The sequence below is a fragment of the Hesperophylax consimilis genome, chromosome 27, assembly GCF_061612785.1.
Source record: "Hesperophylax consimilis isolate HC1 chromosome 27, BYU_Hcon_1.0, whole genome shotgun sequence".
Taxonomy (NCBI): Eukaryota; Metazoa; Arthropoda; class Insecta; order Trichoptera; family Limnephilidae; genus Hesperophylax; species Hesperophylax consimilis.
In genome coordinates this window covers 232,562-376,740 of record NC_142862.1, presented here as the reverse complement: position 1 = coordinate 376,740, position 144,179 = coordinate 232,562, and the positions used below count along the sequence as shown (strand labels likewise).

The window sequence follows — 144,179 nt, the reverse complement described above, 5'->3', positions numbered from 1 at the left end:
GGACAGGCCACACTAACAGCGGTATGGTTGCCCTTACAATTAATACAAATAGGGTTATTCGTTGTATTTTGACACTGTTCAAAGGGATGATCCTCTCCGCAATGGAAGCAACGAGGAGGGGAACGACAAATAGGTTTTGAATGGCCAAAACGGCAACAGTTGAAACATTGGATCGTCGGGAATTTGTATACTTCAACGGGAAGAGCGTTATAATAAATAAATACACGGGATGGTAATGTTTGACCTTCAAAAGTGATAACAACGGATTGGGAAGGTTTCCATATAGTGGTGCCGGTGGAAGTATCCTTGAAATTCAAACGACGTGCTTTTAAAACTTTTGGAGTTAATTGAGAGTCATTAAGAGCGTCTACTATTTCCGTTTCTGATAGATCGGTTGGGATACCTCTTACTCTGCCCATGCTGGTTAAATTGAAAGTAGGTATGAAAGATTTAAATTTATTATTTGAAAGAGAACCTATTTTTTTAACAAAATCATTAGCTAATGTGGCGGATTTAAATTCTATGGATAGTTTGTATCGACCTTCCGGTTTTATTGATCCATTTATAATACCGAGGTTATTGATTTTTGAGCTAAAAATAAATTTACCGAAATCCAGGGGATGAATTATTTTCCTCTGTTCAGTCCTTTGGACATTAACAATAAATGGAGCTGAAGATGAAATAGAATACATAAGCTCAATGGCTTTTGCTTCTGTAGGAATGGTATCATTATAACTTCCATGAGAGATTGGGGATTCGTTTGTTTGTGAAAGAGATTTAATTTTAGGAGGTACATTAAGACAAAGCGGAGGTCGTCGTTTTCGGGAAGGAATGGTTACAGAAGCTTGGGAATCATCAGAATCGTAGACGTCTGCAATATTAGAAATGGACTCAGGGTCAGGAGGTCGATTTTCATCCTCCTCCATTTCAACAAATTAAAAAAAAATGAAACAATAAATACTATTTAAGAAATAATAAATGATAGAAATAATACACGCAACTGCGTCGCAAACTAATAATAGAAACAAAAATAATGAATACGAAAATGTAACAATAAATAAATCTTATCTGTACGCCGCGCCGCCGTCAGTCAGCCGTCAAACACAGAGCACTGGAAGTAAACACGACTGCACACTACCGAGGTTCGGTGACTACTCGATGTTCTGTTGTGTTTTTGACTGAGGAAATTTATTTACGGTGTAATAGTTTTACCGTGAAATTAATTGAGATTAGTTGATTAATCAATTTTGAACATTTTATAACTTTAATTTTAATTGTGAAGTCACGAATAGTGTTTTGTATCTGTAGTCTAAACTGACGTCTTCTGCACCGTGTGACGCTCTGCCGTAGCTCTCTTGTTTTATGTGCCTCTGCGGTTTCGTAAATACCTAATAGGTCCTTGTTCTGTGATTATCTCTTCTTCAAGGTCACCATCTCTTTGCAAGTGGATCTCCTCCTGATGCATATCCGGATCCGGTTCTTCACTGTCCTCTTCAAACAAACCCAAAATATTTACGGTGGAACGTGCGGCAATTCCATCTCGTCTCTCCTCAGACACAGTCCGTTCTCTGTCAGGCATCTTCCGCGGGCCAAGCACATGTCTTGGTATGCCATCTACTTCGATGTTGTTGACTGAAGTAAGTCCTGTCACCCTTCCATGCACGATGTGCATCTCCCATCTACTGGTTTAACCGCAAGAAGATCGCCCACTTAGAGCTCAGTCAATACTTCCTCTTCTATATTCACTTGCGCAGAAGGGTGTCTCCACGAGTGTGAAGTGTGAACTATACTAGACAGCGCAATACCTCGATCATCCTGACTTTTTGCAGCCAAAAATTGTACCGAAACACTGCCTGCAGGGGATCGCTTCCACTTCTGGCTGCAGTTCTCTTTATTGTTTGATGATGTCGTTCAACTATACCGTTTCCAGCTGGTCGGTATGCCGCGCAAAATCTTTGACGAACATTCCATCTCTTATACTTATCTGTAACACTGTAGGAACAAAATGCAGTACCATTGTCCATGAGAACTTTTTGGGCGGGCCTCTTTCCCGAAACACTTCTTCCAAATGTCTTATAATCGAAGCTGCATTATCTGACTCGATTTCCCGCCACACGGCAAATCTACTTGGACCGCAATCGATAAATGTGAGTAAACATTTCCTACCGAAATGAGTAACATCAACTGCCAAGCGACTCCAGGTTGTCACAACATTAAGATTACCCGCTTCATGGGATGATGGTGGAGGGTCAAATATCCTGCATTGTACGCAGGAACGCACGCATTCACCGACGTCCTTTCTTCTCGCCTCGGGATCGACCAGCCGGGCAAGATGAAGCGTTCACTTTACTCCAAAGTGATGCTGAGCATGAAGAGTTTCTACGCTTAAAGCACATGTTTGCTCACCAGTTCCACTTTCAAGTCTCTCCCACCTATCTTCACACTCTGAGGAATCTCTTTCACAACGTTTCCTGTCATGGCTACTCTTTGCCCGGGTCTTGCAAACCCTAGTAAGTACATCAGTTTTATTTCTACAGGACAACAAGGGTGATCGACAATGTCAGATCAAATTCTTCTACAATCTCCTTCATCAACTCCAAGCGTCACTTAACAATCATCTCTGACACGACTACTCCCGGTCAGTGTAGATCTCACCCAGCACAAAACCGTCGCCGAATCTGTAATGATCTCCAGAGTTTGAAGATTTCACTTGAGAGTCAGATTTAATCCCTTAAGGAAGGAAAAGTACCGGCATTTACAAGACTTAAAACAGACATTAGAAAAGGATTACCACTCCTTTAACGATAACCTTCCGCATCATTAAAATCATTAAAATGCATCTAAATAGACTGCCTCGACATACAAATACATTGATGTGTTTTATTTTGTAAATGTAAAATTCCTATCTCCCAAATTTTCCGCTAGGTTGTTCATAAAACTGTTCGCAGAAAAGTATGTATCTTTTGTAAAATGCGTATCTCCATTCTCGGTTTTTACGTAAACTTCCTAACTCCGATTTGAAATAGAAAGCCTTAACTTACAAAAGTTTTATGATTGAAAATAAATTTCCAAATATATTATATGTTCGAAACATAAATAAAAAGAATAAGCCGTCTTTCATTTTTTTTCACTACGAGGTTTTTTGTGCCTCCTGTAAAATTTTACATTTGGGAGTTACGCATTCTACGAATTAATGCGACGATAAGTAGTTTAGCGGGTTTAAATGTGAATAAATAATAAAAAAAATATATATATGATAAATATTAGCCTTTTCTCATCTTTTGGGAACCAACCAAAATATTAAATAATGCTTAATGCTAATGGCTTGTTATAGCTCTTTAAAATTCAAGTCACCATCTTTAAAATACAAGATGGTGGCTTACTTTTTTATCCAATAAGAAGAATTAAAAAATTTTTATCATCCAATGATAACACTTAATCATTTCATATATTTTGACCTTGAATATGACTGATTTTCTTTAAATGTTGACTACCCAAATGGCAATTATTTTAAATAAATTAAATAACTTTGTTGACACCACCATTTAAACAAATAAAACCGATATGTTTCAAAACCGATATATTATGTAAATATTACCGATATGTTACTATAGATAACCGATACAAATATTATGAAAATATTGATGTTATTACATTTATTTATATTTTACTGGTTTTTAAAAATAGGTAATAAAAAAATCTCTTAAAATAATAAATCAGGTTTCACAATGGTTTATTTAGTATCTTGATTTATACTTTTGGATGGCTTGTGGATGGAAGAGGAATGTACATTAATATACATACATAATTTTGTGAAATTATATATATTTCAGTTCGAACAAAGGATAAAAAAAAATATATGTATATATAATAATAATAATACTTGGATGACTTGTATAGCGCCGTTTTTGTGCAAAAACACCTCAAGGGCGCTGTACAAACTTATAATACATTTGTAAAGTGGTCTATGTTATTACTTAACTATTTATGGAGAAAATATACAGTTCAATACTTACCTGATAGGTCACTTGAGATTAACACTTAATTAACATTATCTAATTGTTTATTGGCGAAATTTAGATACAGGATTTAGGACTTAATTGAAAAATTGAATATAACTTGACTTTCTCTTAGGATTGGTATATTTAATTTAAGGATACGACAGCTTAAAAAGGTAAGTTTTTAATTTAGACCTGAATTCTGTTGGACTTGTTATGGATCTTAGTTCCGGAGGGAGTTTATTCCAAGCCTTCGGCCCAGATACTCCGAAAGCGCGATCACCAAACTTAGTATTTGGCTTGCGCTTAGGTTCTATCAGTCTGCCTACAGCTGCTGATGTTGCTGATCTAAGCGTTGACTGCCTCAGACCAGTGTTTTCTGGGAAGCATAGTTCAGAGATGTAGGGTGGGGCCATTTCATTGATGGATTTAAACACCATCCAGCACAGTTTGTACTGGATTCTTTCAGGGCACTTGAGCCAGTGAAGGTTACGAAGGTGTTCTGAAATGTGCGAATATTTTGAAACCCCGGTTATGAGCCGTGCTGCTGCATTAAACACTGATTGAAGTTTGTCAATTTGATATTTTGGAAGGCTGGCATAAATGCCGTTGCAGTAATCGAGACGTGAGACTACGTAAGAGTTGATAAGTAATTTTGTTGCTTCTGAAGGAAGATTTCTTCGGACAGACTTGAGTTGTCTTAGGTGAAAAAAACCGGTGCTTACAGTCCTATTTATTTGACTTTTAAACGAAAAGTCTGAATCTAAATTGACACCGAGAAGTTTGACTGTTGTTTTTGGGATGATATCGCTGCCGGAAATAGTAATAGGTGAATTGTCTATGAAATGTTGACGTTTGTTTGTGGCTACCCAGAGAAACTCAGTCTTAGATGGATTGAGCTTCAGCTTGTTTGAAGACATCCAACGAGTTATTGCTTCTAGACATTCAGTTATACGGATTTTGAGACTATTGATATCATTTGGAGCGCAGTAAAAATAAACTTGCTGATCGTCAGCGTAGCAGTGAGACAAGAGATCAAATGACTCGATTATTTTGGCGACATCATTTGTAAAAAGGATGAAGAGAAGTGGACCCAAAACGGATCCCTGGGGTACCCCTGAAGATAGTGTTGCGAAGTTGGACAATTTATTTCCCACCCTCACGGCTTGTAAGCGATTGGATAAATAGGATACCAGCCAATTTTTTATGTCGGAATTCAAACCAAATGTTTCCTCTAATCTCCTAATGAGGAATTCATGATCAATCGTGTCAAACGCTGCACTCATGTCTAGGAGTGAGATAAGTGATAACTTACCTGACTCTACGGCCAGAGTTATGTCTGATAGCATACGAAGTAGTCCGGTTTCAGTTGAGTGGAACTTTCTGTACGCAGATTGACGTTTTGCGAATAATTTATTTGAATTCAAGTGACTGGTTATTTGTGCGGGAGCAATTTTCTCCAGGATTTTTGAAATAAATGGTAAGTTTGAAACGGGCCGATAATTACCTAAGTTATCGGCGTCTAGTTTTGAATTTTTCAGGATTGGTGTAACTACAGCTGACTTGAGTGGTTCAGGAAAGTCACCCGTGCTAAGTGATTTATTAAAAACGTGAACTAGGAATGGAGCTAAAACAGTAGAACATTGTTTTAATAACCATGTCGGTATGGGATCAAGACTGCACTGTTTATTAGGCGAGCTTGAAATAATTTTTATTACTTCTTCCAGCGTTGTGGGTTTGAAGGAAGACAAAATTCCTTTAGAATTTAAAGTGAATATTGGTGGAGGGGCGTGAGATGCGGAAGCACGAATGGATTCAATTTTTTCCCGAAAAAAAATTGAGAAAGCTTCCGGGGTAATATCTATTTTCGTTGGAACAGTGACTTCGGAAATTACTGTCTTTATTGAGTTCCAAAGACGTCGCGGGTTGGTTCGCTCAGAGTTAATCTTTTCTTTCCAATAGTCTGATCTTTTGGAATTAATTTTACACGTATACTGTTTTTGAGAAAGGATCCACTCGTCTCTTGTAGTTACAGAAGAGTTTTTCCTATAGGTCCTCTCTAATTTCCGCATAAGTCTCTTCTGGTTTCGACATTCATCGTCAATATATATATATATATATATTTAGTTATGATTACATTTACATTTATAAAATAATTTTGTGGAACAGTTTTTTTTTTTTTTTTTTATTGATTTTTTTTTTTTATACATACATGGTTACGTAAAATATTGAAAAATGTATAAAAAATATTAAAATAAATGTACATAATTAAAAAAAATCCCACGAAGGCGAAGCCTGAGTGTGGGTATTATAAGTATTTTTATCTTATTTCTATGGTTTAAGTGAAGATACAATATTAAATATAAATTTAAGTTATTTTAAAAGAGTTACTGTAGAGATGCAATACAAGAAACTAAATCATGAAACATGTAAAAGTTTTAAAATAACACAAAAAATAAGGTAAATACTAGTTTTTGAAGACATCTTAAAAAGTGAATTAGCAGACAAAGCATTACAAACAATAAAATATATCCGCGTTTTGTATGTATGTGAAATAATAAAAAATAATGTATATTTGGTGATCTGGTGAGGAGGCACGGAATGAAAGATGTTGTTGTGAAGGTCAGAGTGTTTATTTTGTGAGTCAGGGCCGTGATGAGAGTGGGCGTAGGACTGATGTTGTATTCTCCGGATGCTGGCTGTGATGGCTGGTCAAGCGCGGGTCTGTGAGTCGACGCCGGGCGCTGGTGACCGGACTCGTTGTATGTTAGGGTGGAACACTTTTGTATGAAAAATTTTTTTTTTCGAAATTCGAATTGGAATACCAGGGAAAAGTTGCTTTATGTAATTCTAAATAACAGTTCTCAATTTGGAACTTCTAGCTCGACATCTTGAGGTCCCGCCAGAGACTTGAAATTTTATTTTTTAAGTTTTTACAGACGTTTTGTATTAAACACCCTATAAACAAAATAATAAGTCAATATAATATGTTATGCATGAAATGATAAAATAAAAGTAGATTTTAATTAATAAAAACATTTTTTTCAAAATTAAACACAGATTAAGAAAGTTATGTTGGTATGAATAAAATCATTTTTTATAGCAAAAAACCATTTTTAGGTTCAAACTTTGGCATGAGTTTTCGAGATGCTAATTTAGATTTTATGAATCCCTCTCGTCTTATCTTGTCGAATGCACTTAGAACTGCTTCTGTTACAACTTTTACAAATCTTTCCACAGCCTGGGTATGGCAAGTCAGTCTCATAAACTTCAACAATGTATCTTCTCCATTTTCAATAAGGTCTTGTAACTGACCATCGGAAATATTCATCAGTATTGAGGGTTCGTATATATTTTGTTGCCAGTCAATCATGTCTATGTAAGAACATGCATTTAAGTTCACTTTTGGCACCTCAAAAATGCGCGAAACAGATTTTTTATTAACTTGACGAGCCTTTAAAATGCGTCTTGCAGCGAGTTCTCTAATGTGCTTACATGAATCTGTTATCATACTCAACAACAAGTTTTCTGGATGAGCGAAGTAACTGTTACAAATTATAACAGGGTCCACTATCACTAACAACTGGTTGGACAAATATCTAGTGCTGTTAATGAGCTTCCATAAATGATTTGAACCATCTTTGCAGGATGAATGTGTTTTGATAGTAAACCAGACAGGAGCGTATGATTATACGACAAACGTTGCTAAAGTCACAAGATTTTGCTGTGGATTTTCTGTAGAAATATACAAATGCAGTATGCGATTAGCTCTTGTCAACCAACGGGCATGGGGTAGTTTACCTGGGCTTCTCTTTAATAAATCCAGGAGACCAGGATCCATTTATGACAGCAGTAGTAATTTCTTGTAAATATTTCTGGTCTGTACTGAGATCTGTGGATATTTGTGGAGGTAGTTCACCTTCTATCTTCTCAAAGTTAGCCAACGGCAGCGTCTCGCATATCTCTAATGCTTTACCAATTTGACCTGCAAATGATTTAGGTCCTGCAGTAGGGCCATCCAAATAGATAAACAAATGCCTCAATGGTAACTCATTGGAGTGTAAGAGACAAATGATCCATTGCAATGGTCGAGATAGTCTGTTTTCCCTGTATTTGTGTTTTTTCCATCGTAGCCAACAGCCATTAAACCATCTAGTGATATCTTTTCAGTCGTTAAAAATCTGTGGATAGCTCTTTCAATATTTCTTGCACTGCCCGATGTTGGAACCCCATACCCAACATAAACAGTACCTGGTTCTTTTATAATCGAAATATGTTCCTCTTGTACAATCACTCTAAGCCTCTTCGATCTTTTGAAAACAGTTTTAGCCGTCTTGTCTTTCCTTCCATCGAAATATAATGAAGGAATTTCTGTAACTCTTTCTTCGGTTCAAATTTGCTCGCGTCTCATTCTGCCTTATTGTTTTTAGTTTCATCCTATCTATTATGCCTCATTTCTTGTTTGAGAGTACGTAATCTTCTATTCAGAATTTTTTTACTATGGATAAGATCAGTTCTTCCTAAAGCCATTAGTCAGTTAGTGCGTTGGTCTTCTTAAAACATTTGTTCCTCTTTTGGAACTTTTATTTCTCTCAAACAAGTACAGCTTACAAATTATTGACATTTACTTGAAGCTATGTCAAAAATCTTTCTACTCTGTACTCTGAACTCTTCTAACTTTTCTTCCTTAAGTTTCTTCAAAGACTTTTTCAAATTATAACACTTCGAGTGATAACTTTTTAGTAACTCTAAGATTATTTTGTGTGTGACAATTGGAATCGAAGATTTTATCCACAATTCTTCAATTTTCGTTCAAACTACTACGGCAATTTCCAAATACGTAGGTTCTTTTGTTGTGTTATTCCTTACTTTTAAGTCTTGTCTAACCCATTCGTAGAATTTCATCACATTTTCATACGTAGGTAGGATATTCTCTTTCAACTCTGCACTTACACCAAATATCGGACATTTTAAATTTTGTCTTCTAGAAATCAGTTTAATTCACTTAAAAAACGTTTATCAATAAGTACTCGTGAATATAATTGACGCGCGACCTTTCACCTGAGACAATTATCGACAGTAGTTTAAACAAAACACTGCATTTCGTAGATTGTCAGGTGCCGCTCTCCGCTTCGTCCCGCACTTTGCACCTCTGTTACAGCGCCAAAGTATATTAAAATAAAGAAATATTTGATTGCAATAGCTAGTTAACTATATTTGAATATGTTTTTAAATAAAATAAACCTATTTTAATAAATTCTGTACTATTTTCTAGGCCGCGCAAATATCCCCTAAACTGTCGTTTTTGTAAATGTTCCATGTCTTGGCGGGGGCTCTTACCGTTGTCTGATATTTTTTATATTTTTAATTGAGGTAATTGATGGCAATTGGCAACTTAATACAACTATTCCAAATCAGAATTAAAAAAAAAAAATTCGTTCCGCCCTATTGTATGTCAGGCACTGGCGATCTTGGCAATCAGTACTCCAGTGCTGACGGGAAGGCCGAAGGTGCGGTGGACCTTTTAGGCGGTTGAGCGGGAGTTGAGCTGACCAGTGAGGATGCTGCGTGTCCTCGTGGTGGTCATGATGAGTGGATGAAGCGCTGGTCAGAGACGCTGGAACCAGGGCGCTGTAATCCATGTAGCGTTGGCCAGGAACGGCGATCTGGGCCAAAACGCTATGATGATATCCCTATGGAGTCCATGATGAGAGCCGGGAAGAATTTCCTTCGCGCAAGTGAGGTGCGCGGATTATCACTCGTTGAGCACCTTGTTAACTGATGGCAGATTGATGACTGACTGACTGCTTTCTTCACGCTGTCGGTTTTAAAAGGTGAAGAAGCTTCTGGAACAATTTGGTTGCTATGTAGAATTTTCCAAACAAATAAATAAAAGAACTTCCAAGAAGCTTGTTTGGAAAAATCGAGACTTCTAGAATTGCGTTCGAATGAAGTAGTGGCGTACCACTACATATACATTGATATAAATGTTACAGATAGCTTTGCTAAAACTTATAAGAAAAAAATAATCATTAATCATAATCAGTAATCATTGCTATTTAAATTATAAAGAATAAGAGATTGAATTATAATCGGGGTTTGTTCTTCTTCTTGTAATAATATTCCGTGAAGTTCTGCGAAAGTATAAAATGATTTTAAAGTAAAAATATCCCCCACGGAACATGAAAAGTGTGCAAATGAAGTAGTGAATTATGCTGACATTTCCACTGACAGCTGACAGTAATGTCCAAAGCTAAATTTGAAAACTGCCTTCAAAACTCTTGTATCCACGGGCGGTTATTGGAAAATATTGTTATCTTTTCCGATCTTACAGAATAGTACTACATGGATTACCACCAATAACATATACTCTTAAAAATATAAACTGCCGCTTCAACGGCAACAGTTACGATTTTTTTAACAACAACGGTGAAGGGCACTTCGACTTTAGAAGCCACTGCGTATTTAGCAGTAGTTGTTGCTGTGAGTACAGCTGGCCAACTTACCGCACACATCCCCGCCACTCCCGCCGTCGCTTTCATCTCTACTGCCGTTGCTACTGCTGTCGCTACTCTCGTCGCTACTGCCGTCGCTACTCTCGTCGCTAACGCCGTCGCTTCCGTCTCTACTGCCGTCGCTACTGCCGTCGCTACTCTCGTCGCTAACGCCGTCGCTTCCGTCGCTACTGCCGTCGCTACTGCCTTCGCTACTGCCGTTGCTACCGTCACTACTGCCGTCGCTACTACCGGCGCTACTGCCGCCGCTACTACCGGCGCTACTGCCGCCGCTACTACCAGCGCTAATTTCATCGTTGCCGCCACACATACCACTTTGGCGGTACAAACTGCCACATCACCTAACGCAGCTAATACCCCTAGATCCATGTTCGCATTATATTTTTGCTCTGTCTCTATTCTATATCTTTTTTCTTCTTTTTCTATTTCCGGCGCTATTTTATCTTTTACCTCCATCTTTACTTTCTCCTCTTCTTTTTCTCTAACCGCATCTCTCATACCCATTTTCACCTCAACCTTTATCGCCTTCTTAATAACTCTTTCCGTATCTGAATCTGATGAGTTTGCATTAACTTTTTGCTCTCTCTCTATTCTAACTGCTTCTTCTTCTTTTTTTATTCCCGCCGCTATTTTATTTCGTACCTCCACTAATATTTTTTCTACAGCTTTAACTTTCTTACCCATTTTCACTTTAACCTTTATGGGCTTCTTAATGACTCTTTCCGTATCCGAATCTGAATCTGATGAGTCCGATTCTTTTAGTCTAATGAGAAGGGATGGATGATATACATCTTCTCGATCTAATGGAGGCACAGCACGTGTGACTTTTAACTTCATAAAAGAGAGAACTAGATCTAGTGTGACATTATTTTCATTAACGATCTCATTGTACTGGTCCAAGTTCGAATTAATAATATAAGTAGCCATATCTTTGAACGCTATCCCTTTATCTAATTTTCTTATGTCGTTCAACACATTTTCTGATTTAAATTTTACTTTGGGAATGTTGTAGTCCCCAATTAGTATGCTGTTGCACAACATATCCGGGTATACTAGTAAATTAGCAAGATGCATAGCCATTTGTGTTTCACTGTAACCTGTGGGAAAGCAAACATTTTAACATTATTATTCAAATGTGCAGAACTTTAATCATAATCGTGTACCTACAATCGGTTCATAATATTTCCGCACAAACTATTAAGTCTACATTTACCGGCAAAACAGTATCAAAAATCAGGATAACACATAAAGGAAATATGCATTTATAGGAAATAAAACATGTTTTAACACTGATTCATATTATAAACAATATACAGAAGTCCCAACTGCTCCCAACCGTCTGGAGCCATTGAGAATATGGCATCACCAATTCTGGTATATTGTGACACTCGTGTTAGTAGGGAGGCGAAGGAGATGGGGCAGAGGAAGATGGGAAAAGTACCAGGCTATTCTATATCTGACTACTCGAAACACTGCTAAAGCCATTTTTTATGCAACGTTTCGATTCTGAATTGTGATCTTTCACTAAGTCGATAGGTACTGAGAGTTCTGGAACGTGTCGCGATTATATCAATATGTACCTATATGGATATCAACTAAAACAAAAAATTGTCGGTGTGTAATTCCTTATTTGAAAAAAGTTACCTACAATATGTGGTTTATAATTAAGTAGGTATTTAAGAAACTACTTAAGAGTCTTATTAAGATTTCAGAGGAAATTTTGGTTTTGATTTATAAGAGAAAATTAGAATAATACTATTTTGGACGCTAGGTTTACTGTCCACAGAACTGCTAGTAGATATATTATGCACGGAATAAGGTAGAAACACACTGGGTCGACGTACGCTACGTAAGAAACGCATGAAGATATCTGGACTAAATTCAATCCAAACATTTTCTTTGTTTGGATTAATAGATGCCTTTGAAACACACGGAACTCAAACCCACGCTTCTATCGGTGCGCCGATCTGGACTGTTCAGAAGAAGTTCAAACTCAAGGACAAACGGTGAAGGCCGCAGAGAGGTCCAAAAACAGCTCATCGTGTTCTCAACTGCCCACCATAAGATATATTGGAGGTACGATAATGTAACGATCGTGGTTGTCTGAATGATTGTCGATACCATTATTTACCACTATTTTACATATATTGTAATAGTTTAAACTTATGCAATAATTGTGACATTACATTTACCTACACAAGTTTTCAAAAAATTTTTTTTACATATTTTCCCCACTGGGATTTTTTGGGCTGGGGAAAACATTGTACATTTTCAGTATTTTTATTTTTATTTCAATTTTAATATAAACTGGTCTAATGTAATTTATTTATCTATATCACTTCAATCAGTCTGTGTTTGTTTGCAATATTCTGTCAATTTTGTATCTTCCTGTGTCCCAGATCCATTTTTCATGAACGCTTTGAATATGTTGACATTTGTTTTCTTCTGTAGGAGAGTGGTAATGTGTTGTACGTAGTAGTAAATGGAATTTCTTTGTCCAAAAGTTGTCTTCGTTTTTGCTTGTTGGATGTATTTTTGATTGAAGAATCTAGTAGTTTTGTTAGATATTATGTTCGTTAGTAGATCAAGTGTATTTTTTTCTGAGTATAAATGAGTATGGTTTTGGAGTTGTTTAAGTGACGTGATGTTTAGTTTAAAAATAAAAATATGGTCAGAGCAAGTTCTGATAGGTAATTTTAGTAGAATTTTCAAGAGGGCCTTTTGCGTTATAGTTAGATGATTTAAAGTGGCGTTATTTGCACTTACGCATTATAAAACTGTATCATCAGCAAAGGTGTAATAAAATACTAAGTAAAAGTGCTCCTTGAGTTACACCAAATTTAATAATAGCTGGATCGATTAGAGTATCGGCTCCTGTTTTCTAAATCACTACATAACCATTTAAATAGCTGGTAGTTTATTCAACAGAATTTTGATTAAGGATTGAAATATGACCACGTGGATTCTAATGATTTCTCTTTTGTCAAAATCATTTTTGATTGTTTTAAAAAATGAAAGTTTTTAAATTTGTTAGTTGTACAATTTATATTTTCTATTCATTTAAGATTTTTTATCGATTTCTATGACTAGATACCTTATGTGGTTGACCTTTTCTCATTACGGACAGTCGCATAGTCGTTTTATACGAGTATCTTGGCAATCATGGATTTTTATATTAAAGTTCGATAATGCATCTTCTGTGTTGCTAATTTTGAAAACATTGTATTTAGATTTCTTCACAATCAGGGAAAATGTGTTTAAATTTAGATGAGAGAAATCATTTTATAAAATAGGTTTTTTAGTTTGAAAGTTGAAAATTGCCATTCAGTAGGGAATGATATAGTATTGTCAGACAAAAATAATTATAACTAATAGGATTGTTATTATGATAAACTAATGTTTATAAGACAAGGTTTTATGCAGGGCATAAAGGATAACAAATAATTTTAAACAATAATTAGTCGCCTGAAATACTAATACAAATTGAAAATATCTCCCGAGTAAAAATAAATGCCGCCAACGGGAAATATTGTCAGAGACAAACACTGTTTATTTGTTTCCCTAATTCTGGGAAGAAAAGTGTTAAGCAAATATTTTCAAAAATAAAAATGCTAAATTTGGTTTGGTAGTCATTTGCATGCTGCGATAGTTGATTTTGAAATACAACACATGAAATACAAACAATATGATTTTATGAGTTTTTTTTATTTCAAAATTTTCCACTCTATTATCTACTCAAAACCGAAAAAAATCGCCTCGTAGTCTACGGGACAAAACATCTTTGAGACCTTAGTTCTAGACTCTAAACGATTACCACAGCGTCGTGCGTGCACTAGAGATGAGTAGGTTCTGAGTTTCACCGGGGGCAATTAGAGAAAAGCCCTAAAAAATAACACATACTTCTAAAGTTTTTTGCGCGTAGCAAGTAAAAACGCGTGATTTTAACCAACACATCAATAATTATCATGTGCCAGGTTGTATTCGTTATATGTATTCGTTAAAAGCGTATAACACACTGCATGACATCATGATTGTGAGTAGTTTGAAAGATGACGTCAGAAAATTTACTTGTCGATAGTGAAATTCTATTAATATTTGTTAATGCGCTGCCTTCAAGCTATCTGTAAGGTACTTATATTTTTTTGTATTCAGATAGCTGATTACATTTTCTGAAATTAAGTCCGCGATAGGTACAATCTAAAATATTTGGAACTGGGTTATTTTTATGATTGAAAAAATGAACTTGCCCAGCATAGCTGACAAGCAACATAGTTTAACTCTAGACCAACAAAAAGTAAAACGCAATGCACAGTGACCATTTCGCATTGCGACACAATGCGTGGGTCTTTTCTTAAATGTGCACGTGAACCAAACCAAATTAGTGTTTGGGTTATTTTTCAATGGTTATGCCGTGTCTAGTCGTATTTAGTCTATGATCGGTATATAAGCGAGGGCTGACGTGTCACCAGTCGCGCGAGTGCCGGTAAGCCACGATGTCTGAGTCCGTGTCCGAGTTCTTTGGGAGTGGTTGATTTGAAAAAGGAGTAGGAGTGGAATCCGCTTCCCGCAAATAATTCTTTCTGGTTGAACCTATACATAGAATGCTCGCGCAAGGTACAAATTTATATGTTATATTAGATGCATGAGTCGCTACAGGAATAACTCAGTTTTTCGCAAATAAAGAATCGAGAAAAATATTTACATTACACTAGCTGAAGTCCTCGGCGTTGCTCGGGCTTAACGCAGAGTTTCAGTAAGACAGATATAGAAAGCACTTTTCGTCTAGTTTTGAACGTCATGTATGCAAAATTTCATCAAAAAGTGTTGAAATACTGCTTTGGGGGTTAGGAAAATGGGGTGCTGGTAAAATCGAATAACTGTAGATTTGTGTTAAAATCAAAGCCACTCGTGCCCGCCACAAACGCTCTTCTTCTATATCTGACAGCTTCCATGGTGGAGGGATAAGGCTCTCGACTATCAAGCTGGAGGTAGCGGATTATAATCCCGGCGTGCGCAAATAAATTTCATTTAATTTATTGTTACTTCACTCATATACAAAATAACATATAGTATATTTGCGGTATGTTCTAGATTGAAAGATACTCTGAAGTATCGCCCTGTTGTAAGACTTGCATTCAGAATTGAAAAGTTGTTTAAAAATTGCTTTGGCCGTGTTAGGTGACCAGATCTGAATAGCCAGGTACGTCTCCATCTTCTTCTTCCCCATCGCCTTCCCTTCCCCATAACCTTTAGCCCCACAATATACCCAAATCGGGGATACCATAATCTCACTGGCTCCAGACGGTTGGGAGCAGTTGTACATATATATTTCTTTATGGCGGGCGGACAGCCGCGTTTCGGAGAAGCGGGAAGCCCACCAAAAAAGATTTATTATATAAATAGATATTCCCCCATACTAAAAAAATAATGGTTGCTAAGCAGTTGTGTAAAATTTAAACTATATTTATGAGTAGGGCCTATAGAATATAGTTGTTTACCAGGAATATAAGTGCAACAGATGTTTATCACTTTGCCAGTTTCCAACGTTATAGACACCCACACTTCTTCTGCATTCAACTCCAATAATTTGGGAAGACTCAGACGCGTCGCCTTGAGATCTTTCTTGACTGCAATGAGAACACCCCCTCCACTCTTCCTCGGATTCGGAATCTCCTCTGTCGGCTGTAGATTGCGGTCATGGCGAAATACATCATATCTGTGGATGATAATAATAATAATGATTAATTGTCTTCTTTTCTTAGTAATATATAGAGATAATGATATCCTCACTGGGATCTCCCGTGCTGAGGATGTCATTTACATATTATAATTCAATTATAGGAAATTAATATTACATCAAAGTAGCATTAAATTGAATTATAAACATATATCATGTAGTATAATTTTTTTCTTTTTTAAATAATTTTAAAATAAGTAAGATAGTGTTTTTTTTAATTTTTTTATTTCTATATATAATTTACAGTTTCACATAATTATTTATATTTGTATTTGGTATATTTCAAACTTATAACTAAAATATGTTGAGTGTAAGGTAGGTTTGATAAGGTGATAGGTACTGTATGTGAGTAATATTGTATGTTTCGTGAACACCTCACTAGGAGAACCTGTGCTGAGGTGTTTACGTGGTTATGTATAGGTGTGACAAGTATTTATGTGTTGTAGAAGAAAGTTTTTATTTTTTATAAGTTTTAATTTAAATTTTTTAATTTTTACGGTTTTTGAAAATAGAATATTCATAATAAATATGTTAAAAAATATATGTTAATATATATTAACATATATGTAAGTGCATATATTTGTATCGTAAGTGTGTTTATTTATTGTATACTTTTTATGGTTTAGTTATGTTTGGTTTGGAGTTATTATGTTTTGAAAAAATAAAATATCTTGGTTTTTGATCCAGGCTGTGATATGTTTTTTGTGAATGTTTGCGGATGTATTTGCAGTGAGTAGTTGCTTCAGAGTAATGGGCATACAATTAAACAGTTTAGTAGCGTAGTATTGAAAGTGTCTTTGTCCGTGTGTGGTGTGTGTTATCGGTATGTTTAGTGTTTTATTTGTTAAGGAACTGGTTTTTAACGAGGTTTTTGGTTGAATTGGAATATGGAGTTTGTGTTGGAGGAGGTGTAGTAATGCAGATTTAGCATAAAGTTGTCTTATTGACAAGACTTCTAATGTTTTGTAAATTTCGCTTGATTCTGTGTCGAATGGTACTTTTAGGATTATTTTAATTATCGCCTTTTGAATTTTTTGGATTGGGTCAATTGTCATTCTTATAGCACTTCCCCAAGCTAGTATTCCATATGAGGCAATGGATTGACACAGTGCAAAATATATGGATCTGAGTATTGTTAGAGGGAAAATGTTTTTAATGGACTTCATTAGGTACATTACTCGTTTTAGTTTGTTAGTGATGAAAGTAATGTGGTCAGTCCAGCGTAAGTGTGTATCAATAATAACCCCTAGGTATTTTATTTGTTTTACCCTTTCTAAACGTTCGCATTGGCAATTAAATGAAGTTTGTTCACAGTCATGTAGTAATAGCTCTATGTTAGTTGGAGGTTGGCCTCTTTGTGTTATACTGTGTGTGATGTATTTTGTTTTTATTTATTTATTTTATTTTTGTTTATTGCAGAAACAAACAGTACATAATTACATAGATGAATTTAATTTAATATAATTTAAATTAATTTAAATTTAATTTTAATTTAATTGTATTAATGGTGAGAGTATTACTGTTTAGCCATTTTTTGACAATTGATAAACTTTTTTCGGCTATTATAAATACATCTTTCCATGTGGCTGCTTGACACAGAAGAACTGTATCGTCAGCGAAGGTCACGATTTTACCTTCAATTTTACTGTCATGTTAATGTTCAGTTTAGTAGATTCGGTTTTAGTCTGTGTTTGATATCAGCATATTTTCTATTTCAGATCTCCCTATATTAAGTATCCAGCTTTTTATTTGAGATTTAAATGTTAAAATGTTGAGGTTTTTGAGTGAGAGTGGTATTTTATTGTAGAGTTTAATACTATGTTATAAGAAGCTTTTTTGCCCAAAAGTTGTATTAGTAGTTATTTGTTGGATAAGTTTTTTGACCATGAGATTTAGTGTTTCTATTGTACGTGTTTGTTGTTATTTCTTGGGTTTTGTACTTATGAATGTAAATGAGTATAGTTTTAAAATATAATTATTTAATTGACATTATGTTAAGATTGTTGAAGATTTTGACAGTGCTAGTTCTTACAGGAACTTTCAGTATAATTCGTTATGGCTTTTTGAGTTTTAATTAGTGGATTTAGTATATTTTTATTTGCACTGCCCCATCCGATAATACCGAATTATGATAAACAACATGAAAGTGCATTTAAGACCCTGCACACCCAAACGGATTTATAATTTTGTAAACGCCCACCGCCAATAGCTTCAAAAGCAGAGCTGAGCACAGAGGTGCCATAGTCGTTCAAAGAAAAGAGATAAGAAATTATTGTACCGTATTTTGGATTACCGTCATTTTTTGAGATCATTCCAAACTAAAATTACAATTAAGGACGGATAGACTTCATGTGTCGTGTACATAACTAAAGACGCCATGCAATTAACTGAAATATCTAAAAAAAAAAGGTCGATATCACTCACGATTATTTGACATAGGCTGGTAACCTATCCACTCGGTGAAGGTGCGTTTAAACAGCGGGACCAGAAAGTCGTGCTTTTATGATACTAACTGCTATGTAAGGACATAAATTCGTTCTACATAAATATAGCTTCATTTATTAAAAAAAATGAGAGTCGTTGTAAGAGCCTTGAAGGAGTAATAATCTATTTCTTAAACCAGGGAAAGCGGTGGATAAACTCCAGTAAGTACGTATATTTTTTTAACTTTTTTTTGATTTAGTACATTTTTACATAGGAAAAAATTACAAGATAAAAAAACGTAATTCGCAATAATCTTCTTAGGCCCGATATATCAATTGATTTTAAGTTCGGCTTGGTGGGAACGTCGAGCTTATCGAGGCTTAGAACATAATACGTGTATTGGTCGGAAGCCTAGATATCACCAATGGTGACCGGATATGTGATGAATTATCAAAATGATAATTCATCACATCTTTAAAAAGTTATATAAAGTCATGGAAAGTGATGAAATAAAAACTTTATTAACATGGTTTAGTAGGTTAGGTTAAAAAAATTTATTTTCATCGTTTTTAATGACTTTATATCACTTTTTAAAGGTGTGTTGAATAGTCACTTTGTTGAGTTAGCATGGAACCATCACCAATAGTACACTTATTGTCTTTGTGCTTTTTACTGTCATCGGGAGATCTTTCAAAATGTTACCGACGGCAGTTTATTTTCAGACGGGTTTAATTTACGAGTTAACATGATATTATTAATTCTGAATTTGAAATATGAAAAGTTTTTGCCAATAGGTAATACGCAGGTTGGCTAGTTTATTTATTTTCTCCCCAATAATTACCAAAGTTAATTTGGCTTACATCAGTGTTTTGTTTTAGTTCTTCGAAAAATAATCCAAAAACCATTTTTTCTGTTTTATGCCTGAAAAAAATTGTAGTGTTGTGTGCCTTGAGGATTATTCTACCCTCGCTCTTCCACGGGTCACTTTTGCCGCTGATTTCAATATATTTATAAACCTTTCTTTCTTCTGTTACTTTCTTTCTTCTTGTTTTTGTTATTGTTAATAATTTTGTGAATAATGAAGGAAGAGTTTGTTGAAAAATTCCCTCGTGGACCCCCCAAACTCTGCAGAGCCCCCAGATCCCCCCTGACCCCTCAGACGGTGGAAATTTGCCCAAGTAATTCACAATTACTTTGAACACCATATAAACATAAATTAAAATAAATTCAGTGATATTGTAGTTTACATCAGAGATGGACTTCAAGCGCATGTTGATGAAATTTACTATCACAAGGCAACTGTCCAAAAATCGTATTGCATAATAACTTATATTTTTGTTCAATTTACAGATCCCCCTCTTTCCAAAACATTGACACTTTTTTGAATTCACTACAGTCAATCATCAATAGATCAAATATATTAGAACGGCAAATCATTATGGGCGATCTCAATATTAATACTATTCCTTAATACCACCATCAATCCAACGATTATTTATGTCTGCTTACTGAAAATGGGTTCATTCAGACAATTAAGAGAGCTACTCGAGAACAGGACACATGTAACTCTTAACTGGACCACATCAACGGAAAAAAATTAACAATATCGACTAATTTTTTATACACATTTCAGATCACTTATAGCTCTCTGCCTTCAAAATAAGCCTCCCACCGCTGCCAAAATTAAATATGCCCCTCGCATAAACTTCAACAACTTACTGGAGGACTAAGGGTCAGAAAAGTGGAAACATTATGTCAATTAAACAGCTCTATGCTAGAACCATACTTATTCATACTCACAAAGAATACACTTGATCTACTAATGAAAATATCTTACAAAAAATCACTAGATCCTTCAAATCCAAAATACATGCAAAAAGAAAAACGAAGACAACTTTTGGTCAAAGAAATTTCATTTCCTACGGCATAAAACTTTGCAACAAATAACCGCTCTCAATATATTCAAAACGTTCATAAAACATGGATCGGGGACACAGGGAGATACGAAATTAATATAACATTGAACCCAAACACAAATTGATTGAAATGAGATAGATATATAGAATACATTAGATTAGATTTTATTCAAAGAAATTATAAAATACTGAAAATGTAAAAATTCCTCCCCAGCACGGGAAATCCCAGTAGGGAAAACTTTATGAAATACAATTATGTTAAAAAAATATATATAAATAAATAAATAATTTGAAGGCGAAAGCTGGAATATAGTTCATGGTAAAGCAGAAGTTAGGTATGAACAAGGTTAAGAGGAAGCTACAAGTCATAAATGTGTATATTCTTGGTATACCTTGGTATATTGTAGGTAATAGGTATTAAATCGCTTAACAAATGGAGTCTAGAAACGTTCGATTTCATGCACCAAACGGGTTTTTATTTATTTTGATTCTTTTTAAAAAGGAAAAAAATTAACCAAGTGAAACTGTCTCAGATAATCTTAGCTTTAATACTGAATGTTTTTAAAGTTGTTTCCTTTACGCGTTCGTACATTTCTATTGAAAAATTATTTTTTTTAGTACTTTACATTTATATTTTTATTGAGTAATTTATTTTTTTATTTGTATTCTACTCAAACGAAACGATAAATAAATATCTAAAGCTTTTAAATAAAATTTAATAATATTTTTATTTTTTTAAATTTATCATAAAAAAGAAGAAAAAAAAAATATTTTGGTATTCATAATGTACACCGATTTGTTGTAAAAATTAATTAAAATAGTAATTTAGCAGTAAGCTTCGCCTTAAACAATATCTAAACAATAATCTCCTCGCACTCAACTCCGATAAAATTAAATTCATCCGCTTTAGTGCAACTCAAGTAGGACGACGAAAAGAAACGAACAACATTATTATACACCATTGCAATGGCCTAACTACATGTAATAATAATACATTGAAAATAGTGTTGATAATATAAATCTTGTCATTATAATAGACAAATTTCTGAGATGGGACAAACATATCCACTCAACTTCCACAAAAATCAGAAAACTTACTCATCTATTCACGGCTATTAGAAATATTCTCTGCGTAAAAGATTGGAAACAAATATACTACACCATGTGCCTTTAGTGCAACTCTTTACTAAAATATGCATCCTTAGGTTGGGGCGGATGTACCAAAACAATACTAGATACCAAGCAAAAGCAAAAGCTCAAAAATCACTTCTAAGGGTGTGATGGTTTGAACAATCACATAAATAAACGAAATGAATGTACTCCAAAAATTTTTTGTTTGGGCTAACAGATAAGATTTATTGACAGGCGGGCTTGAAGAAACACATTCCCACGGGAAGGGAGAGATCGGAGGGGCAGTCAGTTCTTGAACGTGGATACGTTGACAGCTCCGAGAAATCAATACAAATCAGAAGTGTTGTGTGAAATTACAGTTAATTAGTGAATTCAAATGGTGTTAGAAAGCTTTGTTGTATATTGAATTAAAGTGAAATATTATTGAACCGGTGTTTGTGTAAAGTGAAAGTGGTTGTACTCAGTGGAGATAGGAACAATTGGATAATTTGTAGAGCGCCGTTTTGTGAAAAATCACCCCAGGGGCGCTAAGAGCTGGGCGATCGCGATTATAATATAAAATGTGTTAAATTAAACGTGACTTCGTAAATATGTAGTTCAAACTAAATTACTTGTTTTAAAAACATGAAAATAATAATAATAATCAAATCAAATCAAATCAAAAATTATTTATTGTAAAATTAAAATTACAAAAGGTATAGCTTATGGGTAGACCCCATTTCTTCCAGCTAACCACATTTATTTAATTACAATGTTTATACAGATAAAATAACAATATACCAATGTAAAAATAAAAAAATACAAATATATATACCAATAAAAATAGGTGTTTCATTTACGTGAGGTATTCACTCAACGTGTAGTGACATTTATTAACAAGGAAAGTGTTTAGTAACGATTTGAATTTGTGTGTATCTTGTATTTGTTTAATGTTATGTGGAAGGTTGTTATATACTTTAATGGCCATGTAGTATGGTCCTTTTTGGAATATTGTTTTGTTTGCTTTTGGTATTAGTAAGTTTTCTGTGAGCCTTGTAGCGTATTTATGTGTTGAGTTTTTTAGTGGGAACTTGTCTGTAGATGATCGCACTAACATGCATAACTCCAATATATATATGTCTGTGACTGTCAGAATTTTCAGATTTTTAAACATAGGTCTACATGAATCTGCGTTGTATTGTATTAATGATTGCGTTGTAAAACAGAGATTAGGGAGGTACAATTGTATTTACATAATTATTTAATTAGCCTTTTATAGGCGTAGGGAGGGGACCAAAATTGAACAGATTGCAAGGATTTCGCTAAAATGAGGAAAGAAGCCGATAGGGAGGAGATCGAAAATTAAACTGATAACTTTTGTTTTAGGGGAACGCCTTGGACCGAGGGTCATAATATCGAGAATTTACCTACCTGCCGATCTGTTATTCTTTTAAAACATTACGAATCAAATCATGACGTTGTCCCTGCGGTAGGTATTGAATCGCCGACGAAACATAAAATACCTATTACAAATTAGGCCAACAAATATAAATTTGCAGTATAAAAATACCTATCTACAGGGTACCTACCACAACACTGGCGTACAATTGAAACAGCAAACACTATGAGGCCGAGAGGCGCGGTGTACAGTCAGTCAAAGGGGAAGTTTTGCTAGCGTATGACCGCCCGAATAGAAAGCGATCGGATGCAACCAGACAGAACAAAATGAATACTTTTCTTCTGTTATTTGACCTTCTAATTTAATTTTTTTTTTTTTATTAAAACACAAATAACATTGTTTACATCACTTTATTTCGATACAAAATCTCAACATGTTTCATGAACCAAGTTCACTTCATCAGGAGCACAAGTATACTAAAGTTATAATTAAAATTAGGTCTAGAAAGAAGAGGTAGAAGGAGCGGGGAATAACGTACACTGGGTTTAAAATTAGGTCTAGAAAGAAGAGGTAGAAGGAGCGGGGAGTAACGTACACTGATATTGTCATTCATAATTCATCAAATCATCCCTTTTCTCAAAAAGTCGCAGCTTTCCATTCTATGCTTAATAGATTAATTTCTATTCCTTTGTCGGATCCTAATTATATCTCAGAATTAAATATCATAAAACAAATAGCATCTAATAACGGCTATCCTAATAAATTAATAGATGAAATACTAAATAAAAAAATTAAACATAAATTCTTTAAACTTTATATTTATCCTATTTATAAAGATACAAACAAACAATGGCGTAGAATTCTATTTGTAGATAATGATACTTCCAAAATTATAAATAAAAACATTCCCTTCACTATTAAACCGGCGTTTTATACGAATAACAAATTAAAAAAATATATTCTTAATAATAAAGATATTGATAGTCAAACTAAAAAATCAGGTGTTTATAAACTCAACTGTAATGATTGTAATTCCTTTTATATAGGAAAAACTAATAGAAACTTTGAGATCAGAATTAAAGAACATCTTAGGGCTTTAAAGGGAAACTGTGAATCAGAATTTGCGGATCATTTATTAAATAACGACCATACTTTCGATATTAATTCAGGTTTTAAAATACTACATTCTGGTTACAAGGTATCTCAAATCAATAATTTTGAAATCCTAGAAATAAGAAAACACGTGAATATGAAAGCAGATATTATTAATAAACAAAAAATTTTTATAAACCCCATTTTAAATATTTTCCCAATTACCCGGTCTTTCCCGTCTAATGACATTTTAATTCCTACTTTGAATAACCCTCCCCCACTCTTACCCCTCCCCGCTCCTTCTACCTCTTCTTTCTAGACCTAATTTTAATTATAACTTTAGTATACTTGTGCTCCTGATGAAGTGAACTTGGTTCATGAAACATGTTGAGATTTTGTATCGAAATAAAGTGATGTAAACAATGTTATTTGTGTTTTAATAAAAAATAAATAATGCCATCACAAAGTGAAAAGCAGTTAGAAGAAGTTTTCTTCGAAAAATTATTTCTAATTTAATACTTTTCATCTATTGTTTGACTTTCTAAGTTACGAATTGGGATGCACAAAACAAATCTAGAGTCAAAAAAGGGAGATGGTAATCTCCGAAATAAAACTAACAACCGAACAACTTTTCTCAACAGGTACCTTTCGAGAGGTAGGCAGCCTCTATAAAATTAAATGCAAAAATCAAACCAATTATCCGTTTATACCTACCTGAGAGGATAGGTATTCAGTAGAAGTTACCCATACCTAATTCACGAGGGTGCTAGTAACCTCATAAAATAAATACTGGAACCAAATATTAAAATACAGACAGTCCTCATCCTAAATTTGGCATTTCGAGTAGACCTTACATATATCTCACATGATAATTGGCTGAATGGGTAGGCACACAACCTATCGCTAAAGGCAGGCTAAATGTCGACAAGATCGTCGTGTGTTATCTATGTTATTGACCTAGAAAGGGATGTAAATCCCCGACGACGAGGGAGTTACAACGTTTTCTAGAGGTGGCACGTAACTTAGGACCTTACGTGTCACATTTTCGCGACTAGATTCATGACAAGGGATGTCATGGTTTTCCCCTTCTACACTCAGTAAAGTAGATTTTCCTGGAGGTGTATGAGGTTGGGGCAATTCTGAAATTGGTGATGAGACCTGGTTTTCTTTATTTTGGCGTGACGGTTGCCGATTTGAAACAAGGGGAGACCCGGCCGGTTGTGATATCCAGACACGCAGATATCGATCGCCTTGCTCAAATTATCATCCATCGGTTTTGTTTGGTAAAGAGGAGGAGCCAATCTTAACTTGAAAAAAATTCATTTCCTTTCCTCTCCTTCCCCTCCCAAAATATATACATGGATGGCGCCGACAACTAACACCATAAATTTATCGTATGTATATCACATATATAAAATCTAACACTTTATTATGTTCACATTACCCTACGATAGATAGAATCGCGTAGCTAGTTGGGGGAGCAGGTGACTTAGAAGATAAGGTTTATGAAATGGCTTTAAAACACAGCGGTAATGGATTCAACTCACTCTATCTCAAAAGAACCGAGGGATACCACACATACATAGATAACTAGGTTTCTATACCGAGAAACAAAAAAAACCAACACAACGTTCGGTGAAGCCTTTTTATACTGAACCGTCACGTGAAATGAGGACGTTCAAGGTCGTACATCACGTAGACAAACTAGGATGTACACACTTGAAGGGGTGTGTAATAAGGAGAGGGACAAAGGCTTGAAAGACGGAAGGGAGGACATTCCTACCCCGGATATATACATAACCAAAGCCTTATGGAAAAGTTACCTATGGGACTTAAGGAAAATTTATCGTAGAAAGAAGAGAAGAAAAAGTTTGAAGTAGAAAGGGCAGAACATTACAAGGGTCATCCTTAAAAACCATTTGGGTACCTCAGTGATGTATTTTTCTAAGAGATACGAGTTATAGATGTAAGGCAACTATCTCTGTCAGAAGAGATACGAGTTATAGATGTAAGGCAACTATCTCTGTCAGAACAGATACGAGTTATAGATGTAAGGCAACTATCTCTATCAGAAGAGACACGAGTTATAGATGTAAGGCAACTATCTCTGTCAGAAGAGATACGAGTTATAGATGTAAGGCAACTATCTCTATCAGAAGAGATACGAGTTATAGATGTAAGGCAACTATCTCTGTCAGAAGAGATACGAGTTATAGATGTAAGGCAACTATCTCTGTCAGAGGAGATACGAGTTATAGATGTAAGGCAACTATCTCTGTCAGAAGAGATACGAGTTATAGATGTAAGGCAACTATCTCTGTCAGAAATTTGCAGACTACTTCCAATCTGTGTATGATAGTGAAACCCCTAATTTTAGTACAGATTTTTCGCGAACAGAGGTCCCATGGAACGTAGGTAACATTTCCCTAAGATTAACAAACCCGACAGAGATACAAAGCTGAAATATATATTAAAAATATATATCCGTAAACTGAAGACTGACAAGGCTACAGGGCCGGATGGAATCCCTTCCAGTACTATCATTAGCATAGCGCCAATGATAAGTGAAACTCTTTGTCATATATTTAATAACAGTATTTTGACTTCTACTTCCCCCCAGATATGGAAACTGACCCGAGTTAGTCCTATTTTCAAGGCTGGTGACAAGACAGACGTCAAAAACTATAGACCGGTAGCCGTATTATCAGTGCTACCAAAACTATTTGAAAAAATGATTTGTGACAAATTAAGTCTCCAGATTATGCCATTCATTGGAGAAAATCAATATCATATTTAAAATCCAGAAACTAATGTGTTTCGGTATAGGGACATAAATCGAAAAAATTCTCAGCGAAATCTAGAATTCCTCAAGGGTCTCACCTCGGACCGCTGTTGTTTCTAATACTAATAAATGACATCCAAAACTATGTTAAGAATAATAAATGTCTACTGTTTACAGATGAACGTAAAATTCTGATGGAAATAAGCTCCCAACAAGAGTGTCTTAAAATGCAAGCTGATTTGGATGCACTATCTGAATGGTCGTTGATAAACAAATTAGATTTCATTACAAAAAGATGTGTCACTATGTCTTATTCTCGTTCTATAAATACTATACTTAACGATTATAAGATAAAGGGCGAAACACTATCACGTGTAAATTCCGTAAAGGATCTCGGTGTCGTCTTTGATCCCGAACTGAAATTCTCTGACCATGTATCGCAGCTCATTCAGTCTTGCTACAAACTTCTTGGGTTCGTCATAAGGACATGCAAGCAATTCAATAACCAAGATGCTATGTTAGCATTGTTCGATGACATACTGAGAAGCAAACTGGAGTATGCGAGCGATGTTTGAACACCGTACCACCAGAAGTACATTGATATGATAGAAAAAATCCAGAAGAAATTCCTCAGGTATGTCTATATGCGGACGCATGGAACCTATCCTAGGTTCATGCACCATATCGACTTACTTGAGAAAACTAATTCTGTGAGTCTGAAAACTATATAAAAATAATATTACATACACAAAAATATCGTTACCCCAACCTTTCCATCGACCATCTTCAGGACACCCGCAGTTAAGAATATGCAGCGAAGAATCCAGTAGTTCCACATACTAATAAGATATCCCTTTCTCAAAGACAATACTCTTACTTAGGGCTAAAATCTTTAACCTTATACCCGATACATTGAAATCGAAAATGATATATTTATGCAAGACTAGATTGTATTTAGTTCGAGTAGAATCTTGTGATCGTACATAAAGATAGCAAATAAAAATGCGAACTGAAAAAATGAAAATAAATAAATACCTGTCATCAAATAAGAGCGAATTGTCATGCTGTGATGTAAAATTAGTTTCCGTCAAACAAATCACATCGTAGTTATGTTTCTTGATGTTTTTCAGGAACTCTTTGGATTTTTTTTTCCCTCTCATTCTGTTAACGTTTTGGTAATATATGGTCGGATGTGGAAGATTTCTCTTCATCTGTGAAAATGATTTTGTTTGAATATTAGAATTATGCTGGATGATTATTTGTTTATGTCTACATATTCCTAAGTAATTAATAATGGGCAGTGGGCGACAAAAACACTGATAATTTAGTGTTAAAAAATTCACGCAAAGTTCTTGTTGCCTCCCGTCCGAGTTATTTATTTAAGGCACCATTATTATCGGAACAAAAAAGGCATTGTATTACAATATTTATTTTATTGCAATCAAAAAGTAAATTGATTTAATCATTTTAGTTCTCACAGGAAAACAAGCACGTGTCGAGATTAGTGTAATTTTTTGTGTTTGTGTAAAATATTTTTTATAGCTAATTTTACAAAAAAAAATAATAATGACCGGCTTCGAATTTTTTCGTTAATTTTCCTATGTTTTTACACTTTTGTGCAAGAAAAAGAAAGATTTAAAAGTGTATTTTTCCACATACCTTGTGTATACGGTGTTCTGACTATTCACAAATTGTGGAAATTTAAGTGCTAAAAAATACTTTTCAACCAGTCTTACTAGCTGAACGGTGTTCTTCTATCTGATTTAGATTGCAAATGTACGAAGGTGAAAATTTTATTGTTTTTGGATTAAATTTTTATCAAATACTCCGAAATGTCTAATCTTTTATTTTTCAATTCAATTTGTTTATTCCTTTAAAAACATTACAAAATTACATTTTATTTCGTTTTTAAGTATATTTGTAAAATGGTATTACATAATAGTTAGCGGTGTATAAACTATACCAGCATCAATAGAGCTTGCCTTTTAAAGGCAGCTTCACCGATGCTAAATATGTCGATATCCGAATTAATTCTGTTCAACAGCAAGACTGCTCTCCCCACCGGCATGACCATTGGCAAGTTAGTCCTGCAGGCCGGGAGATAAAACAGTCTATGCTGTCGGTGACGGAGATAACCATCAGGAACATAGAGACTAATACTCTCCATGATAGTCGGATTTACTAACCATCCACGAATCAGTTTGAAGAAGTGTGATACAATATGCACATCTATTCTGACCCGTAGATGGTTCATACCGAGCATGCCCAAGAGAAAGTCAGTAGGATAGAGCCACGGGTAGTAGCCATACTCCCTCAGGTAGAGGAATCTCAGAAATTTCTTCTGCACTCTCTTCAACATGAGGGAATACTTCACCTGATGTGGGCTCCAAACCACCGACCCACTCTCAAGCCTACTCCTAACCAACGCAATGTATAGCACTTGGAGAACCCGGGTGTCTCTAAAATTCATCGCAGTGCGTAGGACGAAGCCCAGCATTTTCAGTGAAGCACTACACGTCATTTCGATATGAGCATGAAATGTCAGCCTACTATCAAACATGATGCCAAGATCTTTCATAGTGGAGACACGTTTTAAACTTCGGGCATTCATGGTATACCGGTAAAACCAAGTATGACGTGCCCTTGTGAAAGAAAGAATGAAACATTTAGAAATATTGAATTCGATCCGATTCCGTTTACTCCAGTCAACAATTCTATTAATGTCCGATTGGAGTCGAATGCAGTCTTCTAAAGTTTTAATTTCCAAGAATAGTTTTAGGTCATCAGCAAAAAGAAGTGACCTGGAATGCAGAATATTTTCTGTAATATCGTTAATAAAAATTAGAAAGAGGAGCGGTCTTAAATTAGAGCCCTGTGGAACGCCTGAGAGGACAAGGAATAATTTTGACATGAATATTCCATGAGATACAAATTGCTTTCTTCCAGTAAAATAGCTTGCAAAGAATATGAGAAACCGTAAAGAAAAACCTATAGTTGACAATTTATTTAATAATATGTCATGGTTTACGGTATCAAATGCCTTCGAGAAATCATTATATGAGCAATCTACTTGGTAGCCCTTATCTAAAGATTTGGAAACATAATCTGTGAGTACCAGTAGGTTAGTATCTGTTGATCGACCTTTTCTAAACCCATGCTGTTCCGATATTAAGAAAGGCTCTACTTGAAACAGCACATGTTTATGAATTATCGATTCGAATAACTTAGCCGGGGCGGAAAGTATTGCCACTGGCCTGAAATTTTCGACAGATGTCTTTGATCCACTTTTGAAAATGGGACAAATTTTTGAGACTTTCCAGGAATCAGGAAATATACCAGTATCTAAAGATAGGTTGAATATAAAACTTAGTGGCATTTTTAAAAATTCAACACATCCTTTTAAAAAAAATACTGGAAGAAAGTCTGGCCCAAGTGAATGTGTATGTTTCATGTTATTAATTGAAGATTTAACATCTGATTCGTCTATATGACTTATATCAATGTTTTGGGCTCCCTTCACATTCAACTTGGAAGCAGAAATGGGATTTAGTAATGGAGGCTCATTACTGTACACTGATTGGAAATGGGTTGCAAATGCATTGGCTACATCCGCTCCTCTAACTTCCCGATCACCATGCATCATGATGTCTGTTATACCACCATCCTTGCGCAGTGATTTTACGTAGTCCCAAAATGCCTTGGGATCATGCTTGATATCACTCTCTATTGAGTCGACATACGTTCGGAATGCTATATGAACATTTCTTCTAACAACTGCTCTGAGATTACTGAACATTTCATACTCATTTTGGTCACCAGTAGCTTTCCATTTTTTATGGTGAGCATGTTTTTTCTCAATGCTCCTGATGGTATCTCTAGTGAACCACTTCGGATATCTACGTCCACCTCTGTTGGGAGGTTTCCTAGGGAAGCAAGCGTCAAATACATTATATATACATGAATAAAAATGGTGTAGCGTCTCATTAACGGTATCGAATTTAGAAAGTTCATGCCAATCCAATTGGCTCATCATCTGATAAAGTTTGACAAAATCACCCCTACCAAAAATCCATCCCCGCAAAGTGCCGTCTGTAGTTTTAGGTAATTTGGTAGTCTTCGGAGGCTTTTTACAAGAATACCGGAACTCTAATGCGGGGTGATATTTGTCCTCATATACGAGGGGAGAATCGCTATGTATGACATTTAATTCAATGTTACACAAAACGAGATCCAACTCCTCAACTCAGAATTGGGAATACCATTATTCTGGGTGAGCCCAAACACTTCGCATAAAAAATTGAGGTCATTTTCAACATCCTTGCCGCTACGCGCAGAATGGATGTTGAAATCTCCCAAAACAATAATATTCCTTCCTCCGAGAAGATCCATGTTTTCGTGAAACTTGTCGAAGAATAGTTGATATGTTTCCAGAGTTGATGCCGGTGGAAAATATATTACACATATAAAAGTAACAAACAAATCGATTGTAATTTTTATCCACAAGTCTTCGATGTCAGCTTCCAGATCAGGCATGTGTTCGGCCTTAAACTTAGTTTTGACAGCCAAAAGGCAGCCTCCGCCTTGTCTGTGGCCACTACCACTATCTCTATCTTTTCTGTACACTTGAAAGCTGTCATCGAATAACTCCTGGTTGCACACACTGGAGTTCAGCCAAGTCTCAGTGAGCCCTATTACATCGTAATTGTTTACCAAAACGTTAGAATAAAATAGAGAACATTTAGTTTTCAGTCCCCTAACGTTTTGGTAAAAGAAATGAAAACTATTGTACTGTCAACTAGGTTTAAAATTTGGTAGCCGTGGTAATTACCTTATTGACCCATTCTTTTAAGAACGAATGCTTAGGCCAATGCTTAGATTGCAGTAATTCTGCCACCGCTGACCCGGGTACACCGATTTTAAATGACGCATATTCTCCCCTCGTTTTGATTTTTGTTATCTTAAATGAGGAGATACTGACAGATTTACTTATTGTTTTGAGGTGCGATGTTAAGTCATCTACTGTAGTCTCTGGATGCAAGGGGTAAAGATGGAAGTATTTCACTTCCTCCTGGTCCTTTTGACTACCTCGTACGGTGATGGGACGCCGTTTACGATTACGATTAATCAAAGTCCAAGGTTGACTTCCTGGAGTTTGACGTAAGGGCGGTGCATCTGCTTTAGCTCCATCGGGCGGAGGCGGTGCATCCACATCAGTTCCGCCGGCCGGGGGCAGCGCATCACTATCAGATGGCGTGGAGGTAGGCGCTGTGGAGGTAGACGCAACGGGTGTCACATCAGGAGTACCTCGGGATGAAGCATAAGCGGAAGAAGATTGTCCCTTGTCTGAAGCGTTACTCGTTTTTTGAAGTGAAACTTCTTTAGGCGCGTAATCGAATTCGGGGACGGAGTAAAACCGAGTCAGGATCGACACGAAAATGCGGGTACCCCCACCACCGCTCACCGTTCACTGTCCCTCTCTCACCATATGCGCTTGTTGAGGTGGGGGAGCCGCTCACGAACGTTCTCTCCCGACACGGGACAACAATCGATGCAGTTTTTGCACGATTCATTAAGGATTTAAGTGCTCATGTATATATCTCGCACTTTAGTTACCATAACCCAATTATCACGACATTAGGAAATGATATTCATGAAATTGACAATGAAAATGGCACATGATTGGTAAATTGTCATTGTAATTTCTTTGTAATTTTTAATTGTAATATTGTTATTTATGTAATATTGTATACTTGTGAATAAATTGAAAATTTTTGGAACTATACATTAATCGAACGTCATTCATCTATAAGAAAATATTAGAAAAAGCAAATCCATGCTTCGTCGTTGAATTATTTAACCTCTAATTTTCAAACTAACCTAAGAGAGAAAATAGAGATGATGAAATGAAAATAGAGAGAGAGGAATACTAGAAGTTTCACTTCTGTCTTTTTCCCTCTTTGGGAGGCTTTTGCAGCCTGCGAGCGGGTTATTATTTTTCCAACGGCCAAACTTGTAGCGTCATCTGAGGTACGAGTCGGCTTAGTAGACGGGGCGACGTGCGGGGGGAACGGAACGGAGACACCGGTCCCGGCAGTTGCAGTTGTATTGTCTGCGGTAGTAGCGAGCGGGGGCGGTGAGGTGGCGGTGACGAGGGGCGCTGGCGGGCCGAGTGTGTCGCCTGTAGCGTGAACGGGAATCGTGTGCACACATGTACCTGCAACCGCAGTTTCACTATTGTACAAACTACCGACAATTAGTGGTGACGTTTTTAGAATATTTTTAACAACATTCAACTCACTAGTTAAATTGTCCACTTTAACAGAGAGAACTTCGATGGCCATCGATAGCAAACGAAGCGCATTCGTTTCCTCGTTGATATCCATTAGGATAAACTTGTAAACTTGTAAATTATTTAATAAATTAAAATTACGGCGCGCGGCGAAAAACACGTACGTCCTGCCGGCGAATCTAGAAGACCTTTATTGATTAATGGACAACATTTCATAGATACGTAGCTCTCAATAACCCATTTTGTGATAAGAAAAATTAACAAAACGTATTTGTGCAATATATCAGTTATATCTACATTATTATTATTATTTAATGAGCATGAAAAATTCCGCTGAAGCGCTCATATCTGATTTCACAATAAATTTAACAGCAATTGCGTTGTTTTAAATTTAAAATAACTTATTCCTTTCTTCTTTTCAAATATCAATTCAATTGAGCTTTAAATTGGTTTAATATGAGTAGAATCAATGACATGTTGTGGAAGTTTGTTCTATGCATCCAATACTCTATTTGCAAGGAAGTGTTTCCTAGGATTGGATACAAAAGGTTTTTTTGTGTGTCCACGTAGATTTATATTTTTATTGAATATTTTTGGTGAATATTTCTTGGATGCCAGAGTAACTATAATGTTCAAATAAAAGTCTTAGGTCGGGTTGTTTCGGAGAATTTGAACAATTCTTCAAATTTCAAAGTTAATTTTCAAGTTCTGTGAAAGATTTTTTAAAGTTCTGTTATTATTTCAGTTCTGTCAAGCAACTAGCCTAAAATTATATAATAATAGAACTTGAATAGGACTTTCACAGAACCCGAAAATGAATGTTGAAATTTGATGAATTGTTCAGATTCTCCGAAACAACCCGTCCCCTCTATCTCTTCTATTTTTAAAGTTGGTAATCTTAGTTCCTTGAGTCTATCCTCATATTATCTGTCTTTCAAAGCTCTTGGTATTTTTGTAAATCGTCTCTGTACTCTCTCTATTAGATTTATATTTTTCGCAAAATATGGAATCCATATTTGGAAAACATTTTCCAGGAAAGGTCGCAAACCTTGGAGTAAATTAGTTTTATTAGGCGCCATAGATTGCATCTCGGAAGGATCGAGTAGCTCTCTTCCTATTTGACCATCAATCAGTTGTACTTTTAATATTATAAACTTATTATCGGATAACATATTGTGTTGAACCTTCCTGTTTATGAAACACTATCTAGATTGTATTTACTAACCCCAGTAATCATTTGATTATAAAAATGGCTTTGAGTACTGAAACTTACACAGGGCATTGGGTCGCGTTGACTATAAATACCTCAAAAAATAAAAATAAAGACTCAAAAAGAATGACGTTTAACTAAATAAGTGTGATTTTCTAAGTTGAGACACACTTTCGAGTATTTTTATAAAATACACCCAAATAGTGACGCCAATTTATATACACATTCTTGGCATATTTCATAGTAAAATAGAACATTTCGTAAAGATACGTAGATGCAAACAACGTGAGTAGTAGCATGGGCGCATTCTTTTTTTTCTGGCATTTATTTTAAAAATTCGGCGAACTCCTTTTTTATATATAAAACTAGGTAGTAGAATGAAAAGTGATATGCAACTGTATATAGGTACATGATTGAAGCTTAGGTAGTAATGTTCTGTGAACACCTCACTAGGAGAAGCTGTGCCGAGGTGTTCGCAAGGGAGTTATTCTGCCGTCATAGGTGGAAACACAATATTCTCCTTGGGAGTCTCCACCGTAGTTCCACCCATGGTAGCCGTATTTTACATTATTCTGTTAAAGGATAGAAGCTGTGTTGACATCTTCATCATAATATAATATAGACACAATGTATTAATTTGAGGTAAGTTACGTATCAACATGTTCTGTAGACACACTGTAGTACATGAGAACAGATACATTGTACAAATGTAGAACATGATTTAAACTTCATAATATTATATATGAGTAATGAAAAGAAATGTAACTTGCGCAGTTAAGCTGAGAGGGCAAGAAAGCAAAACAGAAGTTACATTACAGTTAATTGTAAACTTTAAATACTAATTTTTTTTTCGAAGGAAACAAACACTTTGGAGTCTGACATTATATTATATTAATTGAAAAAACACACCTTGTAATACACCACATGAATTAATAATGACAGCCAACCGGGTTTCGTTTATGTCAAGCTTCATCAGGGCTTATTATATTAACAATATTACATCCTGTCTTATATTTATTACAATATGACATCTTGTCTTAATATATGACACCTTCAATTATACAATAATAAATGTTTTTCCTACTTTTCACGAGCAATATTGTTTTTATACAATTTTCTTATAAATTTAATTATTTTTTATTCTTATAATGTTGTCTTATTAGAGGTACTGTTTCAAGGAGGAAATCCATAATTGGTTTTATTTTGTCTGTACTACACATGTACAAAATGATGAAACATAAACTGTCGATTTCTCGAAAATATATATATATTTTTTTAAATTAATAGATTTTTTTTATTTTAAGTTTCTTTTAATTGTTGCTATATTCTTATTTATTGTGATTTTCTGAATATATTATTCATTTGACTATTTAAGAACGTAAAATCTTCCTAATTGCACAGTTACATTTTAAAACTAATAAATTAAATAAGTAGTGTATAATTATTTTAAATGATCCGTCATAAACCCAATATGGTAGGCGGGTTTGGGTACCGCCGCCCCGGGAACCATTTATTGAATAACCAACACCTCTGCAAGTGGTTCGCTACTTTTGGTGATTTAGCAGGGGTGCCAGGGTTCATCAGGGGAGGTTTATTCAGGATGTGCCTGACCAGCACCATTCGTGACATGCCAGATCAACGAGGGCATGTTTTGAGACCCTTGACCTCTCCAACTGGTCTCTCGACCCATCGCCTCAGTGGGAAGGATATATTTGTATGTCACTCCTGCGCACACTGATCCCTAGATTCCTACCCACCCCTCAATTTTTTTTCCTTCGAAGAACTTCCTTTCAAAATTAAAAGACCCTTCACTGATTGCTTTGAAATGTTGACACAACGTTGCATTCGAATACGCGTGTGTTTTTATATATAGGTATTAGGGTGTCCCAAAAAAGTTAAAGTTGTTATTTTTGAACGCATACCCTCTAATTTTTTTTAATAATAACAAAACACTTATAAAAAAAAATTCGTTTACTTTGGACAACTGCAACCCGTGCCGACTTGCATCGAAAGATGTCAGTACTTGTACATTAAGACGCCAGCGAGCAAACGTGTTTATGAGCTTTTAGTAACTTGCTATTTTGTTAGTAAACGAAAATCACTCGTTCAGGCAAGATGTTGTTAGATTTAAGCACTTCTAAAAAGAGTATATTTTTAATAGGAGTCGTAAAACACCAAATATCGGGTTCTAAACTGCCATCTAATGGACAAGTTCTTGAAGTTTTGTTCTACAATATCCGGAAAGTGAATTTAACTGTCAATATATACCAAATATAGCCATAGTTGGTATTAAAAGCTGTGTTTGAAGTAAAAATCAGTCAAGTGACTACAAGCCCTGACATACCACTCTTCAAAAAGTTTCGAGCTAACTGTAAAAATGTTGATCCCGATAAAATTCAGTGCTACAGAGAAAATCTCACATTGCACCTAACCGCTTCCGAAATCGATGATTTGCTTGACTTTTACCATACTGCACTGACAACAAAAATACTTGGAGATGACTATTGAGAGTTTTTAGAGCTCTGTGTGATAGTTTTAGGAGGAGATACAGCGAGAATTTAAGATTCGGCCTCCAGGTGCTCGATGGATGGCAAAGGCACTTTAATCCTTGAAAATATCATTAATTTGAGCGTAATTTAAAATTACCGGTAAGGATAAGGCGGCACTTTTAGACGTTTGCCTGTTCATAGTAAAATCCTATGTCAAGCCATGGTTACAATGTATTATAGCAGTTAAAGCACCTTACCAGGACTTGTGCTTTTTGAAATCGATGAAGGCCTAAGAAAAAATTGATGAAAACATCTCAATGGCAGCTTTATTTCTGTTCAGTAAGCAGTTATGGTATTTGACCGATGAAGGATCTATTTTATCGCTGCTTGACGACGCTGTGGATCAAACAACTAAAATAAAAATGCTCGAAATATCAAAAAAAAAAAATTATTTACCCATGACAAACGTTACATCCCATCGAAGGAAGATCTTGATGGTAAATTGTATGGTAAGTTCATTAAGTAGTTTAAATTATGTTTTGTATTGAGGTTTTTGTTTCTTGATGTGACTTCATTTCAGTCAAGAGCAAGTATTTGTTTGATCGTCTGAAAACAGATGCCAGTTTTCTTAACGAATTCCCTACGATGTGGTCAAATATTGCTTCGTATCAAGAAGTCAGAAAGAAGGTGTCGCCGCTGAGGGTAGTGAATGATACAGCTGAAAGAACTGTTAAGTTAATGCAAGATTTTCATGGCTTAATCTCACGGTCGAAGAGGAACAAAAATAATTTTTGTTACGATGCGTTCAGGAACACCGGAAGATTTATCCTGACTGTAAAAAACAAACTATGAAGAAAAAATTTTATCAATAAACCATTTTTAAATATAAAATACTACATAATTGAACATTTGTGCATTTTTAAATTTTATTTATCAGACAAAAATGAAAGTTGAAAATCCTTCCATATTAACTCTGTACCATATGTTTGGCATCAAGTCGGCACGGGTTGCCGGTGTTTAATCAAAATAATATGTATTATATGAGTTATTGGGATCAAATGGAATAAAATAAGAGGGTATGCATATTTAAATTCATGAAAAAAAAATTCTTCCTTATGTCCTGGGACACCCTAATAGGTATATTATATAGATGTCACATGTGACAAGTCAAAACAGTTTTGATAAACAGAGCAATGTGTTGTGATAATTTTTTTATTTTTTAAACAGTGCCATCTGTTGGACGTAAAAGCAACACGCGCCCTTGTTTCTCTATCTGACCGACTGAGCCACAGCAACGCATAGGTAGGTACAGCTAGTCAAAAATAAAAATTACAACTAATAACTTAATCACTGTCCTGAAATAGTGGCAATAGTCAGCTATCTGTTTTCAGACCTCGGATCCATCCAGATGTATCCAGGAAGTTGGTGAAGTCATCACAGACAATACTCCGAAGTAGTTCGACGAGAAAACGCGGCTTACCGAGCCTACAATACACTTCGAACGTCGGAAAACACAAATGCAGGCAACAGAATCATAAAAAGGTATTTATTTATTTGAGGAACATAAACAGTCTTAGTAATATAATATACATAAGAGAATAACAAAAAAACAGACCAATTATTAATGTTCACAGATATATATAGAATCATAAAACTAACCTGTAAACGATAAACCTATAATATGCCTACCATAAACGGCAATAAATAAAAGTAGGTATAAATTCGAGAAAAGACGAAAAGCTGGCTGCCTGCTGCCCGCATGGCGGCAGAGCATCCTAGTCACTTGCGGGCTGAATAGGTCTCATTTTTTGTAAATCCAGTCACTAGCAAACACCGCCACCGAAAAGGCCAACTTATTAGGAAAACTCAACCCTCCAGATGATCAGGGTGCTCGTCGTCGCGTCGGTTCCTCACTGCGGTTCCTTAATGAAAAAGCTGAGGATCAGGCATCGGGATGTAATCCAGGTCTTACAAGAGCGTGATGTTAGTAAAGCTAGCTAGTCTGACGGAATACCTGCTCTGGTATTGGAATATATATATATGGCAGAGATACGCTACAGAAATAGCTCCGATTTTTACGAAGCTATTTATAATGTCCCTGAAGTCTGGTTCTGTACCCTTTGGTTGGAAAAAGACGGTCATTCCAAACTATTTCACATTCCACCCTATTCAAAAGGAGGGTGATCGCTAACACCCCATAGCTATCACATGTATTCTATCCAATCCGGCCAACTACCGCCCCACAGCGATCACATCTATTCTATATAATCCGGCCAACTACCGCCCCATAGCGATCACATCTATTCTATCCAAACCGGCCAACTACCGCCCCATAGCGATCACATCTATTCTATCCAATCCGGCCAACTACCGCCCCATAGCGATTACATCTATTCTATACAATCCAGCCACTTACCGCCCCATAGCGATCACATCTATTCTATACAATCCAGCCACTTACCGCCCCATAGCGATCACATCTATTCTATCCAATCCGGACAACTACCGCCCCATAGCGATCACATCTATTCTATCCAAACCGGCCAACTACCGCCCCATAGCGATCACATCTATTCTATACAATCCAGCCACTTACCGCCCCATAGCGATCCCATCTATTCTATCCAATCCGGACAACTACCGCCCCATAGCGATCACATCTTGACGGCCGGCATAGTCCAGTGGTAACGCATTGGACTGCCATTCCGAAGGTCGCGGGTTCGAACCCGGCGTGCGCAAATAAATTTTATTTGATTAATTTGTGTTATTTCACAATTAATATTTCATAATTAATTAATTAAAATAATATATAGTATATTTGCGGCACGTTCCAGAGTGGAAGATACTGCCAGTATCGCCCTGGTGTAAGACCACCATTCAGAATTGAAACGTTACTCCAAATGGCTTTAGCCGTGTTTAGTGACTAGATCTGAATAGCCAGGTACTTCCCTACCTTCCTCTTTCCCTTCTCCACTTACCTTCAGCCTCACAACATCCCCCAATTGAGGATGCCATAGTCTCACTGGCTCCAGACGGGAGCAGTTGGGACTCTTGTGAGGTATTCACTATAAAAAAAAAAAAAAAAAAAAAACATCTATTCTATCCAATCCGGCCAACTACCGCCCCATAGCGATCACATCTATTCTATACAATCCAGCCACTTACCGCCCCATAGCGATCACATCTATTCTATCCAATCCGGCCAACTACCGCCCCATAGCGATCACATCTATTCTATCCAATCCGGCCAACTACCGCCCCATAGCGATCACATCTATTCTATCCAATCCAGCCAACTACCGCCCCATAGCGATCACATCTATTCTATCCAACCCTACCAGAGGCGGATTTGCAGTCTTGGCCGCCCTAGGCCCCAGACCATGTAGCCGCCCCTTTCTCAGTACCCATCATACTGACCAGGAGTATCCAAACTTTTCAGTAAGTTCCTAGGGTCAAAACCGTTTTAATTTTCCTGCCATTATCATTCATGGTTCATGGGGTGAGATTTGTCCAGGTCTTGGCGGCGGATACGTCTAAAAGAGACTGGGTGAGGGAGGCCTTTTGACCTTTCCAGCCGGACTATCTTGACCCATCGCCTTGCACCGCAGTTGGAGGGATGTATTCATACGTATGTCACTCCTGGACCCACTAATCCCCAGATTCCTACCCACCCCTCATAAATTTTCCTTTTCAGAACTTCCTATCCTTCCCTTCCTTAAAAAGACCCTCCACACAGCATCACCTAAGATGACATAGGTCGTGAGGGAAAATATTTTCCTCGTAGCCTCCTGTGTGGAATTAATGCAAAAAAAATACGCTTGCTAAATTCGCTAGTTCAATTACTGTATAATTGTCGATTGTCGTGCGCTGTGTGCTGTGTGTGAACACGCTCTTGCATATCGCTATTTCGTACGTAGAATATTTAGGTACTTAGGAAGTAATTTCTTGTTATCATCTGTGACTTTTTTGTCACGATTGGCCGCCCCTAATATCTGGCCGCCCTAGGCCCGGGCCTACATAGGCCTAAGGGCAAATCCGCCTCTGAACCCTACCAACTACCGCCCAATAGCGATCAAATCAATTATATTAAGGAACTGTCTTATAAGTGTTTTGGGACACCCTATACCTGTATGCCCAGTACTTATCTGAAGTGTTTTGTGCCCTAAAAAGATAAACAAACTATTCCGGCTTACAAATAACAATATTTGATAAAACGCCTACTACCATCATCATGAGTGAAAAAAAGTTGCTTATGCAATGATGGAGACCAGAGGAATTTTACTCAGAGGAATTTAACCCTCTACGCTTGTATGGGAATCCGAAGCCATTTAAATTATTTTTATTTATTTATTTGTTTTGCAAAAACCGTACAAAAATTAATACATTGCAAGGAAGGATTAAAAAAAGTACAAAATTATATTGTTATCATAATTTATGAACAAAGAAGTTAAAAGATACTTCGTGCTACTAAGTTGTTGAAAGACACGTGGAAAATATACATATTTGGATCCATCGAAGCCAGAGTCAAGAAGCTCACCTCTCAGAAGCTGGGTATACTGTACACTGTACACACTCTGTACAGGGCCCGCAGATACTGCAGATAGTACACGACCGTGTTTGATAGCCACCTCTGGTCCGGAGCCCAAAAATACCTGAAATGCTCGATCATTTCAAAGGCCAAGATGTGTTCTACTCGCAGTATTTAATTGGAAATATTATTATTAAGCGATCAAATTTTTAAACTAAAAACACACGATTTTGCATTACTTCGTGGTGCTTTGCCTTTTAACTGTAAGTTGCTACTAAACGCACTGTCCAGACGTGAAGAGTGACTTAAAATCATGATTTAGTTGCACCTTGCCACTGTCAACATAAAAAATAATAAATATTAAGATGGGTTGATAGTGTTTACGGCATAAAGAAGACAAAGTGTACCACTCGCATCGTTTTTTTAATTGGAAACCAAAGTGTGCTGAATTCGCAGTCTTTTTCATTTGAATACCATACAAGAATCCCAACTGCCCGGAGCCAGTGGGACTTTGGCATCCCCAATCGGAGTAGGCTGGAGACGGTTGAGAGCAGTTGGAACTATTTTGCGGTATTCACTCAAAACGTGGGAGATAAAATACAAACGTGAAAACTCATTAATGCCTAAATGAATTACGCAATAAAATAATATTTCTCATGACGAATTCGGTTGTGAACTTTTTTTAAATCCACAAAAGGTTTGAGTTTCCGCTATCTCAATTATCACGTTTATCTTCGTTAATAGTAATAACAAAATTTGGAACTGAGTGACACGGAAAAAAAACAAATTCATTTTTATTTATTTAAAATTATAATATTGCTATAAAAATAAACGTAAATAATGGCGTAGCAAATTAATGTAATACGTATAATTTTTTATTTTTTTTGGTAAACTAATGTTTTTAAGACAAGATTTTTTATGCATAGCACAAAGGGTAACAATTATTTTACAAGCAATAATTATTCGCCTGAAACACTCATCCACATTGAAAAATCTCCTGATAAAAGATACATGACGCCAACGGGACTCGAACCCGTGTCCCTTCGATTTCCGGTCGACCGCTCTGACCACTGAGCTATGGCGGCTTATCTCTTACCCGCGAAATAATTCAATATATACTAGTGTTTCATTCAACAATTACTGCTTGTTACATTTTTTTTTTGGTAAACTAATGTTTTTAAGACAAGATTTTTTATCTGTCATATCTGTTTTATTTAGCTGTCGACCGGAAATCGAAGGGACACGGGTTCGAGTCCCGTTGGCGTCATATATCTTTTATCAGGAGATTTTTCAATGTGGATGAGTGTTTCAGACGAATAATTATTGCTTGTAAAATAATTGTATATATATACATATTGTTATTAAATTAAATTATTTCTACGCCAACGAAGAGAAGTAGTTCTTCAGTTTGGAATAATATTTATAGAGTTACAAATAATATGTGGCAGCATTAATAAATATAAATATGTGATGTTTAGTTTTTAATATGGTGTTAAAATAATAATAATAATAAATCAATTATTTTTTTAAACATTTTCGTGATGAATTATAAAGTATCTTATCCCTTTGTAAATGTAATCTTTATGCCATTGTTGTGTAGAAAACAAGGAGATTTGATGTTATCAAGAAATTAGTTTCAATTGTTTTAATGTGTTATCTTTGAAAATTTGTAATATTGAGTTTTATTTATAGATGTCTTTGACCTTTGGAACTTGGAGAATTTTATACTATGTGATAGGTTTTTTTCTGAATTACTTTAATAATTAGTCCCTTTTCCCACATTTTTTTTACGTGGCCGAATTAAAGTCTCTATATATTATAGTTTTTTTAACAGTAACATTATGGTATGCAGTAGTTAATGGAGGATAAAGTCGAGGTAGCTCGAAAAAGTCACGTTTTCTCTGCAAGGGAATGAGATACGGAGTCGTATTAAATCCGATATATGATATACTTTATTAACAGTAACAATGTGTGATACAATACATAAATGAATGGTAGAAAAAGTCAGGCAGGGGGGCCGAGGAAGACATGAATTAAATATTTTTTATCGTAAATGAGGCACACGTGATGACCGAACAAATATCTGTTTGGCTAATGTGTGAAATGTTTATGAATGGTAGAGGAAGACATGCCACGATAAAGTGAAATAAATACTTTGACGAGTGTTTAAAATAATATTATGTTCATCGTAAAAGTGCACCCAGTTTTCAGGTACATTCAAAACCTCAAAACTTTATTCCAAACCATTCATATCCCCAAGCAACGCCGGGTGCACGTCAGCTAGTTGTTCATATAATAAAACTTTATTCCATACCATTAATATCCCCAAGCAACGCCGGGTGCACGTCAGCTAGTTGTTCATATAATAAAACTTTATTCCATACCATTAATATCCCCAAGCAACGCCGGGTGCACGTCAGCTAGTTGTTCATATAATAAAACTTTATTCCAAACCATTAATATCCCCTAGCAACGCCGGGTGCACGTCAGCTAGTTGTTCATATAATAAAACTTTATTCCATACCATTAATATCCCCAAGCAACGCCGGGTGCACGTCAGCTAGTTGTTCATATAATAAAACTTTATTCCATACCATTAATATCCCCAAGCAACGCCGGGTGCACGTCAGCTAGTTGTTCATATAATAAAACTTTATTCCAAACCATTAATATCCCCAAGCAACGCCGGGTGCACGTCAGCTAGTTGTTCATATAATAAAACTTTATTCCATACCATTAATATCCCCAAGCAACGCCGGGTGCACGTCAGCTAGTTGTTCATATAATAAAACTTTATTCCAAACCATTAATATCCCCAAGCAACGCCGGGTGCACGTCAGCTAGTTGTTCATATAATAAAACTTTATTCCAAACCATTAATATCCCCAAGCAACGCCGGGTGCACGTCAGCTAGTTGTTCATATAATAAAACTTTATTCCATACCATTAATATCCCCAAGCAACGCCGGGTGCACGTCAGCTAGTTGTTCATATAATAAAACTTTATTCCAAATCATTAATATCCCCTAGCAACGCCGGGTGCACGTCAGCTAGTTGTTCATATAATAAAAATAACACTTTGCAAAACATTTCCAAAAATTAAAACATTAAACTTGTCGTATTTAATTTATAAACTTTTTATTACCTCTCTCAGCAGCGGTTATTCAATAAGGGCTATTATGCAATCGGCATGTTCCCACCCAATTTCGATGATCGTCCAAACTTGTTGTCTCCCATCTCACCAGCGATTATTCAATAAGGGCTATTATGCAATTGGCATGTGTCAACCTAATTTCGATGATCTTCCAAACTTTTTGTCTCCCATCTCAGCAGCGGTTATTCAATAAGGGCTATTATGCAATTGGCATGTTCCCACCTAATTTCGATGATCGTCCAAACTTTTTATTTCCTCTCTCAGCAGCGGTTATTCCATAAGGGCTATTATGTAATTGGCATGTTTCCACCTAATTTCCACGATCGTCCAAACTTTTTGTCTCCCATCTCAGCAGCGGTTATTCAATATGGGCTATTATGCAATTGGCATGTTCCCACCTAATTTCGATGATCGTCCAAACTTTTTATTACCTCTCTCAGCAGCGGTTATTCAATAAGGGCTATTATGCAATTGGCATGTTCCCACCTAATTTCGATGATCGTCTAAACTTTTTATTACCTCTCTCAGCAGCGGTTATTCAATAAGGGCTATTATGCAATTGGCATGTTCCCACCTAATTTCGATGATCGTCCAAACTTTTTGTCTCCCATCTCAGCAGCGGTTATTCAATAAGGGCTATTATGCAATTGGCATGTTCCCACCTAATTTCGATGATCGTCCAAATTTTTTGTCTCCCATCTCAGCAGCGGTTATTCAATAAGGGCTATTATGCAATTGGCATGTTCTCACCTAATTTCGATGATCGTCCAAACTTTTTGTCTCCCATCTCAGCAGCGGTTATTCAATAAGGGCTATTATTCAATTGGCATGTTCCCACCTAATTTCGATGATCGTCCAAATTTTTTGTCTCCCATCTCAGTAGCGGTTATTCAATAAGGACGATAATTTTTCACCTAATTTTTTGACAAATTACTTCGTAAAACACGTGTAAAACAAACCATCTAGCTCATAATTATCAAAAACTTACAAGATGATGTGCAATAACGGAAATAATAATTACTGCCATCTTTTGACCCATTTTGCGAACGGAGACAATTTCTTAGCGGTAAATGGCGGACACCTTCATAATGATACAAACCTACCTACTTTTCATTTCTTGGCGGTAAATGGCGGACACCTTCATAATGATACATACCTACCTACTTTTCATTTCTTGGCGGTAAATGGCGGACACCTTCATAATGATACATACCAACCTACTTTTCATTTCTTAGCGGTAAATGGCGGACACCTTCATAATGATACATACCTACCTACTTTTCATTTCTTGGCGGTAAATGGCGGACACCTTCATAATGATACATACCTACCTACTTTTTATTTCTTGGCGGTAAATGGCGGACACCTTCATAATGATACATACCTACCTACTTTTCATTTCTTGGTGGTAAATGGCGGACACCTTCATAATGATACATACCTACCTACTTTTCATTTCTTGGCGGTAAATGGCGGACACCTTCATAATGATACATACCTACCTACTTTTCATTTCTTGGCGGTAAATGGCGGACACCTTCATAATGATACATACCTACCTACTTTTCATTTCTTGGCGGTAAATGGCGGACACCTTCATAATGATACATACCTACCTACTTTTCATTTCTTAGCGGTAAATGGCGGACACCTTCATAATGATACATACCTACCTACTTTTCATTTCTTGGCGGTAAATGGCGGACACCTTCATAATGATACATACCTACCTACTTTTCATTTCTTGGCGGTAAATGGCGGACACCTTCATAATGATACATACCTACCTACTTCTCATTTCTTGGTCATATTCCAAATGTTGGCCGAATGTAAGTCCTACGCGCATGCGCATTGGTTATTGCATTCATATTCCATTTTGAAGGGGATCCATGTCCATATCTATTTGATTCCTCGTATTGGAAGCGGGTACGTATTTAGATAATATATAACTCAAGTCCCCAGCGTCATCCCTCACAAGAGTTCCCCTGACTGTATAGCAATACAATTATACAAGTTGCATTAACCAGTGAAGTTTCCACATAAAATTCATGTTACATACAGAAAAAACTACATGTTCATGTATTTAAAGAATTTAAATTCAGAAAACTTAAAACATTATACTTCTATTATGCAACATAACAGATTTAAAAAGATAATATGCTAAATAAAAATGCACCTTTCAAAAACAATAGATTACTCAGACAAACGTCAATACTCCGAAATCCGAAATTAAAAAAAAAACAATGGGGCAATTCAACTATAAATATCTTGGAGTAAAATTTTTCAATACATTACCAGAAAGTATCTGAGATATAACTGAAAGAATATAACTGGAATAAAACTGGATGCATAGTGCATCGGTAAAAGTACCCGCTGTGTACTGTTAACTCTTGTTGCTGTAGGTACCTGTAACACTTCGATACGCGTTTCAACTGGATGCATAATGCATCTGTGTAAGTACCTACTGTGTACTGGTCAACTCCTGTTGCAGTAGGTACCTACCTATAATAGTCAACTGGATGCATAATGCATCAGTAAAAGTACCCGCTGTGTAGTGTTAACTCTTGTTGCAGTAGGTACCTATAATAGTCAACTGGATGCATAATGTAAAAAATCAAACAGTAAAAACACAGTTCCCTTCCTACAATATATACATTTTTATTATTAGACTAGCTGACCCGGCAAACGTTGTTTTGTCATATGAATTATATCTTATCAATATTTTGGTTATTAAATAAAAAAATAATGAATGCACTGCATTGTGATACATAATAAATACCGAATGAAATGTGAAAATGACGCGACGCTTCTCGTGAATGACTTGTGCACGTGTGGATGAAAGTTCGATGAGGTGGACGTAGCGCCATCTGTCATTCAACAACATAAATAATTTTGTTCCGTTTTGAATTTGAACGACGGTTAAATTTGTTCATACAAAAATACAAAAATCACGATTCAAAAATGGTAGGGTGGGGCTAGGAGGGTGAAAATTTGGAGTTATAGGTATTTTTATTATGCCAAATAAAAAAAATATTTGTCGAAAAAAGGAGATTTTTTTCTGGATAAGAACACGCTAATCACCTAGCGGTATAAAATATACTTAACGACCTTTTCTCATACCTAACAAATATACATAAAAAAATTCAAAAAAATCGGTCAAGCCGTTTCGGAGGAGTGCGACCACAAACACCGTGACATTTTTTACAAATATAGATGTATTTAAAAATATATATAGATGAGTATATATATATTTTTGGCTTGACTGAGGATTGAACCTTCTTCCCCAGCGACTGGAGTCAACCGCGCTAACAACTTAGCGAAACCCCGATTGGGTGGGATCGGAATTTATTTCGTGTATTAGAGATTTCTTCAAAAACATCGTTTCTGCTCATATAATTTTTGGATAATATCGAAGAAAATATGTTTCAGAAAGTTCATAATCCATTGGATTAATTACATTACAGTGAAAATTATCCACAGTTACGTGATGTTTGATTACGATTGTGATGTTTGATTGATACGATTATGTTTGACGTTTATAAAAAAATCACGCGTTCCTTCAATGGCCGATACGCGCGGCTATAGATTAGATGGCCGACAGAGCGCACCTCTAACGGTATAAAAACCAACCAAATGAATGGCGCGAATATTTAAATATGCAGCTCACAATATTTGACTACTTACGATTAACAAGCGTTTAATAAGAAGATTTCTCCTGGAAGCTTATCACTTTGTAATGGCATTTTTCATTATTATTTATATTTTTTTTGTTTATCAATTATATCTGATTTTATATTGACATGTTTCCTAATTTCTAAAATTTCAAAATTATTTATTTGCGATGCTTTATATCCTGAGTGAAGTATTTTAAGACCTGAATTTTTTATCGAAAGTGTGATCATTTTTCAAACTCAGATTCAATATTTCCATTTAGAGCCCTGCGATATTCTTTAGTTCTGACTTCAAAGTTTCTATTGGTTGTACCTTTTGTAAAAGAAATTACAATCATCTCAATTGAGTTTTTAAACTCAGGATTTTTTTGTTTGAATTTTGCTATCTTTATTATTAAGAATATATTTTTTCATTGTTATTAGTGTAAAACGCCAGTTGAATAGTACCACGATTGTTTTATATATAATTTTAGAAGTATCGTTATCCAAAAACAGAATTCTACGCCATTGTTTATTTCTATCTTTAGAAAGACCGTTTGAAGAGAATATGTTTAATTGTTTTATTTAGTATTTCAACTATCAATTTATTAGAATAACCGTTATAAATGCTATTTGTCTTATAAATATATTGTTTTATGGTTATATGCTATTTGTTTTTTTTCAGGTCTTAAAATACTTCATTATAAATAGTTTTGAAATTTTAGAAATGAGGAAACATGTTAATAAAAAAGCAGATATAATTAACAAGAATTTTTTTATAAACTTTCTTTTAAATATTTTCCCACTCAACTGGTCTTTCCCGTCTAACGATATTGTAATTCCTAATTATTATAAACCCAGCCTACTCTTACCTTTCCCCCCTCCTTCCACTTCTTCTTTCCCAATTGCAATTTATATATTTAATTTTTGACTTTGGTGTATACACAATAAAATGTTAACATTATATTTATTTATTTATTGGACAATTTGCATAGCGCCGCTTTTGTGAGATATCACCTCAGGGGCGCTATATTGTAATAATCTATCTTTATATATAGATTTTCACTCTCCTGATGATGTTGTATATATAATCTAACTTTAAACTTTATTAGATACAGTAACAGTTGTAGGTAAAGAATTACCACCAGTCGGAGTAAAATTAACACCTTTTAATTAATCCGACTGCTAATCTCATCGCACAATTACCCTCCTTTTATTCATAAACACGGGTACAGTTAATCAATATGTAATAATCTATTATTTAAGTCACCTTTATTATAACTGTCTTTAATTGTAACAAACTAAACGATATTGATTCAATTTATAGACATTGACGGTTGTAACACATATTTAAGCAATGCAAGTCTCCTATGAGCTAATTATATTAGGTACCTAAGATAACAGTTAATATCAGTTGTAGACATGTAGTCAATAAGAGTGTTTAATTTGAAATAATCCATCACAAATACGTAAAATTCATTTATTCAAACAACTGTCATTCTTATTATGCGTAAATTTAGCATGTTATTTTTAATTAACTCCTTCCTATTCCGTGTTTTAACAATATATATACTCACCCTCTCTCTGTGAATGTCCTAATATCTATCTATTAAATGTAACTGTTGTTAATATCACTTAAAATGGGCGAAGCCCAAACAAGAGCCGCCCGCAGGGCCCAGCAGAAAAAACCCGCGGAGCGGGTTTTTAACTGCTAGTTGTTGAAATAAATGTTTTATGATCCACAAAATTTGCCAAATTGGTATTGAATATGTCAACATCACTCAAGTAATGATTTCCCATGGTGTGAAGTCGTTGTATCGGAGAGTGGGCAATGTAGTTACGCTTTTGTGTGCTGCTGTAGAATATTGTATTTTGTCGTGTTGTTACTGTGGGTGTATGTATGTTTATAAGTTGCAGGAGTTCACAACAGTCGAATTTAGAGTTAAATATTTTGAATAAAAACGATAAATCATTTATTTTACGTCTATCTTCTAATCTATGTATTTTTAGAGTATTTAATAAGAAATTGTATTTTAAGTCTTCGACAGGGATATTTAATTTAAAATTTATAAAACGTAGATTTTTTTTTTGTATTCGCTCAATGTTGTTAATGTGAATTTTGTAAGATGGAGACCAAACTACTGAGTTATATTCAATTAGACTTCTTACTAGAGATACGTATAGTAGTTTAATGGCTTGTAAAGAATTAATGTTCTTAGTTGTTCTTAATACGAAGCCTAGTGTTTTCATACCTTTGTTCACAATTTGATGGATATGATTGGTGAAACAGTTTTTCGTCCAAAATAATTCCAAGATCTCTCATTTCCGTGACTCTTTCTAAAGCTATGTTATTGATGGAATATTCGAATAAAACAGGATTTTTGTTTCTGAAGAAAGTCAAGGTTTTGCACTTTACTACATTTAAAAATAAAATGTCATAAAATTTCATAGAAATGCATGTGTATGATTGTTATCAATGTGTGTGTGTGTGATTGCTACCAATGTGTGTGTGTGTGATTGCTACCAATGTGTGTGTGTGTGATTGCTACCAATGTGTGTGTGTGTGAGTGCTACCAATGTGTGTGTGTGTGATTGCTACCAATGTGTGTGTGTGTGATTGCTACCAATGTGTGTGTGTGTGATTGCTACCAATTTGTGTGTGTGTGATTGCTACCAATGTGTGTGTGTGTGTGATTGCTACCAAAAGAATGTATTGTCCCCGTCAACGAGTCTATCTGCCGAGTTTAAGCTCGACTTCATTCTTATATAGACTTAAAGGGAAACGGTTTGTATTTTGATGTTGGATTTATTGGCACACTCTGCTCTTGCTTCATTATTATTGGCATATTCTGTGCTTGCTTCATTATTTTTTTTTGTCCCTATTAAATTTGCGATTGTCAAAGTGATATTATTTTCCGCCAGTAGAATACCATATCGCCAGTATAATTGAATGTACTCGTATGTGAGTATTCAAGATTCAATTATTAAATAACACATTACCCTTCTGCGTGATACGAGTGTGAAAATTTCAAAATTGGAACTGATATTATAAAAAAAAATAAAACTATTGACAAACTGCTTTGGCTTTGGAAGTTTAGCGAGTGTTTATCAATATTTCAATATCAATAAGAATTTTAAAAAAAGTTTGGATTAAGGAAATGATAATGAAAAATTATGTAAATAATCTATTCAAATCCAGAAAAGCGATAAAGTGACTACCCATCTGTAGTATATTTTTCAAGATAATGAATTTTTTTAATGTACACTCGGAGAAAAATACTGATATGAAATATTATTAATTGAAAAAATTGACAAATTTAAAAACAAAATAATAGTACAGCACGAATATGTTGTGAGAAAGTCGGCACACGTGTTCTCAAAAAAAAAAAATTTTACATCTCGTCGGTATATTTGTTCGGACAAGGCAACCTGCGTTGAACACGTGTTCAGATAAATTGTAAATAACTAATACTTTATGCCAAGACCTGTCAACCCGTGAACTTTCTGAGCCCCACCTACCTCACACCATGAACCTGAGCATTCCTTCTAAGTCGCCAAAGGTAGCGCGAACCAATTGGGGTGATTCCATAGACATATGAATATTAGTAGACCTGCCCTTTTTTATATATTTACTCCACACAGGAGGCCCTGAAGAAAATAATTTCCCTCAGGGCCTATGTCATCTTTGGGGATGCTGTGTGGAGGGTCTTTTTGTGGAGAGGAAGGAGTGAACATGGGTCTTGAAGAGTCCCATGTTGTAGGAGGGAGGAAACACAGAGGCCGGCAGTTCGTTCCACAGCCGAGCTGTTGAACTTAAGAATGAATCGTAGAAGCGACCCGTTCTCATGTGACAAGTGTCAACTGTGTACAAATGTTGGGCGCGCGTTTGGCGTGTATCCCGACTACGCACCGGTGCCGAAGGGATCAATGACGCTAGTTCCTCAGAGCATCTTCCATTGCAATACCGATAGAACAAGGACAGCATACCTACCTGACGCCTGTGCTCTAAAGATTGCAGTCCGTTTGTTAAGATTGGGGAATCTATCAAACGCACCGCCCGTTTCTGCACAGAGTCAAGGGTTTTTTTCAGGTATTTTGGGGCTCCAGACCAGAGATGGCTGCCAAATTCGACAGTAGGGCGCACTTGCGATTTGTACAGGGTGAGCAGTTGTGTACTATTAAAGTATCTGCGGGCCCTGTACAGTACGCCCAGCTTCTGAGAGGCCAACTTTACTCTAGCTTCGATGGAGCCCCCGTATGGTCACTTATAGTTACACCAAGCATATCAATGGAAGGCCTGTTCGGAAGATTTCTTCCGTTGAAGGAGACTAGATTATCATTTGGATCCCTTTTAGACGTAATCAGACAAGATTGGGTCTTTGAAACATTAAATTCGACGAGATTATTTTTACCCCAGGAGGAAATACTCTCGAGATAACCGTCCATTCTCTGCTTCAAAGCCCTCCGAGCCGTTGGAGTTTGTGTGCCCTTTGGGGGCTTGTCAAACAAAAAGCTATCATGAACTGTACTGTCATCCGCGTAACAAGTGATTAAAAGCGTATTATTCCCCACTCCCCAGGTTCCATTGGAGCCGGCTGGGCTCGCTTATGGCCTCCCGTGAATCTAGAAAATGTGACGTCATCATTCTTGTGCGAACTAGCGTCAAGCTATGGTCGAGGCATTTCACGAAATAACACGACAAAATGGTGGCTTGTGCTATGAAAACTTGTAAAAATAGATGTGAAAAAGAGAATAAACCCAATTGTCGTATAACATTCCATATGTAAGCATTATTTTACTTTATTTTAAGCTTATTCACATTGTATAATATGGATCAGTTGTAAAAACATATACTATCACATTTTGATACATCTGGACGCAAAACACAAAGCCGTTTGCATAAGAATCAGGGATGTGCCTTCGCCTTTTGCGCTTTGATAAAATACATAATCGTTCATTTGGAACGTCTATTTTTTCATCTGTTATGTCTTGCTGGAACTCCGTCGTATTAATAAAGGATAATAAACCAATCATTTTTAAATTTATTCCACTTTAATGGCGTTATTACTAAACGACTTTTGAATTTTACACAACTCATAAACAACACTTAATATAGGATAAATGGTTGGTTATCAATTGTGAAAAATTGGTATCTTTGGAAGTAAAATGTAGATACAGTGAGCATGTTTGGAATGAAATATGTATGTGTCATTTTGCTGTCCGATGATATTTTTTATCTATTAAAATTAAAAATATTATATTTTTCTATCGCACGTCGCCACCGATCATATATTATCTTTGGATCATACTATCACACATCGCAACGGACCACGTATTAGGTACGCGCTTGTTTCGTATGTACGGTACTGCTGGAACCAGAAGGAGTGCATATCACGTAATGGGCTAGGTTATACCGAGTGGCGATGTGTGATAGAAAATCATGTTTTTTGTTTTTAATTGAAAAAGTGTCATCGGACGGCAAAATGATGTCCAAATTTTTACTCCAAATACTCTTAGGAATCGCTGGTAAAAGCTGTGTGTATATAATTTCATTTGTTTTTTAGTTGTTTTACTTTTCTATTATCTTCTTAAGCCTCAGCATACGCTGTTTGGAATTGCGATTTGGGTAACACCCTCCTTTTTTAGTTTTCACAACTGCGCATAGGGTTTTGATTGTCGCTAAGATAGCAATTTTATATATTTCACTTCTTGCGTTAGCTACATCTGTTGATATTATTGAACACTAAAATTAATTTTACCAAAAGTTGGACATACTCTCCAAATTCGCCGTGCATTTAACGGCAACACGTAGTAAGGGTCGACAGGAGTCCGCCGGTCGTTAGGTATTTGGTACTTGATAAATAAACTTTTATTTCCGTGGACAAATACTAGCGAAGTTACTTGAACCGGACGCGCGCGGGACTTAAAACGTCTACAATTCTCAAACTAAGGATATTACAGATTTAATTAATTAAATCTTTTTTTATATTAAATTAAAATGTAACTTATGTATATACTTTTATAAAATTATATACATAAGTAAATAATTACATATTTACTTTATGCATATACTTTTATACTTTTATAAAAGTATATACATAAGTAAATAATTACATATTTTAAAAATACTTTTGATTGTTTTAAGCTTTTTTATGTCAACAGGGTTTGAACTCTAGGTTCCTCCTAAGGACTTGTAAAACAGAAGACTTTTTGTAATTATATATTTATTCATTTAAACAGTACAATAATTTTAAATAGTTATCTAATAAGTTTGCATTATAACATTATGAACTACAATCTACCATATTTTACCCCATTACGACGTATATGTGCTGACGGAAAATCGGCTCTACTCGGAAATAAAATCAACAGAACTCAGACTTAAGGCGAAGCTCAATTAGTGCTAAATAGTGATTTTCCATTAATCTTTATAACGAATTTGTTTACATTATGATTCCCAAATAAAATGCTTTATATAAATTGATGCTTTTCTTATCTTTTCTCTTGAGGAGAATTCAAATGAAAAAATTATTTACTTCATATAAAATATAAATGTAACCTACTAAAAAATGTATTTATTCAATAAAAATGTATGAATGCACAAATGAATCAACTTTTAAAAAATAAAATATTATGGGTAAGATTATTTGTGACAGTTTCCTTTGATTAATTTTTTGCGTACTTATAAATTTTTATACAAAATAAATAAAAACCACTTTTGCGCATGAAATCGAGTGTTTCTTGAATCCATTTTCCAAGCGATTTTAATGCCTATTACCTGTGTATTCGTCACGAAATAAGGCAAACAAAGAATATACATATTTTTGGCTTGTAGCTTCCTCTTAAGACGCGGCATTTTGCATTTCGAATTGTAGATGGGCAACGCCCACCACTTTTACTTGTCATAGAGTTCGTTTAGGGTTAACAATCCATTGTGTTTTTAACAATATTTTTCCATAGAAAAATATTTATTTATCCTTTAGTTTATTAACTTACTTACCTGAAATCGACCTTAAAGCGTTGGAATTTCGAAAAATTAACATTTTATTTTTTACTTGTATAATCACGCAGAATTACCTGCATCCTGTGTGGAGTTACGTAACAAAAACATCATCATCATTTAATGGCCAATACAAAACAAACTTACTCGGTTTTTACAGTTATCAATGCATTATATATGTCTAAATGGACGCAATCTAAAAAATAATATAAAGTATAAAATTATAAAAACAACTTGAAATAGTTGAATATGTTTTGTAATACAGAGTTGTCCCTTGACGATAATTTCTAATACTCTATTTTTTGCTTTACTTCACTTTTTTCTTTTTTAAATAAAAATTGAATTTCATAAAGATATTTGTAAATTTTATAAAAGTATACGTGATAGATACATTTTAATTAAATATGATATTCAAAATATTTTTTGTTGTTGTTTTAAACCACTTTATTTTGCTATACACGTCGACCGGTTTCGTTTGATCTCAATCTACTACTATTTCTAATGCTTCTATATTATTAAGGCGTATTCCTATTTTATTTTTATGTACAATTTTGACTCCTGTATTTTTATGAAAAGTATGGTTAGTATTAATTAAATGTTCGGCAAAGTCTGAATAACCAGTATTTGTTAAACACCTGACGTGTTTTACTCTAATATTTCCAGAGTGGCAAAAAACGACTGCGGAATTCATTCGAGAAATAATCTCACAGTTTTAGAACAATCAGCTTACATCGCCTTGTGGCAAACGAATTTTTGGCGAATAGTACTTTTGTACGGCGGCCGCGGCCTTGGGACATTTAATTTATGTTTGTTAATTATTTTTCAATTTTGAAAAACAATATTATTTAACCGATAAATGCAATATTCACGTTAAATAAGCTATTCAAATATTTTAAATTAAATATTATTTACAGTAAATCACGTAATTTTAGATGCCAAAAATTCTGACACACGTCCACTATGCCAGCCGACTGCGCGGGACTGATGAATATTTGAAATGGTCTTATGTAAATCAGAATGTTAGAGAGAGCGCGCTAATATTTAAAAGGATTGGAACGAACAGACGTAAGCGACTGCTGTGAAAATATTTTATGAAACACGACTCATTTGAAATAAAGCAAAAATCTCTCTCCAATGTCTTTAGTTGCATTTAAACATACACTCTGAATTTTTTCGTGCTTATAACATATTAAATAACAGAACAAAACGTATTTTTAATAATTTTCGGAGCTTACTTTGCGATTTTTTTCTATCGAGGGAATTTCAAATAATTAACGTTTCGGCAAAACCAATGTATGGATATTATCTTCAAAAACAACATTTTTTTTTTTGGAACTCCAAGACTTAAGGAGTTAGCGAGAAACTTGATATAAAATCGGTAGAAATTGAAAATGCCGGGTCTTAAAAGATAAATGTTATATATTTTCTTAAAGATTTCATTATTTTATTATTAATAAGAACAGAGCGGTTGTGACAACCCTCCAACATTGGTCGAATGTAGCGATTCTCAAGTGTGCTCATCGTTGTAAGATTTTTATTTTTATTTACTGGGAAGTAAATTATGAAACATTTATAATAGTGTTTTAACTAAATACGTCAACAAAATATTCGACTCTGAAAATACAAGAAATTTACTTTGCCGAATTTGGACTTCACAAATTTGTTCATAACTTGGCGATTAATTTGCGCTCCCATGTAAAAATGTCTATTCATTCAAAAGCTGATTTTACTTTTAAGAACTAAATGGTGATATTATAATGCGAGATGCCTATATACTGTCAGATTGATTTATTGACGAATAAACAACGAACGACGAATGAATAACGACAGCTTTCCCTTCTGCGTTCCCCAACTGTTGATTTTACCCCTCACCTTTAAGTTCCAGTCTATTAATATTCATATGTCTGTGGGTGATCCATATATTTTATTTATTAATTGCACTTCTATATACGTGGGGTCTCACTAGGAATATTCTGGGCTGTTTTATTTTATGTACATTTAAGGTTACTTTCGAATGGGGCAATTTCTTTATAAGTTGGAAGCAAAAATATTTTATAGATCTTTTGTAATTCAATTTGGTATTGGTATTTCGTGACAGCAACAGAAAACTTTTTAATTTCGATTTGTGCGAGTTGTTGATAATTGTTGCACGACTTTGTTGATGATCTGATGTTTAGCCAAGATTATAAATTTGTTCAGACTATTAAATTGTGTTGTTTTGTCGGTGTTAACACCATGGCAGAGTTCTAAGATGTATTAAAGGGGAAGATATGTTAATGAGAGGATGCGCGTGGTTTCACTGAACTGTGTCCAGTAGACAAACTTGTGATTTACTGCGTTTAGTATCGCACATAAGTCCATCGGTCAGATAAACTGCCACAAACACGTCGCTCTAGGATCTTTTGTGTGAAAATAAATGCTTTCCTGTGCTTTTGAGATCTACACAAATCATTCTAGAGCAAAAACCAAATCTGATTCTTTCCTTTCGCATGTACTCAAAATCACTTATTATTTCAAGAATTCCAATTATTCACAATGCTTTTTGCTAGCCGAAAACGTTAGACATTTACTAAAATAAAGTGAGACGCGAACGCAGAAAGACATAAGCGTATGAAGGACAACCTAGTGACAGTACGTCCGTCGTATTTTACTACTCTGCTCGCTCGTTTCGTCGAGAAGTAGAGGAAAAGCGGCCTACTGACGGGCGATCGTGTCCGCGGCGAGCTACTGCTGGGCATGATATTTTCATTATGGTGTTTTTATGTTTTTCTGTATGTAACATGAATTTTATGTGGAAACTTCACTGGTTTTTACAACATGTAAATATTTTTATAAAATTGTAAAACTGTTTGTTTTATTTATCCGGCGGACATTCATACAAAAATACTAGTCGCTCGCCTGTGACATTATGCTTGCCGCGGACATGCTCGCCCATCAGCGGGTCGTAACTGGTGTCGCGAGGAACGCGTACAGAATCGAGGGATAGTTATAATAATATAATATAGCTGTCTCACACACACGTACACATATTATTTGAATGACTCTCTTTCTAATACGTTCCGTTCCATATAGCAAAGAATAATGTTATTTGTAGCCATTTTATTCATTCATACATATTCGTTGCGGCTATTCTTTTCTTACGCGTTACAGTATTCGAATTCAGTCTAGAAACAGCAAAATGCCATATTTTATGTTTCTATTAATATTATCATAACACGTATTTGTGTTTATGTCAATTGCAGAGATGTTGGTTGTACTTTTCCATCTTTGCATTTGGTAAAATTTCAATTAAATCATTTTTATCACACTAACCCCATACAGGAGGCCTTATGGAAAATGTCCTCTTTGGGGATGCTGTGAGGAGGGTATTTTTGAGGAAAGTAAGTATAGGAAGTTCTGGGAAGGAAAAAGATACGAGGAGTGGGCACGAATCTGGGGGTCAGTATGTCCAAGAGTGACGTACTGACATATAAATTCACCCTTCCCACTGCGATGCAAGGTGATGTGTCGAGAGCGTCCAGCTGAAGATGTCAAAGAGTGTCTCCCTCAACCGGCGTCTACTAATCCCACCCGTCACGCAGTTGGTGGGCAGATGAATCCTGGACAAACCTCCCCTGAAGAATCTGAGCATCCCTGCTTAGTCACCAAACGTAGCGAACCACTTGGGGCAACCTATGGCAGACGTATCGGTTATCCAATAAATGGTTGCCAGGAAAGTCCCAACCTGCCTCAAAAAAACGGTCACGGTTAACCATAATATCGGTCCGTCCGCGTTTGATCGAAACTTAGATCAAGTAGTTTGATCACCCGTTGAATTAGCCGTCAAACGCGATCATTAGCATTTAACTGAATCCTTCAAATGGCATTAATTGCCGATTTGATGACGTTGTCAAATGTGACGGAAGTTCGAACAACTAGACCTTATTTCCGATTGATTATATGAAAATAAATCAAAGCCCAACGAAGAATCGTGTACAAGTTAATAGATAAGATTAAGCGAGGGACGCCTGGGTGCTTTTAACAGGTGGATAGATACGCATTAAATTTGTTTAATATAGATAAGAGAAGGTTATATATCGGCTTGATTCATGATTTTACGCAAAACACTTATAAAAGTGTTGTAAAATAATTACATTTTCAGAGAGCAAATACTCTCAGTATCGCCTTGCTGAAATACCACCATTCAGAATCGAACCGTTTGTTTACCAGATCTGAAAAGCCAGGTTTATGGGTGGTCTTCGTTCATCTTCCCGCATCTAATGAGAATGCCCTCCCCGCTATCTCCAGCCTCTCTACATAACCCCAATTGGGGCCCACATCAAATAATCTCTATATATTTGGGTACCGGCGCCCTGGGAACCATTTATTGGATAACCACCTCTGCCATAGGTCGCCCCAAGTGGTATGCTACGTTTTATAAATTAGCAGCAGTGCCGGGGTTCATCGGGTGAGGTATGTTCTGATCTTGGCGGCGGATGGATAATCACAGACACAAAACCGAAATTAGTATTTTTTATGAAAGTTCTAAGTTTTTTTCTAAATATTTTCTCACCTTCATTTGTGATTTTGGTTAGTTTTTTATATTGATTTTAACGGCTCTTTTACAAAATATACATTACACGGAGAGATATACAGGGTGTATCGGCACGTACCCGACAAACTTTAACCAGCTATTCCTTAGCACATTTGGAGTAAAAAATGTTATGGGCACTTTGCTGTCCGGTAACATTTTTTTTTAATAAAAAATATCATTCATATTTTCACCACATGTCTCCATTATTTTATCCTTTGTCACAGTTTGAAAACCCATCTGGCAATATTTTATTCGTACCTACATTGGCGCGCTTTTACGATCACAACGAAATGGCATGGCACCATTCGTCTCATTTTTAAGTATTATTATTTAGTGTGTATGAAAGAGCGAAGACGCTTTTTGACACACTTGCTAATAACAGCTGTTGAACACGAGAAACAATACCGTGTGGATTTTTTTATAATTTTTTGTTTTTAATTGAAAAAAAATGTTACCGGACAGCAAAGTGCCCATAACATTTTTTACTCCAAATGTGCTAAGGAAAAGCTGGTTAAAGTTTGTCGGGTACGTGCCGATACACCCTGTATACAGCTGCGGTAAGCAAAAACACAGTGTCTCCCTGACTCTCGAGAAAGACACTGTGTTTTTTCTTAGCGCGGCAGTACAGGTATCATTGACAGCTAAAAAGCTTCCAAGTTGGAAAGAATAAATGAATGTTAGTTGAAACTGATTTTGAATATAAATATATAAAATAAGAGAAAAGGAATAGTTATACTTTTGTTGGTAGAGAAAGGGCGAGGACAAAAGGTTGATAGGATGAGGACGGAAGATGCTCTCGATACTATATTGTATCACTTTCAAAACCACATTACCCAAGTCGGGGACGCCCTAGGATGACATGGTACGATCGAGTGAACCAAACAATACTTCAGTCAGGCCTTTTCACAAGTTACAATAACATCAGGGTATATCTATGAACAAATATGAATGTGAATGAAGGAGGATGAGGAGGGTGTGCCAAGACCGAGTTGTTTGACAGTTCATCCCTTCTGCCTACCCCTACGAGGAAACGACGAATTGAAGAAAAATACTATGTAACGGTTTAGTTTTCGTTAGAGTTTACATAAGAGTTTTTCATCTTAATTAAATTAATTAGAATAAAATAAATTTATTGCGCCAGGTTATTTCAGTTCGAATTGTTACTTTTTGAGGATCCATTTTTTCAGTTTTAACTAAATGTTTTATTTGCATTAAAATTGTAAAACGCGTTATTTGGTCCGTTGAATTTATTTTAAATTCAGCGAGATTTATTCTTAACGCTTTTGCACAGACTATTTATTTGTTATTTAAGAGGAAACCACAAGCCAAAAATGTGTATTTTCTTGATATACCTTATATTGTGGATAATAGGCATTAAAATCGCTTGACAAACGGAGTCTAGAAACGTTCGATTTCAAGCACAAAACTAGTTTTTATTTATTTTGTTCATAATTTTATAAGAAAGCAAAAAAGTTAATCAAGTGAAACTGACACATATAATCTTAGCTATAATGCCATATTAATTGTTTCCTTTACGCGTTCATAAATTTCTATTGAAAAAAAAATTTTTTTTGGTAGTTTACATTTATATTTTTTATTCAGTAATTTATTTTTTTATTTGTATTCTACTCAATAGGTAAACGATAGGAAAACCTTCAATTTATCTAAAACATATTTTTTGGTTTTCATAATGTACACCGATTCGTTATAAAGATTAATCAAAATTTTGATTTAGCATTTTAAAACATATTTTTATATACATTATGCTACAGTGATATGATTTAAAAATTTTCGCGCCTAAAAGTATTAAACTTTTTGGGGTATTATGCCGTGTAACGCTACCCTCTTCTTAAGCCAAAGTTTCGGACAGCATTACAGTGTCCATCATCAGGGCAGCTGTGTAGTAATTTTAATAAACGTTGGCTTAACACTGTCAGAAACGTTGGCTAAAGAAGGAATTAGCGCAACACGGCATAACACCCCAAAAATAAATCACTGTAATTATGCTATACTGTTTTCTTTTGTATAAAAATAAACTTTTTTTGTTACAGATTAAGAGTTGTATTAGTTATTTATGATTCTTAGTTACAGATTAAGAGTTGTATTAATTATTTATGATTCTTACATACCGATAAAGAGTTGTATTAGTTATTTATGATTCTTTGGAAATCAACTGGTGAATTTTATTATTTTAAATACTATACCAAAAATATACACTATAAATTTTCTCCTTGTGTTAAGAATATTTATTGAATTATATCGCATAAAAAAACTGTCACCATGTATTAAGAAATGAAAAATATTATATCAAAATATTATATTATATCAGTTTACTATTAATTTTAATATATTTGTTTTTAGTTTTATTTCATGTATGATTCATACTTGCATACTTATGTTTCTATAAAAGAGTATTTTTTAGTTCTTTTAGTTATTTTTATTATTATTTCATGTATGATTCATACTTGCATACTTATGTTTCTATAAAATGGTATTTTTAGTTCTTTTAAGTTATTTTTATTATTATTTCATGTATGATTCATACTTGCATACTTATGTTTCTATAAAATGGTATTTTTTAGTTCTTTTAAGTTATTTTTATTATTATTTCATGTATGATTCATACTTATTTTTCTATAAAATAGTATTTTTTAGTTCTTTTAAGTTATTTTTATTATTATTTCATGTATAACTACCACAACACGGGCATTAGCCTTGTATGGTAGTTAAAAAAATGTCAACAAATGTAACATGTAAACATTTATTAATTAATAAAATAAAATAAAATAAAATAAACAAACACTGTAACTTTGTATTACGAAATAAACGGAATTTTATCAAACAAAAACCCTAACCTTGTATTAAGAAATGAACAAAATATATCACACAAATTCAGAAACTGTTATCATGTATTAAGAAATCAACAAAATTTTATAAAATAAAAGCGAATACTGTAACGTTGTATTAAGAAACAAACAGTATTATATCAAACAAACGCCCTAACCTTGTATTAAGAAATGAACAAAATTACATCACAAAAAAAACTGTAACGTTGTGTTAAAAAACGCACTGAATTAAAAAGACAAAACAAATTAAACACCAACAGAAAAGGTACTCGTGACGTCACAGAAAAACACTCTTTCGTGGACTTTTTATATTTATTCAGTTCACAATTGAAAATATTCTCCGATGATAACTAATTTATGTCTGTTCAAGAAAGGATTTTGTTTAGAGTTTGTTTATTATGTTACAAATAAGTAATGTTTGGGTTGTGTTAACCCGGGGTGGGGGTTAGGCTTTATGGAAGTATGTTATATTTCATTGTTCTTGCTTCCATCTTTAACACTGTTTAATAATAAAATACTTTAATATTTTATTTATTTATGCTATGTTTTCACGAATTTCTAAATAAATCCTCTACAGTACAGGAGTCTCGTTGGAAAATGAAATAATTCTAACTTTGAAAATCGAACAGAACGATACCGAGTTTGCGTTCTCCGTCGCTAGGGTCGTGGCGTAGGAGGTTGTAGCAAGTATAAAACAAGCACGCGAAAGGACTTGGCTTCAGTAGCAGCCCAACGTCGCCAGTGTCAAGTTGAAGGAGTTACCGTTCCTGGTCGCAGACTCCAAGCCGATATGGAAGTTCATTGGCAATCAACATACACCCAAAACAAGTAAGAAATTTCATTTAAAAAAAAAATAATTTCCAAAATATTATTATAAAACGTATACACGAATATTACGTGCTAAAAACGCATTTTCATTGTTTTAAAATTTCTATTCTTTTGTGATAAATGTACCCACATATATTAAATTATTTAAAATCTGATGATTTAAGGAAATGAATTAGAATTAATTCAAAATCATTCATAAAACTTAAATAAGCACAATAAAATAATAATTTAATATTGTTTGAATCGTCTCCTGAAAAGCTTTCATTGTGTGGCGAAAAGGGTTTTTACCAAACCAGAGTCCATAAAAAATATATATTTCAATATATTAAACTATTAAATATGTTTCCTTGTAATGCATTCACTTCTTCGACAAATATAAACAAAAAGTTTTTTTTAAGGATTATGATTATGATAAAATTTTTGAATGATTATTTTTTTAAGGGATGAATAACCGTTTAAGTATTATTAATAATTGAATTATCACGAAAAGGCACTCGGTATGAACGTGAAACATGGCGTATATTCAAAAGTTTTCCAGTTAAAAAGTAATATTCCATTTCCAAAAATGACCGGCAGACAAAATACAAATCAAAAATATAATAAATGGTTCCGTCACATACATAAATATAAATTCTAACCGATGTTTTTGGATACCTGCGGGAATATAATTATTTTTCCACTTCAGCTCAAGCCGTAAAATGAAGAAGAATAAATTACATTTTGTCCATATATTTCTTTTTTATAAACTTACCTAATTTGAAAGACCTTAACGAAATAAAATTGTCCAAAAATGACATTTAGTTCTTTGAGTAAAACGAATATTGCCAATGCACATTTAATGCAAGAGTAATTTCCTCCATATTTTGATGAAGCATTTCATCAAGAAGAATTAAAATTCTGCTTTCAAATGGGTGGGAAAAGGGTAGACTGATTCTCTGATTAAAACTGTGAATTTGTATCAAAAACAGAGCCTCGCTGCAACACACTCTTCTTTGTAATTATAAATAAAGCTAAACAACAAATCTATACGTTTTTTTAGATGAAATCCTTTCGCGTTTACCGCGAGTTTGATTGCTTCAAAACGGTGTTTAGTCATGTAATTTGACTTTATGAAGATAAAGTGAAGATTGCAAAGACAAATTAAATTTATTAATTTCGCCACTCGTTTCCATAATTGTATGATTACAGTAATAATGTATTTTTCAAGCCTTTCTTTAAATGTTATTAAGAGTTGTTATAAGTTAAAGAATATTTTTTTCGAAAGATAACGCTAACAATGTTTTTAATAATCAAATAAAGTATATGTTTGGCAATATCTTTGTTCCCAAAGCAGCAACTCACGGGGAAATAATAAAAAGTTTTTAGATATTTTGTCCAAACACCTCATTGTTAATAAAGATCAATTTATAAATAATAAAACATGTCAGTAATCAGAATCCAACTATCTTTTGGTATTTCTAACTCAGGACGAATCCTGAAAGTAGGTAGATTCAACAGTAAGAATGACAACTGATTTGGATACCCCGCCGTACTGACCACTTTAAATTGGGCCGTTTGTAAATTTAAAAAAATAAATCAAACGCCTGAAATTAATTAAACTGTTAATACATATTGAAAAAAGTAAAATTATGCTCGCCGAAAGTGTCAAAAATGTATTTTCTCATTGCATCCCAAGTAAAAACACCATTTTGAAATTACTAAGAAGACTAACTAAGAAAACCAAAGTGTTTTAAATTATCCTCATTATTGATGACCAGTACACAACGTCATTCTTATTTTTTAAATGTCAAACGATCTTGTTTCTTCTTCAATATTAATTAATTAATTAGGTCGCGCACAAATGTTGGTACGAAATGTGTATTCAAAATCAAAACCCGAAAGATTCCGACATATTTTTTTATACATGAAGTACTTTTTTATTTTATAAATAATAATAATAATAAAAAGTTTTTTTGCTCAATCAACAACATTTTAGAATTAATTTTGTTTTTCCTGTTTTTTCTCTAAAAAATATTTGTAAATGTTTTATTAATATATATTGTGCACTTTCACTAATTTTTTCACACAAGATAAGATTTTTTAAAATTGTAGCGGCTGCTGTTAAGATGCATGCCAATTCTCTCATTAATGTTTCTATTGTCAATTTTCAATTTTCATTAAACAATAAAAAACTACTCCGTTTACAAAACCATACAGGTAGACCATTTTTCAAAACCAATGATTTGTTAATTTATAATTAAATTTAGTTTTTAAAATAATAATAACTAATTAATGACCGCTTATAGTAATACTTTGAGTTATCGAAGAAAGCAAACACTTTGTGGCTTGACATTATATAAATTTTTTTTTTTTTACTCAGTTTTAAACCACTTTATTTGAGTAATATAGGTTGACCGGTTTCGGTTGCACTCAACCTTCTTCAGGACAATGGAATATAAACTGTAAGCCGGTCGACCAATATAACTCAAATAAAGTGGTTTAAAACACAGTTAAAAAATCATGCATGTAATAGTATTTTCCGGTTACTTATTTCTCTGTACTTATTTGTTCATTTTTACCCCAATTAAGAAATCATTGTTCTGTAACATCTTGATATTTTTTATTAATTAGTTGTGAAAACAGATTTCCTTACTTCGTTTAATTTTGATCATGATAATGTTAAGTAATTTTGAAAAAAGCTGTAAAATACATTTTATGCTATTTTGACACACTGTGAAAACATCAATTGTGAACGGGTGTTCCACTGGTATCCGTTGAGTTTAGAGCAGGCTCCATTAAAATACCTATATAACACACTAATCATCCCTACATTGCTTCTGTGCCTTACATATAATAATCGGTCTGTTAACAACAGATCCGTCAATCATACGGACCGCCCTCCTTTGCACAGAATCTAGTAGGTTTATCAAGTATTATGGGGCTCTAGCCCAGAGGTGGCTCCCAAATTCAATTTTTTAACGTACTTGATATTTGTACAGGGTTACAGCGTTTGACGCCAGCTTCTTGGAAGGCATAAATGTGGGTAAATAAATCCGGGCTTCTATCTCGGGATCTAACACCAACCTTTCTCTTCTTCTTCCCTTCGCCCACATCCATATGCTTAGCATAACACCACTTAAAATTATATTTAGTCCAATGTGGCAATTTTTAGGCCTTTTTAGGTAGGTACATATTGAGCTAGTAGCTTGTATAGCGCCGTTTTTGTGCAAAATCACTTCAAGGGCGCTGTACAAACTTATAATACATTTCTACAGTGATCATGTTATTACTAACTATTTATGGAGATAATATAAAGTACAATACTTACCTGGTAGGTCACTTGAGATTAACACTTAATTAACATTATCTAATTGTTTATTAGCGAAATTTAGATACAGGATTGAGGACATAATTGGAAAATTGAATATAACTGGACTTTCTCTTATGAATGGTATATTTAATTTAAGGGTATGACAGCTTAAAAAGTTAAGTTTTTAGTTTAGACAGTTGATAAGTTGATAGTTTAACGTTCATGTGAGACTAGCATTAAATATTATAAGAAAATATTCGTTCCACTTAATTAAAGAAACCTTTTGAAAATAAAGAACCAATGGTAGGTATTTCCAGATGTTTGTGACTTCAAAAATGTTTAAACTGGTGATAAATAAAACCCGCCATTACACGAATAGTAATAATGATCACCTCAAGGATGATGTACAAATATGACTTCCTGGCAGGTCACTTCAGTTAAATACAGTTTTAGCAGATACGACTTTGGCCGCGGATATTAAAAACCGTTCCTATTCTATCTTCCTTTACTAAAGATGATACATTTATTTGAATGTCAACCCATCGGCATACCTGCCGTCAAGATTAGTGGGCTGCACTCTTTTCGCATCGACATATTGCCCGCCCCATTGGTGCCACTAAAACTTTTCCCAAATTCTTAGATATTTCACAATAAAATTATAATCTATATAAAAGTATAAAAAGTGTTTAATTTGGGGAAATATGGGATGCAATACTGCACAGTAATAATCCTTCTCAAGTATGCACAGATGTCACAAATAAACATTAGTATGCTGATGGGTGGGAAGTACAGTTAATATTTATTTTATGCAGGATGTACAGGACGATAGAAGTAAAAAAGATAAATAACTTTTAACCGTTGTTTTTTTTGTAATAAAAAAATATAATTTTCTCCACACAAACAATTCAATTTTCGAAAAATTCGAAAGGTTATTTGAACGAAATTAATAACAATTGAGTACATTGGTTTATATTTTAAGGTAATAAACCATGTTGCCACTATATTTCCTTTATAAGTATTGAAATACTCATAAAGGAGTATTTAGTGATAAATTATTAAAACGTATTGGAAAATGTATTTATGTCGGGGCGACAGAGATGTGGATTTTATACGATTAAGGGGTTTAGATATTTCACTAAATCATCAAAATTGGAATAATTTTCCAAGCATTTGGAAGTCAGTTTAGTGTGGAGGGTAATACATCAGAACTTGACGTACAATCATTGTTTAATATATCATACAATTTATTGAACCATGACGTGACGTTTTCGACATTTTAAAATTCATCTATTTCGTTGCTGAAATCGAATCTTAATTATATAATTTATGTGGGATGATGTGTTATGAGCGAATTTATGTGTTTATCTTCCTTTTTAAAAATATAACCCACGCATATTACATGACTCCTTCTGTTATAAAATATCTTTGTGATCAACCTGGTAAGGTGACGCAAAAGTTATATAACATTAATTGTAATTGCCGAACCCGCCAGTGGGACTTACGCAAAGATGAAATAAGATGGAAAGGGGAAGGTTGGGAAGCTGAGTACATTCACCATTATAAGATCCTTTACTTTTACGGAGGTCGTGTATTAAACACACGTGTAAGTGTGTGCGACCGCTAGAGAAACAGCGTTGGCTGGACGATGCGTTTGGATAGAGCAGTGTTCAAACCTTGGCCACATTTCGATCAAAACTATAAGAAGTTCGCCAAGTTACATTTTTTCTTTAATTTTATTTATAATTTTGGCCCCTTTGATCTAGTCACTAAATAATACAGGAATTCCTGAATCTCTTTCAGTTAGTCGATGTTGAAAGTATCTACCACTCTCCAGTGGCGTTCATGGAGTTTTTGTTCAGGGTAGGCGACAGGAAAAACAGCGAAGTAATTGATATTAAAATAAACTTACCACACACTTGGCAAGTTTTAACTAAGGAGATCTGAGCTGCTGGCGCTTGTTGGTTGGGATTACTTGCCACATTTAATATCCAAATAACGTTTCAATAATGCTTATTACAGTGGCATTTTTTGACAGCATATTTCATTACTAAAGTTGTACTAATTAATAGAGTTAACAAAAAATGAAACTGATTGCTAGATTTATAATTTGTTCTAAAGGCACGGCATTTTTCGACACTAAACACAAACGGGTCTTCATGTACATTTTTGTGTCGAACACGGTCAACATTTGAAGTGCATCATTTTGCGTAGTTACTTTGTTCCTGCTGCGATCTAACTTCGCACGTATTTTAAACGCGTAGTATGATTTCTCGTATCGTTATTTAAATTTTTGCCAATAAAGTGTCTTTCATATAAATTTTAATTGAATGTGCCACTGGCTTAGTACTTTTTGATTCTAGACCATTTTGCATGCGGTCTATCGCTCTTATACTTCCATTTAAATTTTGTAATAATGGTGAAACACAGTTTTGTATGTAAATATATAGGCCCGAATCGGACTTGTATTTGGATCATGAAACACGCATACGAGACACTTGTTGTATGATTCTTTATTCTGTATTATGTGGCTTTGTGTAATGCATGCTACTACCACTCTAACACTTTGGTATGTGCATAGACTTCATGGTGTATAGACATTAGTTAGTTGTTAGGTCTGTGGCTCAGTCTCACATGACATAGTACCCATAGGACACGAGCTTGGATACGTATCCAATTCGTTGTCTGAAAAGAATACTTTCCTCGATTTGGGATTCTTACTCTTGCTCGGCACTCTACAGCGAGCTCGGCATTTCAAAGGTTAATCACCGGTGGTTCACTATTTTATTCAAAATGGTGCCACAAAGTTGCCACAAAATCATTTTTGTAAAAGTCAACGTTTTTTCGACAGATTTTCTTGAACCTCCTGGAGTTTCGTGGCCCATCCTGAAACACAATGTAAGGACATGCTTTTTAAAAAAAATTACAAATTTGAAATTGCAAGCTTGTCAAATTGTCAATTGATAGCTTTAAAAAGACATCTATATGTATAATTTTTAAAAACCGTTTTTTTATCATTAAAAATAACGAAAAATCTTTTTTTTTAATGTGAATACAGCACAAAAGTCCCAACTGCTCTCAACCTTTGGGAGCTAGTGAGACTATAGCATCCCCGATTGCGATATGTTGTGAGGGGTTGCTAGTGGGGAGGGGAAAAATCAGGGCGATGCTGAGAGTATCTTCCACTCTGGAACGTGTCGCAAATACGCCATATATTATTTTAATTAAAAAATGAAATAGTAAATATCATAAATTTATGAAATAAAATTTAGTTGCGTTCGCCGGGATTTAAACCCGTTACATCCAGATTACGGAACATTACAGTAGAAATGAACGTTACACAAAATCAATGCGTAAAGCAATCACACTTTTAAAATCAATTCACATAAATCTACTTGCTTTAAAATGACTGATTTAGAAATAAAACCATTCCGAATTGGCATTATTATTATTAGCTAAGCATTTGTACAAACAAAGGAGTTGGACGGTACAAATTACAAGGATTCCATGATAACTCCTCAAAATGACAATTCAACACAAATGTAAAAAATATTATAAAGTTATAAAAAGTGATATTAGTTACACATGTAATCTATTTAATCTAGTTTTTTCATCACTTTTCATAACTTTATAGCACTTTTTATAGGTGTGTTGAATTTTCATTTTCAGGAATTATCCGGTCATCAATTACAAGCATAACTGTAATGCAGAAAGTTTGTTCGTGTATCTCACTGAATACTTTCAAATGCGAATCGCTTTAACTAATTTAAAAAATTTAGGTGATTGAAATCCTTTCTAGCCCGCGAACTCATTTTCATCATGAGCTGTAAATCTTTGAACGTGCCGGTATTGCCTGCAATCACCTTTTACTATATTTGTTTACTGACGCGGAATGAAGTAAATTATAAATAAGCTGTAATTAACTGTGGATATTTCTCAAAAGGGAATATTTTAGTTAACTAAGGACACACTAGACACGACCACAACACTCAGTACAGACAGTATGTTATAAATATATCTGTACTTCAGAAGTCAAAGGTAGGTTGTCACATTTTAAAATTGTTCAGGGGAGAGGATTTTTTTCCTTTGAACACTGTGGGGATACCAGACCTTTTATGTTAACCTAACTTAGTTTCACATTGTCGTAGGATAACCGTCTTTACACTTCTATATAGATACTGAAAAAACTAAACTCATTTCACAAAAAAAACTGGACAACCGACCTTTGACTTCTGAGGTACAGATATAAATTCGGCTAAACCTCAGCATCAAACAATCAACAATAATTGAAGAGTTGAGATAGTCATTCACTAAGACTTGCAGATTAACATTCCTCGTATCGTAATTACAGATTTCTCTATTCCAATCTTCGTTTCAATTAATTTTGATTTAGATTTTATGGAAAATACAGCCTCGATTTAACACACTAGATGTAAAATTATCGATTTCTTGCCAGTAAGTTATTTTCGTCAAAATGTCTGTATAAGATTGTGCAAGATTTTCTTGTATTGCATATTCTTGTCGACGTGTTATCATGTCTTGACGGTGAGTTCGCTTGGCTACTACGCTCTGTTACAAATATTATATTATAACCACAGACATAGGAATTAATAGACGAGAAGATAATGGCGAGGGGTAAAATCAACTGTTGAAGAACGAAGGGAGTGAAGCTGACTATGATTCGTCAATAAATCAATCTGACAATAAATAGGCATCTCGCATTATAATATCACCATTTACTTCTTAAAAGTAAAATCTGCTTTTGAATGAATAGACATTTTTACATGGGAGCGCAAATTACTCGCCACGTTATGAACAAATTTGCGAAGTCCAAATTCGGCAAAAAAATTCGGTTCTCTTTTCAGAGTCGAATATTTCGTTTAAGTATTTAGTTAAGACACTTTTATAAATGTTCATAATTTACTTCCCAGCAACCAACCAGCTTTGTGTTTCGCGTCCAGACGTTTCTCGATGTGATAGTAACAACTGATTCATATTATACGATGTGAATATGCTTAAAATAAAGTAAAATAATGCTTATATATGGAATGTAATACGACAATTGGGTTTATTCTCTTTTTCACATCTATTTTTACAAGTTTTCATAGTATAAGTCAACATTTTGCCGTGTTATTTCGTAAAATGAACCGATGATGCCTCGACCATAGTTCGCACAAGAATGATGACGTCACGTTTTCAAATTTCACTTGAGGCCATACGCGAGCACAGCCGGCTCCAATGAAACCGGTGTGGGGAGTGGGGATAATACGCTTTTAATCACTTAGGGCAGGTCTACTAATATTCATATGTCTATGATTATAAATGTCATAATTTCGATTGCGATTAATATTGATGAATAATTTCGTAGAATGGCTTGAATAGTTTTGTAGTTATTGCAGGATATCGATGTTTTTTCTGAAGTGAATATATCTTATACATTACCGAATGACACGACAATATTGATGACCAACGAAAGTCCAGTTGATGCCTAAAATAGTCAATTGTTCGGCGAAAGGCAATAGGTAATCGGTAATCTATCTTGCAGGTTTATCAGCATCTTTATAGTTAATAGTACGCACGGCAACTATTTTAAAAAGGTTCTCAACAAAATAAACCTCTTTCGTAAAGAATAAGGCTTATATCAATAATATAACAAACCAAGTGGGAATTGTCCTCTTTCTACCGTTAATTCAATGGATGAGCACCGAAGAGCAGCGGTATTAATCCTTTCGTCATCTGTACAGAGACATCTATGAATAACCTTTGTGTTCCCCCTTCATATAACATAACCATCTCCAAGATCCAGGCTTACTATTTAATTCCTCAAAAGACCCTCAACACAGCATCTAAAAAGATGACACAAGCGCTGAGAGAAATAACTTCGTTTGGGATCTCCGGGTGAAATTAAATTAATAATTTTTTTCAAAGATTATTAATCCAGTTAGACCTTAAAAACGATTAAATAACAAAGATAATATCTATTAGCCCGGAATTCATTTGACAGGTAGAATGAAAAATATGTGTCATCATGCGATACTAATTTTAGATTTTTTTTCAACAGTATATTTATACTGTTGATATTCAATAAATAAATAAATAACTGTACAAAAATATTATGTTTTGACGGAACTGTTTCTTGTCCTATCGTTGATATAAAATATTAAAATCCATTTAATAAGTACCTAGCAAGGTACCTAGTAATTGTTTTAGTAGGATGTATAAAAATGGTTCCATGATAACTCAACAAAGTGACAATTAAACACACTTTTAAAAAGTGATATAAAGACAATGTTAATTTTTTTTCAACCTAACCTAACCTAACCTAACCTACTTAACTCAGTTTATAAAGTTTTTGTTTGATCACTTTCCATGAAACTTTTTAAATATGTGATGAATTATCATTGTGATGATTTATCCGGTCACCATAAAAATATATCTGTTATATATCCTATAGGATGTTACCAGGAAAAGTACGTTGTGCTTTGACATTTTATAGGATGTTACCAGGAAGAGAACCTTGTGCTTTGACATTTTTATAGGATGTTACCAGGAAGAGAACCTTGTGTTTTGACATTTTATAGGATGTTACCAGAGATTACGTTTTGCGTTGACATTTTATAGGATGTTACCAGAAAGAGTGCGTTGTGCTTTAACATTTTATAGGATGTTACCAGAAAGAGTACGTTGTGCTTTAACATTTTATAGGATGTTACCAGAAAGAGTACAACATTGTGTTTTGACATTTTTCCGATTTACACTATTTTGTAGTCTAAAAGCTTTGTTCGCCAGTTGATAACTGAAAGAAAATTAGAATAAACCGGGAAAAAGTGAACAATTTTTTCACTAAGCTTGTCTCACGGGAGAGCTATACCCTCATAATATATGTGAGTTTGGCCCATTTCCCAGTGGATAAATCGTGAAATTATTATAATCATGTTTATTACACCGTTTGACCATGATTATTACAACCTGTTTACGCCACATAATCCGAGAATTACAACAACAAAAAAACCGCTTGACCCCCGAGAATTGCAGCTCGATTACCCGCTTAATCCAATAATTACAAAAAAATCACCGTTTAACCACGAGAATTGCAGCATGATTTTCTCGCGTAATCCAAAAATTACAACCAAAATACAACGCTTGACCACTCGAAATGCAACCTGATTACATCGCATAATCGGCATAATCGAAGAGTTACAACCAAAATACACAGCTTGACCACTAGAAATGCAACCTGGTAACCCCTCATACTCCAAGAAGTACAACCAAAATACACCACTTGACCACGAGAATCGCAACCTGATTTACCCTGCATAATCCAAGAATTACACTTATTGTACTTATCCGAGTGGTTGCGTGATCTTCGATTCTTCAAAAGTGAACTCAATTTTCTGTTATTTTTTTAATGATGAACTAATGTTTATAATACAAGGTTTTTATGCATAGCACAAAGGATAACAAATTATTATAAGCCTTAATTACTCGCCTGAAATATCCATACAAATTGAAAATATCTCCCGAGTAAAAAACGGGACGTAAAGACTTAGAGCTTATAATAAATTAATTCTCTGTATCACACGAAGATGTGAGCTAACTTAAGATTAATAAATAAATAAATAAATCTTATTTACAAAACAGAAATCTAAAACTTATGAACAGGAAAAAAAATCTCTTTCTAAACTTTTTATATTTGTCATTTTTGGTATACACAATAATTTTTCAGGAAGCAACGTTATTTAAATCATGTGCTTTATAACATCCAAAGTTCTTGTTCGTACGACATCTTGTACGTGACGAGTGCGACATAGTATTGGAACTTCTTTATGTGGTGAGGAGAAGTAGATTTTTTAAATATAAGCTCCACTCAGGAGGCCTTTAACATCTTTGGGAATGCTCTGTGCAGAGTCTTTTAGGGAAAGGAATGACAGAAAGTTAGTGAGTAGGTACATCCGGGTAGTCAATGTGCCCAGAGTGACGGACCTATGAATACATCTCTTCACTGCGGTGCAAAGTGATAAGTCGAGAGAGAGTCCGGGTGGCGAGGTCAAAAGGCCTCTCTCAACCAGTCTCTCCCGATCTGACCAGCCACATGGCAGGGGTGTCGGTTATCCAATAAATGAGTCCCGGGGCGGCGGTACCCATACCCGCCTCCCAAATTGGAAGATGGGGAAGAGGAACGTGGGGAAGTTCCTGACTATTAAAATTAGTTTACCAAACGTTTCAATACTGGATGGCGGTCTTACACCAGAGCGATACTGAAAGTATCTTACACTCAGGGACCGTGCCTTTTACCTGATATTATTTTAATCATTTAATAAAATTAATTGCGCTGGGATTTGCTTTGCACTTTCCCCTCTACCACGGAGATCTCTAACAGGAGGAACTAATACGTGTAAAATCCACACAAGCGATAAAGTACCAATAATATAATTTACCACAGGATTTTTTTTGTTCTATATTTGAAATGTAAAATAAATATAAATACCTTACATTTGCAGGACAAAAGTAGTACTAATGAATGCAATTAAAACAACTATTTTTCTTTGCTTTCGTAAAACTAAATTACAGTTTTCGTCGTGGCATTTGTAACATTTTCATCGGTAACAACTAGTTAAAAAAATAATACAAGATGATGTATATTTCTTGATACATTATTCATCGATTTCTCAAATAGATTTATTACATTTTCAATGAATGTGTTTAATTAATTTATTAAACCTTAATATAATTCAATTTTCTGCGAAATCGTTAAGCCTTCATATAATTTGATTGAAATATAACTTTTAGTATGTATATCTTCCTTTGATTGAAATAAATCACGATTAACGAAAGTGATGGAAAGACACGCAGTATCGAAGGTTCAATCAATTTCTATCACTTTTAAAATGATTGAAGCGGACAGCATTATACCGGAGTTCCTTTTGAAGATATATAATACCAGGCTTAGTTAAATTCTTAACCCTGCCGATGCCAAGAAAAGGGCTCAGTTTGAATTAAAAGTTGGTTACTATTATTTTAATCAAGTATTCTACCGCTTCATTTTGGTAAGCACAAGCACTCAGTTTTATATCTCTGCTATATAACACGTATGGCTTGTACAAAATATAAATAAATGTACATTTCAACGCAGCATCACTGCTGAGATTCATGGAACATATAGCTTTGTATTAGTGAACGCCGAACCGGTGCGATGCAATCTGTTAGTCAGAAGTTGATAATAGTTTGTCTAGTCTATAATTAGTAATAGATAGAAAATAACATTATAGAAATATGTCAAATGGCATGTGTATATCGAACCAGAGTCCCAACTGCTATCTACCGTACAGAGCCAGTGGGGTTTGTTGTGAGGGTGAGGGAAATGGGGAAGGGAAGGAGACGTGAAAGAGGAAGGTTGGGAAGTACCTCTCTCTTCAGATCTGGTCACTAATATTACGAGTTAAGCCATTTCAAGTAACGTTTCGATTCTAAATGTGAGTGTCCTCTATCTACCACTTGTACTTATGCTATCAGCGCTGTCTTTTTGAGGAAAGGCGAAATCATATTAAGAGTAGGGAATTAATAAATATTGTCAAGTTATTCGTAATCCGGGAATGTTCATCTTTCTATATCAGACCAACGCCGGGTTTCAAGGGGACGGCCTCTTGCTCCAGAGACGCTTACCAGTCTACCACGAAGTCAATCATTAGAGGTAGGTACACACAACTTCACGACAATGGCGCTATTAAAAACACTATTTTTTATATTTTGTTTTTTTTTACCCATTTCACCGCTTGAGGGTTACCCAATCAATTAACCCTGTATCGAATTACCACCGCTAGACGTGCTTTAAGAAGAACAAAATAAATAATATTGATTCCTCTCTCTGGCGTTGCTCATTTAATAATGATGTTTCTCTTAGTTAATGGATACCTAGCTCTTCAAATTAAATATTATTGCTTCATATTTGAACATTATTTTGTTTTTTCTTTCATATCATGCAGAGATTCAATCAGGAATCCCAATTAATTAATAATAATACTTTGCCCAACAAACGTCAATTTTTAACATAAAAATATTATTCTATAAAATTATTCGTAATATAATTAAATCGTTTTGAATACAATTACTAATTTTCCAATAAGTATATCTGAACGCTCCGGACGATTTTATGTTTTATGGTTATTTTTTTTTTTGTAATATGAGTACCTACTATATAGATAACATATAATTTAATCTAGTTATATAGATAACATATAATTTAATCTAGTTTGGCGATATATTTGGGAGGCGGGTTTGGGTACCGCTGCCCCGAGAACCATTTATTGGATAATCAACACCTCTGTCGTAGGCGGGAGGGATAGATTATTCGTTCGTCACTCCTAAAATACTGATATCTGGATTCCTATCCACCCATAGACTAACATCAATGTATCCACCCCATATACCGTTTTCATTCCCAAAATTTCCTCTCATTCCTGTCCTAAAAAAGACCCTCCACTCAGCATCCCCAAATATGGCATAGGTCCTGAGGGAAATTATTTTTTCCGGGCCTCCTGGGTGGAAATGTAAAATAGGTTAATTATAATTATTTGAAAAATTAATTTTGCTCTATGAACTTTAAAAAATAATGAAATATAAAACGAAAATCATTAAGAAGAAGCATCTTGATGGAGATTCATTTAAATTACGATCCATTTACGTTGGAACACAAATTACAAACGATCGATTTGCGTTGGAACACAAATTACAAACGATCGATTCGCGTTGGAACACAAATTACAAACGATCGATTTGCGTTGGAACACAAATTACAAACGATCGATTCACGTTGGAACACAAATTACAAACGATCGATTCACGTTGGAACACAAATTACAAACGATCGACTTGCGTTGGAACACAAATTACAAACGATCGATTCGCGTTGGAACACAAATTACAAACGATCGATTTGCGTTGGAACACAAATTACAAACGATCGATTTGCGTTGGAACACAAATTACAAACGATCGATTCACGTTGGAACACAAATTACAAAAGATCGATTCGCGTTGGAACACAAATTGCAAACGATCGATTCGCGTTGGAACACAAATTGCAAACGATCGATTCGCGTTGGAACACAAATTGCAAACGATCGATTTGCGTCGGAACACAAATTTGTCGAATATGAATTTAAATTTTAACCCAAAAAAAGTTTTTTTTTACGTTGCTTATTTTTAAAATTTTATATTTTAACGCAGTATGTAGGGCAAGTTTCTAAAATCATGCAAAATTGAATTCTTTTGGCCTACATATAATAATATAAAACACAAATACATTAAGTAGCACTATTAAATATTTCTAGAACCTTTGTAGTAAAAATATAATTATTCAGGTTAGTTTGTTTTTTTCTCCTCAAATCAAAATAAATATTTAGTATGAAAAAGGCCGCGCAGCCGGATGAAGGTTTTCATACAAACGATGAATAAACAACGCGATGAATATATGAAGGAAAATGGTGACATTACGAAAGACTACGTCTTGAATGAATTACTTTAGTATAGAACTAAATGAGTTCCGATATGTTTACTCAGAAAACAGCCCCAGTCTGTAATTTTGTCCGCTAGATGTCTCTGTTGTTACACGTAGCGGGACACGAACAGTAAAAAAATATTTTTCTTTCACCGGTTTTTAAAAATAACCGCTCATTTACTCTATTTGGGGTCACGTGGGCTGTTCCTTGTGCTTACTAAGGTTGGCTATATCAATAATCTACATCCAGGAGTCTGCAGCTATGAGTATACTGTACAAGAGTCCCAACTGCTCTCAAACTATGGCATCTCCAATGAGCTTGAAGATAGTGTGGCAGGGAATGAGATGGGGAAATATCTGGCCATCAAACATAGCTCAAGCCATTTTAAAAAACGTTATTATATTGTTTATACTGTTTTTACAAAAAAATACTTGCAGAAATTAATAATTAAATTATTAAATTTGATTTTATTTCAATTTTAAAAAATAAATTAAATTGAGTTGTACGAATTAAACACAAAAACAATAAATAGGTTATTATATTGTTTTAAAATAAATAGCATAAATTAATTAAATAAAATTTTAATGCGCACGTCTGGAACATGAGTACTTATACATATTTTTTTTCCAAAATAGAGAATCATTAAGAACCACCCGTTAATTTTGTTTCATGTGCTAAACCTAATTTAAAAAAATAATAATAATGTAACATTAACGAAATTCACTTTTAACGTTCTCAAAAAAATAATTTTGATAAAGAGAAAATTGTTTTCTTTGTGGTTTGCGCTTGTTTTCTGCAGTGTTTTTTAATAACACAATTACAATTTCGGTAAACGAAAACGCCGACGAAAACTGATATCGTAAACAAACTTCAGTTACAAGATTGAATTCGATTCACCGATAAATGAATTAACGTTAAATTAAGCTTCCAGTCACCCTCTTTCTTGGATTCCTTCGCCTCCCTTATACCTTCAGCCTTGCATATACAAATTGGTCACAAAGAGTAAACTAAGAATTAATTTCCCCGCAGAGGCAGGCAGAGGCGATAGACCCCACCAAAACTGTTTTAACAAACAAAATTGATGTACGAGCATATATTTATATTGAAAAAAAATTGTTTATTGGTATAGGTACCACACAAGAGTATTAATTGTTTATTGGTATAGGTACCACACAAGAGTATTGTTTATTGGTATAGGTACCACACAAGAGTATTGTTTATTGGTATAGGTACCACACAAGAGTATTAATTGTTTATTGGTATAGGTACCACACAAGAGTATTGTTTATTGGTATAGGTACCACACAAGAGTATTAATTGCCCGGAGACAATTGGAATTTAGCATTCCCAATTTGGGAATAATGTGAGGCTGAAGGCTATCGACTAGCAATCCGGAGGTCGCGGGTTTAAGTGCCAACGTGCGCGAGTATATCTTATTTGATGATTTGTGTTGTGTGAAAATTTATTCATTTAAAATTATAGTATTTTTACGGCAGGTTCTCGAGTGGAAGGTACTCTCAGTATTGTCCTGGTGTAAGACCACCAACAGAATTGAAATGTTGCATGAGATGGCTGTAGACGTGTTTATCTGAATAGCCAGGTACTTCTCCACCTTCATCATCCCCATCTCCTTCCCTCTCCACTACTCCCAGCCTTACAAAAAACCCCAATTGGAGATACTCGCTCCAGATGGTTGGAATTTTTGTTTGGTTAAGTATAGACTTTGACTATGAAACAATAATATATGATTATCTATCCATATAAATAAAAATGTAAATGTTCGATATGTTGTAAAAAAATAGCATCTTCACTGTCACCCGAGTACATAATCCTTAGGTTTCGAATTCTTCTTGCTTAAAAATTGAGAATTATATTCACTGTCACTGTCGTCATGTTTGTATATTCCAGAATAATAAACAAAAATTTGCGAAACAAACTTATGTAGCACTACAATTTATGATATCAATGTTATCAACATGACACACAATATCAAAAATATTTGAAAACAATATTTGACTCAAGAATTGTGTAAGAGGGTCACCGTATACTTGTAAGAATATTTAAACAGTCCCGCACAATTCGCGAGGACCCAACCGTTCTGACTAAATGTGGTCTGACCGGAAAGGGTTAATATTCAAGTTCTGTGAAAGTCTCATTCAAGTTCTGTTATTATCAAAGCACCTTTTGACATGTGCACCGATTCATTGTTACGCGGATGACAGTACAGTTAATGAAAGCTTTTTGTTTGACAAGCCCCCAAAGGGCACACAAACTCCAACGGCTCGGAGGGCTTTGAAGCAGAGAATGGACGGTTATCTCGAAAGTATTTCCTCCTGGGGTAAAAATAATCTCGTCGAATTTAATGTTTCAAAGACCCAATCCTGTCAGATAACGTCTAAAAGGGATCTAAATGGTAACCTAGTCTCATTCAACGGAAGCAATCTTCCGAACAGGCCTTTCATTGATATGCTTGGTGTAACTATAAGTGACCAGCTCAGGTACGGGGGCTCCATTGAAGCCAGAGTAAAGCTGGCCTCTCAGAAGCTGGGCGTACTGTACAGGGCCCGCAGATACTTTAATAGTACACGACTGCTGTCCCTGTACAAATCGCAAGTGCGCCCTACTGTCGAATTTGGCAGCCATCTCTGGTCCGGAGCCCCTAAATACCTGAAAAAAACCCTTGACTCTGTGCAAAAACGGGCGGTCCGTTTGATAGATTCCCCAATCTTAACAAACGAACTGCAATCTTTAGAGCACAGGCGTCAGGTCCTTGCTGTCCTTGTTCTATCGGTATTACAATGGAAGATGTTCTGAGGAACTAGCGTCATTGATCCCTTCGGCACCGGTGCGTAGTCGGGATACACGCCAAACGCGGGCCCAACATTTGTACACGGTTGACATTTGTCACATGAGAACGGGTCGCTTCTACGTTTCGTTCTTAAGTTCAACAGCTCGGCTGTGGAACGAACTGCCGGCCTCTGTGTTTCCTCCCTCCTACAACATGGGACTCTTCAAGAGCCATGTTCACTCCTTCCTCTCCACAAAAAGACCCTCCACACAGCATCCCCAAAGATGACATAGGCCTTGAGGGAAATTATTTTCTTCAGGGCCTCCTGTGTGGAGTTAATATAAAAATAAAAAAAAAACTGCGAAAAAACCGAACTATGATGGAATAATGTCAGAAATTTCATAGAATTCAAATTATAGTCTTGAATCGCTCAAATTCTTTGAAACAACCCGTTCATAGGTATACCATAACTTTTCACGTACATATTGTGATGATTCTTAGTAGAGTCTAGTTCATAACTACCCTATTTTTCTTCTTCAAAAAGAAAGGGAAACGTTTCCGGGCTACGAACAACTTGATAATATTTGAGAACTCCTACTATCATGATTATAAGCGGAAACTGTTGCTTGTGAAATGATGGAGGACCTAGCCAGCCGAGGAGTTGAACTCTCGACGGCCGAGCGGGAAACCCTACGTATTTGCCAACTCAGCCACCGTTTAAAATGTACTCACCTAGAACTATCGACTAATCGTGCGTATGGGTATATAAACTAGCGTCAATTATATAATTACGTACGTAAATCCATTCCTGGCCTCTCAACCCAAGTTTTCAATAACTTCATAATGGCCAATTACCCCGTTACCTAAGTTCAACAAGATCCCATATTGTGTCGACTGCGAGAAAATTGTGGTTAAATTTCTGAGACACTTGCTCGTGCCTCGGTGATATGTGTAACTTTTATAGCAGTGCTAGCACATTCTTTCTAACCACTGTAATAAGCTAATTATAACTGAAAGTTTTTCATTTACGATCTGTTTAATTTTTTTACAGGTATTTGTAGTTCTGTTGACCCCAAAGTTTACGTATTGAAATCGGTAACGTGTATTTTTGCTTGAGATTTGTTTTGTTTCTGAATGGTGCGGTAATATATTTAAAATATTTTCTTTACACACTTGTAACGTTGAGTGGCATAGGAACAGAGTACATCAATATGAGTTCACAGTTGTAATTTTTTCAAGATTTTCCAAACCATTTTTATGGCATTTACACTTACATTATAATATTATTACTGACTATGGCCATGAAAAAAAACTGAAGTATCCTGTTTAAAAAAATATTCAATTGAAGTGATGCAAATCTGACGGTGACTGATGCAAAAAGGACGGTGCTGTGTGTTTTACTTATGACGGCATAATAACACTTCCTGAAGTATGTGAACACCTCAGCACAGGTTATTCCAGTGAGATATTCACAAAACATTACTAATTACTAACCTATACAGATACTGGTTATTAACATTTTTTGTACAATAGGTACTGTATTGTAAGAGAATATAAATGAATGAATATGACATTATTATTCCAGTGAACAGACAATAGTTTTTAGGATTAAATGATAGACGGCAACAGTTGAATTGATATTCCAAAAGGTAACACGAATTTGATCGAACGTGTTGAATGCATGTAACGTGTGTTGGATGCGGAAATGTCTCGAATCATAAAATATAATAAATAACCTTATTTGGTGTACGATTCCATTCTGCTCACTGTCGAGATAAAAAGGTATAAATGTGTTTTCTCTTTAAACTGTTTTAAGAAGAAAATAATATGAATAAATCGAAACGATACATGAAGAACAAGACACAGAAAATAAAAAGGTAACGATCGCAACTGGTAAACGAACCCAGAATCTCTCTCTCTCTTACAGGGACAGCGTTTTTAACCACTTAGCATTGAGACCTACTTCCGATAGTTGAGACCTGATTATTTTCCGTAATTATTGTACCGACAATATATCTAAGAGTTACAAATATTACACTCAATAATTTCCCATTTTTTGGCTGCCAACTTTGTATGATTAAGAAGTTCTACACGAATACATTTGTAACCTAGATAGTTTCTCGGATATTCTTATCCAGAATATATTTGTGTGCGACATCTATTCCTTTTTCTACGAGTAAAGAATAATTATTTAATTTATTGGAATAACTTTTGAAGGTACAAAATTTTAAGAAAAAACAATCTCCAGTTTTTGTTTTCTGTGTCTTGTTTTGTACCATTTTCCGTTTAGATTTATTAATGTTATCTTTATCTTAGTAAGCAAATATTAAGTTTATATCTTCTAACCTAACCTTCAAAAAATATTCTAAAAAATTTAATATTTTTCATCCACATTTGATTAAAATGCTCAAACGTTTTCAAACATCGAAATGATATATTGAGAAGATGATTAATTTTAATGGCCTGTCTGTTTTCCATAAAATCAGCATGCATCAGACTTCAGAGAATTATCTCTTCAGTGTCTAATTCTATTGTAAATTAATTGTTATAATTCCCGAACACGACTGAAGATCACCAACGAAAAAACAACAGTTCCGTCGACTTAATATGCTTGATTTAGTTGTATGTGAACTCCTGTTTGTTCATATGCGACCTACAGCCGGTCTAAGGAACGATGAAAACTTACCAACATTATCGATAAAACTTTTATTGATATTCTTGTGCTAGGAGTAAGTCCATTTTCAGTACGATATTTTGATGGAATTCGTCATCTATCGTCAGTTTTTGATATTTAAGAGAACGGTCAGAATATTATTCCTACAGTTGGTAGCCAAAAACCGCTGCTTTTAGCGAGGCCCCCAAGGTGTCAGATAAGCTGTCAATATGCACTTTTTGGATCGTTCATTATGAAAAATAATTGGCTTATTAATGAATAGAGGTAAACGAACAAAGCTGTTAGAATCGAAAGAAATTATTTATACGATCCCTAGACTTCATCTAAGACGCAAACAATTCATTCCGTTTTAGCCTGGAGAAACAAAAGTTAGTTATGACGGTTCCATGATAAATCAACACATCGACAATTCAACACACCTTTAAGAAGTGATATAAAGACATTAGAAACGATGAAAAAAATAATTTAAACCTAACCTAACCCAGTTAATAAAGTTTTTGTTTCATCACTTTCTATGACTTTATATAACTTTTTAAAGATGTGATGAATTATCATTTTGATAATTTATCCGGTCACTGTTATGACTAAAGACCTCATGGACTAATTAAACACCCATATAGTGTCAAAAGTACATACGTCGTTTTTAGCCGTCTGACGATTAGGAACTTCATTTCAGAGAAAATACCTCCAGCGTTGCCAGCATATGTGGATTTCTAATTTATTTAATTATCAATATCGGTCTTGCTATCAACAGCGCGACAGTGCACGGAAAAGCATTATAAAATCCTATCCGATACGATATACGCCTATCGATCCGATATTGTTCAGATATCGATTACATTGTGCTGATCCCCAGGTCGACCAAGTTTGATGCTTCGAACAGACTATACTGGTTGCGAAGTTTGGGGGAAGAGTATTTAGTACGTTGGGTCCACATTGGAATCTTGGAATGACCTGCCATTAAGTCTGAGGTCAGATGGCGGCATTAAAATGTCTAATTAAAAGACTGTCCTCATTATTCAATAATTAATTTAAAACGCCCATGAGGTGATTGAATCACTGAACAGCGCTACATAAAGATGACCTTTATCATTTTATTTATTTTAAAAACCAATTAACCTGGAAGGTCGAATCAAAAAACAATATTGTTTTTCTTCGACATTGGGTTTAAACAATAAAAATAAAAGCGAATTTAAGAACCCTTTAATTATAATTGTTTTTATTATTGTCTCGGGATCCAACGGGAGTTTAAAGGCGGTAAGTTAAATAATGCGAAAACCTTCGCTTTACGGATAAATGTAAATAATGGACAACGTTTTTTACCTATTGGACCAAACGAATAAAATATGATAAGATAAAATAATAACAAAAGAAAACTTTTGGGAAAATCTATCTTAATGTATTATTTTGATGTATTTATAAATACGTAAATTATTTTACCAGGGTGATACTGAATGTATATTTCGCATAAATATTTTAACTTAAACGTAGAAAAGACCGTGCATGAAGCAGAAAAGCTATCAAACTGTGTTTATGTTTTTTCCTTCTAGCAAGGACTTCTTTCAGCTCGCAAGTTCATCGTGAGATAAGGGCAATTTGAAATATCAAATGTGAAAAATTGGAGCTCCAATTGCTTTTTCAAAATACATTTTCAGATCGAGTAACGCATTAATTTTATTTTTAAAAATAAAAATAATTTTTGACGTATTTTGCGGTACTTTTTTAATACATATTGAATTAAATACCGCATAAGAGTTCCAACTGCTGCCAATCATCTAAATCCAGTGAGACAATGGCATCCCCTATTTGGGTATGTTGTGAGATTGAAGGTAGTGGGGAGTGGAAAGAAATTGGAAGAGAATGTTGAGAAAGTACCTTGCTATTCAGATCTCGTCACCAAACACGGCTAAAGCCATTTAAATTAAAGTTTCAAATCGGAATGGTAGTCCTACACCGGAGCGATACTGAGAGGGTTGAACTTTGAAAATTCTGGAATGTGTCGCGAACAAGGCTAAAGCCATTTAAAGCAAAGTTTCAAATTAGAATGGTAACTTGAGAACTCTGGAAAGTATCGCAAATATACTATATAATAATTTAAATCAAAACATTTTATGATGGATTTGAACCCGTGACCTCCGGATTGCTGGTCGAGGGCCTTTCCCTTCGTCCACCGAAGCAGAACATATAAAGTGATATAAATGTGATAAAGAGCGTGAGTGAAGTTTTTGATTATTTTGTGGTAAATTTGATAAAAAATTTTCATACGTTTTTGGAACCAATTCCTTGGAGTCGAAAGTATTACGAAAAATAGCGACGGTCTAATGGCAAACAGAACTTTCCGTCGTGTGCGCCGGAATCGGGCGTCCTCCAGGATAATCCCAACTCTGAAAGTCAAATACTTTAGAGTTGCTTTTATAGGTGAGGCACCGGTCACAAAGAAAAATATCTCTTTACTTTCTAAAATATGGTAGAGAAAGTATGTACGTTAAAAGGAAATTATTTATAACTTGAGCCATTTTTGATATGTGCATGGCACAAGACTGCCTTTGGTAAGAAGGTATCTACACTTTGCCACTCATTTTTCTATCTCACCGCGCGCAGAACTAACTTGCCAATGGTCATACCAGTAGGGATAGCAATCTTGCTGTTGAACAGAATCAATTCGGATATGGACATATTTAGTATCAATAAATTTGTCTTCAAAACGCAAGCTGTGTTACTACTAGTGTGGTTAATATGACTACTGTTTGTATTTATATAATAATTATTCTCCCAGCCTGCAGGACTAACTTGCCAATGGTCATGCCAGTGGGGATAGCAATCTTGCTGTTGAACAGAATCAATTCGCAAATGGACATATTTAGCATCAATGAAGCTGCATTTAAAAGACAAGCTCTGTTACTACTAGTGTAGTTGATATGACTACTATAATTCTTCTTTACAAATGTTTTTAAAAACGCACTAAAATGAACGAAATCTTTGAAAAATTCATGTTCAAGTCGAGTGAGATATCGCGTGTCATCACTAAAAACCCTCTTGTATCACCAAATGTCGATTGTATCGCGAGATGTTCATTTACGCTGCAAAGATGAATGGAAACCCCGTTTTACCTATACTATGACAGGTGCAGTGTATGTTGTTTTATTGGGAATTAAAACCTGAAAATTAACATTTTCGGATAATGCCTTTGGACATCTTTGCACTGAATCCAGCAATTATTACTAACCTCCGTAGCACGGCTGTTAAGATTCTCGCCTACGAATCCAGAGGATATTGCATCGAATCCCATATTTATTCTGTTTCACATTTAACTGATTGAATTATGTATATAGATGATTATTTGAGAGGCGGGTAAGGGTACCGCCGCTCCGGGAATCATTTATTGGATAACCAACACTCCTGCCATAGGTCATCGCAAGTGGTTCGCTACGTTTGGTGACTTAGCAGGGGTGCCGGTTTTATGGGTGAGATTTGTCTAGGTCTTGGCGTCGGATGCGTTTGCCCACCTACTGCGTGGTGGGCCGAATCAGGATAGACTGGTTGAGAGAGATCTTTTGACGTATCGCGTTGCACCGCAGTGAAAGGGATGGATTCGTAACCACTCAGATGCTTTCAAACCTTCTCTCACATCTCACATCTTCTTCCCTTTACCACCACCTTCAGCCTCGCATTACTTACCCAGTTAGGGATGCTTTAGTCCCACTAGCTCTAGACCTAGACGATTGGGAGCAGTAGAGATTCTTGTCGGTTGCAAATAAATGTATTCCTGCTGAACGGAGATAGATAAAACCTTCTGAGTTAGATACATATTTCGTCTTATTTTGTTTTGTGTCTTTTCGTTATTTTTCCAATAATAATGAAAAGACACAAAACAAAATAAATATGTCTTTTCATTATTATTGGAAAAAAATAACGAAAAGACACAAAACAAAATAAAAATATTAATCATCTATTTTTAAAAGTAGCTTTGCACGAAGGCTCAGACAGAGCGCCTCAATTTTAAATTTGAAAACGTCTCACTTTTAGAAGTTAACAATGGGAAACGTACCCCTGGCTAGCTCTTTGAAGTAGGCACTGAGTACGTTTTTCAATTCCAGCAACGTGTTTATTAATGGACACCCGATACAACGTACCGACCGGTTATAAAACACGTCGTTAATTTGTAAAGGGTCAATTACCTTCAAAACGTGTAGAAAGAAATACAAAAAAAACTGTTGATTTTTTAATTTAATTGAAATGAAAATAAATAATTTCGGGTTACGAACCTGGCAATGTTTGAAATACTCCTATTACCATCATTATAAGCAAGAAATGCTTGCACAATGATGGAGGAGCTAGCCAGCCGAGGAGTTGAACTCAAAGCAGAGGAATTGTATATTTTCGTACTCAACGTAACCGGTATACACGGTATACATTCTACTGTCTATCAATTTATTCATCTTTCAGACAAAACATAATATATCCTTATTCCATAACTTAGCGGGATAGTATGTACATAATTAATTAGTGTGATCTATTTACTAATAATTTCTCAAATTTTTCATGTTCTTATAATTCTCTAACTTCTCCATCCTCTTCTTGCAACCCAAACTACCTATACATCATTTTTCTTATTTTTATATTATAGTAATGTTATGTATAGATTCTATCTCCACAAACTGTAAAATTCACCCGCTATAGAGGGTGAAATATCACAAAAAACCACATGTACTCTCTAAATCATGTAGCAATAAAATAAATAAATATAATTAAATAAAAAATAAATATAGTTTGAATCACACAATTACAGATACAGCTTTTTATGTTTTTGAGCATTATAAACGTAGCGATTTATTTATTATTTTACATTATGACGTTTTTAAATATAATAAGGGTAATTATTGTGGAAAGAAATTATATTGGAAAACTATTGGTTCAAGCACTGTGTATTATGGAAATTGTCGAATAATATTAATAGCAATCTGGTATTTTGTTAATGGAGTTCTAGAAGTTCTGGTTTGGATTTTTGTGCTGTACGTCTGTGAAACGTATGTTTTATGTTCACGACATTAATTGAATTTAAAAATGAAAAATAGTAAAATACGCGGAGCCGTTTTTCATTATTTCTCCCCCCGAGACTAATCCCCGGTGCGCCCAATCTCAAATCACATCCACGCTAAAAGTCGTTAAAAATAGAGCTTCTAGATGCATTCTACTTTCAGTAAAATACACAAAAATTAATCAGAGAAGAGCTTAATTGGATCCCAAAAAAGACACCATGTACCTACCCACGATGTGCTATTCATGTAGTGAGAAGTCAGTCACCCCTCACCTCCATCCCTCACCCCTCACCCGGCCACTGCCACCTCTTGTAGTCAGCCCGGCTACCCGGTTTAAATCAAAAATACATTACTTTTTCTTTATTATTATTTTTTTTGTTAACTTAATTTTGCAGTGTACATATTTTTTAGCATTATTAGGTACATTCTTTGGTGCTTGTGTTTTAGGTAAGGAGTGCTCGAAGCAAAAACTGTACTTACAGTAATGTGGTAAAATGTATAAAACTGTACTTAGTGATGTGGTAAGATGTATAAAACTGTACTTAGTGATGTGGTAAGATGTATAAAACTGTACTTAGTGATGTGGTAAGATGTATAAAACTGTACTTAGTGATGTGGTAAGATGTATAAAACTGTACTTAGTTATGTGGTAAGATGTATAAAAATACAAAAGATAGAAAGATATATATAAAATCAAAATGTTTAAAAAAATGAAGGATAAGTATAGAGATACGTGAATAACAATTTCAAAAACTACCAGACTATTTAAATAATAAAAGTAAATGTGTTATAAACACTACTTATATGCGTGATATACTATCTCAAAATAGATCTCGCTTGCATTATATTGCATCGGTGCATAAGATATAATTATTGTTAGTTTATATTAATACAACTCACATTTCAACTGAGTATGTGTCTGTAGTAAATCTATATGTTCATCAGAGTATGTCTCTATAGTGAAGCTATATATTATCAGAGTATGTGTCTGTAGTAAATCTATGTAATCAACAGAGTATGTGTCTGTAGTAAATCTATATGTTCATCAGAGTATGTCTTTATAGTGAAGCTATATATTATCAGAGTATGTGTCTGTAGTAAAGCTATGTATTCAACAGAGTATGTGTCTGTAGTAAATCTATATATTCATCAGAGTATGTCTTTATAGTGAAGCTATATATTATCAGAGTATGTGTCTGTAGTAAAGCTATGTATTCAACAGAGTATGTGTCTGTAGTAAATCTATATGTTCATCAGAGTATGTCTTTATAGTGAAGCTATATATTATCAGAGTATGTGTCTGTAGTAAAGCTATGTATTCAACAGAGTATGTGCCTGTAGTAAAGCCATATTTTTATATATTTTTGATAGCGGTAGAATCGAGAAGAGTTTTAAAATATATTTTGTTGTGTAGTATTTTGGTTTTTTTACTATTAATATTTCGGTTATATAAGATAAATTTAGTTAGCATAAAATGGGTAATTATTGCATTTATGCATTCATCAAATCCTTTTACAAATTAACACAACAGAATCAAGGAGTACCAAGATGTCGAATTAAAAAAAAAAATTGTAAGGTAGGTTATTGTATATTTTGTCAGGTAGGTTATTATATATTTTGTCAGGTAGGTTCTTGCATATTTTGTCAGGTACGTTATTGCATATTTTTTCAGGTAAGTTATTGTATATTTTGGTCGCAACGTGTTTGAAGTTTCCTTGTCAAAATATAGTTTTTGTTTTAGGTATTAAGAGTCCGTTAGTTTTATGTCACGTATTATGTGTATTTTTGTTAAATTTGCTTGTTTTGTTTTTAGAAAAATGTGTAATAAAAAATGTTTTTGTAAATTTTAGATTAATTAAATTAATAATAATGAATTTTTGACACTGTTCTTACAATAGTTGGTAGTGTGTAATGGTCAACATAGTTGCCATCCAAGAAGCTAATCGGGCTTAGAATCTCAGCCGTGGCAAGTTTTTAAACATATTTTTACATCCATAAGTTTAACATCCCATGATTTGTCTCCGGTCTGTGCTAGTTATGTATGTTATAAAACGTAAGCAGGAAATATGGATTTTGTTGATTGATTCGAAGATAAACTCAACGAATCGTGAAAATAGCTTTCCAACGACTTGGGATATATTTCCGATTTCTCGGCTGCAAATATTGATTATTAATTCTCATATTTTTAAAACGGACACAGTCGTACGTTGAATATAACCACCTTCATGGGACGTACCATTAAATAAGTGAATGTTAATTATTTCTGAACGCTGGCTGTGTAAAATCAACTTTTATGATCGAACACAAAATTTGAACTAATTGTTGGTTTAGTAACAATATTCAATAAATTAACTGCAATAAGAGTATTGCGGGCGTGTGCGTGTTGTTGAAGTTCAATTTTTCTTACATCTGGTAAAATTGATCAAATATATACAAATACAGAAATTATTTCTTGAACGGATAATCAAATTCTTAGGCTGGTTCAAACCTCGGGGTCGGAATACCAGTCCTTCATATCTTTTGTTATTTATTTTGGTGACAAATGGTTTCTATCAAATCTATCTAGATCTCAAGATTTTTAAGTTAATTATTATTTATAAATGACTTTATCTACAATAATATTCTGATAATCGATTTCATTAAAACCAACGAAAATTTATACCACATGTGAAGTTCGGTGAAGGCCCACCAAATACCATACGCCATAGGCTGATTGTCTGTGTTTTTATTTCATTGAAGTAATTAAAAATTTAATTGGACGAATACGATACAATATATAAGATAATTGCAAACCTAAAAAAAGATTTTAAATACGGGGAGGAAGCTAGAATTGAAAGACTTAAAAATGTGTATTTGCGTATCATTTAAGATGAGTTCCAGTCAATTTAAAAAAATCACTACATTTAAAACATTCACAAAAAGAATACTAGCTCAAATAATAAAATCACATTAGTAATAATAAATTATTGTTAAAAATAATAACAAGAAAATAAAAATGCTAGATTTATCAATACGAGTTTTTTTTAAATATTAACAAAATTGGATTCGACATAATAATACAAAATGTAGTTGTTCTGGACAATTTTTAAATTTAAGTTGAAAATCATTTAAGATTTAAAGCAAAGCCGTTAACGTAAGATGTTTCAAGACAGAAAAAAAATAATTTTGAAAAAATCTTTTAACAATATTTATTAAGTAGATACATACAATTTTTGAAGAAAGCAAAAACTTGGCGGTGAAATAAACACTTTTGATTAAGAAATACCCCTGGAAAGTTTTATACAGTTAAAATATATAAATACATGTTTACATATTTAATTAGATTATCAAAAATTGCTTTCTTCGTAAATAATTAAATACGCAACGATAATCAAAGTTTAATATGAAAATTTGAAAAATATTTATTTTCTATTTATACATAAATTAATGAGCTAGATAAAGAAACGGACGCTAAGATTTAAAAAAATGTGCAAACTGAACTTTGAAATCGTTGTATTTATTTGGACTTACTTATTTGCATTTTTTCAGTTTGTCGAAGAATGCCTGAAGAATGTTTGATTTGTCATCGTTTATTTAACGTTACATAAAATATATGGTTAATATTTAATTAGGTGTGCATTTATGTACCTACTTAAAAAACTTATAATTTTACAGGAAATTCTGGCTATTTATTAGAGAAAAAAATAATAAAAATAAATTTTCGTCTCGAGGTCTAATAATGTTCACAAAAATACTAGTTGTATAGTTATCATTAACAAGCTCCCGATGTAAGCTCAATGTATCCTTACTTCTAGGGTGTCAAACATTTCAATTTTAGAAATTTTAATTGGTATTCATTATCTTGACGAATGACTTTTATAAACTGACTGAAAAGTCAATAGACGTAACCTTTTGTATTTTACATCCTCATTTCATCCTTCTCTAATCTGTGCGTGGTAGGTACATTATTTTTATAATACTTTCAACGAAATAAAATACCCTCAAATTCCTGAAAATAAAGACAAATAATATTATACGGGAGGTACGGAATAATGGTGGCTTCTTAAAATTGTTGGTAATTTATACTCTCGTCAAAACTGAAATATTCGCATCAAAACATACACAGAAGCTAACGCGCCGGAAATGCTGCCATTTTGAAAACACGGCAGGATGCGAACTGTTAAAAAGAGTTTGTTCTTAATTTGAAAAAAAATGGAAAGCTGTATTCGCGCTCTGTTGCACTTCCAGCAAACGCCGCGCTTACAGATTGCTTGAACATATGCGGGGATTAGAGGTGCAATCTAATAAGTGATATGAAACTTTTATATATGAATACCGCACAAGAGTCCCATCTGTGGGTCTATGGCATTCCAATGTCGAGAAGTAACTGGCTGTTCAGATCTGGTCACACGCAGTTAAAGCCTTCCCTTCAAATTCGATTCTGAATGGTGGTCTTTCACCAGGGAGATACTGAGAGTATCTTTTTAGAACTGAGATAATTAATTATCATTACAATTGTGGTGATCTGGAAATAATGCTAGGTTGACGTAAGCGTAATGAACTATATTATATAGCTGAAGTTGTTGAAGAGTTTCCTACCTCCTATAACATTCGTCTCTCGACGAACTGGCTCCTCTCCTGCCTCTCCACACAGCATTCCCGAATAAAACACAGGCTCTGAGGGCAACGGTTTTTCTCAATGCCTCCTGTGTAGAGTACTTTATTAGAAAATAAAAATGGCGAATATTTTGATCGCACCGCAAAACTCTGTCTATGGCAATAGTGTAACATGTAACAACAACAATCATCACAAGTCTGACGTTTGTCATTTCGCTCCCTATTAATCTTATATTTTCTTCTAAAAACATCGACCCTTATCCTACAATTTTTATACCAGCTGATAATATTCATAGAAGTGCATTAAAATACGAAAGTGAGTGCTTGTCTGGAGTGTAAAAAGTGCTAAATCTAGAGTTTTAGTTATTCTTCAAAAATCTTCAAGCTACCCACAGTATTGTAATCTATTGCAGCCACAAGCCAAACATAAAATGGATTCAACATGCAAATATTGCGTTAAGCATCTGAAAGTGGCTGAGTGTATAAAGTGTTCAACCTGCAAATGCACCATCCATTTCGAATGCGCTGATATTCCGGCAAGTGTTTTTAAACGCATGTCGCAAGGTAAAAAGGATGCGTGGGAGTGCAATAATTGTATCCAAACCTTGGACAATTTAGATACCCAATCCTGCTCCTCAGATCAAAGCAACGTACTCCTAACTGTTGAGATTAGAAAAATGGCGCTACAAATAGAAAAAATGAGCAGTAAAATGGCGGAATTCGAAAAAGTCATCATTTATAATAATAATGTCATGGAAGATTTTTCAAGTAATATGAAATCTATAAACGAAAAATTAGCTAAAATTGATAAGCTAGAAATGGAGGTCTCAGAATTAAAACAAACAGTTTTCATGTTAGAGAGGGGAAACAATGAAAGGGACCAGGAACTTCTATCCAACAATATAGAAATACATGGAATGCCTGAGACCACCAACGAGAATCTACCTACCATGATGTCGAATATCGCAACAGTCATTGGATGCCCTCTCCATCAAAGCGACATTGAATACGTTAGCAGAATCAGTAAGCGCCATCGTACACAAGCCACGACAGATGGACGTCCGGGCAACATAATCGCCAAATTCACCTCCCGCAAGAAGAAGGACGAATTCGTCGCAGCCATCAAAAAAAGAAAAGGAATCACTACCAAGGCCATCGGGATGGTTGGAGCTGACCAGAGGATCTTCATCAACGACCATCTCACGCGGAAGAATAAATCTATATTGAGGTGCGCTAAAGCATTTAAAAACGAACACAACTATCAGTTTTTATGGATAAGAAGTGCAAAAATCTACCTACGGAAAAACGAAACATCACCACCCATACACGTCTCATGCGAATTAGAGCTAAAAAACCTTGTCTAACTACCATTGTAATGTTAAACCACCTATCCTCTGATAACTGCTATTTTTTTCGTATTTTTTTTCATATTTTTTTCAATATCACCCTTTTTACATTAACCCCACATGCTAATAATTACACTAACTGCTCACTAGTACATTCTATAATATACTCACTCACTTTAATTCATAATAATAGTATGTTGTGCTTTGCTAAGCCCAGTGGACTCATGACTAATAACATAACTCTAGAATATAATATTCTTCAAATATATTCTACAGAAACCGAACATAATAATGTAATTACCGAAAATTCGCAATGCATGATTCATTAATAATTTTTTATCAAAATTCAAGAGGTTTGCGCTCGAAAACACAGGAATTTCATCAAAATATACTGCTCAATAATTATGACATGATCTTCATTACGGAAAGTTGGTTGGTTGATAGTATCCGAGATGAGGAATTATTTGATAATCGCTATTCTGTTTACAGAAATGATAGAGATATACACCGCACTAGTAAATCAACTGGCGGAGGCGTACTCATAGGAATTAAAAAAGATTTTTTTGTTACCCCCCGCTCTTGGAAATCAGACGCTGAGGATATCTGGATAACTGTCAATACATCAAAATCGAATCGTCATTGTTATAATATTCATATGTGCTGCGTGTATTTACCTAGCGTCGGTCCAAAATTAACATCATCAGAAAGATTAGCATTATTTACTAGTCATACCAATACTATTTCTGACTTAACAATCCGTTTTCCCAATGACAAGTTTTTAATCATTGGCGACTATAACATGCCCAATATCGAATGGAATAATCAACAAATGCCAAGTAATAGAGATCAATGTGCACTCGCGTTACTTAACTGCTTATCTTTTGCAAATTTAACCCAATTTAACCATTTACCTAACAAATTCGGTCGAATTCTGGACCTCGTCTTCTGTAACACTTCAGTTAATGTGTCGCTTGCCGACCACCCATTAGTTAAAGAAGATGCTCATCATAAATCATTGATTGTAGAACTAGAATTTCCATCCACTATTGCAACCCTCTCAACTCCTCGAACAATAAAATTATTCCATAAAGCAGATTATGCAGAGATCAATGAGAGACTGAAAGAAACCGACTGGTCAACCGTTATAAATGCACCGGATGTAAATACAGCGTTAAATTCGTTTTATGTTATAATTGAACAGATTATCGAAGTGTTTATTCCTAAGAAAGTTGTAAAATCTGGAAAATACCCATTATGGTACACGGCAGCCTTAATAAAAATAACAAACGAAAAATTAAAATTCTTTAGAAAATGGAAGCGCCATCGGAACCCCCTTGATTATCTTTCATTTTCATTGCTTCGCAAAAGGCAAAAAACAGTCGCTTCAGCAGCTTACAAAACCTACATTTCTACGATAGAATCCGGTATACAGCATAATGTTAAAAAAATATGGTCCTACGTCAATTCTCAAAGAAAATCTCCTGCCATCCCTGATCATATGATTTACGGTGAAAAAACTGCTAATGACAGTAGAGGAGTAGCCAACTTATTTTCTGAGTATTTTGGATCTGTATTTTCTAATGCTCAACCTGCACATACAAGCAATGCCAGTTTTTGCTCTAATTCAAATAGCATAATCAACTCAATCGAGATCAATGAAGACATCACATTCAAATACCTTAAGTCCATTGATATCAAAAAGGGACCAGGGGATGATCAACTTCCAGGGATCTTCATAAATTATTGTAGTAAACAATTGACACCCCCCATTTTTGCTATTTTCAAACTGTCGTTAACTGAAGGAACATTTCCCGACAAGTGGAAAACAGCCTTGATTACCCCAATATATAAAAATGGCAGTAAAAATGATGTCTCGAACTATCGACCTATATCCAAATTACCAATACTAAGTAAAGTATTGGAAAAAATTGTTTACGATCAATTATATTCAACTATCTCACCCTCACTCTTAAATAATCAACACGGCTTCATCAAAAATCGCTCCACAACTTCAAATCTGGCATTTTTTACAAATTTTCTTCATGCTCAAATGGATATGCGATGCCAGGTAGATGCCATTTATACGGATTATTCTAAAGCATTTGACCGTGTTAATCATTATATTCTTTTACAAAAGTTATTAGGTCTAGGAATTCACGGTGACCTCTATAGATGGATCGCATCATACGTCAATAATCGGCACCAAATCACGGTTGTCAATGGTTTTGCATCTTGCTTAACGGAAATCGTCTCAGGTGTGCCCCAGGGGTCGCATCTTGGACCACTCTTATTTAATATTTATATAAATGACATTTACGTTTGCTTTAAAAATAGTTACTTTGTTTTATACGCGGATGACATGAAAATTTATAAAGCTATACAGTGTTTATCCGATTGTATGGAATTGCAAAGCGATCTTGATAATTTGTGCATATACTGTGAATCAAATTTATTGTCCTTAAACATATCTAAGTGTCACTCGATTACATTTACTAGAAATAAAAACAAAATCATCTATCCATACAACTTGAATAACAAACCTTTACAACCTATGTCTACGTGTAAAGATCTAGGTGTTTACTTAGATAGCAAATTAATTTTTGACAAGCACATTGAACACATTATTTCAAAATCCTACAGAATGCTAGGTTTCTTATTAAGAATATGCAAAGTTTTCAAAAGTGCTAAAACTCTGAAAATGTTGTTTTGTTCATTGGTCAGAAGTCCACTGGAGTATGCTTCCACAATATGGAATCCTCAATATAAGGTATACATAGATTTAGTAGAAAGTATACAGAATAAATTTTCGAAACATTTACTCAAGAAATACAACAATACTACAAATAATATGTTAACTTTACAAAAAAGACGCACATTGTCAGACCTGTTGTTTCTACATAATCTGCTAAATAATAAAATAGATAGTCCCGAATTGCTATCCGTAATTGGTTTAAATGTTCCAACGAGGCGTACCAGGCACACTACACTATTTCATATTGAAGCCAACAATACCAATGCAGCAAACAATTCAGTTATTACTCGCGCAATCACAACATACACCCATTACGAAAAATTACTACATTTAGACATCTTTCATGATTCCTTTCTAACATACAAAACTAACTTATTAAATTTCTTAGCATGACATATTTCAAAAATATTTTCACATCATTTTTCAAAACTCCTATTTATTAACAGTCAATTACAATTCGTGAGCTTATTATAATTCTTGTTTTCAATTCATTTATTATTTATTATTTTTATTTTTATCCACACACTTCCTTCCTTTTATAACAATCTCAGGCGAAATTACGTAATGATATTTTATGGACATACGTAATAGGTACTACAACTATGTAATAACTAAAAATATCTAATTGTATCTAATTGTACTGTGTATGTCTTAACAAATAAATAAATAAAATAAATAAATAAAATAGGAACTAAACATTAGGCTCATTGTATTTTTTGACTTTTATACAAATTCTGGAGTGATGGTTAATTTTGAAAATGAGTACCGCACAAGAGACCCAACCCCCCGGAGTGAGTTTGATTATTGCGTCCTGTACAGGTGCATGCTGTGATGCTGAAGGGAGGGGGTAGGGGAAAGAGATAGTGAAGAGGGAGATCAGTAAGTACTTAGTGACTTTTCAGATCTGGCCACCAAACAGTTCCAAAGCCTTTTCAAGCAAAGTTTTGATTTTGAATGGTGGTTTTCACTAGGGTGTTACATTTTTACAATCTGGAACGAGTCTCAAATAAACAAAACCATTTTTTTTTTCAAAACAATTTATTTTTCAATTTTTATAACTTTATACTATCCCCATAAAGAACCACGAATATTGATGTCGAAAATAATAAACCTTTTTTGTTTATTGATATTTCATCTGACTGTAAATTTGTTTGTATGTTCCCTTTCCAGTTTTGAAAATCTGCTGGATTCACTATAATATTAAAGCAAACCTTACTCGCTAATCAACTTTAACTGAGCTATTGTGGTACCTACTTGACTGAGGTATTGTGGTAATCAACTTTAACTGAGCTATTGTGGTACCCACTTGACAGAGGTATTGTGGTAATCAACTTTAACTGAGCTATTGTGGTACCTACTTGACTGAGGTATTGTGGTAATCAACTTTAACTGAGCTATTGTGGTACCTACTTGACTGAGGTATTGTGTTAATCAACTTTAACTGAGCTATTGTGGTACCTACTTGACTGAGGAATGTTTGAAATACCAATTTTCATTGACATAGTGACATTTTTTGGCGATAATTCGTATAATTTGATTTTTTTTTAAATGTCACATAAGATATGACCTGTTTCTAATTCAGTAGGTGGGTCACGACATTAATTGAATTTAAAAATGAACATTATTTCTCCCCCCGAGACTAATCCCCGGTGCGCCCAAAGTTTAATAATTATCACTAAAATCTCAAATCACATCCACGCTAAAAGTCGTTAAAAATAGAGCTTCTAGATGCATTCTACGGTCAGTAAAATACACAAAAATTAATCAGAGAAGAGCTTAATTGGATCCCAAAAAAAGAGACCATGTACCTACCCACGATGTGCTCTATTCATGTAGTGAGAAGTCAGTCACCCCTCACCTCCATCCCTTGACTGAGGTATTGTGGTAATCAACTTTAACTGAGCTATTGTGGTACCTACTTGACTGAGGTATTGTGGTAATCAACTTTAACTGAGCTATTGTGGTACCCACTTGACAGAGGTATTGTGGTACCCACTTGACAGAGGTATTGTGGTAATCAACTTTAACTGAGCTATTGTGGTACCTACTTGACTGAGGTATTGTGGTAATCAACTTTAACTGAGCTATTGTGGTACCTACTTGACTGAGGTATTGTGTTAATCAACTTTAACTGAGCTATTGTGGTACCTACTTGACTGAGGAATGTTTGAAATACCAATTTTCATTGACATAGTGACATTTTTTGGCGATAATTCGTATAATTTGATTTTTTTTTAAATGTCACATAAGATATGACCTGTTTCTAATTCAGTAGGTGGGTATTTTAGTACCTAATTACAAATATTATGATTTCAGAAGAGATTTTGTTAAGATTTATTAAATTAAATTATTATAATCAATAATTATTAGTTTGAAACACCCATACAATCTTACAAGAAAAAATAAATGCCGCCGACGGCAATTGAACCCGCAGCCTTCTGACTGCCGGTCAGTTGCGCTTATCATTGCGCTACGTCGGCTTATTTTAAACCCGCCAAATAATTCAACATTAGTATTTTTATTCAACAATTATTTAACAACCAATTGAAATAACCAATTTTATTTTTGTAGAAAATGCGTTGTTAAACACTAAATCTCCTTCTAGGTGGCGTTGAAATATTATTATTATTGATTATAATAATGTGGTATTGTTTGTGCTATGCATAAAAACCTTGTCTTGTAAACATTAGTTTACCACTAAAATAATTTATTAAATTAATAAGATAAAAATACAAATATATTTATTTGGATGCAAGGTCTACTGTGGACAGAATTAATATTAAATAATGTAAAAAATGAAATTTAAATGGCGGTTTGTTTATAATTGTTAGTTCATACCATGTTCCCTCTTGTTAAATGCAGGAAACATTATTAGCCTAAATATGCTTCAATAAAAAAGTTCTAAGATCGGATAATACAAACCGCTCATTGATACAAACCATTTATTACAATCCAATACATGATTGGCCTATTGGAAAACGAGTTTAAAAGGTTTATACATGTGAAGTAAATAGCTTCAGACCTGTCATGCAGAGCGGCTTGTTGAAGAATAGACTTAACGACAAAATTACGACCGTCATTTGGTGCAAATTTACCGCTTCACATAAAATCGGTTTTTACGAGTGATTTATTTTTGGGATATTATGCCGTATTGCGCTACCTCGTTATTTAACCAACGTCTCGGACAGCATTACACTGTCCATCATCAGGGCAGATGTGTGATTATGGAAACGTTAGCTAAAGAAGGAAACGTAAAACGGCATAATACCACAAAAATAAATCACTATAATACTTTTTGAATAGAAAATCTCAAATCACACCAGTTTTTCCGAGTTAAAAATATCCAAACATTGGAAAATATTTTACGATGAAAACATGGTAACAAAAATGACGATTGAGTTAGAGGGTGTATTAAAAATTTAGCATTATCTCTATGGAAATCTATTCAGTGCAAAGCGATTTTTAATTTAACTGCTGTTAATATTCGTTGCGAAACTTTAATCTGTTGCTTTCCCAAATAAACTTTTCGACATTTGAATATTTTAGCAATTTAGATTTCAGAAGTTGTAGGTTTAAGTTCCAGGGTAAAAAATCTGGAAGATACGCTATTATAAAAAGAAATTAAATAATTCAATAAAAACTCTTATTTTAATTTCATCTTCAATAATACTGATATCCATAGACATATGAATATTAGTAGACCTGCCCGCCATGCCGTTAGTGTACCTGAAGTGATTAAAAGCGTATTATCCCCACTCCCCATACCGGTTCCATTGGAGCCGGCTGTGCTCGCGTATGGCCTCAAGTGAAATTTGAAAACGTGACGTCATCATTCTTGTGCGAACTATGGTCGAGGCATCATCAGTTCATTTTACGAAATAACACGGCAAAATGTTGACTTGTACTATGAAAACTTTTAAAAATAGATGTGAAAAAGAGAATAAACCCAATTGTCGTATTACATTCCATATATAAGCATTATTTTACTTTATTTTAAGCATATTCACATCGTATAATATGAATCAGTTGTTACTATCACATCGAGAAACGTCTGGACGCGAAACACAAAGCTGGTTGGTTGCTGGGAAGTAAATTATGAACATTTATAAAAGTGTCTTAACTAAATACTTAAACGAAATATTCGACTCTGAAAAGAGAACCGAATTTTTTTGCCGAATTTGGACTTCGCAAATTTGTTCATAACGTGGCGAGTAATTTGCGTTCCCATGTAAAAATGTCTATTCATTCAAAAGCAGATTTTACTTTTAAGAAGTAAATGGTGATATTATAATGCGAGATGCCTATTTACTGTCAGATTGATTTATTGACGAATCACAGTCAGCTTCACTCCCTTCGTTCTTCAACAGTTGATTTTACCCCTCGCCATTATCTTCTCGTCTATTAATTCCTATGTCTGTGCTGATATCTATTTATTGTTTTGGTGTTTAATTCGTAGAACTCCATTTAATTTTTTTTAAATAAATTTAAAATAAATCAAATTTAATAATGTTATAATAATTATTAAATTTGATTTATTTTAAATTTATTTAAAAAAATAAAAAATACTGATATCAGTGATCGGTGATTACCCTTAGACGTCCAGATAAGTTTGGTCAAATCGCAGACTTTTGCATAAAAGCTCTATCAAAACATATTTTTTTAGAGGGGTTCCTAGTTACATTAAATTTGTCATAGTACAGTTCTACTAAGATAAATTTCAACATATTATTTTTATGAAGGTTGCTCGTCAAAGCTCTCGTAACTTTTCGCTATATTTTTAATATAGATTTCTTCGAGTAACTTCCTATTTTCTAATGAAATAAACGATCGAACGATTTCGTTTTTAACTGTTGCATACGTGTTCGGCATCCATTTCAGTTCTATAATCTAAAGAAATAAAGTTTTTTGTTTGTTTTTAGAATAATGGAACAACCATATTCTAGAATTTTTAATCCCATGTAAATACTTGTGCTTAAAACAATACAAGAGATTATTCTTGTGGTTTGGTCTACTTGAAACAAGGTAAAATTTAACTTTGGTCGTAGGTCTCGGAATGAGTATGCGGAGAAATATAATCTAACTAAGCATCACAGGTAGGTACTGTAGGTAGAGATAATGAACTGTCGCACTTTTGGATTTATTTATATTCCAAGTTATTTTGCTGAAAATAATATTGTACAATGCTACTGACTCACAGCATTATAAGCTTCGTTAACCCTGTACTACAAACCTAACTTCAAATTCGCTTATCACAAATCTTCATTGGTTATTAGTGATACTTGAACATTTGCTAGGTTGGAGCGGCTCAGCGCGTTGTGCGGGCACATTGATTCGGCTAAGCGTTCAAAACATGTTGATAAATACATACAACGGATTAGTTGATTCCAAAAATTGTGTGCGTGTTTTAAAAAAAAATAACATATCCAACCTGAAAATATTTGAAAAACTCCTACTACCATCATCATTATGGAAAAATGTTGTTTGTGCAGTGATGGAGGACTTAGCTAGCAGAGGACTAAAACCGCAACGCCGCAGTGGGAACTCGATGCTTCTGACCACTTTTATCGGATAACCTCCTCGGTACTCCAGAAAGACCACCATTCAGAATTGAAATGTTGCTTGAAATGGCTTTGGCCGTGTTTGATGATAGGAAATTTCCCACCCTCCTCTTCCCCTCACCACTAACTTCAGCCTCACAATATACCCCAATTAGGGATCCTGTAGTCTCACTGGTTCTAGACGGTTCGGATTCTCGTGAGGAATTTTATACCAGAAATAAGAAACGTTTCGTTCATCTCTTTTAACCCTAGTGTATATCCATAGTCCCCTAACAAAGAGGCCTCCGAAATAATTAACATTGGTGATACAAAGGCTTCGTCCCTCAAAGGAAAGCGGTCACAAAGAAATCGAACCTTGCCTAATGTATGCAATTGAAAGATGCATTGTTTTACAAATTATGCGACTCAAATAGCTTCTTGAAGAATAGAGTATTAAAGGTGAATGGGTGTTTTTGGTTTGCCTTTTTTGGTTATTTTTTGTGAAATTTAATTAATTAGATTGCAGCTTGTTGGAGATATTTTTTATTTTTATTTGGTACAATATATTTTACATTTCAAAGTTTTCCAGTAATGTTGGCCTCACTGGGTGGCTTGCCCGTGCTGAGATATTAAAATATTATCAGGCTATTGTTACCGTCGCGGGTTCGTTCGTTTGCTAACTTATTCATAATTAGGCATTAAAAATATAGTAATCTTGATACATACTACCTACACAAAGTACATTCATACAAGGAAAAATGAGTATTGATGATTTATTCATGTTAAAAACTGGATTGCAGGATGTTTCCTATTAAAATTTCCTAATATATCGGAACTCTTGTATCTGCATTTGCCCTAGTCATATATTATACCTAAATACGAAAACATAATGATTTGTTTTGATAAGATTTAAGACATCGCGATAATACATTCCTTTTCTACTAAAAGATAAGTAGGAAACCTATCAATTCATTCGTAAAGGAGCCTTCAGTCCCGTTTGAGTCCAGTTCCCGTTTTTTAACTGGAGTACAAATAATTTGAAGTGATTTTTAAAGTTTTCTCTGTGTATCTATACTGTGAAACACGGCTAGAGCTATTTTGATACTGATAAGTACATCTATATACCACACTGGAATTGATTCACTATTAGAAAATACCGTATGGAGGGCATTTTAAAGGATAAGAAGGAATGAACCCGTATTTAATGTTGTAACACTAGCCGGGAAAATAATAATTTGGATTCAAGATATGAGTCTCATATTATGGTGGTCGAGAGAACTCCATAATGTATTATGTGAAAAATAACAATAAAAATAATACAAAAATGTACAACCGATATGTTGAGCTCAAGGACGAGTGTGCAAATGTCAACCGTATAAAGATGTTGGGCAAGCGTTTGGATGTAAAAAAGTGTTGAATGGAACAACCTTAAATTATATAATGGAATAAATGAAGTATGGTGAGTAAACAGTAAAACCTCAAATCGTAATATTTTATCAACGAATACAGTGGTCGAAATAGCTCAGTGGTCAGAGTAATACCCCGGCAAGGCAGAGGTCCTGGGGTCAAAAATTGAGTTTATGGAAGGATCCTTGTTGCATATATGTCATCACCTGTTGTTTTCATCCAATTCTTCTTGTTTCAATGCGGTGATCGCTTCCACACCATCCAACGGCCGGCATAGTCCAGTGGTAACGCATTGGACTGCCATTCCGAAGGTCGCGGGTTCGAACCCGGCGTGCGCAAATAAATTTTATTTGATTAATTTGTGTTATTTCACAATTAATTAATTAAAAATAATATATAGTATATTTGCGGCACGTTCCAGAGTGGAAGATACTACCAGTATCGCCCTGGTGTAAGACCACCATTCAGAATTGAAACGTTGCTCCAAATGGCTTTAGCCGTGTTTAGTGACTAGATCTGAATAGCCAGGTACTTCCCCACCTTCCTCTTTCCCTTCCCCACTTACCTTCAGCCTCACAACATCCCCCAATTTGGGATGCCATAGTCTCACTGGCTCCAGACGGGAGCAGTTGGGACTCTTGTGAGGTATTCACTATAAAAAAATAAAAAAAAACTACCCTTCTTCAGATTTCCCAATACTCATCTGCAGGATGCATCCTGCTAGCTTATTATGTGTAGAAGCCTCTGTGGTTATCAGCTATCTTTAATCCTTGCTACTTGCTACACGTTCTGTCCAGCGGAACCATTCCAGGTTAATAAATCAGCCCGTTTAATCCTGTAAATAAAAATATTTGATTATTTCTGCTGTGTACAAATGATAATTAAAAAACGTTTTTAACGAGCCGTAGATAATTGAAAATCTCGTTATTTAATATCACAGTGAACCCCTGGTAAACGAGTTATAAAGAAAATGTTTCATATTATTTCGATTGGATCTATACCATGGTATCTTCAATTTGGGATATATATTTCGTTATAACCTATTCAGTGCTAGTTACCAAACACAACTAAAGTAATGTCAAGCAGCGCGCATTTAGATTATGAATGTTTCTCGTTCACCAGGGCGTTACTGAGAATATATTTTAGTAACTAAAAATACCATAGGCATAATTACGTACATAATTGTTACTTTCAACCTAGTTTTTGTTTCATCACTCTTCATAACTTTATAGCACTTTTATAGGTGTGTTGAATTGTCATTTTGATTAGTTATCTAGGTATCAATGTGTTCTGGAAGGACGGAAGGATGAATCTATCCTTCCAAGGCGAGAGGTCTAAGGGTCTCCCCAAACCAGGACAGGGGTATCCTGAAAACACCTCACCCGATGAACCCGGGCACCCCTACTAAATCACCAAACGCAGCGAACCTCTCGGGGTGACCTGTATAACAGGTGTTGGTTATCCAATAAATAGTTCTCGGAGCGGCGGTACACAAACCCGCCTCAAAAATTGTAAAAGCAGAGGGAAATGAAAAGGTGGAATATAAAAACAAAATAAAAATTGCAATAGTCAACCCAGCAAAGTTTTACTTCAACAGGGCAATACTGAATGTTTATTTTGAAGGGAAAAGAAATCTCATAATTTAAAAATATGCACTTGTTAATTACCCAATCTTATTGAATTCTCATTGGTCTGTGCCGAGTTTCCAACTCCCGACCGGAGTTAAGGATCTTACCGCTCCGTCGTACTGAAGAATGTCGATTTTATCCGAAACTAGTTAATTAAAACAACTTTTTTTTCAACATTCTTCGCGGAAATTGATTAATTATTTTCAATTATTCGGTACAATAAATGTATACATTTTTTAAATAAAATATTTTATTAACAAACTAATTTCGTTTGTCGGTGCATGGGTGTGTGCGTGAATGAATTGCGTGTTCCTGCGTAATCCGTAAAATTCTTCAACTTCAACTTATTCAAAATAGGAATTGATGAGTATAATTCACATCAGACGAGTGATAAAGTAGGTACTTACCAAATTTTGTATTAATTAAAAAATCATTTCATTTGAAATTTGTATTTTATTTGTTATTACTAAAACTCCAAAGATATATTTATTTTTTGAAAGGCAATGATCTTGAGGCAAATATATATTTATATAAACGCTCACAACTTCACAAATTCTACAATAAATTATAAAAGCGCTTATGTCTCCTAATATATTAGTATATTTAGTATTTTACAAAAACTTTTTCTTTTAAGTTTTTTTGGGATATAACATTTTTTTATGATTTATAAATTGATTAAAACAGTTTAATAAATTATTTCATGGTATTAGGGCCAGTTGTTTCACAGAATTTGAACAATTCGTGTGTTTCAGTTCTGTGGCCACAATTATATAATAACAAAATGTCAATAGAACTTTCACAGAACTTGAAAATTATCTTAGATTTTTTATGAATTGTTCAAATTCTGAGAACCAACCCGCCCTTTTTGTATCTGTTTTAAATCTCAAAATTTGGCCATTTACCGTTTTACAGCGAGCCGAGTTTACGAAGCAAGCATTAAATAACCTTTCAAATAGACTTATTTTTATAGACTATTCCCAAATGGCGTATTCAATTTTGTTATAATTATTGGTCTCCATGGAGAATGACTTTTCATTAATTTCCCGGCAGATAACTTAAGGGTGACAGGGTGAGTGGGTGGGAATTCGGTCCTAATGTAAAATGGCTTAATTAAAACTTTAAATAAGAAGAATGGACACTCAGGGGTAATGGATAATCAACAACAAAAAACTTTTGTCCAGAAAAATGAACACAAATTAAAGTATTCCTTCAAATTTGGCGCGTTACAATAGCTTCGTCCAGACTATACAGAGAAAATATCTTAAATCTCGTATATTATAATATATAATGTAAACAAGTACCAAGTAATAATTGAACATTACTGGAAATGTCCTGGTAGGTGTATATATTATACATAGTCACCAAAAAAACCGTTTTGACAAAATGATTATTTATTCTCTAGTAAAATTGACAATGGCCTATGAGCGTTGGATTTTTGTAATAGTCATGAAGTCAATGCGAACTTCATTGACAAGTATTATAACTTCCTACAGCCTAATATGTTCGCTTTTGGAAATAATTCGTTTGGTCTCATGAACATCTTATTGTCTCCCTTACTGCCATGGTGGAAGAATGATCTAAACGGTGTTAGAAAGATAAAAATACCATGCTTTTTATTCATACCTAGAAGTTAACCACAGAATAATTAAAATTTGCACCTTTGTGAAATCTGGCTACTTGATATTTTCGCACCTTCTCCCGCATTTTCAATTCACCACATTCAGCTCACAGTACCATAAATAATATTTAATAGATACATCATCTCATCTCGTCGAAGTTAACTTTGTCGCTTGAAAAATAATTATCTACCATTAAAGCGACATCAGTACTATTTGTCCACAAACAGTGCAATGTTTAAATGCATTAAAACAACGCCACCTGTTTCAGCATTGCATTGTATGACTGACTGTATGTATATGTTTTGTATCACTTTGACGATAAATTGTTTATCATTTTGTACCCTGGGAATAAAAGCTTATGCCCTTGCGGCAAAGTTGGAACTTAAGTCATTCAATTTAAAGAGAACTAAACTAAACGGAATAATTTACTTACGAAGAATCGTACACAGGGAAACCAATATTAGAATGTCATGGGCGTGTCAGTGTAATCTCAATTCCTTTACTTTTTACGATATTGACCATAAATCATGTATTATACGAGTATGATAATGTTTTTCTCGACTGAGTATTTCTCTTACTTCTGATAAAAAAATTTAAATATCGAAATTCGTTCTCATTTTATTTTATTAATGTACAAAACACACAGGGGTTAACATAAAATATATAAAGAAATAACAAAAAAATAAATACAACAGAAACATGTAAAATAACAAAACAAGAGACAATAATGTTTAGGTCAAGTTATAATAAGAGATACAAGAAAGTTCTTGTCCGGGGGCTAATACTCGTATGTCCGGTATATAATCTTATCAGGAAAGTGAATATTATTATTATAGTCGAGATGGTAAAGTTGGTCTTTGAAAAGGAATATAGAAAGTTTCGTGTGTCGATTTTGATTGTGACCAAGAAGGAACAGATAATCAATTTCATTGGCTTGTATAGTGACATCAGTTTTCGCTCAATTCGGTAAAGATAACATTTGTATTTTAAGTAGTACGGTGTGATTTATTTTTTTGGATGTTTGTTATTTCAGAATATAACTGTTTTTTCGGAATACCCGATAGGATGACCTTTCCCCACTAAAGGGATGCTAAGATAAACGCCAAGTGTATTCCTAAGACGAAATTTGATTAAAGCCTTGGCTGCGTCCCGAGGACGCCCATTGGATTATAAGTCAATGCGCGATGAACATTGCCGATGTTTCGTATTTTCTGAGTCGTTGCACCGGTCATTTAAACTATCATTACCTTTTAGAGATAGCCAGAAGTTCTTCCGACAATACTTTCTCCCGCCGCCACGGGAACCAACACCTCTGCCATAGGTCACCTCAAGTAGTTTGGTGACTTAACTGGGGTGCTCGGTCCAGGTCTTGGTGGCGGATGCGTCTGCCCACCAGCTGCGTGGCAGGCCGGATCGGAAGACGCCGGTTGAGAGAGACCCTTTGACCTCTTAGAGGAGAACTGCCAATCCTGAGATGATTAGATGAACATCGTGATTACGAAATTGGAGACGAATAAAATACTTGAAATTAAAATGTTTTTTTAATGTTTGTTTCAGGAAAATGAAGATGTCTCCCTCCAAAGTAGAGTCCAAGCCGCGACCGGTTTCGCCCTCCAGTTGCCAGACTATCTTCAGATTTCTGATAGTCTACTTGGCCGTCTCGTCTTTCTTCGTGGCAGTGGCATCCGCGCAGACATTCTACGAGGATAAGAAAAATGATCGTAAGTTAGAAAATTAAATTTAAAAAATGTATGTTGGAAAAAATGCACGTTGCTCTTTCACAAATAATTATGACTTGAACCCTCACCTTGCCGCTACTCTACCAACTACGCTAATGGGACCCTAAAAAATCTTCAATATTTTCATATTAATTTTTTTCGGTTAAGTTATTCCAAAAAATAAATAATTGTTTTGTAAATGGTAACTTACATTGATTCTCGAATTTTAAAATATATACGATCTAATAGCTTAAAAAATTATAATTTTGTCAGGGGTAGATGGCAATGTTCCTCTTATTTTGAACGCCAAGTGTGAAATTCTGCTTTAAGGGGTGGCGGTGGCTTTTGTTTTAAAGGTCAAGTGTGTAAAATTTCATCAACCTCGTGATTAAACTGTAGATCTTAAATAAAAAAAAATAGTCGCCCACCCGCTTTCCTCTTCACCGGCCACAGATGCTCTTCTTTATGTAAATAATACAGGATTTACAAACTTCAGGAGGTGATTACATGAAATTACTTTGCATTACATGATAATATGTACAAGTATTTTCCTTCCCAAAACTTTCTCTCCTTCCTTTCCCTAAAAAGACCCTCCACACACCATCCTCAAAGATAACATAGGCCCTGAGGGAAATTATTTACCTCGGGGCCTCGTGTGTGGGATTAAAGTAAAAAAATATTTTAAAAGAAAAATATCTTTTTCTACGTTTTAAGATAATGTGTATTTATTGGTACGTCTATCCAGAGTGAAATATACTCTCAGTATCGCTCTGGTGTGAGGCTACCATTCAAAATTCAAACGTTGCTTGAAATGGCTTTGGCCGTGTTTGGTGACAGGTACTTTCACCTTCCTCTTCGCCTCTCCACTACCCTCAGCCTCACAATATACCGCAATCGGGGATGCCTTAGTTTCATTGGCCTCAGACGGATGGGAGCACTTGGGACTTTTTGGCGGTTTCTTATTGACTTACCAAACAATTTAAACTAAAAGCGCCCTTGAGGTGATTTTGCACAAAAACGGCGCTATATAAGTCATCCAATTATTATTATTATTATTAAAAACAATTTTTCCCCAAATCGACTAGGTTTTGCAATGAATAGCACTCAACGGTGATATAAATTTAATAAATACTTTTAAGAATTCTATCATTTATCGCAATATGTCACAGCTCACAGCCATTGTAGAGATACATCGAAAACAAGTGTGCTTGGGTACCCGAAGTAGGCTCAATTTGACCTTACTTTAAAGATATAAAAAATCTTCAAATACCGATATTCCTCCCGGAATACATGTTTAATTTAACTAGCCTGTCTGAGGCCTAGGAGTCGACAGTTAAATTAATAAAATTAATATTTCTATGTCCACAGCAAACAGTCGTCCGTTCTACATGGGTTCCAGGTATGGCAGGTCAGGACAACAAACCAAGGTGATGGTCGCCCCCAGAACTGACAGGTATAGCACCTTATCTTCTTCTAACGTCGGTCCCTCATTGTTGAGAATTGTGATCACCATTCTAGATTAAATAATGATCAAAGGACCACTTTTCTGAAATGTTTTGATATTTTTTATTTGATTTTGTTAGGGAGAAATTAAAAAGAAATTATAAAAACCTGCATTACAATATTCATTTGCAAGCTATTGAAAGAATATAAAATAAATTCTTAAGTTATCTGAGTAAACTAAAAAACTCTTTTAAAAAATGCAGCAATTTCCATCAATGTTGTTGAACTGGAACACTCTTTAAATGATGTAATTCAAACGATGATTGCTTAAATTGTCGGACAGAAGGGCTTTCATTGACTTGATTTCTATAAAAAATTATATTTATGATAGATTTGATATTCGGGATTTATTTCAGCTCATTCTATAAAAAATTCTATTATGATAGATTTGATATTCGGGATTTATTTCAGCTCATTAATATTCTGGGGCTAACTACCATATGTATTCATCATTATCGAGAAAATTAATCGAGAGAAATAATTATACCGACCCAGTGGATATTTTAAAGTTATCACTTAACAAATACAAAAAATTGTTACTGCGGTAGTTTATTTATATATAGTGAATCCTGTATAATTTTAACTATTGATATGTAAAATCCCCTTAAAAGGAGTTAGTAAATAAATAATTAATTTCTGATTGATATAAATTTGTAAAGTAACGTATAATATGAGATATAAACGAATATTGGTGCACGCGCCGTGGTGAAGTGAGGTTCTGTACCGAACATAAGAAACGAGTTACCTGTATGATAAAACTTTCGATTTAGGCGAGGTACCCCAACAGCTTAAAAAGACCCTTGTCTCACCAATTTTAAAGAGAATTATGAGGATTTAAATAATTATCGTAAAGATATTTCACATTGTAAAAAGTTCATTACTAATAAAAATTCAAATAACTCTTTTTAAAACTTTTCTAATTTTATATTATCCAATTACTATTACTCGTATTACTAAACTTGTTGTCTCTTTCTCGACACAAACGATAAACACGTGTAAACAAGAAGAAATGATGTTTCTCAGAGACGTTTCGAAAGGACATTACTGTTGGAAGTGAATAAGTATGCACATATAAACATAATCCCAAGTTTGTACTGTCAGTGTTAAATCTAATAATTGCATGAGCCATGAAGTGCAAGGCGTATCACATCTACTGGAGCATTCTGCTATATAATCAATTTCAGCCTTGAGCGCTGGGATATTTTAAACTGTTTGGTTTGGAAATTTCCCGCCCTCTTTCAATTATAATTGAAGTGTTTTCAAATGTTTCTCAAGAGATCAGTATTAAAAAACATAAATCAGGATGATATTGGATATGTTTTTTGGGCTATAATGAAACCACTTTGGGTCGCAGAAGTGTTTTTTTTACCGACTTCTACGATTTTTTTTTACCGACACATTCCTTCTACTTCCAACAATGAGCGTAAAATGTTAAAGTTCTCAGAGGATCAACCCTCGACACCAGAGTGGGAAACCCGACCCATTTTTTCGACGCATATTTCCATCAATATATGAACGGAAAATATTGCTTTTGCAATGACCATAACATTAATAATGCTGATGGACTTAGTGGATCGACCTCCGACACCAGGGTAGGAAACCCGACCCATCTTTTCGACGCATATTTCCATCAATATATGAACGGAAAATGTTGCTTTTGCAATGACCATAACATTAATAATGCTGATGGACTCAGTGGATCGACCTCCGACACCAGGGTAGGAAACCCGACCCATCTTTTCGACGCATATTTCCATCAATATATGAACGGAAAATGTTGCTTTTGCAATGACCATAACATTAATAATGCTGATGGACTCAGTGGATCGACCTCCGACACCAGGGTAGGAAACCCGACCCATCTTTTCGACGCATATTTCCATCAATATATGAACGGAAAATGTTGCTTTTGCAATGACCATAACATTAATAATGCTGATGGACTCAGTGGATCGACCTCCGACACCAGGGTAGGAAACCCGACCCATCTTTTCGACGCATATTTCCATCAATATATGAACGGAAAATGTTGCTTTTGCAATGACCATAACATTAATAATGCTGATGGACTCAGTGGATCGACCTCCGACACCAGGGTGGGAAACCCGACCCATCTTTTCGACGCATATTTCCATCAATATATGAACGGAAAATGTTGCTTTTGCAATGACCATAACATTAATAATGCTGATGGACTCAGTGGATCGACCTCCGACACCAGGGTGGGAAACCCGACCCATCTTTTCGACGCATATTTCCATCAATATATGAACGGAAAATGTTGCTTTTGCAATGACCATAACATTAATAATGCTGATGGACTCAGTGGATCGACCTCCGACACCAGGGTAGGAAACCCGACCCATCTTTTCGACGCATATTTCCATCAATATATGAACGGAAAATGTTGCTTTTGCAATGACCATAACATTAATAATGCTGATGGACTCAGTGGATCGACCTCCGACACCAGGGTGGGAAACCCGACCCATCTTTTCGACGCATATTTCCATCAATATATGAACGGAAAATGTTGCTTTTGCAATGACCATAACATTAATAATGCTGATGGACTCAGTGGATCGACCTCCGACACCAGGGTGGGAAACCCGACCCATCTTTTCGACGCATATTTCCATCAATATATGAACGGAAAATGTTGCTTTTGCAATGACCATAACATTAATAATGCTGATGGACTCAGTGGATCGACCTCCGACACCAGGGTAGGAAACCCGACCCATCTTTTCGACGCATATTTCCATCAATATATGAACGGAAAATGTTGCTTTTGCAATGACCATAACATTAATAATGCTGATGGACTCAGTGGATCGACCTCCGACACCAGGGTAGGAAACCCGACCCATCTTTTCGACGCATATTTCCATCAATATATGAACGGAAAATGTTGCTTTTGCAATGACCATAACATTAATAATGCTGATGGACTCAGTGGATCGACCTCCGACACCAGGGTAGGAAACCCGACCCATCTTTTCGACGCATATTTCCATCAATATATGAACGGAAAATGTTGCTTTTGCAATGACCATAACATTAATAATGCTGATGGACTCAGTGGATCGACCTCCGACACCAGGGTAGGAAACCCGACCCATCTTTTCGACGCATATTTCCATCAATATATGAACGGAAAATGTTGCTTTTGCAATGACCATAACATTAATAATGCTGATGGACTCAGTGGATCGACCTCCGACACCAGGGTAGGAAACCCGACCCATCTTTTCGACGCATATTTCCATCAATATATGAACGGAAAATGTTGCTTTTGCAATGACCATAACATTAATAATGCTGATGGACTCAGTGGATCGACCTCCGACACCAGGGTAGGAAACCCGACCCATCTTTTCGACGCATATTTCCATCAATATATGAACGGAAAATGTTGCTTTTGCAATGACCATAACATTAATAATGCTGATGGACTCAGTGGATCGACCTCCGACACCAGGGTGGGAAACCCGACCCATCTTTTCGACGCATATTTCCATCAATATATGAACGGAAAATGTTGCTTTTGCAATGACCATAACATTAATAATGCTGATGGACTCAGTGGATCGACCTCCGACACCAGGGTGGGAAACCCGACCCATCTTTTCGACGCATATTTCCATCAATATATGAACGGAAAATGTTGCTTTTGCAATGACCATAACATTAATAATGCTGATGGACTCAGTGGATCGACCTCCGACACCAGGGTGGGAAACCCGACCCATCTTTTCGACGCATATTTCCATCAATATATGAACGGAAAATGTTGCTTTTGCAATGACCATAACATTAATAATGCTGATGGACTTAGTGGATCGACCTCCGACACCAGGGTAGGAAACCCGACCCATCTTTTCGACGCATATTTCCATCAATATATGAACGGAAAATGTTGCTTTTGCAATGACCATAACATTAATAATGCTGATGGACTCAGTGGATCGACCTCCGACACCAGGGTAGGAAACCCGACCCATCTTTTCGACGCATATTTCCATCAATATATGAACGGAAAATGTTGCTTTTGCAATGACCATAACATTAATAATGCTGATGGACTCAGTGGATCGACCTCCGACACCAGGGTGGGAAACCCGACCCATCTTTTCGACACATATTTCCATCAATATATGAACGGAAAATGTTGCTTTTGCAATGACCATAACATTAATAATGCTGATGGACTCAGTGGATCGACCTCCGACACCAGGGTAGGAAACCCGACCCATCTTTTCGACGCATATTTCCATCAATATATGAACGGAAAATGTTGCTTTTGCAATGACCATAACATTAATAATGCTGATGGACTCAGTGGATCGACCTCCGACACCAGGGTAGGAAACCCGACCCATCTTTTCGACGCATATTTCCATCAATATATGAACGGAAAATGTTGCTTTTGCAATGACCATAACATTAATAATGCTGATGGACTCAGTGGATCGACCTCCGACACCAGGGTAGGAAACCCGACCCATCTTTTCGACGCATATTTCCATCAATATATGAACGGAAAATGTTGCTTTTGCAATGACCATAACATTAATAATGCTGATGGACTCAGTGGATCGACCTCCGACACCAGGGTAGGAAACCCGACCCATCTTTTCGACGCATATTTCCATCAATATATGAACGGAAAATGTTGCTTTTGCAATGACCATAACATTAATAATGCTGATGGACTCAGTGGATCGACCTCCGACACCAGGGTAGGAAACCCGACCCATCTTTTCGACGCATATTTCCATCAATATATGAACGGAAAATGTTGCTTTTGCAATGACCATAACATTAATAATGCTGATGGACTCAGTGGATCGACCTCCGACACCAGGGTAGGAAACCCGACCCATCTTTTCGACGCATATTTCCATCAATATATGAACGGAAAATGTTGCTTTTGCAATGACCATAACATTAATAATGCTGATGGACTCAGTGGATCGACCTCCGACACCAGGGTAGGAAACCCGACCCATCTTTTCGACGCATATTTCCATCAATATATGAACGGAAAATGTTGCTTTTGCAATGACCATAACATTAATAATGCTGATGGACTCAGTGGATCGACCTCCGACACCAGGGTGGGAAACCCGACCTATCTTTCTGACGCAATTTAATTATTTGAGAAAAAGCGCCTTTTTCAAGTTGTTTATTTATTGTTTTGGTGTTTAATTCGTAGAACTCCATTTAATTTTTTAAATAAATTTAAAATAAATCAAATTTAATAATTATTATAACATTATTAAATTTGATTTATTTTAAATTTATTTAAAAAAAAATTCAAGTTGATATATGAATATGAGAGTTTTGTTCGAATACAAAGTCAATTTTTTTTATTTTATTTATTTTTTATTTATTAAATTTAATATAATTACATGTAATACAATATAAGATATGGGTAGTCCCACAAAGCTGTGACAATCAGCTTGTCTGTAGGTTCTACCATTTAATGTTATAACATAATACACATTAGCTTAAGTTTAAATATTAATACCAAATATAATGTTTAGGATAGATAAACGTTTTGTTCATTTACTAACCACTTTTTTGTCAGTTTAGGGCAAGGTTCCTCATTATTTTTCAAGTTAAAGTTTTCGTTAAATTTGTTATAAATCACAGGTATCAAATAGTCAAGTGTTCTGCTACCATACTTATTTGATATTAGTGGAATTTTTAGGCCTTTTTTTTCAGTAAATCTTGTTTTGTGACTATGCACCAATGGCTTTTTGTACGCATTTTCTCCCGCATTATCCATAATTATAATAAACCAGAGAAGCCCTTTAATTGGGAATAGGCCCTCAGAGCCATACAGTAATTTTAAGTTGTTTCTTTGTTTGTAAATGCTAGGTTTAACATTTTTTTTAATTATAGCAGTTTGTAGATTTTGAATGTATTTAATATTAACATTACTCGAGTGTCCCCAAGTTCGAATTCCATATCTAAGTATTGATTCGACCATAGAATGATATATAAGTTTGAGAGTACATCGAGGCAATACAAATATTAATTTATAAAAATTACTCGCCAAACATCGGAGCTGGTTACAAATTTTGATCACACTTTTGTCCCATTTAAAGTTATTGTCTACGATTATGCCAAGGTAAGTATATTCGTTTGCAAAATCAATTTTTTCACAGCAGCAAATATTATCCATTTTTTTATGTATACAATCAAAATTATGTGCAGTTATTTTAGGTAAGTTCCACATTTTCAAGCTCGGTGATCTTATATACATGCATTTAGTTTTTTTGACATTAATAATTAATCCTACATCATGAGACCATTTAAGTAGCTCGTTAAAGTCAATTTGTAATTCTTGAATAGCTATTTCAGGGTTTTCATTAGAGACAACTAGTGCAGTATCATCAGCAAAAATAAATCTACGGGCTATTTTAAAAAGTTTAGACATGGCAATTACATATATAATGTATAATGTTGGTCCTAAAATTGACCCTTGTGGCACCCCTGACTTAATAAATCTAAAATTACTCATTACATTCAAAATCTTTACATACATTTTTCTATTTGTTAAATAGTTTTTGAAAAATTATAGGAGTTTACCACGGATTCCTATGATTTCGAGTACCTTGATTAATTGTGTATGGCTGAGTGTATCGAAAGCTTTTGAGAAATCAATAAATAATACTAGTACATGTTTTTTTGAGTTAAGCTCTGAATTTATATAATTGGAAAATTTTTCGAGCAGTTTATCACAGCTTTTTTGTTTTTGGAAGCCATACTGACATTCATCAATAATGCCCAAATTATTTAAATATTTATCCAAATTTATAGATATATATTTTTCCAATATTTTTTCTAATGCGGGTAATAAGGAAATAGGCCTATAATTATTTATTACGGTGTGATCTCCATTTTTAAAAATGGGCCTTATGATGCTGCATTTTAGTTCAGCTGGAATGTGACTTGTGTCAATAATTCTGTTAATTAGGTGAGTAATTATAGGACTAAATAATTTAACATGTTTTTTTAGATCATACATGCGAATTAGATCCACGCCCGGTGTCTTTGAATTTTTCATTCTTCCGATAATGCATTTAGTTTGTTCTGTATTAGCTCTTGGTAGGTACATTGAATGTTGCAAATGTTCTTGCTTCAACTCAGACGCTCGAACATTGCATTCGTGCAATAACTGATTTACACCGTCGTCAAAGAATTTTGCAAAGTTTTCTGCCACCACATCCGCAGTTTGGGAATTTAAGAAATATTTAGATATTACTTCATCACAATCGGATTTATTTGTCCTACCCAATACTTGATTTACTTCATTCCATGTTTTTTTTAATGTCCTTGAAACAATGTTTAAATTTGTTATTATAGTATATTTTTTTTGTGTTTAATATTTTTTTATTTAGTTTATTTCTGTATTTCTTGAATTCGATTTCATATATTTTATTGTTAGGCATGTTTTTCCATTTCCTCCATAATGTGTCACGTAGTTGTATATTTTCAATGAGATTATAATTTATCCAGCCCTTTTGGTTATTACGCTGTTTATTTGTATTTGATTTTGTTTCAGTACTTTTTTCGTAAATATATTTGAATTTCGATTTAATTTCTTCATAAATTAAGTAAGGTTCCGTTATGTTAAGTATTTCATTCCAATCAGTGATTTCAATAAGTAGGTCGACTTTTTTTCCGATATTACAGTATATTTTGTATGGTGCGATTTATTGGTGGTACCTGCCTCATAGGTAGAGAAACGCATCGTTGTTGCAATAAGGTAGTGATCCGCTATTATAGTTTCACATACACATGAGCTGATTTCATTTGTCTCTCTCTCTCTTACATAGATATGGTCTAGACATGTAGCCGTTACATAGTTAGTCAGTATGGCTTCACGGGTCACGTCATTAATACATTTTAAAAATCCAAATTTAGCCATAATGTTTTCATATTTCATAACAATTGGTTCCTGATAATTTAATAAGTTTATGTTCGTATCCCCAAGTACCATAACGGATTCTTTAATTTCAATATTTCCCAATATTACATCTAGCTCTTCGAGAAATATTTTTTTATTTGAATTAGGTGGTCTGTATATTGCCAATATATGTAGACGTTTATGTTTTTTGACAGAAATAGTTCCGTAGACACATTCAAATTTAGTTGGCATTATGTTAATTTGTTCAAACGTTAGGTGATCTTTCACATATAAAATAATCCCGCCTCCCGATTTGTTTTTTCGACAAAAGTAATGAGAAGTGAAACCCAATATTTTGTATAGATGTATATCATTTTCATTAATCGACGTTTCACAAAGCGTGATTATATCAATATTACTTAGAGAGCTAGAGATAACGACAAGAAACGTATCCCAATATTTTGATAAGGATCGAATATTTAAGTTGATTGCAGTTAAATTATTATTTCCCGAAAAATGTTTTTTGATAATCCAGTTCTCAAAACTTTGTGTGCGTTCATAAGCGATTTCTGAGGTGTCAAAATCTACGTTCAAATCACCCATATTGAATAATATTTTAACAGGCGGCAATAGTATGTAAACAATTGTGAAGATTTATCAAGGCAAATAAATTGTATAAATATTTTTACGGAAGTAAACATTACCAATATATTCCTAGTTAGATTTTTGCTTTGTTCAGAAAGTTTTTGGTTAAATAATTGACAACAATAAATATTTTTTCTACATGTATGAGTATACCTAGGATAAACTAACATCAATATACATTTCAATACTCCCGTGTTAACACTATAGATACCGGAAAATAAATTAGAATATAATATATTTAAAGAAGAAAAAAATATCAAAGATATGAGATACTCATATTTCAGAAGTAAAAGATATACATTATTGTGCTTATCAGAAGAAGATGTTAAGTATTTAAATAAAGTTTTGGTTAGAAGCATTGATTTTTTAGAATAATAATACATATAAACATACCTAATCATAGTCTATGCGACTTTGCGCGATATGCATCATCTTTTTAAAGTAAGTGCAGTTTGTGTTGTTTGCTTTATGATTAGTGTTAAGGGTCATCTTAAAAGTATTGTTTTGGTAAATACAGTTGCTACATGTTTCTTCCGAGTTTTTGTTTGGGCATTCCTTCCATTCGTGATCCTTAGCACAATGTAAGCAGGTCGCGCTTTTGTCTTTGCTCAAACATTTCAGTGCAGTGTGTCCAAATTTCAAGCAGTGGTAGCACTGCGTCAGGGGGTTGGCATCTTCCACTCGTACTCTGCTGAATCCTATATTGATTTTTTCCTTTTCGATGAGGTAGGACCTCAGTGCTCCGCTGGTTTCTAGTATATAGTTCGTGAGTCCATTTTGTACTTTAGGTTTAAACATTTTTATTAGTTTTACAGTGTTTTTTGTATCATTTTCCATTATATCTTTGATACCTTCATTTTGGGTTTTTAAAGCCTCGATTATGTCTTCTTCTGTCAAATCTGCCTGTAGATTTCTTATGAAAATTTTTGGGTTTTTCTTTTTTAGTTCTTCCGCAACCATATTTTTTTGAGCGTTTTGTTAATTTCATCCGTCAATTTTTCTGCGTGGACTTTAGTAGGGCAAGATATTATCAGTTTATTTTGGGCGGCTTTACGAACTCCATTTACTGCAATGCCTAAATTTGCTATTTTTATTTTTTTGACAATTTGTTCTTTTATTGCGTCTGATGTCATATTTGAATTTTCACTTTTAATAATCAATGAATATTTCGATTCCGGGATTTCTTTTAGTCGACTTGCATAGGTTTTTTTTTCCATATAACTTGAATTTTCAATTTTTTTTTCTAATTTTTCTATAAGTTTGGTTTGCAGAGAAACAATCTCGTTTTGAAATGAAGTTTTTTCGTGCATCCATTTTTCTTCTTCTAGAAGTTTGATGTTTGTTTCCAGATTAGTTTTGGCCTTGGAGTCCTGTTTGGTAGAAATATTTGAGATTTCTAGTTTAATATGTTCTATTATTTGTAGCACGTTCATAATGGGTTGGGTTTAGTGACCGCAGTCACCTCACTCGCGGCAAAATACTAGTAACGGTGTAACAATACTCTAATATTGTAAAGACGAAAGTATTTACGTATACGTCCACACACCACCGCTGTGGCGAGTGATGTCTTTCAAACAAACACAAATCTATTTATTAATATGCATATTGCGTGTGTGCGGACGCAAATAAATAATTCAACCCAATATATTATAACATAACTTCTTTGCAAATGGTGTTTTTCCCTAAAATAATTAAATTAACGCCGTCTATGAACGCGTAGATTATAACGTACGTTATTTTAACCCTTGATTGCTATTTTCAAAATTGTAATTGATTTGTTAAGAATTCAGACTATCCGTGATTGTGGACGGGTCTGCACTAGTGGTATGTAAACATGTTTTCCATTTGTACCGGTAAAACCCCGCTAAGGACACGTTCGGTACACGGTGATATTTATTTACAACATCATGTTTGATTGATTACTTTGACTAATCATACATCATTGATTGATTTACTACACCGTGGAATGCTTTTACAGAGGCTCGTAATAATTATAAGTAGTTATTTTATTAGATTAAAACACAAATAACTTTATTTACATCACTTTAGTATATATAACCTCTACAAGTTTCATGAACAAAGTTCACCTCATCAGGAGTAAGTATATACTTATACTTAGAGGTAGAGGTTATATATATTAAAGTGATGTAAACAAAGTTATTTGTGTTTTAATATAATCAATAATGTCATCACAAAGTGATAAGCTTTCAGAAGAAATCTTCTTCAAAAAATTAGGTATTTTATGTTGATTTTCGTAATTTGAGGGTTGGATTACGTAATAATGATGTGAAAGAGTTCGCGATCTTACATAATAATATTTTGTCTTATTTTTAAAACGGTGACAAAAATAGAAATACGTATTAAGTAACGAAATATCTTTGATTAAATTTTCTTTCAAATATTGCACAATGCGAACGTTACGTATGTTTATGTTTGATTTTAATATCTTATATAAGTGCTGTAATTTTTTCGACTTCAAACATTCTCTGAAAAGAAAATGACGACCTCGTGTTAATACGGTCTATTGACTATTATTCCGCCATCTCAATATCACAGCAAAATCGTAAATGTAAAACAACATTGCAGAAAAAGCAGTCATTAGAATAAGTTTGAAAGTAATTGTGGATACATAGAGTACCGCCCTTTTGAATTGTTCCCAACCTTCCTCTTTCTCCCCACTGCCTTCTTCCTCACAACACACTAGGCCTTCTGGCTTCGCAGTTTTACCACCTCCACACAGGAGGCCCTATAATCTTTGGGAATGCTGTGTAGATGGTCTTTTTAGGGAGTTACCAAATATAATAAACCCCTGGGGGTGACCTGTGGCAGAGATTTTGTTTATCCAATGAATGGTTCCCGGGGCAACGGTATCCATACCAGACCTGTCTCCCAATTCCCGACTTGCATAATATATTAATTTGGTAGATGATTCAACTCATAATAGTGTTTTTAAAACAAGACTGTTTACTTTTTAGGGTTTGCATAATTTTTTAATGAGATTTTGTAATAAATGAGCTGTGTAAGCAAAAACAGAGAACTTTTTAATGTGACATTTCACAGCGTACTCAATATTTACACTTAGTTGTAAGGCGGTCTATATGAATAAAGTTAATTTTGATTAATTTAAGTTTTTCGATTAACCTCCAAGATTGCCTTCGTAAGCAAATTAACATAGTTATTTTTTATTAAAAAACACAAACAAAATTATTGAAATATTAAAATATTTCCATAAAAACAACGCCTAAGTCAAATGCGTAAAAGTAATTGAATTTCTACTTGTAAAATGTCACAACATAATAATTTCCATAAAAACAATGTCGGTATTGGTCTGATTCTCGATAATAAATATAAATTTGATATTGATCAAATGACAAACAAAGCAGCTAAAATGATTGGATTATTGAAGACAATATTAGCAATTCCTAAACGAAAATTTGAAACAGAAAAAGATACGATCACACCCAGGACTCGAACCCAGGACCCTTACCTTGCCGGACACCGCTCAACCAGCTGAGCTAATGGGACCCTATTTCATTCGGTCATATTTAACTGTATCATACTTACCGAATAAGTACTACCAACATTATCTTCATTTTCTCACCGCACATTTTTATTGGCAGCTATCTTTATGTAAGATCGCAAGATTCAACACGAACTAAATGCAATCTAGACAGTGTCTTAGATAAATAAATCTTATTTTAATTTTAATGTGCGACATCTATTGACCTTTTCTGCAAGTCGAGGACCAAAATTTTTTTTTTGAATAACTTTTGAGTTAATAATTGAATGACAGTTGGCAGAGCGGTGCCCCGGCAAAGCAAGGGTTCTGGGTTTGAATTCTAGATGTGACCGTATCTTTTTATGATTTTTCTGATTCAAATTTTCGTTTAGGAGTCGCTACTATTGTCTTCAATAATTAAATATTACAATTTGAGGTTTTACTCAAAAGTTATTCCAAAAAATAAATGTGATAAGTTTCACAATAAGAAATATAATAGAATTCACAACTATACTACATAACTAAGCCATCTAGAGTTTGCGTCAACCATGTGGTCTCTGGTGAATCGCTGAATCGATTTAAAATAACTTAGCCATCTAGAGTTTGCGTCAACCACGTAGTCTTTGGTGAATCGCACAATCGATTTAATATAACTTAGCCATCTAGAGTTTGCGTCAACCACGTGGTCTATGGTGAATCGCACAATCGATTTAATATCACTAAGCCATCTAGAGTTTGCTTCAACCATGTGGTCTCTGGTGAATCGCACAATCGATTTAATATCACTAAGCCATCTAGAGTTTGCTTCAACCGTGTGGTCTCTGGTGAATCGTACAATCGATTTAATATCACTAAGCCATCTAGAGTTTGCTTCAACCGTGTGGTATCTGGTGAATCGCACAATCGATTTAATATAACTAAGGACGGGTTGTTTCGGAGAATTTGAACAATTCATCAAATTTCAACGTTCATTTTCCAGTTCCGCGAAAGATTTATTCAAGTTCTGTTTTTATTTCAGTTCTGTCAAGCCAATAATCTATAATGATATATTAACAGAACTGGCAAAGGACTTTCACAGACCCCGAAAATGAACGTTGAAATTTGATGAATTGTTCAAATCCTCCAAAACAACCCATCCTAAGCCATCTAGAGTTTGCGTCAACCGTGTGGTCTCTGGTGAATCGCACAATCGATTTAATATAACTAAGCCATCTAGAGTTTGCGTCAACCGTGTGGTCTCTGGTGAATCGCACAATCGATTTAATATCACTAAGCCATCTAGAGTTTGCTTCAACCGTGTGGTCTCTGGTGAATCGTACAATCGATTTAATATCACTAAGCCATCTAGAGTTTGCTTCAACCGTGTGGTATCTGGTGAATCGCACAATCGATTTAATATAACTAAGGACGGGTTGTTTCGGAGAATTTGAACAATTCATCAAATTTCAACGTTCATTTTCCAGTTCCGCGAAAGATTTATTCAAGTTCTGTTTTTATTTCAGTTCTGTCAAGCCAATAATCTATAATGATATATTAACAGAACTGGCAAAGGACTTTCACAGACCCCGAAAATGAACGTTGAAATTTGATGAATTGTTCAAATCCTCCAAAACAACCCATCCTAAGCCATCTAGAGTTTGCGTCAACCGTGTGGTCTCTGGTGAATCGCACAATCGATTTAATATAACTAAGCCATCTAGAGTTTGCGTCAACCGTGTGGTCTCTGGTGAATCGCACAATCGATTAAATAATTATCTGGATGCAACTTGATTAATGAAGTGTACGTAGACAATGTTCGGATGCGATGTTGCTCGTAAGCAACATTACCGACTGTCCTGATATATTACACATAATAGATTTCGCTCACGATACACGTCACAGACGATCGTACAATTTTTTTAATGAAAAACATTGTAAATCTAATTCAAACCAAAATGCTGGCCTTAAAGACTGTGTACAACATGAAATGAAATTCTCTCCGATGTAAATATTTTTAATAGCAACGCAAATAAATATAAAATTTCTATTAAAAATATAATGACTTGTTCACCAACTAAACCAAACTTCATAAAATGTAATGATATATTATGTAAATACATATATTATGTAATTTATGTAGTATCTTTTGTTGTAAGTATATGTAATATTATAAACATACTGTTTAATGTAAGAATAGTGAGGAATCTATAATTGTTTCCCAGATAAGTAAATTGCACGTGTATAGCCAACTATATTGTAATTTCCCCCAAAAAATCATTCTACATAACATAGTTTGTTCATCCTATACAATAGAGATTGTAAATTTTGCTTAGAATTCATCGGGAAACATTATGTTGTTTGTGTTTTAATTGTTTATTTCCGCGCCCGAGACTGAATAACCATTGTGATAATACACAGCCCATTTAATAAGGTGTTTTTTTTAACTAACAGGTTCTTTATGGGAAGTCGTTACGGTAAGCGAGCAGGCTACGTGGCCGAAAGCACAGAGGAAACGAACCCTAACGAGGCGCCTATGGAGGAGCCGGCGCCAATTGGAGCAGAAGAGATCCGGAACAGGCCAGAAGGCGCCCCAGGCGACGGAACCCAGTCCGAAGGGCCACTGAAGTGTGCCTATGTGGGCATCGGCAACCTGTACAGATGCGTTCATAGGTTGGTTAAAGTCATCAAATATTTAAATATTTGAACTGAAATATATATTAAATATTAAAAAAAAAAAATTTTTTTTTTTTAAAAAGAAAGACAAATATTCCCGGGTTACGAATAACCTGACAATATTTGAAAATCTCCTACTACCACCGCAGAATGCTGAAAATGTTGCTTGTGTTGTGATGGAGGACTTAGCCAGCCGAGGGATTGAACACACTACGCCTGAGTGGGACCCAAGCGCGATGTCAACTCGGCCACCGACCGGTCAATTTAAATAAAAATTTAATATATATTTCAGTTTTGGAACATGTTGTCATATAATATTTTTTACTAGAGACATTACCAATGGTAACTTTGTTCTGCACTTCGGAACAGTAGAAATCCTGAGCCAGCGCGGTAGCGTGAACTTGTCGGCAGCTTGCCACTCAGTTTTTGTATTATATCAACAGGAATACAGACATGGCCGTTCAGAAGGTTGTGTGCAAAGCAGTTTTCCTTCTATCGACCAGGTTATTAATACCCAGTACATCGGACAGAAATGCTGATTGATATATAACCAGGGATAATACATGAAATCTCTAAGATATCTTAGAAACTCAGACACGCCAAAAGCGCAGGTTGTCCGTCCCATCTTGTTAGTGATTGTCCCAAACATCTGCACAAGCCCAAAACTAGTAATAATAATAAATATATACAAACATACGAATACAAATTAAACAGCACACGCATCTACAATAAGAATATAGAATTAAAGAGCATACGCATCTACAATGAGAATATATAATTAAAGAGCAAATGCATTTACAATGAGAATATAGAATTAAAGAGCATATGCATCTACAATGAGAACATAGAATTAAAAAGCAAACGCATCTACAATGAGAATATAGAATTAAAGAGCAAATGCATTTACAATGAGAATATAGAATTAAAGAGCAAATGCATTTACAATGATAATATAGAATTTAGGAGCAAATACATTTACAATGAGAATATAGAATTTAAGAGCAAATGCATTTTCAATGAGAATATAGAATTAGAGAGCTAATGCATTTACAATGAGAATATAGAATTAAAGAGCATATGCATCTACAATGATAACATAGAATTAAAGAGCAAACGCATCTATAATGAGAATCTAGAATTAAAGATCACTACATGAATATGATAGCAATAGACACCGAAAACACAAAACCCAACCAAGACAAAATATTCACAAAAAATAATAAACTACTCAAACTTGAAAGAAAAACTCAAAAAAAAAGACTCGAGTACAATATACCAAATAGAGAACGTGGAAGAGGCCTGGGATAAATTTAATAACATGTTAGCACAAGAAATAAATAATAACACTATCATAAAACAAGTAAAACTCACACACAAAGCAAAAAAATTTAACTATGGATAACACAGGGAATATTAAACTGTATTCGTAAACGAGACAAAATTCACAAACAAATTAAATATACACCCTACGACATGGAACAACTTAACTATTATAAAAGATATAGAAACATCTGCACGAAAATTATTAGAGTGGCTAAGGAATTGTACTACAGAGAAAAACTTAAAAGAGAAAAAAATAACCCAAAGGAAATATGGAAAATATTAAAAGAAGTTACATACACACAAAAATACAAACAGAAAAATACTATTGAAAATCTAAATATTAACTCCAAAAAATTAGATGTCAATACAAATACAGAAACTATAGCAAATCATGTGAACAACTTCTTCGCAAATATAGGAAAAGTTTTAGCGAACCGTAAATTGCATAACACAAACAATTAGATCACATATCAATAAAAAACCGACACAACACAGATTTACAATAAAAACAACCTCGGAAGAGGAAATTGACAAAAAAATAAACACATTAAAAAACCGAATTGCTCCTGGATTAGATGAGATAACAACGGATTGCATTAAGATATTAAAAAATGAAATTTTAAAACCTATAACACACTTAATCAACCTAAGTATAACACACTCCTGCTTTCCTAGTACTCTTAAAAAAGGACTAGTTATCCCTATTTATAAATCCGGAGACAAAATGGAAATAACTAAATATAGAACAATCACTCTGTTAAACTCGCTTTTAAGATTTTCGAAGGAGTATTAAAAAACCAAATTATAAAATACCTAGAAGAAAACAAATTAATCTCGGATAGCCAATATGGATTAAGAGACAAAAATAGGCACAAAAGAAGCTTTGGCATGTACAATAGATTATATACATAGCAACTTAGATCAAGGGTACAAATGAATAGCGATATATCTAGATTTAGCTAAAGCCTTTGACTCAATCTGCCAAATTCACTTTTAAAAAAATTAGAAAACATGGGTATCAAAGGCAAGGAACTTCAACTATTAAAAAGTTATATGAGTAACAGAACTCAACAAGTCAAAATTAACAACCATACTAGTAAACCACTGCCGATTACATATGGAGTTCCACAAGGAAGCATACTAGGGCCCGTTCTTTTTACTATTTACATAAATGAACTTTGCAGCATGAAAATAGACGGTGAAATAGTTAGCTATGTTGATGACACAGTTTTACTTTTCAAATCTAAGGATTGGAATAATGTATAAAACATAGCGAATTTGGGAATCTCGCAAGTGAAAACATGGCTAGACTCAAACATACTTACACTTAACATATCAAAGACAAAATTCACAACATATAGTATAAATAGCACGGGACAGCCAAAAAACAACACAAACACCATAAAAATACACCAATGTTTAAACACCAACATCTGCGATTGCCCTCCTCTAGAAAAAAAAAGAACAAATAAAGTATCTAGGAATCGTAATTGACCATAACCTTAGATGGATACCTCACATCAAACAAATCACAAATAAACTTCTCAAAACAATACACATTTTCCTAAACATAAGAAACATATATATAATAAAACAATTGAAAACAATATATTTTGCACTTTTCCAATCGATAATAGAATATGGAATTATTGCTTGGGGAGGAGCAACAAACTCGGCTATCAATTACATAGAAACCGCACAGAAAACGATCTTAAAAGTAATACTAAAAAAACATAGACTGACTGATACAGACCAAATATTCAACAGCTGTGACGTACTAGATGTACGCCAATTATACGTTAAAACACTACTAAACTACATTTTTGACAAAAAAAATAAATTTCAACATACACAAAATAACACTAACAGACCAGTTAGACAAGCGTACAAAGAAAACATAAAAACTCCGACATCAAGCTTTGGACAAAGACACTACCAATACCATTTTATAAAAGCTTTCAACAGTGTAAAACTTGAAATTAATATTGAGGAAAATAAAAATAAATTCACACACAAAATTGATTAAAGAACAAAAAAGACAATATTACCAAAATGTCATAGCATAAAATAAAAATAAAACCTACACGTAACACACAAAACCAATATAAACACACATCACTCACAAACACACAAGATTATTTTCATTGTATTATTTTTTAATTTTAAATGTATTTCGTTTATTTAATTTTAAAAGTATTATTTTCTTTTTGAATGTATTATTTTCTCTTTAAATGTAATATGTAGATTATATTTTCATATTATAAAATGAAGGCCTCAGTACGGGCAAGCCACCCAGTGAGGCCTACATTACTGGAAAACATAAATTATAAAAAATAATGTACAAAATAAAAAAAATAAAAAAAGAGCAAATGCATTTAAAATGAGAATATAGAATTAAAGAGCAAATGCATTTACAATGAGAATATAGAATTAAAGAGCAAATGCATTTAAATGAAAATATAGAATTTAGGAGCAAATGCATTTACAATTAGAATATAGAATTAAAGAGCAAATGCATTTACAATGAGAATATAGAATTTAAGAGCAAATGCATTTACAATGAGAATATAGAATTAAAGAGCATATGGCATGTATCGAATATGATATTTTATTTAAGAGTGTAACGAATTAGCCTACACTTAATTAATTGAATAAACGGGTGCGAATAATTTAAGTGAGAAATAATAATTTAAGAAAATCCTTGTTTTCATTTGCATTGATTTCAGGTGTAAGTTTTTTTCAAATAAACGCACATGTTTTGTGTCATTTACCTACTTCTTCGTAATAATATTAATTCTTTGCATAATTTGATATATTTTATTGCATGTAAAATCCGATGTCTAATAATTATAAATATATTTTTCCAGGGATCAAAACACCTTGACAGCACGTTAAAATGAATAAACCAGAAGACCAAGCGAACCCCGAAATAATAATGTATCCACAATTACACCACACTTAACAAGAATATCAATAACTATATATTAATAAAATATTACTTATATTATCTTTATTAATATACTGAACATTGTTTGAAATAAGTTAAATAGTGCGTAGGAAAATTCAAATTATAAAGTAAGCATATTTTTATTTTACCTTTGTTCGTATTAAGATGGCTTTTCAAAATGTTGTCACAAATAATGTTATTCATTTACATAAATGCATTTATTATTTGAAACTCCGAAAAGGTTGCATTTATTTCACTTCTCTTAAAATGTAATTTAGAGGAAACATTTTTGAGTGGCAAATTTGCACGTCTGCAAATCGTCAATGATAAAATACTTAATTTTTATTTTTGGAATTACTTAGGGAGTAAAACCTCAGATTGTAATATTTAATCATTGAATTCTTTAGAGATACTCAAACAAAAATTTAAAACAGAAAAATCAAAAAAAGATGCGGTCTTGGATGCCTAGATGTACCTAGATGCGATCATCTCTTTTTCTGTTTCAAATTTTCGTTTGAGAATCCCTAAAGAATTCAATGATTAAATAACTGTCCCTATACACGAAATTAAGCAGATTTAGTCGACATACACTGCAGTCGTACTCGGAAAACTTGACAAATAACCGACATTGTCGATAAAACCGAGATTAATTCTGTTTCCGGAGAAAACAAATGCAGTTTATTCTCTAAAGGAGTTTTTTATCAATCCATTTTGTCGTTTTAAGTCCTAAGAAGCAAAGTGATTTTGATGGCACATTAAAAATATGAATAATTTTAATTTAAATACATTTTCTTAAAAGTCAAAAATTCTGGAGCCGCTTAGAAAAAGTATGTGACGATTTCATCAAATACTGGCTGGGATTTTTTGGAATCGTCGCTTAAGATTTAAGATTTTTTTACTTTTCGAAAGAAAATAAGTAATTTTCGATGAAAACTGCACCATCTAAATATTGATTTTCTCCATAAAACCAATATATTATAGTGATTACAGATCTGATGTAGAATATGCTTTTGTATACCTTCTCCTCCAAACCACATAATATATTTGGGTATATTTATTTGGTGAATTGTAGAAAACTGGTTGTTGACATTTTAATAAAGTAGAAGATTATTTAATTTCTTTATACAATACTTATCAATAAGAAAATAATGTTTCTATTTACACTAATTATATTCCCGAGATTTAAATATTGTAATTCGTGTATATACTACTACATGCATTATTTTCTACAGATGGTGCAGCTTTTATGAATATGAAGAATTGTCAATAATATTTATTTTGTATGTACGTATATAATTATATAAAAGTAATCTAGTCATAGATTTTAGTGGATGTTTGAAATGTTTCAACTGTGAAATGGAAATTATATAAATTCTGGGAATAAAACAGCAGAACAAACCAAACATGATTTTACTCTCCCCGTTATATTTCAGTTCGATAGAATGGACTAAACATTAATTACCACACCCTAACTGCGTAACTAACTGCCCGGAGCCCGGAGCCGGTGGAACTAAGGAGTTTTCCGTTTGGGATAAAACCATCATGTCCAGTGTCTATTTACAATACACATGAAACAAGAAGAGACATAATAAACATCCCCCTCGGATCCTTCAAGGCTACTGTATGTCTACAGTCTCGTGTCACGCTACGCCGAGCCGTTAGTAGTAGGTCCGTTCTGCTGTGTGGGATACATAGCAGAACACAGTGCTGACGTTTTAGGGGATCGTGAAGGAGGATAGGAAGTTCTGGGAAGAAAAGAGGTAGGAATCTGGGGGTCAATGTTCAGGAGTGACGGACGTATGAACCCACCCCTCCCACCGCTGTGTGAGGGGTGGGTCGAAAGAGTCTGGCTGGAGAAGTTAAAAGGTCTCCACCAACCAGTCTTTCCCGATCCGACCCGCCTCGCAGTAGGTGGGCAAACACTTCCGCCGGCAAGACCTAGACAAACCTCACCCCATTAACCCGGGCACCCCTTCTAAAGACTACCCCAAGGTCGATGATGGATTTTACATTTTTTTAAATATCTTTTTCATCAAATTTGATTTGGGTTTCTCAAACGTGTATATGACATGGTAGCACTTATTTTTTAAATAATTTATTTTTATCAACCCATGATGAAATTTAATATAAATCACTTTGTAATTTGACACAATCTTGCCCGTCACAGATCTTCATAAATAATTTGAGATCATCAGCAAAAAGCAAGTAAGTGGCATATTTCATGTAATCTTGCCCGTCACCAATTTAAATGATTTAGAATTTTAAAAACTTAATACATGTCATAAAATATAATATTGATAATAATAATAAGAATTTGACAGCCACCTCTGGTCTGGAGTCCCAAAATACTTGATAAAATCACTAACCAAATGTACAGAAACGGGTGGTCCGTTATCTTAACAATTATTGATTCAACTATCTTAACAAGCGGATAGCTATCTTTAGAACACAGGCAAATCCAAACATAGGTGGGAATGCTGGACTTGTCTGGAATTGTAAAATTGGCGTCAATCGGCACTGGTGCATGCATAGTCGGGAAAACGCCAAATCATATAATAAATATATTGTTAAGAATCACCTTTTGGGGTTGAATGGAGAGGGGGAGAGAAATGAGATGAAGAAGAAGATGGTTGGGAAGTATCTGACTATTCAGATCTGATTTCAGATTCGTTTCACAAAGCCAATTTTTCGATTCGGCACAGTGATCTTTTCAACTTTGAAGCAGGGTGATACTGAGAGTACTATGCTGGGGTGGAAAAGGACAAAAGGAAATGAAAATAATGAAAGCGGGTGATAATAAACCCTTGTGCTGATGTGGAGAGAGAAAATCTTTTCTATTTACACTTTCTAAATCGAGTGAATTTGAAAGGTTCTCTCATCACATGAGCGAAGAAACAGCCCAGGTTCTTTATTACTTTTCGCTTTCGATCTTGGCCATGTTGAAGCTAGTTAGTATTGTAGTCGGTACGCCAATATTATAGTGCAACGTAATAAAACACTATGTAATACTTTCTGTCCTAACTAAACAATTTAAAAAAACTTCTGTTCTAAATAAACACTTATAAATAATAAAAATAATTTCCGAACATGGTTTAAAGTTTGAGGAATATTATAAGATTTTTTTGTCTTGTAATATTTCTTATAATACCCGTCCCACAATCTCAACGATAGATCAAAGTAATATTCTGTAAATAATAAATTATCGAGACAAAAGACATTTGAAACCTTCAGCCCAATTTTGTTTTTTTTTTTTAAAGTATGTGTGATTTTAGACAAATAAAGTATTAAATGAATCTTAGATGGGAGCATCGCTGTCTGACTTTACTTGTTGGTTGAGGTATTAACAGGATGTTAAGTCCAGCGATACTAACCTGTGACATTGTCACGCTTCTCTGAACGGTTAAGAAGATATTGAACATGACTAATACCTAAAATGATACTGCAAGCGTCGAACGGATATTTTAGATATGTCTTTTTCTAGTCTTTTAAGGAGCATATAAGAGTGCATGGGATCTCTCTCGAGTATAATTGTTAGGGACATAAAAGTTAACCTCTTTCAACATAGGCGGATTGTGTATTGTACCAGTGATAAACTTAAAAAAGTGTTGGCCTAAAAATATTTTTCTGCGGGCTTCAAATGTATTGAAATCGAGCATTCCTGTTAAGAACAAGGATGGATACAAGAATGGATAGTATGTATATTCCCTCATATACAGGTAACGCATAAACCTTTTTTGTACTTTTTCTATTTCTAAGATATGGTTTTGTTCAAATGGTTGAGTATTGGAGAGTTGAGCCCTGAAATAGAAGGATTTATGCTTGCCATTCAGGATAGTCATTAATACCAAAAATTATAAGAAGCATAAAAAAGATACAAATCAAATTGATGATTTATGTAGAAAATGTTTGGCTTTTCCGGAAACTATTGAACATATTATATCGGGATGTTCTATATTAGCACCGTCCGAGTGTACATTTAGGCATAATCAAGTTTTAAAGATAATTCACCAAAGTTTGGTAACTAAACATAACTTGATAGACTCGATAGTAATATAGAACCATATTATGAATACAAACCAAATTCATTTTTAGAAAATGAATTTTATAAAATATATTATGGTAAAACTATACTATTAGACCGAACGATTAGTCATAATATACCCGATATAGTTTTACATGACAAAATTTAAAAAAAAAAACTTATATCATTGATGTCGCTATTCCGAATTCCTGTAATATTCAAAAATCTGTTTCTGAAAAAATAAGAAAATATACAGATTTAGGAAATGAGATTAAAAGCATTTGTCATTCTCAGACTATAAAAAGATTAGGTAACGTTTGTTATTTCGGCTACTGGCATTATACCTAGTTCTCTCATTCAAAATTTATGCGTATTAGATCTCTCAAATAATTTATTCATGAAATTGTAAAAATCGGTCGCTTTAAATACATTTAGGATTACGAAAGATTTTTAAATATTTATTTTGAGGGATCAGTAGGATTTATAGGCCCTGTTAGAAGTTCTACCGAGCCGAACCCTCTGATATGAAAATATCTGGAGTCGGTGAATTATTTTCCCATTTGATCTCTGGTGAGTTGACGTGTTGTTCTTGTATTGTTTTGTATTTATTATGCTTATAATATAATGCACTTGCATAATGTGGATTTACTAGATGATCATTTGTGGAAAAGTGTGTGAAAGGGTTTAGTTTTTCCTGTGGGGAAGATTTAACCCGGATATAAAGTCGGAAAACAATAAAATTATAACAATAATAGTAAACCTAAGCTTCGTTTTTAAATTGTAAATTCAGAGCTCGACTGTTGCGAATTCCTAAGTCTAGTCATTATACGAGTTGTTACTCGATACACTTCGCACAAGGACCTAGTTAAATGACACTAATATTTTCAACATAAAAATATTTGTGTCTAAAACACACCTAAATAATGTTTTCGTGTAAAATTATTGTTTCTGACAATTTTAAATATTTTTTTTTATATTTTCCAACGTTTGTAATGAAGTAAATATTTAATGTAACTTTGTTTATTACCAATAAGTAAAATATTGTAACCATTTTGTGTACCCAAAGAGAAAAGCCACATTGGCGGATAAAGGACTAAATAAAAATAAATAAATATTGGTTTGTACACGAACCATGATGAACGAACCAATTTGAACTAACTCAACAAATAACAAATAAATCAATTAATTTTGGCGGGATAGAAAGGCCGACAGGGGTATTGCAAGAAGGGTAAATGCAGGAAATTCCATCAATGGAAGACGAAAAGCGACTGACGCGCCCAAATTGTCTTAAGTTGTCCTAAAATTGTCCAAAGTAGCACCCAAGAAGAAGTCCACTATGGAATAGAACTGATACCAACCTTGATGTACGGCAGCGAGGCATAGGACTGACAGGGAAAGCATTAAAGTCGGGGCCTGCCCTGTGCAAGGTGCAGGTGCAATTAGAGCAGCACTTTCCGTCTTGACTTGCCAAGGAGCTTGATATACGGCAGCGAAGCATAGAACTGGCAGGGAAAGCACGAAGGGCCGTCCCGATGCAGTATGCATGTGTAATTAGCGCATTCCGCTCCGTATTGACTTGCCAGGGGGCCAACGAGGCGCTGACGCTGATAATACCTAACACCTAGCACTAATAGGTTTTTACTAGGTGCTGTTTGGCTGATGTAAACGCGCATTGGTTAAGATTGACAAAGGAACGCTTAGGTGGTTTTGAGCAGGTAGAACGAATCAAATTCTCGGGTAATTTGAAGGGTCAGAATAATAAAGTTTGTATTAGATGATGTACGAATGCGAACGGAGCAATTAGTATATGCCAAGACAGAGGTGTATATATATATTAAATATGCTGATCTAAAAAAAGGCATTTTTATTAAATAATTTTTAAATGAAACGTTATAACTTTCTTTACACCATTTTCTTTATTGGCGCAGCCCTGTCTATAGTGCCTATTGTCTATCTATGCCACAGAATCGGGGTTCCAGTTACAAGAATTCGACTGCATAGCGGTTGATACCTCTCACGTAGGCACTTTTTAAAAATAAACTTTGACGACCAACCCTGATTAACTGAGCGTAGCCGAGTCATGATTTAATTCGACCGTTTTCCATTTTGTCGGTCTGTACATTTGTTTGTACGTTCCGTTTCCGACTCACGATAGTGGCCGTTTAATGGTTTCAGTAAGCATTATTTTTCAAATGTGAAATTATCGTGTTTATTTGCACTTCATCATTCGCATTTTTTCAATATTATGGTCCCTGTCTGCCTTAAGAAAGTTTGAAAAAGGAATTGCCATTGAAATAATGACGTTTATTTGGACAAATTTAATAATTCTAATTTGAAATTTTAAAAAAAAATACATAAAATATATGGTATATAAATAAGCAGGTACCTACCTATTTAGGAATATACTTGCAAAACTTATGATTTTAGAGGAAATTTCGGATTTGATTTAATAATAGAAAATTAGGAACACAGTTTCCTGGACGCGAGTTTACTGTTCACAGAACTACTAGTGTATAATCGTAACGGATCTGCCAATAAAAACGGTTGTTGCAAAAATTTTAGATGCGAGAAAAAAGGAAAAGAAATGAAACATAAAGAAAATCGAACAAACCTCTCCGCGTGACTTCCTCCTGGCGGAAAACCACGGAAGCTTCTTGACGTTTAGCCGCGGGAAATCAAATTACCGCGCTGCGCCATTTTTCATCTATTTTTAATGTGGATGATGTTTTATTCGCCTCCTGCGCTTCGTTATTTCATCACATTGTATTCGCCCCTTAAGCCTCGTTACTTCATCACATTGTAACAATATTATCATTAATCATAAAATCATTAATTTCTTGAAAATAAACTTCATTCGTTCAACGCCGGTTTTATAAAATGAAATATGATAAAACTAAAATGAAGAAAATTTGTTCATAATACATCGAAATATCATTTCCATAACGAGCTATGGGGTTTAGAATAAAAATAATTTGTTAATTTGTATGGCGTCGCTTATGGGAAAAATCACATCAAGGACGAATATCCATATTAATTTAAACTATCAATATCAATATATATATATATATTTATAATGGAGTTCCCACAAAAAAACTCAACACATAAACACGCTACAAGGTTCACAGAAAACTTATTTATCCCAAAAGCAAACAAAACTATATTTCATAAAGGACCACACTACATGGCCATTAAAGTATGTAACAACCTTCCACGTAGCATCAAACAAATAACCGAAATACTTAAATTTAAATCATCACTAAAAACATTTATTTTTATACAAATGTCACTACACCTTAAATGAATACCTTACATAAATTAAATACCTCTGTTTTTTATTTATTATTTACTTACATTTGTTAACATGTAATTGTTGGGTTATGTAATATAATTTGTATTTAATTATTGAAGACAATATTAGCTCAGCGGTAGAGCGGTGCCCCGGCAAGGCAAGGGTCCTGGGTTCGAGTCCTAGATGTGACCGGATCCTTTTCTGATTTTTCTGTTTCAGATTTTCGTTTAAAATTCGCTAATATTGTCTTCAATAATTAAATATTACAATTTGAGGTATTACTCAATAAAGTTATTCCAAAAATTTAAAAAAAATTATATTCGTTGGGTTAGCTGGAAGAAATAGGATGTAACCTATAAGCCATACCCTTTGTACTCTGTATTTTTGTGTAATAAATTGAATTTGATGCTTTTTTTGAATTTGAATTTGATGCTTCAATTTGATTCATCATTTTGACTATTAAAGAGTTACAATATAAGTTATACATATTAAGTGTCCTTAAGGGGATGATTACAGCCACCACAATTTGCGAAAATGTGTCTTGTGGAATGTGATGGAGGACTTAGCTAGCAGATAATTCTAACCCACGACGACTGGGTGGGAACCAGACGCATTTGTCCATCTGTTTTTCGGTTATTATAATATGTATTATACCTACTAAATAGAAGCAACAGACCCATTTATTTTGCATGGTCTCCATAAAACAGTTATACGCCAATATAATATAGAGAAGATTACAAAAAAATACAAGATTACAGTAAATGAGAAATGGTAAAGAAAAAAAAGGATGATTTGTATAACGTCGTTTTCTGTGAAAAATCACTTCAAGGGCGCTGTACAAATATATAATGCTCTATCTTATTATTAAATATATACTAGACAGGCTTTGGCTGACAGTTTACATCCACCGGTTCGTCGATCACTAGTCTATATGTGCAATACGGTAGACCAGTGAATACTTAAATGTACGTATAGTATTATCTATTTATAATGTGTACAGGCAGATAATATACAGGACCAAACTTACATAGGAGGTAACATGAGATTAACACTGTTTATTGTTTATTTATATTATGAACAGGCAGATAATATACAGGACCAAACTTATCTGGGAGGTCACTTGAGATTAACACTATTTATTATTTATTTATATTATGTACAGGCAGATAATATGCAGAACCAAATTTATCTGGGAGGTCACTTGAGATTAACACTATTTATTATTTATTTATATTATGTACAGACAGATAATATACAGGACTAAACTTATTTGGGAGGTCACTTGAGATTAACATTATTTATTGTTTATTTATATTATGTACAGGCAGATAATATACTGTTTTTTGTTAATTACAGAAATTTAGATACAGTTAGTTAGTTAAAATAGTTTAAGGGCATAAATTGGAACTCGTGTTATCGGACATTATATTATTTTATCCTGGTATTTCTTTTAATGAACATATTTAGAAAAGGAAAAGCAAATTTTAAGAAGAGCGGTACAAAGATTTGATAAAAATTCACCTTTCTAAATGTATCTCGTCCCTCGGAAAGAGACAGATGGAGGTGTATAATGTAAATCCTATAAGAAAGAGACAAATGGAGGTGTATAATGTAAGTCCAATAAGAAAGAGGCAGATGGAGGTGTATAATGTAAATCCAATAAGAAAGAGACAAATGGAGGTGTATAATGTAAGTCCAATAAGAAAGAGGCAGATGGAGGTGTATAATGTAAATCCAAAAAGAGAAGTGTGATTAGGATATATTATAAGCAATAAAAGAATGGTACTCACAGGGAGATATATTTAATTTAATGGGTGAAAGCCTAAAAAGCTAAGAATATTTAAGATCTAAACTAGATGCAAAAATATGAAATGAACATGTAAGAGGTGACATTATTGTGTAATGTTATGTTGGTACAACTAGAAAAGGTTGATAAGAATGTGCCAGTGTAAAAGGTTACCGGAGCAGTTTTACTATTTTGTGACATGCGTCAAAAGATAGCTACTAAACATTCATTATGTTGTAAATGACGTTAAAATATCAATCTGATCAGTGCAGCACCTCTGTTGATTTGCGCGTTCTGATAGGCAGAAGTCCTCGCTTTCGGAGCCTTCAACTTCATTCACCTACCTGTTAGGCTAATATAAGTTAACCTCATACGTGCATATAGGTGGATCAAATCTAGTTCCAAAGATCACCTTTAAAAAATGTTTACATAAATATATTTTTCGGCGGGCTTCAAGTTGAAATCAAATATTCTTGTTAAGAACATGGATGGATACCATAGTATGGTTGAATAATCCCGATGATAACCTCCCTTGAACTCCTATTAACCAAGTCTATAAAATTAGTATAATTATTGTGTTTCTGAACTAGGTTAGGCATTCAGCATACTAACCTGTTGTGACTTCATTGCAAATTGCAAGTATATTCAACGCTATAAAAACAGGTAACTATTTGATACCACTTTTGTATGTTAGGTTATTATTATGACAATAATATAATGGCAGAGTAGAGGACGCATAATACAAAGAATATGTTAAATCATGTATTTGTTATTATGAAAGATAAATATGATTTTATTTAATTTTTATATAATAATCTTTTTTTCAAATAATTTTGAATTTTTGACCCATCAATGTTATATCGGACGTGCAGAGCCAAAGTCATTATGAGATAACAAGATCTCAAGTTTTTACGATGTCCTTAATATTTTTGATAAAACCATTTAGATATCTGCATTAAAATAAATATGATACTATAATATTATTCCACATCCTTAATGTGCGACTGCTATAGTTAATATTAATGGATTTTCGGCGCCACCATACATTTAAAAACTAATGTTTTTGTTTTGTTCAACACAGTGAAGAGATAAGGGTGATCGCTAATTACTCTCATTGAACATGTGTGAAATTTAATGTATAATTTTGTCCAATAAATAGAGAAGTAACTGGTACAAACAGTCACTTCTCATCCGAGAGTACTCGGGAAAGTAATACTTGTTTAATTTAATGTTTTCCTACTGCCCCTGCAAAAACTCTCAGATCAAGGTGTCAATGTGTGCCGGTGCCCTATTGAATTTGCAGTATTTTTGCGGGCTTCACTAACTTGGTCCCGTACAAATTGGTCCTTCGAGCCGGTTCTACGCATTACGCCTTTAATCGTGCTTCAGTAAAGATGCCTTCGCTTCGCAGTGGCCGTAAAATCTCTACGTCATCCGGGGCGTCGCGATCAGCAACCAGCGTTCCCGCAGACCGAGACAAACGTATGTCTCGCCGAGACCCGGACCCTACCTCCAACTCTCCGACTGATGTTCCCATTAGCCAAGATGCACCCCAGCAAGCTGATCAAGCTATGCTTGCCTCGGACTCCATTGAATAATCAACCACAGCTTGGGGTCCCATCCTGACCCACAGTTCCCCGGCCCCCCGGGAGTCCGACGGAGAGGAAGATGACCAACGGTCAGAGTCAACTGAGGATGCAATACAAATGTTGCGCCGTGAGTTGCGCACTCGAGAGAAGCAGCACGTTAAGCACACCGCCAACCTACTTGCAGCCCTGGCAGCAGCAACAAAGACATCCGCCGCACTGCAAGCAGGCCACCAACCTGCCGATTCCAGGTTCACAACTACTTAAGCCCCCGTGGCGCCTGGAGCATGGCCCGCCTCAAATGCCGGCTACGCTATTACAGCACCCGGGCAAGCCTCGAAAGCATGCCCGGTGCAAACAGCGCCTGGAGTGTGGCCCGCCTCGAAAGCCGGCTACACTATCACAGCACCCGAGCAAGCCTCGAATGCATGCCCGTTGCAAACAGCGCCTGGAGCGTGGCCCGCCTCGAATGCCGGCTACACTATCACAGCACCCGGGCAAGCCTCGAATGCATGCCCGGTGCAAACAGCGCCTGGAGCGTGGCCCGCCTCGAATGCCGGCTACGCTATCACAGCACCCGGGCAAGCCTCGAATGCATGCCCGGTGCAAGCAGCGCCTGGAGCGTGGCCTGCCTCGAATGCCGGCTACGCTATCACAGCACCCGGGCAAGCCTCGAATGCATGCCCGGTGCAAACAGCGCCTGGAGCGTGGCCCGCCTCGAAAGCCGGCTACGCTATCACAGCACCCGGGCAAGCCTCGAATGCATGCCCGGTGCAAACAGCGCCTGGAGCGTGGCCCGCCTCGAATGCCGGCTACGCTATCACAGCACCCGGGCAAGCCTCGAATGCATGCCCGGTGCAAACAGCGCCTGGAGCGTGGCCCGCCTCGAATGCCGGCTACGCTATCACAGCACCCGGGCAAGCCTCGAATGCATGCCCGGTGCAAACAGCGCCTGGAGCGTGGCCCGCCTCGAATGCCGGTTACACTATCACAGCACCCGGGCAAGCCTTGAATGTATGCCCGGTGCGTACACTGCTGGGAACACGGCCCGCCTCAAATGCTGGCCACGCTATCATAACACCTGGACCTGCCTCGAATGCACGCTCAGTGCACATACTGTCGGAAACTACGGGACACACGGCACCCGTGGCAAGCATTCCCATAGCCGATTATACTCTACCACAGTACCCCGAGCGACAGCTCCAAGCAGCAGTACCTGGAGAAGTGGAATTTACGCATAACAGATCGCAGCAATTCCCTACGAGTCAGGATTTTTCACCACTGTTTCCGCCACTGCCTACAGCCGATGAGACAGCACAGCACACTCACGAGTGGGTGCAAAAAGGCGCTGGTCAGCTGGCTCAGATCACCTCAGCAATAGCAGAGGGTTTTCGCACGTCCCGTGCCCAAGAAAGCCCTCGCACGATAGAGGACGATACACGGATGGCCGCCTTAATTGCAAGGCAGACCACGGCCAAGGATCTTCCCCTCTTCCTGGGTGACCCGCTCGAGTGGCCCACATGTAAAGCCCAGTACACCCAATCCACAACCACTTGCAGAATGACTTTATCCGAAAACCTCATCGGCTGCAGCGTGCACTAAAAGGGAAGGCTCGGGATGCAGTCGGCCCTCTCCTCATGGATCCCGCTCAAGTTCCAGAGATCCTCTCTGTCCTCGAGCAGCGATACGGTGGCGCCAGCGCAATAGCCACGCTGATGTTGGAAAAGGTGAAAAAGCTGCCGTATCTCACAATAGACGCAACCCTCGAGGACCTGGCAGACTTCTCCGGAACCGTCCAGAACTTGGTGGCATCACTTAGGGTCCTTAGGACTGACGAATACCTGACCAACCCCACCCTACTGAATGACATCACAACAAAGATGCCGATTACGCTACGGATGACCTGGCTGTATGAGACACGTGGTCTTACGAGTCTAGCTACAATAACTCAGCTGGCAGCATTTCTGAAAAGTATGGCTAACGCTATACCCAACAGCGGGATGATCGACCCAGTGCGACCTCGACCGCGACGGACCGAGCAGGTGCATGTAGTAAACGGTGAAGAAGTTAAACCAGACTCTAGACCCGCTGAATTTGTTACATCGCGAAAGAGGAGTGAGCCTGAAATGAACAATACGCGTAAACGCAAACTGTCTAGTGAAAGTTGCGGCCAGTGCGGTGGCAACCACAAAACTCGCGAGTGCACCGAGTTTGCGGAGAAAATTCTCGCCCTCCGGTGGACAATGGTGCGACAGAAGAACCTGTGTCGTAAGTGTCAGGATCGAAACCACTCGCGGGACTGTAAAACCAAGGCATGGTGCGGCATAGGAGGGTGCAAATCACCACATCACCGTTTGCTTCACGACCCACAGTTCGTACCAGAAGGTGCCGTCGGTGAGGTTAACTTATGACGCCAGACGACGGACCGGAGCGTGCAGTTAAAAATTGTGCAGGTTATGTTGGGCGTCCCCCAAGGAAGCAAAGTTTTGGTGTTCGCGCTCCTCGACGAAGGCTCAACTGTGACACTTGTCGACGCTGACATCGCGACACGGATCGGGGTGAGCGGCCCAGTCCGCGGCATACGGATCCATGGCGCCAAAGGGATGTGCACCTCTGACACACTCTCCCGCCGAGTGAAGCTGACCATAAGAGCATGTGATAGCAGTGACACCTACTACATCATCGCCAACACAATCTCCGACCTCAACCTGCCAGAACAACAGGCCCAGGGAAACCTTGTCACCCCAAAACTTTTGATAGGGCAAGACAATGCTCATCTGATCGTTTCACGGGAAGTGCGCGAAGACCATGACACTACGCGAATAGTGTCACGAACCGCACTGGTGTGGATCGCCCATGGGGGTGTCGGGCCTGGCAGTGACAATAAATCTACGACGCTGGCACTACAAATTGAATCAGCCGCAGATATCCGCCTAAGAGAATTGGTAAAATGCAACTTTGCCGTCGACTCTCTTGGCGTAACTGCCGCGGTGAGAACCCAGGCAAGCTAACAAAGGGCCATCGCACTAATGAACACGACTACCCGGCCTCTTCGCACTGGGAGGTGGGAAACTGGCCTCCTGTGGCGTAATCCGGAAGCCACATTGCCTGACAGCCGGTAGTGCGCGCTGAAACGACTTCATTCCCTTGAGAAGAAGCTGGCAGCAGATCAGAATCTGGCAGCAGCCTACAGCGACAAGATGAGCCAGTTGGTCAACAAAGGCTACGCCAGGAAGCTGTCTAAACTGGAAGCGTCAACAACCGCACCCAGAAAATGGTACCTGCCCCACTTTGCGGTGACAAACCCCAATAAGCCAGGGAAGATCAGGATAGTCTTTGACGCCGCCGGTCGATGCCGAGGGACCTCCCTTAATGACCAGCTGCTTACCGGCCCTGACCTGCTGTCTTCCCTCTTAGGGAATATTCTGCGCTTTCGAGAGGGAAACATCGCCATTGCCGCAGATATCAAGGAAATGTTTCTGCAGATCAAGATAAGGCACGAAGATCAGCTGTCCCAACTCTAACTCTGGAGATTACCAAACCAACACGAACCTGATACTTACCAGATGTCATCTATGA

General features: G+C 34.9%; 2 protein-coding genes across 2 annotated transcripts in view; both read left to right on the top strand.

Annotated features, from left to right (window-relative positions):
• The first annotated feature begins 63,445 nt into the window (after positions 1–63,445).
• RYa (RYamide) lies at positions 63,446–131,180 on the top strand. Its single transcript, XM_089648031.1, has 5 exons — positions 63,446–63,540; positions 109,268–109,431; positions 110,797–110,881; positions 125,427–125,645; positions 129,839–131,180. Exons 1-5 carry the CDS (start codon positions 63,503–63,505, stop codon positions 129,864–129,866), a joined length of 534 nt encoding a protein of 177 aa, XP_089504157.1. The 5' UTR covers positions 63,446–63,502; the 3' UTR covers positions 129,867–131,180.
• A 12,998-nt stretch (positions 131,181–144,178) lies between these two features.
• LOC149410431 (uncharacterized) overlaps position 144,179 on the top strand; it is an 816-nt gene continuing 815 nt past the window's right edge. Inside the window, exon 1 of the mRNA XM_089648246.1 lies at position 144,179. This exon is cut by the window's right edge and continues 815 nt beyond it. Within this exon, the coding sequence (XP_089504372.1) occupies position 144,179 (1 nt within the window).

Coding starts and splice junctions, on each gene's coding strand:
- RYa (XM_089648031.1), top strand. CDS start 63,503: ATGGAAGTTCATTGGCAATCAACATACACCCAAAACAA. Junction 109,432..110,796: donor CGAGGATAAGAAAAATGATC/GTAAGTTAGAAA, acceptor CTATGTCCACAG/CAAACAGTCGTCCGTTCTAC. Junction 125,646..129,838: donor CTGTACAGATGCGTTCATAG/GTTGGTTAAAGT, acceptor ATATTTTTCCAG/GGATCAAAACACCTTGACAG.